The sequence below is a fragment of the Cynocephalus volans genome, chromosome 10 (assembly GCF_027409185.1).
Source record: "Cynocephalus volans isolate mCynVol1 chromosome 10, mCynVol1.pri, whole genome shotgun sequence".
Lineage (NCBI taxonomy): Eukaryota > Metazoa > Chordata > Mammalia > Dermoptera > Cynocephalidae > Cynocephalus > Cynocephalus volans.
The window spans coordinates 97,133,914-97,276,493 of NC_084469.1; the positions used below are offsets into that span (position 1 = coordinate 97,133,914).

A 142,580-nucleotide genomic window follows, 5' to 3' on the forward strand; every position below is an offset into this window, starting at 1 on the left:
CTGACAAGTCTTTTTTGTTTCTTCTTTAAAAAAAAAAAGGAAAAAAAAATACACTATTTTAAAAAAAAAAGGAAGTGTCACAGGATACAGTTACACTGAATTTTAAAAGAAAGCTGGATTCTGCCCCCAAGCCCAGCGGCCCCAGGCTGTAGGGCAGGGTCCCCAGGGAGGACAAGGGCTCAGTCCACGGTCTGTGCCCCACCCTCTGGTTCTGGGAGCACCCCCTGTTTGCTAACCACCCCCCCACCCCCACTCCGGAACCTCTTGTTTTGGAATCAAAAGGAAATGAGGAATGTGCCAAGTATTTGAAGGCAGCGGCCGGGGCCAGGGAGGTCGCAGGGTCGGCTGGGGCCGTGCGGGGGCTTGAGGGGCTGCGTCGTCCTCAGAGACTGCGCAGAAATGCAGCTGCCGCCGCTGCCTCCTGCCCTGCCCGCTGCGGGTCAGGCCTCCGAGGGTCCACCCAGTGTGGGCAGAGGCATCTGGGGCCGGTGGTGTCGGGCCAGGGGGGACCATGGCTTTAGGTTGCATAGTGGTCAAAGCTTCCGAGGTACTCCAGTGCCGCCTGGTAACAGAACTGGTACTCGTCCTGTGGGAGCAGAGGGGAGCAGGAGACTGTGTCAGCACCGCCCCCGCTCTAACGCCTCCCAGGGCTCTCTATTGCCCTCAGGAGCAAGCCAACCCCCTCACATGGGGTGTGTCTCTCTCTTGAAGACCCCTTCAGCTCCACAGTCCTCTCCAGAGGGAGGGGTCCCCAAATGCGGGGAGCCATGTCACGCTTCCCAGTTTTGCACGGCTGGGCCCTCCACCTGGAATGCCCTCTCCCCTGTCTGCCTGGTGGCTCAGCAATGTGCCCCATCAGGAACATTCCCTTCAGGGCTAGGAGTCTGTGACTCAAGCTCTGGGCCTCAGTTTCCCCATATGAACATTAGGGAGTGGTTGGACTTTAAGTTGTGTGGTCCAGGGCAGGGTCCTGGCTGAGCTATGAACTTGCTGTGACTCTAGGACTGCGACTGGACCTGTCTCTGTCTACTCCAAGGGACACTACTTGGCTTTGGCCTTCAGTCAACTCTTGTTTCAAAAGGGTTGACTTGTCACCTTCCAGCCCAAAACAGAAGGTGTTTGTGGACTGTTCACCTACAACAACAAACAGAGTCCAGGGTGGCTGTGCCCATCTCACAGAGGAGGAAACTGAGGCCAGGCTGACTCCCCTCCCTGTCCTGTCTTTACCTCTGTCTGCACCATGGCTGGCCGCTGGGTCCGCAGCATCTTCACTGTCTGAAAGATGTCCACCACGCCTTCGTACCGCATCCGTTCCAGCACGATGCTGAGAGTGATGAAGACCCCTGTCCTGCCCACGCCGGCACTGTTGGGGTGAGCACAGCAGTTCAGGGGTGGGATGTGACTGCCTGACTCCCCAAGGACTCAAATAGCCTAAACTGGACTGCTAAAAGCCTGGGGCTGCCCTCCTAGGCCTCGGTTTCCCCAGCTGGGCAATGGACTTGAGGAAGCTCACCTGCAGTGGACAGAGATGGGACCATCCTGGCCAAACTGCTCCTTGGTCTTATGCACTTGACCGATGAAGTCAATGAAGCCCTCCCCCGACTTTGGCACACCCTGTTCCGGCCAGTCCGTGAACTGGAACTGTCGGACAGTCCGGGACTGGCCGTCCTGCAATGAAGAGAAGCCCATCTTGCTATCGACATCAGTGGTGGCCGTGGGTGTTCTGCCTGCCACCTTCAATCCCATTCTCCATCTCCAGCCAACACCACCCTCCGTCCTTCCCCATCCTCAGACCCGTTTTGCACATTTTCCTCCACCTACTCTGATAACTCAACATCCTTCACAATCTAATGGCACCATTTTCCTTTGAGATGCTACAACCTTATCTTCACCAGGGATGCCAACACCATCCTTCTCTACTATCCTCTGTCGTCACCAAATAATGACACCACCTTACCCAGACATTGTCCACCCCCTACCACCCAACCATCCCATTCTCCACCTCTCCAATACCATCCACTGCACGCAAGGTGACATCCAACACCACCCTTCTCTACCATCCTCCACCCTTTGCCACCCAACAGTGTACCCAGCCCCTACCCTTCCCAGTCTCATTCTCCATCACCATGATCCTCTAGCATCTTAGAGCATCACAGCACCACCCAACACCAACATCTTCCCTCCTGCAACACCAGTTACCACCTACCACCCAACAATGCCATCCAACACCACCGTCTTTCATCAACCCCTACTGGTAACTCATCATCCTTGACCATCCAGTGATGTCATTCTCTCCTGATCTTCTCCATCCCTCACCACTCAACCCTTCCTCTTTCCAATCCAATCTTCCTACCACCCAGTGGTGCCATCCAACACCATCACTCTGCCATCTTCCATCCTTCACAACCCAATGGCACCATTTCCTCCATCCATCACTGATAATTCATTACTGTTCACCATCCGAGGGCATCATCTTCCACTGACATCATCCACCATCAAAATGGTGCCATCCAAGATTTTTATCCTTTGCTACCATTTGCCATTCAGTGATGCCATCTTCCCCAGATGGTCTCCATCCTCCACCATTCAACATCCTCTTCCTCTAACACCATCTTCCTCTATCTTGTACCACTGACTACTGACTGTTCTTTATCCTTTATTGTTTGAAGGTATTTCCCATTGATTTTCTTCATTCCCTACTGGCCAAACATTCTCTAATCTCATCTTTTTCCACCTACTGCTGACAAAACATCACCTTCACTGATCCATAGTACCATGCTCGATTGGCATTCTCCATTCTCTTATATATAGGGCCCATCCTTCAATCCTTTGATCCTCCCATCCACTACCATCCTTGTTCACTACTGTCCAGCAGTACCATCTCCCACCGATTCTCCAATCCCACATTCCACCAACACAATGGTGCCATCTTGCACCACCCACAGCACCATTACCAATGCTGCTATTTATGAATCAGACTTCACCATGCACTAGTGTCATCGTGTCCAACATTCCCCATCCTCTATCGTCTCACACCTGCATTCTCCACTAACTTTGATCTTCCACCATGAACTCCAATCCTTTGCCACCCCACAAGGCCACCTTCCATGGTTAGTCTTCAAAGGTTGCCATCTAATGCCTGTTCTTCACCCACCACCCAACACAATCCATTCTCCATCCTCATCCCTCCCCACCCAGTGGTACCAATTCCCAACACCCAACTCTCTTTGTCCACCACCCTTTTTTCATTCCACAGCTCCCGTGTCCACCATCCCTCACCCTAAATCCCTTGAATTTCCCTCGCCCTTTCAGTCCTCCAACACCATCCTCTATAGGATGCTCCCCCGGGGGAAAGTTCTATTCATTCCCTTTTACATGATCCCCTTGGGGCCATGTACCTTAGTGAGCAGTGTCATGGTCACACATGTTCCAGTGGGAACATTATGGGATCTGCACAGGGACAGGACCTTCTCTTTCTCCTACTTGGTGGTAGGAGTGGACGACTGGCCAACCCACTCTTCTTCCCAATGCCCAGTGCCTACTCCTATCCCAGGCCTTTACTTCTACCACCAACCAAGGGAGCCCTCCCCAGATCACTAAGGGAACACTGAGCATCCTGTCCAGCTCAGTCCAGGTTCTGGCCCCTCCTGGAAATCTGTCCCTACACTCACCCGGGCATCTGTGACCTTGAACTCCCGCAGGATATACTGAGGCATGTTGTATTCGGCCATTGGATCCACCACGAAGTACTGATAACGGGCAGAGCGCTCAGCTGGCCAGTACTGATGACACTTCTCCTGTCAAAGAGATGGTGGCTGTGGTCAGCCTAGCCTGAGTTCTGGCCCAGACCCCGCCCTGCCCGCTGTGGCCCCTGGCTCACCCGGCCCATCTCCCGCAGCTTGGTCAGCATCACCACGATGGTTGAGTTGTTCTCCCACAGCATGCGCCAGAAGTCTTCTGTGGTCTCTGCCAGAGGCCCCTGCGTGGCGATGTAGGCCTTCTGCTGCCTGCAGAGTGGTGTGGGTGAACCCAGGGCCATCAGGGAGACCCAGGCCTGGAACTCACCAGATGATGCCTGGCATGGCAGGACCAAGCCACACCTGCCACGCCTCTGCCTACTCAGGAATGTCTGGCCAGTACACCATCCAACAATCTCATTCTACACACAGGGAAACCATCAGCCTCAGGACGAATTCAAACTCCATGATGAAGCTGCAGAACTGTCTACTAACATCTCCTGCCTTCCTCCTCCCTCAAGTGCCATTAAACTACTTTCAGTTGTTTGCCCTGGCCAAGCTCTCTCTCACTTCCAGGACTGTGCACATGTGGTATCCTCTGCCTGGAACACCCTCCTCTAGGGCAGGGTTTCTCAGTCTCAGTGCTATTGACATTGGCGGCTGGATCACTCCATGGCGGGAGCTGTCCTGTGCACTGCAGAATTTGAGCAGCACACCTGGCCTCCACTCACTCGGTGTAGTACCCCTATCCAACTGCCATTATGACAACCAAAATGATCCCCAGAGATTGCCAAAGTCCTCTGGGTGGCAGAATTTCACCAACTGAGAACCACTGATGAGGGAGAACAGATGGGCTGGCAGTCTCTCTCCAGATGTTTCCCACAAGACTGGAAGCCTCTTAAGGACAGAGATGGGATCCCTTTGGGGCACTATGGTGACCAAGGCATGGTACCTGTAGCCGTCAATGAAGCTGGCATTGATGTAGTCAGAGCCCTCCACGCCCCGGATGGGCTGCAAACAGACCCGTGTGCTCTCGTAGGGCATGATGTTCACCAGCCGGTTCTTGAACTTGTTACAAGGCAGATTGGCACTGATGAAGCGGGATGTGTGGGCCTTGGAGTTGGCCAGACGCTGTGGGGACAAGGAGACTCAGAGACCACCTTCAGGACAGCCTCTGGCCTGGGGCCTGCCTTCTCCAGGCATGGGGAGGGCTGTGCTTTGGGACAGAGTGCTAATGGTAGAAAAACAGGCAGGGGGACACCACCCCCACTTTCTAGTCCCCGTGGCTTGGGGCAACCCTCGTCTCCAGATCCTTGGGCCCCTGCTCCGCCCATGACAGCCTCCATCCCACTGGCACCTTGAACTCAAGCTCCATGCCCGTGACATGCTCGCCAGGCTCCACCTGGGCCAGCTTCTGGATGTAGGCGTAGAGGCTGCGGGCGGGCACCTCTGTGTTGCCACAGCCCACGGCCTCCAGCAGTGCCTCGTGGATGAAGCTGTACTGGTCCTCAGTCTGTACCATGTAGTTGCGCTGCGACCGCATGAGCGTCACGTGGCCGTACACATCCACTGTCTTTTCTGGCTTGATCCGCTCCAGCATGGCGTCGATGACGATGAAGCAGCCTGTGCGGCCCACACCGGCGCTGCAGGGACAGCCATGTGGTATTCAGGGGCCACAGGGAGCGGGGGACAGGAGCAGGTGGGCAGGGTGGCTAGGGTGGACGTACCTGCAGTGGACCACGATGGGGCCAGCGTCCGGTGGGTTGCAGGTCTTCACTCTCCGCAGGAAAGCCAGGAAGGGCGTTGGATACTCAGGCACTCCATGGTCTGGCCATGCTGTGAACTGGAACTGGCGGACCTCACGTTTCTCGCTGGAGCCATTCTGAGGACCACAGGGACATTGCCTGTCACTGAAGCTGGCCACTCACATGCTGACGATGCCCAAATTCATACTTCTAGACTACCACGTCCCTGAGTACCCAACTCAGTGTCTGCCCACCCCCTGGACGTTTCCACGTGAGTCTTGCAGGGGCCTCATACTCAACATGGCCAACACTGTGCCCAGCCTTCTCCCCAAACCTGCTTCCCCATCTCAGCTGATGGCAGCTCCATCTTTCGAGCACCAGAATGAATGAGTCACTGTGGAGTCCCTCCTCTCCCACATCAGCCACTACTGTCGGCTCTGTCTTCAAAGTCTATCCTAAATCCACCCACCTCTCACCCCTCCATGTGGGGTCCAACTCCATTGTCACTCCCCTGGACCAGCACAGTCACCTCCACCCTGGTCCCCCAGCTACTGCCCTCGCCCCCCGAGTCTGTCCCCACGTTGACCAGAGGGTGCCTGTGAGCACCTGAGTCAGATCCCATCCTCCTCTACCCACAGCCTTCCATGGCTCCCACATCCATCTGGGGAAAAGCCCAAGTCCTCCCCACAGCTCACAAGACCCTGCACAACCTGCCCCGTCTTGTCCCCGCCCCCCCGCCCCCCCTCACTCTGCTGCAGCCACACGGGCCTCCTCGCTGTTCCTCCAACATGCCAGGCTCGGTCCTGCCCCAGGACCTTTGCACAGGCTGTTCCCTCTACCTGAATCTGTTCCGTAAGATCTCCCCATGGCTCCCTCCCTAGACTCCTTCAGGTCCCTGACACATACTCTCTTCTGTTTTATTTTTCCCCTTCTACATGTAAGATTTCTTGTCATTTCACCTGTTTGTCATCTATATCTTGTCCACTAGACTGTAAGCACCACAGGAGCAGAACGTCTTGGACCCTGCTATATCCTGGTGCCCAGGCTGGGGCATGACACAGTACATGCTTGTTATGTGGGAATGAACTAGAAATGTTCCTCTCTTCTGTTCATCTACTCAGTTTTTTGGCACTTGCACCAAGCACATTCTTGGTGTTCAGAGAGGCCCTGGCTAGGTATCAGGGGCACACTGTGGTGCCAGCAGCCCCTCCCCACTCCATCATGACAATAATGAGTGTCCCAGACATTGCCAAATGTCCCCTGGATGGCACAATTGCCCCAATTCAGAATCACTGATGTAGAAAAACAGATGGAACCACATAACGGACAGACAGCAGCCATCAGTTAAATACATATCAAAAGATTCTCTCCATCCTAGCCATGACTGCACAGAGCTGCTGGTGTCTGTCCAGCTCTGTCTTTTTGAGGGCATCTCTGGGACCCTGCTGGGGCCCTATCCTATGCCTAAGCTCAGTGATGCCAGAGGGCAAGTAGATGAGGAAGACCTGGGGCATGACTGAAGGAAAGGGGGCAACAGGTTCATTGTTAAGTTGGGTTCCTGCCATGGCTGGAGACAAGTGATGTCCCCTCTGAGCCTCGGTTTCTCCATCCATGAAGTGAGCTCCATAAGAAAGTGGTCAGCCTGGGAGGACATGCTGGCCCTTCTCTCTCCTGTGGGGAGCTCCCTGGCCAGAAGCCTGGGGCCCTCTGTCTTCCCCTGACCCCTGCAGCTCCTGCCGGGGCCCTACCTTGTGCAGGGAGAATGTCCTCACGCAGAATGTGGCCAGCTCGATGGTGTCCAGCAATGTGACCTGAATGAAGCCGTAGGTCTCTGTGCCTCTATTGGGCCAGTACTGATCACACTTAATCTGCACCAGGCAAGAGCATAGGAGTGAGCGTAGGCCGGGGCTGCCAGGGAGTCTGGGGCCCAGGGGGTCCAGGCCTCACCCGTGACTTCTCCTCCAGCCGCGTCATCATGACAATAGTGGCTGAGCGCTGCTCCCACACCATTCGCCAGAAGTCACCGAAGGTCTCAGGCAGCGGTCCCTGTGTGGCGATGTATGCGTTCTGCCGCCGGTAGCCGTCCACGTAGTTGGCATTGATATAATCACTGCCCATGATGCCTACGCCCAGGGCAAGAGGCCAGGGATCCATGGCATGCTCTGCCTTCTAGGCTGATTCCATCAAGCCTGCCACTTCCTGGAAGCTCCCTCTGACTGCCCCAAACTGTCCCCAGGTAACGGTGGGGCATGTACTTCAGTTTCTCCCCCTCGGCACTATTGCTACTTGGGCCTGGATCATCCTTTATGGCAAGGCCGTCCTGCGCACTGCGGGTACTGAGCAGCGTCCCTGGCCTCCACCCGCTCCATGCCAGGAGCAGTCCCCTCTCCCAGGTGTGACAACCACAAATGTCACCGACACTGCAAATGTCCCCTGCGTGGCAGAACTGCCCGGATTGAGAACCACTGATGTAGAGGAACAGATAAAGCCATGTTAAGGACAGCAGTCATCAGTTAAACACATATCTAAAAATGCCCAGTGGCCTCTGGCTAGAGCTGGACCAACTCAATGACCAGAAGCAGGCCTCAGTGGTGAAGACGAGGCATGAGGTCTGTGAGCTTTCTGTGCAGTGAGGGAGGGCAGGACGGAGCCCGGGGCCCCCACGCTACCTTCGATGGGTTGCAGGATGACGCGGGAGTGGTCATAAGCAATGACATTGGCATAGCGGTTTTTCGGCTTGTTCACTTCCAGGTTGGAATGTTCCCATGTGAACTGCTGTCCAGGATCGATGGACTGCAGAGGAAGAGGAAGTAGGTGGCTGGGTGTCAGGGTGGGTGCTCATGAGCCTGTGGGGAGCAGAGTGGGAGGCAGGGGCCAGCTCACCTCATACTCCTGGGACAGCTTGAGGCTGTCATTGGCCTTGAGGCGCTCCGTGTGCTCTGCCATGTCAGCGATTGGGATTGGTGGGTGGCTGAGCATGCCTGCAGGAAGAGCAGACCCCACCGCACAGGCCAGTCACTGGTGTGGGGTGGGGGACAGCAGGGGCTGGGGGACTTGGGGGGTGCTCTACAGAGTGAGTCTGCGATGGACGAGCTGCGGTTAGAAGGAGTGGCAGGGTGGGTTCAGCGCGAGGGGAAGTGTCAGGGTGGGACCCCAGGCCTGAGGATCTACAAGTGGAGAGTTCAAGGCTGCTGCTCCCGGCAGAGCCTGACAGCCCTGGAGGGGGCCTGGATCACTATCTTGGCCTGTCCTGGTTCTCCCAACCCAGGTTCGCCTTGGAGGACTTCAAGTTCCCAGTGCCACATGGCAAAAAGCAGGCAAGTGGCACAGAAAAGAAGCAGGTGCAGTCGCTGTGCCTTTGGAAATGCTGTCTTCAGGGCAGGGGTGGGGGCTTGACACCTCTGGAATCAGAGGGACCATAAAACCCTCAGCTGGGTAGAGTTGAGGGACTGGGGAGCAGGGGTGCAGTACGTGTGTGTGTGGGGGGGGGGGGCCCACCTCTGTCCCTGCACTCTTGTGGGGCAGGAGCAGGTGCAAAAAGCCCTTGACCTCTAAGAGCTCCTTGTCCTTTGGGGCCTCCAGGGTAGTTGCCAGAGGGAGGGGGGTGGGCTTGGCTCTACCTTCCAGTCTACAGACCCCTGTCCTCTCCTGGGGCTCTGTGTACCAGGTGTTAAACGTTCAAGACATTTCCAGGTAGGCTGGTAGACAGCTGCTGTTCTGAGCCTACCATGTGCCCCCTACCCTGCCCAGTGTCCCCAAGAGCTCACATCTAAGGGGTCTTCAGGGCCTGCCTGTCACGCAGGCATCTCCCGTGTATATACATGTCTCCCCCACGCCCCTGCAACATACATACACGCAGATGCAACCAGCCACCTAAGGGCCCTACGGACCAGACCCCCGCCCTCCTTGAGGGGCCAGGGCAGGACAGGTGGGCAGAGGCTAGTGGGGGGAGGCTGCACGGACAGAGACAGGAGGCAGAATGGAGAAACCAAAGATGGAAACAAACAGGGAGCGAAAGGAAGCTGAGAACAGAGACAAAGGAACTAACTTTCAAAGCGAAACCCCGGCTCCCTGAGGGGGCTGCTGAGGCCTGAATCTGCAGAAACAGCAAACAATCAATAAATGAAAACACGCAGGGGGGCCCAAATCCCCCACCCCTTGCTGGCCGGCAGGTGCAAAGGGCTGAGCAAGTTCAACAACGAGGGACACACAGCTGCCTGGACCCCAATCTGAGAACCAATGGGAGTTGCTAACTGGGTATAACTCCAGCTGGATGACAGCCAGCTCTGGCCTTTACTGTGACTCCAGGAAGACACCAAAACTATAGGCTCTTTTGTACACATGCCCCGCAGACCAGCCTAGCCTTGGGTCTCCTGTTGAGATCAGTAGAGGAGATTTTTTGGGAAAGAGGATGCAGGATGGTGAGGGAGAAACTGGACAGTAGGGGAAGGACATATGGGCCCATGCCATAAGCTTTCAGGAGGGCAGCAGCCATCAGTTAAATGCACATTGAAAAGTCCACATTTGAATGGAAACAGAACTGACATAAGCTAGTCCAGAGATAGATGAGAGCACATTAGGGTGATATATGAGGCTGCGTGATCCCTTCAGGAGACTGCAGCCATCGATTAAATATACATGTTTAAAATCTACATTTGGATGGAAACAGAACTGACATAAGCTAATCTGGAGACAGAACAGAGATGAATGCATGTTAGGGGTGACATATGAGACTCTGCATAATCCCTTCAGGAGAATGCAGCCATCAGTTAAATACATATTTAAAATCCTTATTCAGATGAGAATTGAAGTGACATAAGCCAGTCCACAGACAAGAAAGAGAAGAGAGTACACCAGGGGTGATATATGACACCTTGGATGAGCCCTTCAGGAGGACTGCAGCCATCAGTTAAATATATGCAATCAAAATCTTCATTTGAATGGAAATAGAAGTGACATGAGCCAGCCCAGAGACAGAAAAGAGAGTACATTCGGAATGGCATGTGATGCCAGGCATGAGCCCTTAAGGAAGGACTGCAGCCATCAGTTAAATACAAAGGTTTAAAATCTCCATTTGGTTGGAAACAGAGTTGATGTGAACCAGTTCAGAGATAGGAACTAGAGACCAGGTGCAGGCAGAGGGACAGATGCAACCATGCTGTGAATGCTGTGAGCCTATAAGGAGAACAGCAGCTGTCAGTTTAATTAAAAATTCCCTATTTGGTTAGAAGCAGCTGGCATGAACCCATTATGAGAGAGAAGATGGGGGAGTCTGTGAATCACTGGACACAAAGATGAGCAGGGGTAAGATCCCGATTCAGTTATCCTGCCAGGCATAGCAGGTGACGTTAGCTGAGTCCTGTTATCTACAGGGAACCATGGAGAGGCTGGGAGACCATGAGACCCTGTAGCCATGGAGGGAGAGGTGCAGGGCATGGGGAAGGCCTAATTTCTGTGCCTCACTAGGGACACATCCCAAGGGAGTACTGTGGAAAATGTCCAAGGATGAACCTCAACTCCCACCACTGAGAGGCCTGCAGACAAGACGTAAACAGAAGCACAGCTCTCTCTACCAAAAGAAATGAGGGCTTTTGGGTGTGTGTTTTCTTGGTTTTTGTTTCTGGATGTTTTTTAGGCTCCCGGAAAGGACAGCAATCATCAGTTAAATGTAACTTTAAAAAGCCTCACTCAGTTGTAAGCAGATCCAGCCCATGAGACTTGCAAGCCCAGATCCACAAAGGGTGGGAGGTATTTGGGAATCAGGAATTTAACTGCACCAAGCATAGTTCAGAGGGGGCAGTGAGGGTCCCCCAAGTTGGCGGCTTTCTCTTTTCCTCTGCCACCTCCCCCATTAAAGTCCCCGGCATCAGGGATAAGCACATACCTGGAGTCTGGAAGTTAATACGTCGCATTTCCACGGGGTCCTTGGGGTGGTGGGGGGCGAGGTCGGCGTTGTTCAGGAGGCATTTGGTGCGGGGCTCTGAGTCCTTGCGCTTACTTCATGGGGAGAAAGGAGAGTCCCCTGAGTACACGCGTGTGTAAGATGCATGCACACATGTGTGAACACAGTTCAGTCCCCATGCACGTGCAGCAGGAGAACCGTGTACATGTACAACTGGGGTTTCCAGGACCATGCATGGCCACAGAGGCAGCCCGCTGGAGCAGCCAGGTACCCCTTACCCTGTGGGTGCAGCACCCCCACCTGCCCCCTCTTTGCCCCCCTGCCTTAAGCCTCCAGGGGCAGGGCCAGTTCTTACCTGTCGGGTTTGCTGCTCCCGAAAGCACAGGCGAGAAGGGGGGAAAAAAGAAAGGTGAGGGTGTGCTGGCCATGAGAGCCATAAGAGTGGCTTTCTTAGCCTCTCTGAACTTTGGTCTCCTCCTCTGGAATACGGGGTTCATCCTGCCTCCTTGGCTCCCACCACAAGGAGGCATGTCTGAGCCCTTCCTTCCTAAGCTGGCACATACCCCAAGGGGCCACCATAGTTACTACTATCATCAAACTGGACAGAGGTAACCTCTACCCCAAACCTTGCTGAATTTGGTGTTGGGGTGAACAGGGGGAGCCAAACCACTGGCCTGTATTGAACCCCAGCTCTGCTATTCCCCAGGCTGTGTGACCTTGATCGAGTGGCTTAACCTCTCTGAGCCTCGGTTTCTCCAGGTGTACCACAGAGGCCTTCAGGGACGATCCTCTGAGATGACCCTTTCCAGACCCTTCCTCCTCTTCCAGGAAGCCCTCCCTGCTGTCAAGTGGAGGGTGCAGGGGGCTCACTTCTTGTAGAGCAGAATGGCGATAACAATGCAGATGATGAAGACCACAGCCAGCACGGGCCCAATCACCCAGATGAGACCCTCCTCGCCGTCCACGATGGGCTGAGGGTCTGGGTTATCCAGCTGGAAGGGGTCTGAGAAAGGACTGGCTGCGAACGTCTGCAGGAATGGGGGGGGCCTCCGTTAGTGCCCATCCTCCTTGTGGGGGCCAGATGGGTCTTTCTCAAACAGAAACCTGTCCCCCTCCCTGTTCTAAATCCTCCTATGGCTCCCAAGAATCCTGACCCTAGTGATCTGTATGGCCTGGTCCCTGCCGATCTTTGCTCTCTCTATTCCCTCCTCTGCCCCGGCCACCCTGAGATCCTTTGTTTCTCTTGCACCTCCACATCTTTGTACATGCAAATCCTGGGATGCCTTCTCTTTGTTGAACTCCTACTCATCCTTCAAATCCCCAGCTCCAGTGTCCTTTCTCCAAGAAGCCTTCCTCAGGATTTCCCCAACCCCAGTCCTCCCCTCTGTCCAGCTTCAATCATAGAGAGGTGAGAGGGTCTTTGTCTGGCTTTGAGGTCGGGGCCCCAGGGGCTGAGACCTCTTTGGGGTCTGCCTCACTCACAGGATGTCTCTGGATATGTGCACACAGCACTCAGCACTTACAGGCTCGCTCTTCTGTAGCACAGCAAGCACAAAGAGAACATATCGGTGGCCAGGCTCCAGACCCCGGTTGTCAAAGCCACCATACTGCTTCTGGTCACCGGGATGGAAGGTGGGTGGCAGAACGGAGAAGCGAGCTGCAATGTAGGGCCGGGGTACCTCCAGCTGTCGCGAGTGCCGCAGGCTGCGCCTCTGCAGTCGTGAGATGTCTTGGATGAGCTATGGGAACAGAGGTGTGGGTGGCTCAGAGTTCAGCTGGGAGTAACTGAGCACACGGAAGCTGGGACATGTCTGGGCCCTGCAGGCTGGGCCCCAGGCCCTCACCTCCTCCAGATCCATGTCCTCTGGGCTACCTAGTGGGGTCAGGAACTGGCCTCCACGAGACTTGCGCAGCGGCACCATCACAATGAAGTAGTTCCTATCGGGAGACGGAAGAGTCAGAGGGGGGCTGTCCACAGGCATGCTGTAAGGGGGTGAGCAGAAACCTGTCTCATGAGTCTTCTTTTCTGTTCATACAATGGGCCCATTCCACTATGCCCCAGCCAGAACTGACCACAGGTTGTGATTCAAGCCTCAAGGCCTCTGATCATACTGTGCCTTCTGTCTAGAAGGCTTCCCGCATGCAGGTCTAGCTCTTGAATTCCCATACATCCTTCAAAGCCCCAGCTTCAATGCCCACATATTCTTATAATCCTTAATTTTTCTCTGCCTCTCAGGAAGTCCTCTCTTCACCACTGGGGACTCCCAGCTCTGGACTCCAGAAGCTGAGAACCAAATCTCAGGGGCCCTGGCATTGTCCAGTGGAGGGTCAGGCATATGGGGGTGTCAAGGAATGTGGGAAGAGCCATTATAAGGGCACATTTAGTGATAATAGCCCACAGGAAGCACTGAATCTTTAGGACAACCCCACGAGCTACGGCTGACGTTATCTCTGTTTTATAGACAGGCAAAGAAACCGAGGCACAGAGAGGTTACGTGTCTTGCCCCAGTCACACAGCTGGCTGATGGGGGTGAAAGGGAATCTGGGGGTGTGGGAGAGCATACTGGACAGGCACGGGGCTCTGGCCATCGGGCAGATAAACCATGATGAAGCCATCGGCGTCAGGCTTAGGAGCGACGCTGGGTTTGCTGCTGAGCAGGTTGAAGGCGGTCCAGGCGGTGACCGTCTGCTGGAGGCCACCCAGGCTGCTGCCGCGATTGGTCAGCACGAAGTTGTAGAAGGTGTGAGGTTTGAGGTGTGTGATGAGTTTCTTCGTGGTGCGGCCATCCACGTCCAGTGTGAGCCCGTTGTACTGGATCTGCAGGCCAAGGCTGGCTCAGCGGGGCCCGATGGGGCTCAGGCTGAACCCCCAACTCTGACTGGGCCCTGATCCTGCTGAACCCTGACTGTAGCTGAGGCCCCGGCCCCAACCTGGGCCCCCGACCCTAGACTATGCATCAGCTACAGCAGAGCCCTGACCCCAGGTGGAAACCCAACTCTGACTCAGTGCCAATCTTGACTAAGCCCTAATGCCAGACTGAGCCTTGATCCCAGACTGAGCCTCAATCCCAGGGAAGCTATAATCGAAGGAGAAGCCACCACCAACTCTGATTCCCAATCTTGGGCTTCAACCCCAGATCCTGAGCCCCAACTCTTACTGAACCCTGATCTGAGAGACTCAGCACCAACCCCAGACTGAGCCCTAACCCCAGCCGAGCCCCTGCCCCCATCCACCTGCTAGCCAGGTGGTCACACCTTGTAGGGCGTGGGTGAGTTGTAATTATCGGGGAACTCCCAGCTGAGCAGAACGGATGTCTTCATGATCATCTTCACCTTGAAGTTCTTGGGAGAGACTGTGCAGGCAGCGGCCGAGCGGGGAGAGAGAAGAGAGGCCCCGTGAGTGGCTGGCGTGGGGAGGGACGCGGTGGGGTGGGGCGGCCCAGGCGCTCCCTGTGTCCGCTGTGCCCGTGCCCATGGCCTTCCTGCCTGGCCCTGGCCCGGCCCTGCCTGCCCTGTCCCAAGTCCCTGCTGCGGGAGACGGCGCAGGCTGCACAGGCTGCAGAGAGAAGGTGGAGGAGGAGGGGGGAAGGGGGACGAGGGTGGGGGGACGGCGGTGGTGCCACTGAGGCACGTCCCACCTTTGCCAACGCCGGAGCCTCGGGGTCCGGACTTGCCTTGAGCGTCCACGAGGAAGCAGAAAAGTGACCACTTACCTGGGCAGGGGAGAGGGAGGGGGCTGGGGTGGGGGTGGGCACGAGGCCCGGTCCGTCTCTGGTGCGGGGGTCTCCGCGCGCCTACCTTGGTCCCGCAGGAACGTCCGGTAGCGGACAGGGGGGCTGTAGGGGCCGGGGCCCCGGCGCGTGTGAGCTCGCACTTGGAGGTCATAGGCTGTGTCGGGCTTGAGGCCCTGCAGTGTGAGCGCGTTCTCGGCCCCTGGCTCAGCCGCCGCCGGCAGCTCGGTCTCTCGGGCAGGGCCCAGGGCGCCAGCCTCGCGCACAGCCACCGTGTACTTGACGATGGCCCCGTTGCGCTCAGCGGGCACAGGCGGCAGCCAGCGGAGCAGGACGGTGCCAGCTGAGGCGTTGCCGGCCGCCTCCAGGATCTGTGGGTGGCCACGGGGGGTGTCCTCGGGGATGCTCAGGACCTCGGCTGCCTCCTCGCCCAGGCCGCCACGGCTCCGGGCCGCGAGCCGGAAAACGTACGTGGCCCCCTTGTGCACGCCCGATGCCGTGTAATGGTCCTCGGAGGGCGGGAACTCCAGTGTGGCCAGGGGCGTTGAGTCCTCGCGGCCAAACTGCAGGCGGTAACCCAGCACCTGGTCCTCGGTGGTGCCAGCTGGGGGCTCCCAGCGTGCCAGCAGGCTGCCCTCGGGGGTCTGCTGCACCGACAGGGTGGGGCGGCCCAGCACTGCGGGGACACGGGGCAGTTGTCAGGGCCACGTGGCCACCCACCAATCTGGGAACACAGGGTGGGGTTGCAATTTCTGAAAGTAGGTCTTGGGAAAGCCTCATTCTGAGAGGCAGACTTGTAGGAGGTGACAGAGAGAGCCACTGGGAGATCTGGGGGTACAGTGTTCCAGGCAGAGCAAACGGCACATTCAAAGGTACTGGGGTTCAATATGCTGGGGCTGTACATGGAACAGCAGGGAGGTGGAGGACTCAGAGAACCTGATAAATGAAAACATTCACAGAACGTCTCCTTTCAGTGAATAACTCAATCATCTCTTGTCTCCTGCTGGCACCTGATTAATACCCATGGGACACAGAAGTGTCTAAAACCTTGTCCCTGCTCTGTGGTTCTCAAAGTCTGGGTAGCAATCAACGAGCCAAGAGAGATTCTGGGGTTAGGTAAAAAAGAGGAAAAGCTGGGCTCTATAAATGGAAGCAGATTGCTTTGTTGCAGGACTTATCAGGACCTTTAACAGACAGTGACAGCTATGAACACCCAGGGCAGGGCCAGCACATGCAGCAGGCTCTGCTTAGCAAGCACAGCTCTTGTGCAACATCCCTGAGAGAACAGGAGGCATCCTGCTGGCTAGAAGGAGGGGATATATCACGGGAGGCTTCTTGGAGGAGGTGAAATTGCAGCTGGATGCTGCAGGATGTAGACAAGGCAGATGAAAGGAACAGCATGGGCAGGGGCTGGCAGCAGTATGGCAGGGGCTCGGTCCAGCTGGGAGGCCTTTAATGTGGGTTATGCGGTCAGAGGGTTGCCAAGGAAGGGGCAGGTGGGGGAAATGGGATGGAGATCACAGTGGCCTTTCTGCTGTCCCCCTACTCTCTGCCACCCTGAGCCTTTGCCTGGGCTGTGCCTTCTGCCCGGCGTCCCCTCCTCTTACATCTTCATGGTGGCCTCTTTGTCCTCATTCAGCTCAATTTTGGCTGGGAAAAGATTCAGCCTGTTATGACTGACAGGAGAGGCCGGTAAGGGAAACCGAGGCAGGGTGGCCGGGAGAAGCAGCTTCATGGTGCATTGGGAGCACACCACCCTGAAATGACAATCTACCCAGGGTGATCACAGCCATGACGGGGAAAGCACAGGGCACTATGGGGACCCAGAGTGGGGGGCAATCTAACCAAGACCATGGGACGGAGGCAGTCAGGGAAGCCTTCCCTGAGGAGGTGCAGACTGAACAAAGACCTAAAGGATGGGGAGGGGAGAGCCAGCCAGCAAATGGGTATCCCAGCAGAGGGAACAGCCGGGGAAAGACAGGGGGCGACAGAGGGCCAGGGGGTAGGTGGCTGTTAACTGTATCTGTGTGTTGGAGCTAGAAGGGTGAGGATGAGGCGGGGCCTGACCCCTCCTGGGCAGCCCCCACACCTTTGCTCTCATTGCGTTGTTCCCCCTGCCTGGTGCACCCTCTGCCCACGTGGGCTCAAGAACCCTGGTGGTGGGGGGCAGGAGAGGAGGCCTGGCCGGTTAGCTTAGGTGGTTAGAGCGTGGTGTTGTAACACCAAGGTCCAGGGTTCAGGTCCCTGCACCAGTCAGCTACCAAAAAAAAAAAAAACAACTCTGGGGACAAAGGGGTCATAGGTGGTACGTGGGTGGGTCTCATACCTGCTCCCTTGGTCACTACCACCTTGGGTTTGCTGCGAGCGCCATCGCCTTTCATGGTGTAGGCGGCTACCGTGACGGAGTACGCAGTCTCAGGCTGCAGGTTCGTGATGACCATCTCCTGCGGGCAGGGATGGGGGTCAGCACTACAGCTGGGCTTGGGACCAGCCCTGCCCACCTCCTCCCTACACCAGGGGCCAAGAGAGGAGAACGCAGGGCCCAGTTCACAGGCAGAGACGTGCACACAAGCTCATGCAGAGACCGTGACATGATGCGTAGCATGTCCATGCTCAGGTGGGCACATGCAGCCAGACTCCCCCTATCATCACCTGCCTGTACCAGCAGTCACCTCCACGCTGGTCCCCGGACTCCCACCCTCATTGCCCCCCAAGTCTGTCCTCTTTGTAGCAGCCAGAGGGCGCCTGTGAGCACCTCAGTCAGGTCCCGTCCCTCCTCTGCCCACAGCCCTCCATGGCTCCCACCTCCTTTGGGGTAAAAGCTGAGTCCTCCCCGTGGCCCACCAAGCCCTGCACGACCTGCCCCGCCCCCTCCCTGCCTGCCCCTCTTCCTTCCTCTGCTGCAGCCACACGGGCCTCCTCGCTGTTCCTCCAACACGCCAGGCTCGGACCTGCCCCAGGACCTTTGCATGGGCTGTGCCCTCTGCCTCTACACCCATTGGTGTGCCGGAGATGCCCCGTACCAACTCACAAGAGCCAACAGTTAAGTTTTCAGGAAGCTCGTGAGCCAACTGTGAAATACAGTTATCATTAAAAAATAAATTGTATAAACTTAAAACCAAATAAATTATATTACAAACAAACGCAATAAATATTCAAAACCCATCCTTCTCTACTTATTTTATTATGTTTCCTATTATCTTATTATCTATACTCTTGAGGTCATCTTTTTTGGTGGTTGGCTGGTATGGGGATTCAAGTCCTTGACCTTGGTGTTATGACTAAGGAGGGGCTCACGTCAGTCTTGGTTATTTCCATGTCCTCAGCACCTAGCACAGGATCTAGCATACAGTATGTGCTCAGCACTTTACTATTTCTCCAATGAGTGAGAGGACACCTGTGTGCACCCTGACTTGCACACACACCTGTGCACACACCCCCCCCAGTCATCTGTGCGTCCACATCTGCAAGCATGCACACCCACAAGCACGGTCCAGCATGCCTGGGAGCTGTGGGGGTCCCAGATCAAGAGCACAAGAAGTGGGGATAAGGACGCACCAACAGAGGGTCTCCTGTCCCTGAGCCTCACATTCCGTCCCTCCCAGGGTCTTGGTGGGAACTTCCTCCAGACTCAGGGCAGGGAAGACACAGAGGCTATGGGAGTGGGTGGGACCAGTGCCAATTTAATATCAGACTTGGGGAAATCAGAAGAGCCTGTGGCTTCCATTTGAAGGGCAGAAAGACAGCCGAGAGAGGGACAGTGAGTTGCCCAAAGTCACACAGCACTCCCACTGTCTGGTTTAAGACTTGCTGAGAAAGCTTCAGAGGGTGGAATCGGTGGTCCCACAGACATCCTTTCTCACTCTGGGCCCACTGAGCCCCTTATCACCCATGGGCCAGAATGAAGTGGATGGCTAAGCCAGAGAGAGAAATGTCTAGACCAGGAGGGCTGAGCCGGGCTCAGTCTGGGTCCAATAGGGAAAGAGAAGCAAGCCTGGGGTGGGGGCTGGGGGACACCGGGAGGTGGGAGGTGTGAGGCCCACATGTCTAAGAGCCATCCAGGTGAGAGGGTTAATGGATGCCCAGAGGTCCAGGCTTCTACCTGGTGCCCGGGTCACTCCTCCTGGGATCCCAGCAGATGCCCCCACCCCTGGGGTCTGTACTCTGGGGCATGCACGTGGTTAGTCTCCCATTTGCAGGATGCAAAAACAGACGCTGTGAGCTCTGAGAGGTAACGGAGGGTGCCTGGGGCGGGAGGCGGCCAGAGGAGGAGACCCTTTTCCTAGAGGCGTGCAGGAGTCACAGCACGGCACGGCCCGCGGGAAGAGCAGGCACTGGCCGGGGGACGCTACTTACATATTCAGCCGTGTCGTCCGTCTCCCACTGAGCGCGGGAGGAGGCGGCAGGGAAGAGAGGAGGGACATGAGCGGGACAGCCAGAGACAGGGAGAGAGAAGCCGTGAGAGAGCCCCGCACCCCAAGCCCCATCCCACGGAGCCCCCGCCCCCGCCCACCTGGGCATCGGCCAGCATGATATCCTTGATGCGCGGCGGCCCGCGGGCCTCGGCGCCTTCCATGCGCACGTAGTGGACCTGGTAGCCGCGGATCTGGCCGTGCTGCCGGCCGGGCGCGGGTGAGCGCCACAGCACGCGGATGGCCGTGGCGTTGAGCGCCTCTGCCTCCACTTTTCGCGGTGGCGCGCTGGGCACTGGTGGGTGGGAGGGGAGGGGAGGGGCGGGCAGGGCTGTTACCAGGGCACCCGGCCCTGCCCCGGGCAACACCACTGCCCGATGCCAGGATGCCAAGTGACTGCCGGTGAACTGAGTGCTCCCCACCAGCCAGGAGGACGTGGCCTCTTTCACACCTCCCACGGCCCCAGGAGGGGGCCCTGATGGTGCACCCCATTTATGGATAGCCCAGTGAGGCCCCCCAGAGCCTAATCTACCTGCCCAGGGCCTCAGGACACTGTTCTAAGAGCTTCACCCACAGAGCTTCCATCCCTGCGACGACATAGGGGCTCTTGTCATTCTCATTGGACAGATGGGGAAACTGAGGCCCAGAGAGCTGAGTCCCTGATCACAGGGTTAAGGAAGAGGCAAAGCCAGGCTGTGAACCAGGTGGTCCAGCTGCATGCCCCGAAATCCTCCAGCAGGCAGCTGGTCCCCTTGGTACTGGGGATCTTAATCAACCTGCTCCCGGATCAGAGGCTCCTCTCTGCCACCCCCACCCCAGGGTTTGGCATGAAGAGTGTCTTCATTTCTTCCCCATGTTTAGGACACAGTGCGGGACTGTCGACCGAAACTTCCAGGCCAATGGCTCAAAAAGCAAATCAGCTTCCCAGGACCAACAGGCTGCAATTTTACTGGGAAGGCAGTTGTGGTTAATTTCGCACCATGTGACTCCAGATCAGGACCGTCCCCTCCCTTTCCAGCTTCCAGCTTTCTAGCTGGAGGAACACCTACAGCACTGAAACTGGCCAGCGCTACACATCGGTCTCATCCCCCAGAGAGCTGGTAGTTCACCATTAGCAGCACCCCGCGGTCTACCCGCTTTCTAGGCAGGAGGCTCAGACAGCGGAAGCTCCAAATCCTGGGTGATCCCAAGCATAAAACTGAGGTTCCTGGGGTCGAGGGACCGTAACCTCGTAGCGGTGGCTCCTTGCTGTTTCCTATCCCCCATTTCATGGTGTCCACAGTTTGAACAAAATAGGCAGCCAGCTTAACCTTCCAGGCACAAGGCTCCGGAGAGAACACTGCGAAGCTAAGGCCGCGCAGGTCTGGAATCCTGAATTCCAAAGATCAAGGAGCCTGGGATATCTTGGGGAGGCGACTTGCTTTGCTCCCTGGCGACTGGAGGTTCCACCTTTTGACCACCAGCCCAGTTTTCCTGGAAGGCAGGCGCCAGGCTGGGGCCTGCAGGGGTCCCAGGCGGGGGCTGATGCTTACCGTCCTCGTCGGTGCGGATGACCACGGGCGAGCTCTCGGGCCCTGGTCCCACCTCTGTATGAGCGACAGTCGTGATGCGGTACTCGGTCCACTTCTCCAACGCCTCCAGCAGGATCTGAGTGGTGGTCGGGGGGATGCCGTTCACCTCCTTGGGTTCCGGGTCCTCTGAGCCCAGCGGTCGGTAGCGGACGCTGTAGCCCACCAGGGCCCCGTTGTGCGTTTCCGGTGGTGGCGGGCGCCAACTTACCAAAATGGCCGTGGAGCGCATGCTGACACATTTAACGTCTTGAGGGGGGGCTGACGGTTCTATGGGAGGGGGGACAACGTGGGGGGGGGTAGGGAGGTGGGATGGGCAGGGAGGGGGACGGGGAAACAAAAGATGGGAAAGAGAAAATAAAAAAGAAGATGATAACAAACAAAACAGAACCAAACCAAAGAGAAGTCGAACCCAAAAGAAGCGGGTGTCAACCAAAGGTGAGATGGGCGGGTGGACGGGCCAGTGGGATGGGGGCCGGGAGGGCTGGCCAAGAACGCTGCGCTCGCCACATGGGGCTGCACCTGCTGGGCGCACAGTAGGTCTTGGGCACAGGAAAGCCACGGTCCCCATGGGACACACGTGTGTGCCAGGCACCATGCCAAGGAGAAATAGCAATAAAAGCCCTATCGGGCACCCACTGTGTGCCAGGCACCATGTCAAGGGGAAATAGGAATAAAAAGCTCTATGTATTGGGCACCTCCTATGTGCCAGGTGCCATGCCAAGGGGAAATAGCAATAAAAGCCTTACCTACTGGGCACCTACTATGTGCCAGGCACCATACCAAGGGGAAATAGCAATAAAAGCCTTATCTACTGGGCACCTACTATGTGCCAGGCACCATGCCAAGGGGAAATAGAAATAAAAACTCTATCTATTGGGCACTTACTATGTGCCAGGCGCCATGCCAAGGGGAAATAGCAATAAAAGCCCTATTGGGCACCTACTATGTGCCAAGCATACCAGGAGAATAGCAACAGAAGTCCCATTGATTAGGTACCTACTATGTGTCAGGCACTTGCCAATGTTTTATAGAATAACAGTAGATGCACTTATTTACTAAACACCTACTGTGTGCCAGGCATGGCACCAAGGGCTTTATAACATTTTATGGTAAAAGCAACTATTTGCCGAACACCTGTGCCGCCAGAGATCACACAGCCATCCCAGTGGCTTAACTAGGGCCATCCTCTCAGACTCACTTGAAGAGAAAATAATGCCCATGTCTTGAGCACCTACTGTGTGCCAGCTAGCATGCCCAGGGCTTTATACAGCAGTCATAAAAGCGTCTGTTTATTGCATATCTACTGTGTCAGGTACCGGGCTCAAGGCTTTACAGCCCATACCGAGCACCTACTGTGTACCAAGGTCTTTACAGATCATAGTTCTCCTGTTTTGAGCCCCTCCTGTGGACCTGGCACCATACGAACCCATTACTGTTTAACAGTGAGTCTCATTTATTGAGCACCTACTATGAACTGGGCATGGGAACAGCCCTCTAAAGATAAAAACAGCAGTTGTCATTTATGCAGTACCTATTGTATGCCAGGCACTGTGCTAAGAGTTTTATCAGAAAATAGTAACAGTCCCCACATATTAAGCAGCTAGTGTATGCTAGGTACCATGCTAGGGGCTTTACTGAAAAACGGTTAACAGTTCCCACATATTAAACACCTACTATGTGCTAGGCACTGTACTAAGAGCCTTGTAGAATGTTAATAGCTCTCATTTCTTAAGCATCTACTGTGTACCAAGCACACAGTAATAGCCTCCTATATATTAAGCACCTACTGTGTGCCACACATTATGCTAAGGACGTTATATAAAAATGGTAATAGTTCTTACTCATTGAGCGCCTCCTATTTGCACACACTATTCTAAGGGCTTTGCAGATAACAACTGCAAGTTTTGAGCAAAAACTGTGTACCCAGCACCATGCTAGGCCCTATCAGACTGATATAGTGCCCATCTGAGCACCTACTATGTGCCTAGCATCAGGCCAACCTCTTTATAGCAAGTGCCATTTATTGAGCACTTACTGCATGCCAGGAATTGTGCTAAGAGGTTTGCAGAACAATAATCATAGCCCCCATGTTTTGGGTATATACTGTGTGCTGGCAGCAGGTTAAGCTTGTTATAAACTGCTAAAAGCTTCCACTTATTGAGTGCTAACTATGTGCCCAGCACCATGCTGATCCATATTTAGATTTAAACAAGCAGCTGCATTTACGGGGCACCTACTGTGTGCCAGGCAGCATGTTAAGGGCTTTGTTGAATAACAGTGATAATTCCCACACATTATGCACCTACTGTGTGGTAAGGGCTGCACTGAGGGCATTACTGATGGTAAACTTCATGTTACGCATGTGCAGCACCTTAAGCCTTTTACAGACTCAAAATGGGTCCCACTGATTGGGCCTCAGTTGCCAGGAACCTGCTAAGTGCATGGTTTTACTGTCTTCCCCCCAACCCCTGCTCCATGTTACAGGTGGGGAAACCAGTTTCAAAGCTCACTTATTTGGCTATTATCATTGGTTGTGTAACTGCTGGGTGCCAGGACCTATCCTGGAGGCATGACGTAAAATATCACCTCTCTAAATCCTTCTGGAAACCCCGAAGTGGGGTGGGTCCCATTTTACAGGTAAGGAAACTGAGGATCAGATATAGCAAGTTGCCTGCCCAAAGGCACATGGTGAGGAGGTGACGAAGCCCAGATTTGCCCCCAGATTTAGCCGTTGTTCATGGGCTGTCTTGGCTTGGGGTTGGAAGCTCAGACCTCAGCCTGCACCAGCTGCGGACTCCCACCCTGCCCACTTTAGACCCGCACCACCTGGAGGGAGGCCTAGGGAGGTGATGAGCCTTGCTTGATGTAAAGGTAGGGAAAACTGTCACCATTATGCCAGCTTCATTTGTCAAGCAGGTGTTCATTGAGGAATTACTATGTATGCGCCCTTGTGCTAGGCTTTGAGACTCAGAGACCAATCTGAGCTCTGGGTCCTCAAGAACATTGGGACACTGGAAGCCACCTCGATAGCTTACTTCAACTAGAATGACCCCCTGGCCTCACTTTAAGTGAAACACTGGAGATCCCTCCCCTAAAACTAGACACAGGAGGCCCCTCCCCCATTTCTTGACCAGCCACCCCAATCAAAAGTGCCCTGGAGGGGGTGGGGTGGGAATCAGGCAGGAATGGAAAAACCAACCAAGGAATGTTCCGGAAGGAATGGATTTGCTGAGAAAGGGGGAGGCAAAATAAAACCAAAACCATAATAAAATAAGAAACAACAGTGATGGTGATGATGATGAGAAAAACCATAATAAAAGAAAGAAAGGCGCCTTCCAGAAAACTCCCAGTCTGGTTACCTACCTTCCACTCTTCAACTGCTAACTTATAAGACTTTCTTACGAGGGAGGGAACGGCGGAGTGCTCAGCTACAAGGCCAGACCCAACTCTTGGTGGGTCTCCGGTCACCAGCGTGGGCACTGCAGTTCTGGGCTGGCGCCAACGAGGCGGGAGGGTGGGACGGTGTCGGGGGAGACCCACGGCTGAGTGGTCTGGCCTCCACCTACCCTTGTGTTCAGCCTAAGGAGCCCACAGCCCCCGGGGGGATACGCCTGGCCCTGAGTCTCTGCTGCCAGTGCTCTTGGGCCCCACCCGTCTCGGGGTGAGAAACGGGGAGTCTCTTGTCCCCCATTCCCTGTCCTGGGCCGCCCCGGAGGTTCACGTGGCTGGGCCGAAGCCGCTCTCTAGGTGACCTTGGAGGTCACGTCCTTCACAATCCAGCCCAACCTGCGTGATGTCTCAGGATGGGACGGGGCAGGTGTGTGCAGAAAAACAGCCACACGTGCACAGCGTGGTTGGAGGGAGTGTTTCGGGGGCCGGCTTTGGGCTGTGGACTGGGGGTGCAGTCCAGAGCTGCCAGAGTGGGCGGGGGGCACGCAGGGTGGGCCGTCTTTGTGGACCTACTCAAGACCGGCGTGTACTCACCTTTGCGGCACCTCTGCCGGTCTCTCGGGTGGCCACCCAAGCCACAGGCCACCCTCACTGACTCCACCTTATGCAGACACGCCCGGACACCCTGAGCTGCTGCACGCTCAGCTCGGCTCGGCACAGCGGGGAATGGGAAGGAGGGATGGGGAGCTGGGGGGAGGTGGCGGGAGGTTGTGTGTCTCCAAGGCCCCTGATCCCAGCGGCTCAGATGCCCCGGCCCGAGTTGATGTCACCCCGACTGACCCGAGACCCCCCTGTGTGCACACACCCAGGGGGCTTGAAGGTTTGGACACGGCGGCTGCTTCTGGAACAAAGCCTGGGGTGACTGACCAAGAAAGGGGGGGAGGCATGGAGTGCGAGGGGACCACGGCGGGAAGGCCACCCTGGCAGGAAGGTCACCTGGGGATAGGCTGAGAGGAGAGGAGGGGGTGAAGGGAGGTGGGGGAGGCAGGGAGACAGCAGAAGGGTCCTGCCTGGGTCCGAGCTTGAAGCAGGCAGAGAGGGCGGCGGTGGCAGCAGCAGGGGCCACAGTGTGGCCCAGAGCCAGCTGTCGGGTTTAGGGTGACTTGTCTGCGGCAGGGAGGCCGGGCGGGCACAGCAAAGAACTCCAGGAATCTGAAAGCCCCTAATTGGGGCCTGCAGCCCCTCCCCACCCAAAACCTGGCATTGACACTGACCCTGCCCCTCCCCCACCCTCAGCAATTGGGGACCTTGTCCTGGGGTCTTAAGAGCCATGGCTCCCTGCCCAGGGAAGGAAGGGCTACTGGGGAGGTGGTTTGTCTGTGTCTTTTGCTCTCTCTGAGAACGATGGGCTTTGGCTCTGACTCCAGCCTCACTGCACCCTCAAAACTCCCGGGAAATGGGGGTCGCAAGGCTGTTCCCTCAGCCCCCAATCCAGGAGAAGGGGAGGAGAGAGGAGGTGCCTCAGCAACACCCCCTGAACGAGGGGCAAAATCGGCCCCTTCTCCAACTCGAGTCTCGATCCAGACCACCAGGCCCAGGGACATAGAGACCCTCACTGCACTGGAGGGGAAACTGAGGCACAGCATGGGTGGACGTGTGCAAGGTCTAAGAGTAAAGTGGGGACCAGCCCAGAGGCGCCCCGCACCCCCCGTGGCAGGCTCCACCTGGGTCAGTCCACGGAGGGGCCGTGTGTGGCCGGGCCGCGGGTCCCCCCCGCCGAGAAGGGTGGCCCTGCGAGACACCTACTGGACTGCAGCGTGCGCTGCCGCACCACCGAGGTGAAGGCGCCCAGACCCTGTGGCGACCGGGCCGCCAGGCGGAAGGCGTACTCCGTGTTGGGCTTGAGGTCGTCCACCACAAAGTTGGTCGTCGGGTCGAAGGTCCTCCCCACCTGGGGGCATGGAGGGTGGGGGTGTGGAGGGAAGAGGGATGAGGGGACAGAGAGACAGACAGACAGAGACAGAGAGATAAGCAGAGACCCAGAGAGAGACAGGGAGATAGAGAGAGACACATACACAGAGACAGAGGCCGAGAGGCCAGCACCAACAAACACACAGACAAACAGGGATAAAGAGAGACAGAGACACCAATAATGACAGATGGAGACAGAGAGAGACAGACACAGGAGAGCAAAGAGAGAGAAAAAGGTGCACAGAGAGGGAAGTGGGGAGAAAGGACAGGGACACCGAGGGACAGAGAAACAGAAGAGAGTGTGAAAGGGAAAAATCAGCCATCAGTAGGGCAGGGAGAAGGGGGGGAGAGACAGTCGGGGACAGAGGCTCAGAGAGACACCAGGAGAAGGCCAGCGTGGGGGCAGGGGGGCGAGGCCAGCCTGGTCCCCGCCCCTCCCTGCCGGGCCACCTCACCTCCCTGCTGTGGTCGCCTTCCCGGAAGAGGAGCTCGTACTTGACGATGCTCTCCTGCCGCGGGGGGCTCCATGACAGCCCGATGCTCGTCTCTGACTTGGCCTCGGCCCGCAGGTTCATGGGCTGGCCTGGCACTGGGGGGTGCAGGGAAGGAAAGCGGGGAGACGGACAGTCATGGAGGGGGGTCCACCCCGTGAAGGGTGCCCAACCTGGCAGGGGTCCCCGCTCTCCCAAAAAGAGAAGGCCAGCACTGACTTGAAGGAAGGGATGCTCGGCTCTGCATGTTTCTGGATTGTTCACCCACTGTTATCTCTCTTATTTTCTTGCGAACCCCCTATCTTCCCTTGATGTCACTTGTCCACCTCAATCCCCTCACCCTCTTTTCTTCCAATGGAGAGAAACATTTAAAAATCCATCTTTCCAATCACTCCAGTGCCATCCCCACCCCCTGCAAATTAAGTGACAGAGAAATGGGGGGTGGGGTGGGTGGGCATATTTTAAAATATGGATCTCCATCCTATATCTGCCACACAGAGACAGAGCTCCAACCATCCCGTCCCTTTGCTTAGGCAGGTGCCTGAGTCCTCCTGGACTTTAGGTTTTGAGAACCTGAGCCCCAAAGTACAAGGTCAGAACCTGCAGAGAGCTGGGGTCCCACGTGCCTCAGTGGCCCTCCCAGATCCTTCAACCTGAGCAGGGAGGGGGACCAGCCCACTGACAGAGGGTCAAAGCATTTTTCATTTATTGCTGTAAGGGTTGAGTATCCCTTACCCAATATGCTTGGAACCAGAAGTATTTCAGATTTTGGAATATTTACAGAAACTTAACTGGCTGAATATCCCTAATCTGAAAATCCGGAATCTGAAATGTTCTAAGGAGCATTTCTTTGAGTGTCCTGTCGGCGCTCAAAAATTTTCAGATCTTGGAGCATGCTGGATTTGAGATTTTCGGGTTAGGGACGCTCAACCTGTATTTCAAATGAGGCAGCACCGCTCTCTCCAAAGACAGCAGCAGATCGGGGTTTTCAGACTCAAACACTGATGGGGGCAGGGAGTACACAGAGAACGGGAAGGTGCATGGACACCACACCCTTGTCACAAATGCAGCCACTGGGATCCATCTGGACGTCCGATCGCTGCCCCAGTGGCTTGCCATGTCAAATTTTCCAAGGGAAGCCAGAAATTTGGACTTTCTGGGACAACTCCCTGATTTTCCACACTAGCATGAAGATATCTTAAAGCATTGGTGGGATGCATAAATTGCTTAGCAGCTTCCAGGGAGCAACCAGACAGATGCTGGGGGACGGTCACTGCACGCTACAGCCCCACGCTCCTGGTTGCTGTAGCCCCGAATCCTAAGGTTCCCACGTCTCACCTCCCTGCTGCGTCTTGACCTGGATGGGGTCCGAGAGGGGCCCGTCACCCACGGAGGTAAAGGCCAGCACGCGCACGGTGTAGGTCTCATCCTCCAGCAGGCTGCCCACGGTGGTCAGCAGGCTGTCGTCCACATTGTGCTTCTGCCAGTTGCCCACGGGGTGCTCGGGCTCCATGGTGTAGTAGACACGGTAGCCACGGATCAAGCCGTTGGGCTCCACCGGCTCTTCCCACTGGACGATCATGGTGGTGGCGCTCAGCATGCGGGCCTGCACGTTCCGCGGCGCGCTGGCTGGCGCCTGCTCGCCCGTACGGGTGACCACCGACTCGCTGGGGGGGCCCTGGCCGATGGAGTTGACGGCCGACACCCAGATCTCATACTCAGAGTTGGGGCTCAGGCCACCGATGCTGTAGCGCGTGGTGGTGATGTCCTCCTTAATCTGATACGGCCCGTCCTGGCTCTTGGATTTATATTCGATGACATAATAAGACACAGGGTCTGGGTTGCCCGAGTCCCACGTGATGGTGATGCTGGTGGCTGTGTTCTCTGTCACCATGGGAGTCCCAGGGGCTTTGGGGAGAGCTGTGGGTGGGGGGCAGGGTCACACATTGGACAAACTGGTTGAAGACCCTGAAGGCTGTGTGACTTCTGGACACACAACTGCCCTCTCTGAGCTTTGATTTCCTTGGCAGTAACCACGAGCCTAAAGACCCCATTTTATCATCTACAGAAGCAGTTGGCAAACTACAGCCCAAGGGCTGGCACCTGTTTTTAATCTTTATTTGGTGGCTAGCTGGTACGTTATCAGCACTGTGCTCTGAGTGACCTAACCGGCCAGCCTGACACCCGATTTTTAAAATAAAGTTTTATCGGAACACAACTATGCTTACATATTATTGAAGGCTGCTTTTTTTTTTTTTTTTTCTTTTTAAAGATAACCAGTAAGGGGATCTTAACCCTTGACTTGGTGTTGTCAGCACCACGCTCTCCCAAGTGAGCTAACCGGCTATCCCTATATAGGGATCCGAACCCGTGACCTTGGTGTTATCAGCACCACACTCTCCTGAGTGAGCCACAAGCCAGCCCTTGAAGGCTGCTTTTACGCTTCCATGGCACAGTTGAGAAGCTGTGGCAGAGACTAGATGGCCCATAAAGCTGAAAATGTTTACTTTTTAAGAGAAATATTTGCTCTTTCAGAAAAATATTTACTGTTTTAGGAAACATTCACAGCCCCTGGTCTACAGTGCTCTCTGTGGTTCACTCTGCTCAGCCAATTTGACTTTCTGTCTGTGCCCAATTCACCCTTGCTGTTCCCTGTTTCACCCCCAGACAGCTGTGTGGCTGGCTCTTTCTCAAATGTTCTTCCACAGGTCTCCTCATCACCCTGGCTAGAGGTGCCCATGCCCATTCACCGTCTGTCTAGGGTTATCTCATTTTCCATCCGTGTGTTTTCCCCACCAGCAGGGTCTGAGCTCCATTCACATCTGCTGTGACTCTCTCTCCCACTTGTCCCAAGACCTCACATGACACAGGCCCCAGGAAGCATTTGCCAAAGAAGTTCAATCCTCAGGAAAATAACCAGCAAACCATCCAAGGCTGATACTTTCTACAGCCCTAGGGCAAGGCTTGGCAAACTCTTCCTGCAAAGAACCAGACAGTAAATATTTTCATCTTTGCAAGCCAGGCTGTCTCTGTCAAGACTACTCAGCTCTGCCATGGCAGCCCAAAAGCTTCCATAGACAAAGTGTGAATGAACTGGCATGGCTGTGTGCCAATAAAACTTTATTTATGAAAAATAAGTGGAGGGCCAAATTTGGCCCACAGGCTGTAGTTTGTTGGCCCCTGCTCTAAAACGTCAAAGATATATTATGAGGGCACCCTTCTCTGAATCTCACCAGAAACTTGAGACATCAGGAGAGAGAATCTATGATCATCTGTTTCCTCCCCCCAGACTCTCTGAGTCTTTGCACAGGCTGTTCCATCTTCCCAGAACACTGTTCCTCATTCTCTTTGCCTGGCTCACTCCTGTTCAGCCTTTAGTCTTTCATTGGAGACGTCCCCTTCCCTGACCTAACTATCCTGGGAGATGTTACCTTTACTCTAGGGATCTGATGGGCTCTATACCCCCTGTCACAGCTCTAATGATTCCATATTACCACTGCCTGGCTACATGGATGTCTCCCCCACTGGCCTGTGAGCTCAATAGAGCACAGAGCCTGACCCAGAATAATTCATAACCAGTAAATATTTGTTCAAAGAACAGCTGCCCTCTTCACAGTCATGAATGACCAAAGCCAAAGCGAGAACTCAGAGGCTTTCCAACTCTGCCTCCCATCTGCACCTGGAGTTGGGGATCCATTCCAGCCCACACTGCCACCACCCCGCCCCCTGTGGACCTTGCTTACATTTCACTGTGATCTGGGCCACTGCCTCGATGACGCCTAGACTGGACATGGCCACGCAAGTATAGTTGGCCGAGTCCTTTACGTCCGTGAGTTCCAGCACATTCCGACCCACGGGCATGTCATCCTCGGGCGTCAGGTCCTCGGCCCCCTGCATCCACTTGACATAGGGCATGGGTGAGCCCACGGCCACACAGGTGATGTTCACGTTGCCACCTGGCATGATCTCGTGGCTCATGGGCAAGATGGAAAAACGAGGAGCCACACGTCGGACTGGGGAGGGGGGGGAGGGAGCGAGGGAGGGGGATGGGTGGGGTGGGGGAGGGGTGGGGAGACAGAATGGGAAGGAAAAAGAAAGAAAAGCAGGAAGAAAGAAGGAAGGAAAGAAAGAAAGAAGGAAAGAAAGAAAAAAAGGAAAAAAAAAGTGGAAAACAATTTAAATATAAACAAGGCTGTTTCCTTTCCCCCAATTGATTTTTCCCCCCAAATGAAAAGAAAACAAACAAAAAAGCCAAATTAAAAAACCAAATTCCAACACAAAGAAACGAAAAACTTCAAAAGAAGGTACTTCACAAACAATATATAGAGAGATATATCAATATATAATCAAGAGACATGAAGCATTATTTCATAGCGACAGGGTTTCATAGACCAGAGTGGCTGATCACAGCACAGATACAGACACAAAAATTTATCAGTGGTTTCTCATCTTTGCTGATGGACGTGGCTTCAGAGAGCAGCCCCCACCCCCCACCCCCCACCCTGTTTGCTCCCGAGAGTGGGGGCAGCCACTTCGGAGACCCTCCCTGGCTCCCTGGTTCTCTGGTGATGGGGACAGGGGTGGTCATAGAGAGTTGAAACCAAGAGGCAGAAGGAGCCTGGGATCTTGGACCCCAGCCCTCATCCCCTTGGGTGACTCCAGGGCCCCACCCACTTCCCTGGGGCCCTCAAGGAAAAGATGAGAAACTCTAATGAAATTTTTGTGGTTTTGGGGTATAGAAACCCTTCTAAAAGCTTCTGTCGGATCTGACAAGTTTCCATCAATAGATGCAGCTCTCAGAGTCACAAACATCATGCAAAATAGGTTCAGAGAGAGAGAGAGAGAAAGAGAGAGAAAGAGAGAGAAAGAGAGGGAGAGAGGGAGAGAGGAAGGATGTAGAAAGAGGAAATGCTAAGGGGAGGCCTGGATTTGAGAACCTCTAGTGCACACGCACGTGGGAACCAGAGAGGAGACAGATGAGCCGAGAGAAAGAGAGAAAAGCAGGAACACAGGGACAGATAGAGGAAGGGACAGAGAAAGAAAGACGGAGGAGGGAGGGGGCCCACTTTAATGCTGCATATTAATTCTAGCGATGTGACCCAATGTGACACGCCACATTGTCACATCACAGCCCTGGCAGAATAATAAATAGGATATTAATAATAATAATAATAATAAAGGGAATGAACTTGAACGTTGAAAAAACAGGGACATGTTCTGTGCATTTCTTAGCGGGAGGTGGATGCAGCCTTCTGTCCCGATCTTGCAGACCATGAAGGCGGCAGGATGCATTTCGGGGGCTCCATTTTCGGAAGTCAGATGGGTAACGGGCACCTGAACTTGCAAAAGGCGCTGCTGTCCCTTGCGAGATGTTTCACTGCCGTGGGAAGGACTTGGGTTAACCTAGCAAATCCTCACTGCAAAGGGGTTGTGCCCAGGTCACATCTTAGGACCTAAACAAGCCACGTGGGTAAGTCCCCAGCTTTGGGTGGGTAAAGGAGTCTTGTTTCAGCTGTACGGATGATGGCTTGGAGGCTCAGCAGAGCTAAATGACTCATTAGGGCCACCAAGTGCAGGCTCGTGACTCTCACCAGCCCCACCTGCCTCGGATTTTCACCCGGTATTGGGGGATGCAGCCTAACGGGGTATGATTTTAGGGGGGCTCACCTACTTTACTGAAAAGGGGACTCAAGGAGAGGAAGACGGCCAACCCCAATTCCCTCCCTTCCAGCCTTGGTCCCTCACTGGAAATCCCAACACCTGCTCCCTGAATCTGGGCAGGAGGCAGACAGGAGGGGGGGCTCCACGGGGGTGGGTGTGAGGGTCTGGAAGCTGGCAGCCCTTCGGAAAACGAAGCCCCACGAAAAGTCCAGAGTCACACTGGAGACAGGATGGAGGGAGAGAAAGGTACCGCTCGAGGGGAGGGGTCGGGGCAGGGGGTGACAGAGGGGCCATGCAGACAGAGTGGGGGTGAGGGGCAGCAGGGGGCTGGGATGGGGGGAGGGTGGGGGAGTAGGGGAAGAATGAGGTCCGGCCAGCCCGCGGACACGGTCCAGGCCAGCCGCCGGTATCCACAGCGAGGCACAGGGGTGGGGAGGGGGAATGCCACGCTGCGTTGGCATGGAAACGGAGCACAATGGGGGATGAGCGTGGGGGGAGCTAATTAATCAAGGACAGAAAACGGCATCGACGTCCAAAACAAAACCAGAAAAAACAAATGGGGGATCAAAAAAAAAAAAAAAAAGAAAGAAAGAAAAGAAAAAGAATCCAAAACACAAACAAAAAACCCCTCCAAAATGAAACACGACACCCAAAAGCAAGAAGAAAAAATCATGGAATGGGTGTGGGGTTGAAAATCGGGGTCTGAAAGGAGGAGGTTGTGGCTTCCCCAGGGAGGTGCCCCCTCAGCAGAACACAGGATCTGGCCTCTCCGCCCGGCACTCAAGAGCCTCGGCCCAGGGTTCGAGGTGGCCACAGGGGTGGGCTCCTCATGGAGAAACAACCTTCGGAGCAAACCAAGCCAGCCCTGCTTAAGCCTCTCTCTAAAGACCCTCTCAGATCATTTCTCAATGATACCCCACCCCGCTTCTAGGGCTTAGCAAATGGGAGGTCCCAAAGCTCAAATCACACAGACAAGTGAACTCCTGAAGGACTCAGAATCCCACAGAAAACCTCTCCAGGCAGAGGTGGGCAAACTGATGTGGCTGAATGAGCCCTGTGGCCTTGAGAAGCACCCCATCCTCCTGGAGCCTCAGTTTCCTCATCTGTAAAGTGGAGGTAGTTGGGTAACCTGCTGAAAATGGCATTAATTTGACTGGGGCAGTGCCTGGCACGCAGTAGGTACTCAGTCCAGGCATGGGACTGGTGAGGTTACCTTCTAGCCTCTCAGGTGCTGGGAAGATCAAATAGATTCTCTACCTTAAGGGAGTCTGAAAATAAAATATAGTTTTAAAAAAGAAAAGAACAGAACAGCAAAATAAGAATTTCTATTGAATCCCTGCCTTGCTTTGAGTATCAGAGGCAAATATCTTTATGCCCATTTTGTAGGTGAGAGAACAGAGGCTCAGAGATATGACAGGACTACTGGAAGTCACAAAGGAAGGAAGTGGTATGGCCAGAGCTCAAAGACCAGGCCTGCCTGGTCTCTGCCTCTCAGATAAAATGAGCCTTCTCTCATCACGGTGAATAGCAAGGATTATAGCCAGGTGTCTCTTCCTGGCATCAGCTATTTCGAACCTGTGTGTCCCTACCTTCTGAGGACACCAAAGAGGGCAAAAGTACCCATCACCTACATACAACTCTATCAACTATTGGCGATACTACTGGTGGCCAGTAGCCACCAGTTGAATAATACCCAGCAGCCCTCATAATAAATACCCAGAAGCCATCAGCAAAAGACTCATACCCAAAAAGATTTTTGGAACATCAAAGGGAGTAAGATCTAGCTTTAGGATCTAAAGGTTACATGTCAGGCCAACCTATCTCTCTGTAAGGGTCAACATCTCATCCAAAAGATGCCGTTCATTTCTGATCTTATTTTAAAATATCTCCCCTTAGGGGATATTAATTTGGAAGGCAATTCTGACTCTTTTCAGAAGTGGAGACAAAGCATACATCTTGAATATGTAAAAGACTTGCTGTAAAGGTTGTTATCTATAAGTCGGTCAATTGTGGGAGGGTATTTATCAGCAAGAGTAATTTTAGTGTACACAATCCCCAATATGGCCAGCAGCCATCAGTTAAATGAGCCTGCTAATAATCTGTAAAGGCGTCTCTGACACCTAAGAGACTTTGCCTACTTGCTTTCTCACCCACCTCATTTGTTTCTAGGAGTGACCTGTAGGCAGAGGCTGGTTTGCCACGAGTTTGAGGAGGATCATGCCCACTGGCACTATATGGCTCAGACCCCCACTGTGGGCCTTGTAAAGCCCCTGGGCATCCTCCCAGCCAGCAAGGGCAGGTGGCTGACGCTGTGTTCTGCTCAGTATGGTGCTGACACCCACCCACATCATCTTTCCACCCCCAGCTGCAAGCTTGAGGTGCAGGTTAGAAAATAAGGTGGGTGCGGAGCCCACAGGACGGAGAGGCCCCGTGGGACCTCCGCCCCCAATTACCGACCTGAATGGAGGGTCCAGGCGGGTTATAAGGGGACCACACCAGCCTTGGTCCTCAGCACGCTTCAGCTGGCTCTGGTTTCCAGCTCTTCTCGTCACCGAGTAGCCGGGGGGTCCCAGTGAGGGGGACCCGCGTGGGCGAGGGGGTCGGAAGGGTGGGCGGTGGGGGGGGTAGCAGGTTGGGGGGGGTGGTCGCTTCAAACCCCGATTCACATGGAAAAACAACTCAAAAACCGTCAAAGCAACCAGGAGACGACCCCTCCCCCAGGCAGGAAGAGGCAGAAACTCAAAAACCAAAAAGGGGGTTCAGGGTTGGGGTGGGGGGTAGAGGAAGGTGGGGAAGGAAACTCAAAAGTGAGGTGATCTGATTGAAGCACTAGGTAGGGAACCCGACAGTGTCAGACATCTCAACGATCCAGCAAGCCACAGCTCCGAGGGGAGGGGGGGCGCTCTGCTGGGCATTTTGGGGTGAGAGAAGATTCTGGATGCTTCTCCAAACTCCAAAATGAATATGCGTATGGGGAGGGCAGGAGAGATGCCAAGAAGTTGTGCAGCCTCCAAGGGGTTTGTTGAGCTTAGATTACACCTGTCGGGGGGAAGGGAGGGGGTTGGAAGCCTAATTCCAAAGCCCATTTCTCGGCCCCTCCTTTGAGTCCCAGCCTGTGGTCCAGGTAGGACGGGCACCGCCTCTCGGCTTGCCTAGGGCATCTTCCTTCCCCTCCCCCTCCTCTACCATCCTGTCGTGCCCCATCCCCTCCCTCCAGGCTCCCCGCTCCCACCGCCAGCTCCCTCTGCCACCAACATAGCGTGCAAGGCCCAGAGGGACCTGGCTGGACCCCTGGCCCACGGGCTGACCAGCAGCCTTGGCAAGTAGTTGGCATTTTGAGCTGGATGTTTTGCAGCACTATAGATTTATTTTTTAATTTTTATTTTTTGGTACCCTCTCTCCCCCTCCTCTTTTTTTATCTCACCCGGTTCTTGCCAATTGGCTGACTCCCCTCACGCCCCTCGCTGTTGCCGCCAGAGACATGGGGCTTTCCAAATGACAAGGTGTAATCTAATTGTCCCCTCACGACCCCCAACCTCCCCCCTCCAAAAAACAGAGGAAACAGCAATGCAAAGGGTGTAAGTCAGGCAGCAGACAAGAGGTGTTTAGAGCTCAGTGTTCCTGCAGAACGCCCCCCTCCTGGCTCCCCGCCATGCCCCAATGGAGGGAAGCCCACCTCCCCACCCCTGGAGCCCCCTCTCCCCCCAGGATGAGGGTGGGATGAGAAGGGCTGAGTCCTGATCTAACATCACTAGCCCCCAGGGTCAAGTCAGGGGACTTGGATTGGGGGGGACATGGCCAGGTGTGGTCAGCAGGAATTGGGGAACTGGCCAACATACCCCAATGGAAGTCTTTCTGGGGATAGAGAAGGGTGTTCTGGGCCCAATATTTGTATCTACCCATTTTGGGGGGTGGGGCAGTGGGCAGGAGGTAAGGAGAACATCTATAGGTCACATCCACCAATTCTAGGGCTTGGGTGCTAGAAATTTAATTTTAAAAATAATTTGTCCCATAAAATTACATGCTATGGATTGATCTGAAAAGGCTTGAGAATGGGTCACAAAAAGACGTTCTGAGGAAGACCTGGAAATTGAGGCAATCTGGACCTTACTGGTGTCAGGCATCAAGTCCTGGTTTCTTAGCTCAGCATTGGAGACTTTGAGTTAAATTATTCCAGTCCCACTGGCCTCTTCCAAAACCGTGAAGATATCCTAAGTCTCCTGAAGGTGGAAAGTTCTCCCTGATGTCTCCAGCTTGCTTCAAGTTTCCACAGCATCAGGTGAGCGGAACACCATTTTAATGGGTCCCGTGCACCATGGTTCAATGATGCTATGTTGCTATGCCAGGTGGTAAAGACACCACCTTTAGCCACTAAGCCACACCTTAAAGGCTTACAATTTTAAAGAGACAAAAAAATATATAATAAAATAAAAAAGAAAGAAAGAAAGAAAGAAAATGAACAGCCAGGGAGAAAGTAATCTGGTCATTTTCCCACCTTGTCAAAAGCCTGAGTATCATATTCCCCAGGAGAATTCTGGGAGTGGAGCTGCCAGCTACATTAAAAGATGGGCATGGTTTTGACCTCTGCCCTTTGGATCACTGAGATAAATTTCAGGAGGAGGGCAAATCTGAATATTCCACTGCCTGAATCACCCAGAGTCTGCAGAAGCTAGAGATTGTCAGATAAAAGACTTAGGTTGGGGGTGGGGGATTCCTTGCAGTTAGTTCCTGAGACTGGCTACTCTGGCAACAATGTAAATCCTTGTAGCTTTCAGGCCAGAACATGCCAGGTGGCCTATGTCTGCTGGTGGGCTGGTACTTATCTGCAAGGGTAGCCTAATACTTAAACTGGGCTTTTCCTGCTCCCTTCTGTGGCTGCTGCACTTTCTGATGGAATGGCACAGAGGAAGCTGAGAGCTGTGGCTCTGAGGCCTAGGCCACTGATCTCATGGGGATGGGGTTGGAGCCAGAAGGAAATGAGATTATGGGATGGGGCTCAGAAAACCAGTAGTAAAAAATGAGGATTAGGCAAATGAATGAGCTTCTGTCCTATGATTCTTTTCAAAGCAGTTTCCCATATGCTATATTATTCCAACAGTGGACATGTGAGGTACGTAAAGGAGAAACTGAGGCCCCCAAAGAAGGGAAGTGACTTGCCCAGATCATTTGCTTGAATATTTACTTCCCTTTCTTACAACAATCCTAATGGCAACTTTATATGTTCACTACATAGGGTGCCTGACAAGTGTGTTAGCTCAAAGGAATCCTCACAACTACTTTGTGAGCTAGGCACATTTATGATTTCTCCTGTTCGGGTGAGGAAATGGGGACTCCAAGTGATCAAATGACTGGCCCAAGTCACATAGCTAGGGAGAGGCAGAGGTAGGATTGGAATCCCGGTCTGTCAGAGTCCAGAGCCTGTGCTCTCATCACTAGGCTATACCGCCAAAAAGTCCAAGTGGTCTTCAGAAACCCTCAGTCCCCTCAGTTCCAATTCACCAAGGCCTAGCTTTGGTGGAAGGGCTAGGAGACCCCTTTCTCCCTTCTTTTGGGGTTTCCCTAAGAGGCAGACTGGCAGCTCTCACACTTGGTTAATAAGGAGACAGAAGAAATAAATCCCTTCTTATTACACCTAAACCTGTCTTGCCTACTTGGCTCTGGAGTTAATCCTCGGGAGTTTAGAGAAGAGGGAAAAATAGTGATCTCAAACAGGCTGGACTCTGCCCTCAACTGTCATCTGAGTTGGGCGGTGAGCTGGGTGGGGGCTGGTGGTTAGAAATCTAAACAGATATTTTATTGGGGTTTATTGGGCTTTATTTGGGGCTGAAATGAGACCTCCAAAGGGCTTGCCTTTTCTTGGGGGGTGAGCAGAAAATGGGGGCATGCGTCTCTGAAGGTTTGCAAGAGTGAGAGAGACACACAGAGAGAAAGAGAGTTGAGAGAGAGAGAGGAAGAGAAAAGCAGAGCCAGAGTTGGGAAGGTAGCACGGGGGAGAGGCTGTGTCCAAGGTTCCCCTGGGTCTTCTCCAGAATTCCACAGCTCTGATGCTCAGGTACTCAGAAAGTGACCATGCTGTGCTGCTGGACAAAAGATGCCTGTGACTAGGCCCAGAGCCTGAGAACGAGTGAGGAAAGCAGCCAGTGCTGCCTATGAGGCAGAGGTGTAGTGCTCCAGGACAGATAACCAGCCAAGTATTTCTTCCAAAGTGTGTCACGCTATATTTTCTGAGGGGCAGTTCCAGATCTGCTCCCAGCCAGGATGCATACAAAGCCATCCACACCAGCTGCCATTTGGAGTGATGACTATGTGTCAAGCATATATTTGTCCTGGAAGGATGGTGCTGATACCACACCACCCCAGACCCCCTTTTTAAGTTGACCATTATCCATATTTGGACATGTCACTATACTTAATGAGAACTCAAAATGCTGGTGCCTGTTCAGATGTACTTCAAATGTCTGTTTTGGGGGTTTCTCAGAAGGGAGAGAAATAGTCTCGTGCTAAAATGGAAGAATGGGATTATGTCTTCTTAAGCTCCCTTCCAATATGGCTGCCATGATGGAGCGGGTACTTGGGTTCTAGCCCTGGAAAAGAGGGACTAGCCAGTAGGTCAGGTAAATTGGGCTGCTCTCTCCACACACCCCTTCCAGGCTCTGACCTCCCGCCATCCATCTGTGCCACCTCCCTTGTGCCCAGGTGCCTACGAGGCGGTCACTTTCTGCCCCAGCATCCCAGTTGTGGGACTCCTTCCACCCTCCTGGATGATAGCTGGGACAGGAACACTGGCTTTTAAATCACAATGCGTTTTTGAGAACAACCACAGAACAGCTCAGCCCAAGAAACCGAAACCAAATAGCACAGAAACAAGATAGAACCAAAGACAAATCGCTTTGGAGGAGAAGGGAACCAAGGGGAAAGGGATGGGAGTGGGGGGAGAAACAACAAACCAATCGATTTCCCCCCACAAAACAAAACAAAACCAAAAAGAAAAAAAAAAAAAAAAAGGAAAAAAGAAAAAAGAAGAAAACCAAAACAGAAAAACGAAACGGAAGACAAGAAACACTCCAACAGAAGGCGTTGGGAATTCACCAAACCAACAAGAGTAGCATGCAGAGAAATTTTTACATTCTCCCAGCATGCATCAGGCCCAAGTTACCATGACGACGAGGAGTGCAAAAAACTTAGCAACAACATCACCAAGGGATGCAGAGGCGACCACAATGCAAGCATCGCATGTGTGCGACCGGCCCTGGGCCGGGCTGGGCGCGGCTGAGATTTTCGTGTCTTTCTGGGTTTTGCTCTCACTTGGCGGTTTTTTGTTTTGTTTTGTTTGCTTTGCATTTATTACTTCTTATTCATATTCCATTTTTATTTAGTTCATTTTGTGTGTGTGTGTGTGCACATGTCTGCATGTTGTCCGTGTGGTGTCTGTGTGTGTTTTGTGTATGTGCGTGTCATTTTCAGAATGTAAAAATGTGGGTAAAGAAAGTAAAAAAGAAAAAAACACACCAACCTTCTCGAAGCTCTGAGGGATGTAAAGGGGGTTTGATGCGGAACACAATGACATGGGGAGAAGAGAAAAAATAGGGGAGATACAGAGAGTAAAAAGAGGACTTCCCAAGGCTAAAAGCTGCAATAGTTTGTCGTAGCTTTTTTTTTTCTTTAAACCAAAAATAAAAATAAAATAAAAAATAAAAAATAAAAAGAACAGCAATGACCTTTTTCTTTTTTCCCCCTCTACTCTGTCCTCGACATACAAGACATACATTTGCCTTTCTAGATTCTTTTCTCAATTCAGTTTTGGAGCATCTGAGACCCAGACAAAGATTGGGAGGCTAGACCTGGCTCCTCAACTGCCCCCCAAAGGAAGGAGGCTCATGCTGGGGACCCCGCCTCTGGGGGTTGAGGACACAGAAGGCCCCCTCCCTTCTTACACCCCTGCTAAAGGCCACACCCCCTCCCCATCCCACCCCTGCTAACCTCACTGTCTCTTTTGAGCCCTGCCAGACGTACAAACCCCCATCCCAGGTGTTGGCAGAGAAATAAGCAGGTTAGACGAAGACCAGTCAGTCGAAGTCATGAACATGTTACAACTCACCAGAGGTGCCGTGGCGGTGGATCAGATGTGCCCCCACCCTCCAGCCCACCCACACGCCCACATCCCCATCCCCCCCTCCACACGACCTCCTCCTCAGACACGAGATGCCAAATCCAAGGTCTAGAACCAAGGAGTCACTTCAGGGCCAGTGAGAGCTGTGGTTGATGGGGCAGAAGGGGGTGAGGGTTTGCGGGTGGGGGCAGAGCCACCCGGCTTCCCCAGTGGAGAATGACTAGGGCTTGGTGTACGGCATTGGGGAAACTGAGGTCTTGAGAAGGATGCAATCAAGTCAATTACATAGCGCTGACTGCGACAGCCCTGAGGTTTGAATGGGGCCCCGGTGTCCTGGCGGAAGCTGTTTCTACCACCCATCTTATCAAAAACAGCCATTAGGAGGCATGAGATGGAGGAGGAGGCAGATTAAGAGTTCTGAAAGGACCTGAGAGAGCCGACACAGAGAGAAGAGGGGTCGACAGAGGCATCTGGGGGGCGGCAGAGCCCCCGTGCACCTCTGAGGAGGCACCCAGGGATCCAGAAGGAAGGAAGTTCGTATAGAAGCTTCCTTGGGGGCAGGGGGTGGGGACTGGGGAGGCGCTGGGGCAAAGACCCCATGATTTTGGGCATGATGAAGTGGGAATCAGAAACAGTGAGCAACTGCTTCGCTGGGTGCCGTGCCTGTCTCAGCTGGATGGAACCCCCAGGCCCCCCGGCGGGGCATGTACCTGCTGTGGCCCCGGCCTCCCATTGGCCTGAACGTGTCCTCTCCTGAGGGTCATTAAGAGGAGACAGAGAGCACCGGGCTCTGGGACAGCCAAGGGTGCACGGGCCAGTGGGCAGGGGGCCAGCCTCAAAGACCCCTCCCCAACTCTTAGATTGAGGGCACTGGACGGGGGCATGGGGCAGTGAAGCGGGGAGCTACGAGGCCACAGTCTGGAGAAGCAAAGCCAACACACAACACGGGAAGGCACGACACACCACAGAAGCTGACTCGGGGGGTGGGCGGGCGGGGGGGCGGGGCAGAGGCCTGCAGGCTCCCCCGGCCCTGTAGGCCCAAGACTGACACCCCTCCCCCCCCGCCTGGCTCCCTCCTATCCTGCCATGGCTAACTTCCCCAAGTCCTACTGCCCATGGGGCATGTGTTATAAGGCACAGAGGGGGATTTAAGCTACCCCCATTTTACAGGTAAGGGAACTGAGGTCCAGATAGGGTAGCCGCCTCACCCAAGGTCCCACTGCGGCCGGGGTCTGCAGGGGACGGAGGAGCCCGGAGGCTGTGAGCCCGAAGAGGGTGGGGAAAAGGATGGGGCGGGTCCCTGCCTTTGACCTGGATACGGCGTTCCCTACCTCGCACGTAGAGGTTGGCGGGTGACGAGTAGCGCACACCGGCACTGTTGGTGGCCACACACTCGTATTTGCCCTGGTCAGTTTCTTCGCTGCTTTCGATCTGCAGGGCTCCTGTAGGGAGAGGGAGAAAGCTTGGCCAGTCAGAGAGGGGCAGAGGGTGGGCAGGGAGGGCTGTCCCAGAGTCCTGTCTGGCCTGTCTCCTGTTCTGGCTGGGCCAGAGAAGCAGACGCAAGAGGTGAGTTCGCCTAGAAGTCCCAGCTGGGCTGGGGGCTCCCTGGCTGATATAACCCCCCCTCTCAGCCTAGCCCTATGCTAGCCTGGACACACCGGATTCCCCATCAAATCCTCCACTCCCAACTGTAAAAGCAACTGGTCACGCAGGTGGTCCTCATAAATGACTGCCAAGTTAAATGACAAAGCTGGGGAAGAGTGTGTGACATGAGGGTGTGTTTGCCATGGGGGTGTGTTTGCCAAAGCACTAAGTGATGCTCCCCAGGCCAAGAGGAAAGAATGAGTTGGCATTCACAACCCATAACATTCATTTGAGAGAAGCAGAGACTTAAACAGCCACCACACCTACTGTACAAGTTCGGGGAGCTGGTGGTTGGTTTGTGGGTTTCAAGCAGAGCCCAGGTGTAAATGGACATGGGTCTGGGTTTCACAAGTGTGTTGGGAATCACAGGCCTCAAAGCTCTCAGTGCCTGGAAGTTAACGAAGACAGGGTTGTACTTCTTGAAGGGTGTTTGAAGTTTCAGGACAGGGTTACACCCCACAACAGCTAAAGCAAAGGATGTTGAAATGAATATGCGTTAAGCATGTTGGAAATCAAAGGCTTGAATCAAAGTCTTCTGTGCCTGAAACTCATTGAAGAGGAGTTAGAATTTCACCAGGTATTTGAATTCATCTAAGCAAATAGGGCTAAATTCACCCACCTATGTTTAAAACCACAGATCTGGATTCAAGATCCTGGGGCTCGTGAATAAGTGAATGAACTTCCTCAAGTGTGTCTGAAATTACAGTCCTAGACCCAACTCCACGATGCTCATGGATACGTGAGGATTAGACTGAATTTTCAAGAGTCTGAAATCAGAGGGCTGATTGAAAGCCTCTTATATTCACAAATAAAGCTGACGTTAAAATGCCCCAAGTGTGTTTGAAATCACAAGCCTGGATCAAAGAATTTGTTGGTGATGAGTGAATAAAGACGTTAAAAAAGAAGCCAATTTACTCAGTATGTTTAAAATCACAAATCCAAGGTCTCAGTGCCCACAAGCATATGAAAATAGGGGTAATTTCCCCTCAGTATGCTGCAAACCACAGACTTCACTTCCCATAACTTATAAAAATGAAGGAATGTTCCCAAGAATATTTGAAATCACACGCTTCAATCAAACACTAAAGCGCTCATGAGTACATGAAAATGAGGCCAGGATTTCCCCAAGGATATTTGAAATCGCAGGCCTGGAAAAAATCCTCATTTTCACAAGTCAATGAAGCTGAGTACGTTTGAGATTATGGGCTTTGATAACATACTTGAGCACCCACGAATAAAGAATGAGGCAAAGGTTTCCACAAGTATGTTTGAAATCACAGGCTGGATCAAAGTCTTCATTCTCATAAGTACATAAAACTGAGTGAATGTATGTAAGTATGTTTGAATCACAGGCATGGACCCAAGTACCTGTTAATCATGAGTAAATGAAGATGAGTGACTATCCCCAAGTGTGTTTGAATCACAGGCTTTGATCAGAGCCAATGCACCAGGAGTCCAAACATCCAGTCTAAGCTCCCCAGCTTTGTTAGTGGTTGTCCCACAAAAGTAACATGGACCCACAGATTGGGAGGTTCTCCCTGGGGGCTGTGGATGACGGCTCTGCCCCCATGGAACACCTCCTACTTTCCCCTGACCTCATGACTTTGGGGAAGCAGGCAGGTATCACTATGAAGGCCCAGAGAGGGTAGGGAGCCTGCTCTAGGTCACACAGCATTTCGCAGCAAAGATGGGACTGGACACTGATTCTTCTCCAGGGCTCCCACCCAGGCCTATTCTAGTCTCCTCTCTGAGGCAGCACTGGCGGAATGAGGGCTGGGGGCAGAGTCAGAGCTGGCCTTTGAAAATGCCTGTCTCTCTGTTCCCTTGAAGGCCCCCTCTGTGTGCTCATTTTACAGATAGCAAAGCCGAAGCTGGAGATGGACGAGGGCTTTGCATACAGCACTGGTCAGACACCTGGCTCCCAGCGCTCTGGGTGGGCGTGGGATGCAGTGTCCTTCCTGGAGAGGAGAAATCTCCCTCCCCATAGCCAGGTGGGCTGAAGAGTCACCACTGCCACACTCAGCCCCACAGCCACAGAGACACAGAGACGGGACATACACCAGGCAGGGTGGCGAGGAGGAGACACGTGGAGGGGGGTCTGTGGAGCCTGGGGGGCAGGGCAGTCAGTGAGAGAGTGTGCGTGGGTGGGGGAGCGAGGAAAGAGCCTCTTACCTCGGATCGGAGTGCTTTCTGTAAGGGAAGCAGAGAGAATCAGGTGAATATCAGAAGGCAGGCGTGGGGGGCCAGGGGGCCCCAGGGAGGCCAGGCTGGACCAGAAGCCAGGCCTGTCCATTCTGCTCCAGGGGGCTGAGCCAGCCTTGGGCCTATGGATGCTGTAGGCTTTGCTGAGGAAGACAGGGGGAGCCTCCGAGGAGCAAGGTGGGGCATGAGGGCTTACCAAGCAGGAGGGCTTCCTGTAGGAGGTAGCAATCTCCGAGAGTTGGGTTTGAGTCTGGAAGCCTCTCTGGATTAGCCTGAGGGGCATCTCTATGCCCTGGAGAGCTTTGTCAGCCTGGCCTGGCCTGGCCCCTTTGGTTACTTTCTCTCTGGGCCAAGGGTGGGAGGTTCAGGACCTCCTTTCTTTATTTTCTTCTTGGGGGGCCCAGCAAGGGGCTGCTTCCAAGTCCAGACCAGAGGGACAGGAAGTGATGGGTCTCAGGAATCTTGTTAGAGACAGGGGTGGGAGGGGTTAGTGCCCTAGGGCCGGGCATTAATAAAGCAGAGGGAAGGTGGTACAGACACAGGCCAAGTAGGAAGAACAGGTTAGGGGAACCTGGGGCAGAGGGAGAGCCCTGCAGCCTTGTTAACTTCCAAAAGGAAAAGAGGAAAGACCTGTCTTCTATTTGTCCACGTGGGCCCTTGGAGCAGGACAACTGGGGAGCAGGAAAACAAAGTCCTGGGCTGGAATTTTATACCTTCAGCTCATCTTCCTAGGGAGATACAGGAGGGAGGCCCCCTTCTCTCTGCTGATGAGGGCTGATAACTTGGCTGGGGACAAGCAGACCCCCAAGACCAAGCAGAGAAGTTGCCAGGAGTCGCTAGACAGGTGAAAGAACAGCTTCTTCCGCATGGCCCAGGCCCATTTCGCAGGTGGGCAAACTGAGGCCCAGAGGGGGCCAAGGAATTTCAGAGGCCACACCATGACCCAGTGGCACGAGTGGATCTCAAATCTGGCTCTCCAGCCTCCCAGGTTGGGAACCCTCTCGCTTAAACTTTTTCTGGCTCCCATATTATCACCGGAGATATCCTCAACCCCATGAGGTCATTCTGCCTGCTCTACACAGGAGCAAATGGGAATGTGCCTATGGTTACACTATGGAGAACTGGAATGTGGGTTGGTGGGAATCTAGGTTGGCCCTTGTTTTAGACTGTTTTCACTACACTCTGATGATGATGGTAGAGGAACTGGGCTTCGGACCAAATCGCCTATGGCCACTATACTGAGTGTAAAGAATGTGTCTCAAGTACTAAAGGTAGTTCCACTTCTCACCCTGAGGAAGATGAGAGGGGACTACATGGGCCAATATCAGTCACTCTCACTTTAGTAAGAATTAGCCCAGCAGTTGGTTTCAGGGGGTTCAGGCTGGATGCTGGGAAAAGTCAGTGAGAAGTATCCAGTACCAGCCCAGCTGGAAAATTCCCTACCTTACTCCTAGCCCCAGCCCACAAACTTCTGTAATTAAATCCTTTTCCAGCAGTGCTAAGGCCCACAATGGGACAGGGGGACTCTGTTAGGTGTGAGGTTCCACTAGCCCAAGGATTCTCCTCACCGACTTGTCTTTTTTCCTCTTTTCCTTTTGGGCATCTCTCTCTGCAGCCCACTGGTGCCCGGCTGCGGTGGGCCTGGGTGGCCAGTTGGGGGGGGAGTTAGTAAACATGCCACGTGGGGTGAGTCACAGTTACTGTCACGGTGGCTGTTAGTTTGGTGGGGAGGCAGGAGAGGGTCAAGGAGAGGGGCGTTAGTTGTTGACGTGGTGAAGAAATCAGACTTACCAAAGGTTTCTGAACGTTTACAACAGAGGGACAAGAAAAGAAAACAGGAACATTAATGATGGTTACTCAGAAGCCTGTATCCTCACTGGGGCGGGGTGGGGCAGACAGAGGAAGTCTGAATGATGATCTCATAGAGCATCTTATGTGCACTGGGCATTGAGTACATGCCAGGCATATCATGGCAGACACATGACAATAACACTACGAAATAGGTGCATTTTATGAGGATACGGAGGCTCAGAGAGGGTGGCCTGTGCTAGGACGCAGAGCTGGCCCGAGCCCAGGAGATCAGGCTCTGAGGTCTCCGTGCTCTCAACCATTTTCCTCTACGTGAGCTCTGATGGTGGAAGCTAGCCTCAGACAATGGGATGCCCCACGTCTGCTGAGCCCTACACGCTGCAAATATTCCCAGACAGGTCGAAGACGGGGGGAAGGTGCTTTCTCTTCCCAGGCCGGGTCTCTCCAGGGAGGAAATTCTGGGCTCAACGTTTGCCCCTTTTTCAGGGCTGGGGGCTTTGCTGGGGGATAGCAGAAAGCAGAGGATGGGCAGCAAGGGACGGATGGCTTCCAGGGTGGGGTCCTTGAAGGAACGGGAGAGATAAAGCAAAGAGATGTGCGTGGCAGGTACAGGGTGATTTCAAGAGGAACCCGAACAGGGGCAGGGCCTCACGCTCTGCTCAACTGAAAAAGCAAATTGTGACAAAGACACGCACACATATGTGCCCCAACACACAGACACATCGTGCCATGCCTGAGTCCCCACGCACGAGCACCAGGGAGATGCAGAGTATGTGCACACAGGTCACCGCCCTGTGTGCATGTGCCTGGGATGCACGTGTGACTGAGATGCACATGGACAAGGTTTGCTCTGGGAGGGGGAAGGTGAACCCAGGTGTGCTGATAGCCTGCCTGCACACCTGTGCCCCCACACACAGGAAGCAGGGCAGGCCAGCACAGGGAGCCCAGACACACACACACAGACGTGTCGTGAGGCTTGAATGACAGAAGCAATGCACACACAGCCCCCCAGGCAGATGGACTCACAGATGAAGCATGTGGTTCTGCCGAGACACAGCTGTGGAACCAACCATCCCCGAGGTGGCTAGGTCCTGTGCTCTGTCCCAACGTCTCCCTAGCCCAGCTGGGGCCTGAATGAACAGGCTGGATGGCCTGTCTGTGGCCCATCACAGATCCAACCCACCCCCCACCCTCTGCTTGTCTTGGCCCACTACATCTTCACTGCTTCAGCCTCGGAGACACTCTCTCCCTGTAGCTTTGTATGGCTCCCCATCACCTCACCTGTCTTGGCTCACTCTGCCTCCATGGCTTCAGCACTGGAAATACTCTCCTGCCATTGCCTTATGCAGCTCCCCTCTACTCCTACCTGCCTGGGCTCCATTATTTCTTCACTGGACATGCCTACTGCTTCAGCATAAAAGATGCTCTCCCTCTGCCACCTTCCATGGCTCCCTACTGCTTAGGCACTGCAGATACCCACCCTTCTCGGTGGCTTTCTATCACCCACAACTGTTTGTGCCTCATTCAGACCCCATTGCTTGAATATTGGAGACACTCTCCCCTGTAGCCCTCTATAGCTCCCTTCCCTGTGCATGTTGTCTGGGTCCATTATATCCCCACTGGTCAGGCATTGAAGAATTCTCCCCCTACTATCCTCCATAGTTGTCCATCACCCCTGCCTGTCTGTACCCCATTAGTCTCAGAGCTTGGGCCCTGGAGATGCTCCCCTCCCTCTGCCACCCCCCATGGCTCCCACATCCTGCCTGCCACCCACACTCACCTGATCGCAACTGCTTGATGCGCCCATTGCTGGCATTGGGGTCCACAGGCAGGAAATCCTTGAACCAGGTGATTTCGGGGTCAGGGTTGCCACTGGCGGCACACAGCATGGTGGCTGTCCGTGTCCGTTCCACCACCTTTAGCTGGGGGCCCATGTCAATGTTGGGGAAACCTGAGGGCAGCTGGTCCTCTGAAGGTGGAGACAGGGGAGAAACAGGACAGAGGCCTGAGTATAGCAGGGCCAGCCCTCCAGGACTGGGGCTTGGGGACTGGCCGGTCCTTAGTCTAGTCCCTGCCTGGCTGTGACCTCAGCTGCGGACCCAGGAATCTGCCATGGCCTGACACCTCCTCTGTGCAACTGGGAGACTCAGTCTCACATCAGGGACACATGGGAGGACAACAGGCTAAACCAACAGTTCTCAATTCTGCCTCCTGGGGGACACTGGTCAATGTCTGGGGACATCTGTGCTTGTTGCAACTGGGGGGTGCTCCTGGCATGGAGTGGGTAGAAGCCAGGAACGCTGCTCAGCACCCTTCACTGCATGAGACAGCCCCACCGCAATGATCCAGCCCCTTGTGCCCATAGTGCTGAGCGTGCAGAGCCTGGGTTAGCCAGAGGGAGCTTTCCTACACATACAACCCATGCCCCCCGCTAGACCCCTTTCCATGCTCCCACCACCCTCTGGAGGAACCCTGGTGCCCCACCCGCTGCTTGCCCCTGCCAGCCTCGGCAACCCCGTCTCCTGCACCCTACGTCCCCTCGTTCTCTCTAGTCCAGCCATGCTGGTCCTGCCTTCCTCGAAGTCAGCAGCTCTCTCCTGGGTCGCCCATTTCTGCTGTCCACTCGGCCTGGAATCCCCATTCCCGCCTCCATCAACTTACCCAAACATCATCTCGGACTAGCAAATGTTCCTCTGCAATAGATCCCCCTAGACTCCCAAATGACTTCTCTGGAGCATCGCTCTCCATTTGTGATGATGTATCTGTCACTGCAGGGTCCCTAGCACCCAGCACAGGGTCTGGCTCCATAAATGATTGAATGACTCAATCCCAGCTGCTATCAACACCATGACAGGCACCATGCCCCCGTCCTCAGTAGCCCTCTTTGCTGGCCAGGGTCTAGCTTCCCTTCAGGGTAAAGTGTGTGTGTTGGGGGCAGGGAGGGGGGAATGTGTATAAGGGGGGAAAATAAACTCCCTGGGGATTCTCGGTCCTTGAGTTCCCATGAGCGGTGGGAACGTGGCTCTGGGCTAATTGATGGGTCGGCCTCCATTCAAGAGCTCTGCAAACCGCGACCACATGCTCCATGCCCTAATTCAGTGGGGGCTGATGCCGGGGCGGGGAGGCAGCTTAGGGCCTCCCGGGTGGGCCGGCCGCTCCCACGTCTTCACTCCGTCTCCAGCACTGTGACCTCAGCCTCCAGGTGCAACTCCTAACACCCCCCCCACCCCCACCCCCAGCTCTGCTCTGGCTTGTCATCCTCAGTGGACAAAGGGTCCACCCGCTGGGCTAGGGGCAGCTTCCTCAGCACAAATTAAAATAGCCATTAGCTCCTTGTGTCCCCTCCCCAAATTCCTATGCTGAAGCCCTAACCCCCAGAATGTCACAATGTGACTGACAGGGAGAAAGGATCTTTAACGAGGGGATTAAGGTAAAATGAGGTCATTAGGGTGGGCCCTAATCCCATATGACTGGGGTCCTTATAAGAGGAGATTAGGACACCGACACACACAGAGGGATGACCGTGTGAGGACACAGGGAGAAGAGGGCCGTGTATAAGCCAAGAAGACAGGTCTCAGAAGAAGCCCACTCTGCCCACACCTTGATCTAGGACTTCCAGCCTCCAGGACTGCAAGAGCATAAGTGTCTGCTGTTTAAGCCACGCAGCCTGTGGTGCTTTGTTACTGTGGCCCTAGCAGGCGAATACACCTCACTCCATCCCTGATGGACAAGGGACGAAAAAGTAACCAAGACGCCAATGAGAGCCAGAAGCAGGCAAGTTCACCCACAGCTGGTAGGAACACTGGATGGTACAACCTGAACTGGGAGAGCGGATTTGTTTTTGTTTACAATTTTTTTCTCAATTAAAAACAAATTTTTAAGGGCCGGCCCGTGGCTCACTCGGTAGAGTGCGGTGCTGATAACACCAAGGCCACGGGTTCGGATCCTATATAGGGATGGCCGGTTCGCTCACCTGGGAGAGCGTGGTGCTGACAACACCAAGCCAAGGGTTAAGATCCCTATACAGAGATGGCCGGTTAGCTCAGTGGGTGAGCATGGTGCTGACAATACCAAGGCCACGGGTTCGGATCCCTGTATAGGGATAGCCGGTTAGCTCAGTGGGTGAGCGTGGTGCTGACAACACCAAGTCAAGGTTAGGATCCCCTTACTGGTCATCTTTAAAAAAAAAAGAAAAAACAAAAAAACAAATTTTTCTTTTTTGAGAGAGGGAATTTGGTACCACCCCACCAGAGACCCCCAAGCCCTCAGTTCGCCATCTGCAGTCTTCACATGCCCATGCACTAAAGAAGCAATGCACAGAGTTATTCCTGAGGTGCTAGTGGTAACAGCAGAATCTTGGAAACAATTTAAACATCCATCGATAAGGATGCGTTATACAGAGGCCAGACCATCCGTAGATGGGATACTGAAACCAGCAGGAGGGACCACAATATAAACAGATTTGGAACAAAGTCCAACAGACGTTGCTGAGTGTGCAAAGTTCAAAGTCAGAGATGTTGTAAACCAACAGTCGCAAACTACAGCCCCAGGGCCAAATCCGACCCTCTGTCTTTTTTTGTTAATAAAGTTTTATTGGCACACAGCCACTGCCTGTTCATTTGTGTGTCATCTACCACCGTTTTCCTACTACAATGACAGGGTTGAGGTGCTGTGACAGAGGCCGTCTGGCCTGCAGAGCTGAAAATGTTTACTCTCCGGCACTTTATAGAGAAAGTTTGCCACCTCCTGGTGTAGACAATGCTGCCGTTTGTGTAAAATGGAAACAATACACATGCACTTGCTTACTAAAGCCCAAAAGAGACATTGGCACAGTAAGGGGGAGGCTGGAGACAGAGGTGAGTGACGGCCACCATCTTGAGAGAGCACTGAGCCCTGGGCAGGCAGCAGAGAGGCAAGAGGCCAAGATCATACAAGGGAGCGGGGCAGGGGCCAGAACCAACATCTGTTTCCCCAGTGGAAGGAGAGAACTGTAGTCCCAGCCTGGGCATCACTGCTTGGAGGGAAAACAGCCCCAGCTCTAAGACCAAGAGCTAACTATGCACCATGCGCTGTCCAGGCACAAGAAGCTACAGGGATTATTTCACAGAGGGGAAACTGAGGCACAGGCAGATGCACACCTGTCCCAGGTCATACCACCAGGATGTAGGAAGGCTGGGACTTGATCCCAGCCCTGGCTGAACCTAGAGAAAGCTGTGCCATACCAGCTGCAAAACCCCTGAGCCCAGGTCTGGAGCCATCAGGGGCCTGAGGGGGCAGCCAGACCCTGATCAGGGTGGTTCAGGCCCCATCCATCCTTCCTGGACCCCAGTCCAGGACGACCTCACAAGTGGATCTAATTGGTCACCTATGATGTCACTGGAAGTTAAGGCCAAGATAACTAGGCCTCAATTGGCCCCGGTGCACGAGGCTGGGTCTGCGGGTGTTCCTGTGTGTGTGTGTGTGCGCACATGTGTGCACGTGTGCTTCCGGAGGCGCCTCTGCTGAGCATTAGCAGGCCGGCACTGTGTGTGGGTGCGTGTGTGCAGCGTGCGTGCCCCTCCCCCCATGTGTGTGCCTGCACCCTCTTATCCATGCACAAGCATTCCCCGTGTGTACGCAGCGCTGCGGGGGTCCCCGTGAGCGTGTGTGGGCAGCAGCCAGCCAGGGTACAGGGGGAGGCCGTGGCTGCCTGACGCTGCCGAGAGCTCCTAATTAAACAAAAATGTACATCGCGTACCACATTGTGCCCAATTCCTCGGAGTTTAATTAAAACAACAGCGCGGGAGGCGTGAGCGGGCTCCACAATCAGACGGCAGAGGAGGAGGGGGGTGGGAAGCACTGGGAGCCGCGTTGGAAGCCACCCTGGCAGCTCAGATCAGAGCTGAGATTGTCCCCCACTGCTGATGGCTCCACCAGGGAGTCCCTGGGGCTCAGGGTCTGGGCCTTGATGGAGAGGACAGTGCCCAGCCCAAGCACCCCACGTCCTTCTAGGTGGCCCCAAAACAGACAAGCAAAGGAAGCCAGAATGGGCCAGGGAGCATGTTTCCCAGACTCGCAGAGCCTTGGCGGTTAATGGATTCACAGCTTGTCTTTAACTCTCTGAGCGCTCAGAGTGGAGGCTGGCTGGCACAGGACAACGGGAGGCAGGCTGTTCTGTCTGTGCCTGGGAAAGGTCAGGGCAAAAATATCTGCTGGGAGGAGGGGGGCAGGCCGGGGTGTGCGAAATCCTTCCCTGCTCCTCCCTCTATCCACTCCCAACCCCTGGGCAGGACCCAGACAGACACCAGATGAAACTGTGGGGCTCTTGTTAGAAAATTATTAAGAATTTCCAGACGACAACAGCAGAGCTTTAAACTAAGTATAGGGCCTTTCTATGTGGCTGTATAGGTCACATGGCAGTGAAGCCAGCCCTGTCTCCCAGTTTCATGGGACCAGAGACTGAGATTAAGTGCCCCCTTTGGGCCACTGTGAAGCCTCCTCATAGGGCTCCAAGCTGGACACAGCTCTGCTGCCCCGGAGAATGTGAAAAGGACACCAGAAGCCACAGGTGGGAACCTCCCAGCTAATGGCTGCTTGTGGCTCATACCCATTGTTGGAAAGTCCCTGCAGGCAACAGGCGGAACCCACCCACCTAAGGGCTGCAGGAGGGCTGGTGACAGCTGCCTTGTTAAAACCAGAATAACAGTAATGAAAATAATAACTGAGAAGCAGAATTGACTGAGAGTGGCATTGTATTAACTTCTTGTTTCATTCACTCCTCTGGTTCATGTAATTATCCTTTGTGGTGAGCATCATTACCCTACTTTTTTTGTTTTTTAAAAGATGACTAGTAAGGGGATCTTAACCCTTGACTTGGTGTTGTCAGCACCACGCTCTGCCAAGGGAGCTAACCGGCCATCCCTATGTAGGGATCCAAACCCGTGGCCTTGGTGTTATCAGCACCACACTCTCCCAAGTGAGCCACGGGCCGGCCCCTATTACCTTACTTTAGAAATAAGGAAACTGCAGCTCAGGGAGGTTCATTAACTTGCCCAAGGTCACACAGCTACAAAGTGGCATCTTTGTTCCTTTGGGGTAACCACCCCTTACTAAACCATCTATGGGGCCTGACTCACTCTTTGGGTCCATGGAGGAATCTGGCCAATCACAGTATTTATTCCTCCTGAGCCACAGTTAGCTCAGGGAGGGGCAGGTGACCCAAGCTAATTGGGGAGGGACAGGGGGAAGCTCACTGAGGATAAAGTCAATATGAAAGAAAACAAAGCCAAGAGGCAGAGAGAGACTGAGCCCTGAGAATACTGAATAAGCCCCTGGATCCAGCTGAACCTGAAGCCAGCATACTCCCCGGACGTTCTAATTACACAAACCAATGAACTGTCTTTCTTACTTGAACCAATTTGAGTTGGATCAGCCTCTCGTAATCAGCAGAGCATGATCAAGACAATAAATGAGGATGACACAAGCCCCTTCACTTCTCTTTCCTGCAAAGGCTCAATAAATCCCCACCAGTAAGCTCTGGGCCCCGGTAGTGTTACAGGCCGGAAAAGGAAGAAGAGGTCCTCCAAAAGATCCAAAGCAGGAGGGTGTGGAGCCACTTTCATGGATTCCTTTGGTGTTTGTCCCCAAAGTCCGCAGCCCAGTTCCTCCCCCACCCACCCTGGGGAGCTCAATACCTCGGAGGACAGTGAGCTTGGCATGGACCGTGATCTCCCCAACCGAGTTCTGGGCCACACACTCGTACACATTTTCATCCCGGGGTGTCCGCAGCGGCTGGATCCTCAGCACAGCCCCCGCACTCTCATCAAACTCGATTGTCTGCCGGGGGCAGGGGAGAAAGGACAGGGTGAGGCTGAGGACCCAGAAAAGTTCCCATCCAGATTGGGCTTTAGGGAGATGGTGGTCACCCCCACAATCCCAAGGGTGACTGGAAGAGGAGCTGAGGGTGTACCTGCATGTATGTGGTGTCCAGCATAAATGCACTGGAGGTAGAGACCCGGGTCTGGGTACACATGACAAGCAAACAGTGCAGTATGCATGTGGTAGGTGTCACATGCATGTAAGCCCATGTGACAGGGATGCAAAGGTGTGTAAAGGTGTGCTGTGATGTGTGTGCCTGATCACGTGCATGCACTCAGAGTTGTGAATTTCCTTCTGTGTGCAGTGGTGCTGTGTGTGAGGAAAGACTCAGAGAGGGCAGGGCCTTGCCTGATGACACACAGAACTAAAGTAGCGCTCACTGAGCAGGCAGGTGGGGCCACATGGCAGGGAGGGAGTGGGAGAGGGTGTCCAGCCAAGGCTGCCCATGATGGTTCCCCATGTGGGGACGGCATCTGTGACGTCTCCCATGGCTGAGTGGCTGTGGCCTCATCTAGAGGGGAACGGGGGGGACTCTGGCCCAAGGCTTCCTGCCCCCCACGCTGACTCACCTCAAAGCGCTGAGAGTTGACCTTCTTGCCCTTCTTATTCCAGGTCACCCGTGGCTTGGGGTCGCCCGTGGCCTGACACACGAAGGAGGCCACGCCCCCTGACACACCGATCTGGTCTTTGGGTTCTTTGATAAACCTGGGGGGCTCTGGGGATACAGCAGGAAGGTGGGGGACTCTGGTGGGTCCAGGCTTGTGGCTAGGACCCCACAGAATCATGCAAACAAGTCCTCTACCCCCATCCAGCCACAGAGGTACCATATGGGCCCAACGGGAGGGCTAGAGAGAGAATGGGAAGGTGAAAATGACAGGCTGCCACCAAATGCCCTCCCCACCCACACCCCATGGCATCCGGGGGCCCAGAAAGCCCCCCGACCCCCACCTGGACACAGCAGCCACACACGCTCACATGCGGACATAACCTCACCTGGGCACACCCACTCGGACCCAGTGCCACAGGAGTTGGTGTAAGGGAAACCCCTGAGACTCTGGGGTCCCCAAATTCAGCACACGGAGGCCCCTAGTGGTGACCAGCCAAACCCTGGAGGGCCCTCAAAAAACTTAGAAGGGGATAACTTGGTCTAATTCTCTAGTGGGACATGTGGGGAAACTGAGGCACCATGCAGGAAGGGACCATGGGATATGGCATTAGAGCCAGCATTTGAACCCAGAGCTCCAGAGTCTCAGTCTGTGGGAGGCGTCCAGGAGGTGGCTGGACACGAGGAGTCAGGGTTTAAGAGAGTGATCCGAGCTGCAGGCAGGGGCTCAGAAAGGGTGAGTAACATCTAATCCTTCCAACAGCACACAGGGGCAGGGTCACCATAATCCCCATTTTATATGCTTGGAAACCGAGGCACAGACCAGGCAAGGCACTTACTCTGGTTGGACACACACAGCCAGCCAGTGGCTGAGCTGAACAAAGCTCATTTCTCCAGGCTGGCTCTCGCACCCCCATTCTCCATCCCCCACGATGGTGATCAGATGTATTAAATCTCTCCAAGAAAGTCTCAAGTGGGACTTCCTATGTCTTTTAACACCTTAAGCAGCCTCAACAGCCTCTGCCAGGACAGGCTACAGTGTCTATCCAGAATTCATTAACCTTGTTTTCTTTTTATTGACTATTTTCTCAGTAACTTTGAATCACCACAAGGGATACTGGATTTCCATTCCCAGCAATGCTACGGAATTGAATGAATCTGAGATTCTTATGAATAGACTCAAGGGCTACAACATACTTACAAGGTCCCTTAGAAAGCAACCTATACATCCAACAAAAGGGGACTGATCAAATGAATACCGGGATATCCATGCAGTGGAATACTATGCAACTGTAAAAAGTGGCAAAGATGCTTTTTAAATAAACTGCTATTGATGGAACATTTACTATTAAATGGAAAAAAAAAAAGTCAGGGGTAAAAATGTATAGCAAATGCTACTGTTGTATCATAAGAAAAAAGAAAATGGGGGGCCGAGCCCGTGGCGCACTCGGTAGAGTGCTGCGCTTGGGAGCGCGGCGACGCTCCCGCTGCGGGTTCGGATCCTATATAGGAATGACCAGTGCACTCACTGGCTGAGTGCCGGTCACGAAAAAAAAAAAACGAAAAAAAAAAAAAAAAAAAAAAAAGAAAATGGGGAAGCATGTGTGTGTGCGTGTGCATGTGTGTGTGTGCATGTACAGAAACAGTGGCTGCCTCTGGGGAGAGAAACTGAGTCACTGGACACAGGGAAAGAGACTTTGCACCTGGATGCTTTTTTGGATTTAAAACTATTTAAAGATAAATTGAAGTTATCTTTTAAAATAAAATTGTTTAAACAAAAAAGTGAGCTGATTAAAGAAAAAGAGTTAGGTAAAAGTTTTTTTTTAAGTTAGTAAAGTCTGGGTCTGAGGAGAGGCAGAGGTTGAGCAAACTTGAGCAACATTGTGTCTTTGGGCCTCCAGGATCGGCTGGAAATGGGTGGAGTCAGTGCAGGGAATGCAGGGGTTTATCTGGAAAGTTCCAACTGTTCAGAGGCACAGAATAGCTCAAGCAGGCCTCAGGTTTCAAATCTAGCTGCTCAGAGGCCCCAACTCCTCTTATCCATGGCTCAGGCTGGGCTCTGAATAAAACACAGTCCCTGCCCTAGTGGCCGGACAAGTCTCACCTCCGTCATTCAAGGTCTGCTCCTGTTGATACGACCATATGTGTCTGCATTGGCCATCTCTCTTGAAAATCCTAGACCTACTGTATATATAGGCATGTGTGGCTGCGCTCAACTCCTGTGTATCCCTCTGAGGCAGCGACTGGTAATCCCAGTGTACAAAGTCAAGAACATTAACAGGCTTGCCCATGGTCGCAGAGCCCAGAAATGACAGCAGCAGGATTTGAACCCGGGTCTTTGTCCTGAGCTCGCATCTTCCACTCCTATCACATCCCGGCCTTGATCCTGATCAGGGCAGACGCCTTGCTCCACGCTGAGCCCCAGGCTGGGCTTGCCTCCCTGGCTCTGACTGCCTGGGCTGCCCCCTCCTCTCCTAGGAATGATGACCAGGGGCCATATGTGTCCCCAGCCAAGGACATGGGGAAAAGTCACTGCAGCCAGGTCAAGAATCTTACTTCTGGTAAAACTGTCCCTCGGGAGCTGCTGGAAGGCAGGGCAGAAGCTGGCTGCGGGTAGCAAGAGGCATCCAGTGGCTTGTTTATGACTCTGAGCCAGAAGACGCCCAATGCGTCCTCCAATCCAGTGAGCGAGGAAGGACGGGAGCTGGACTCAGCACCCCGTGCTGTTCCTCCCTCCTGCACCCCCTTCCTCCTCCCTGCATCTGGCAGCTCCAGCCCCAGCTCGGCCAGCACCTCCCCTGGGGAGCCTCCTCAGATTCCTGCAGGCTGGGTCAGGATCCCCTCATGTCCCCACCCTGCCAGGGCGTGTCCCCCATCAAGGCCCTGATCGCACTGGGCTGCGATACCTGGTAATGAGGTACCCTGCAGGAAGGGCCAGGGGCAGTCCCTGTCCCCTGGGACCCTGTGCCTCCTCTGTATCTGGTGACCCTGGAGAAAATGAAGCTCTTGACCTTGTTACCCTCTTGCTCCTGGGCTTGGAGGGGTTACACCTCCCAAATGCTCTCCGTCTGCGGAGCAGATGCCTTCTCAGTCTATCTCCAGGCGACTCAGGGATCCGAGCCAGCCTGGAAGAGCTTTCTCTGCCCACACTGAGTCCCCCATTAGAAAATTTCTTGCGGATGCTTAAAAGCTCTCCTTGGGACAAACCATCCCCACTCTTTTCAGAGAAGGGGCTGAGCCGCAGGAACGACATCGGGGCCTGAGAGCAAGCACTCACGAGCTGCTAGGCCTGGCAGGGCTTGGCACTGTTCTCATGCCTGTGTCACGGAGGAGCAAAACCAAAGCTCAGAAAGGGTCAGTGACTGGCTGCTGGTCACACAGCTCGTGGTAGGCAGAGCTAGGATTCCAACCCAGTCCCACCCGGCTCCAGGGCACTGGAAAGAGTGCATGCTGGATAAATGGGGTTGTGGGTTTTCACCAACCACAAGCACCATGGGTGTCCCCATTTCTTAGATGAAGAGACTGAAGTTCAGAGTGGTGATGCCGACATTGCAGAGGTTGGGAAAGGAATCCAGGCCTCTCTGGAGGCTGGGGCCTGAGCCTCCCACTCTGTAGCCTGGCTTGGCCCGATTTCTGTTTTTCCATGTTAGATTCTGCAGAGAAGAATCTGGTGCCAAAGCTGGTGACCCACCCACCCTGTCCCCTCCAACCCCGCCCAAGCCAGTCCCACAGCATCCTGGGAAGGCCCCACTGGGCCAGAGCTGTTTATGGAGCATAAATTGCCCCTCGTTGCTGGCTGGTAAACATTTCTGCTGCTTGCCTGGGGCTCTCCGAGGGCTGCGGCCCTCACCCATCTGCTCCCCAAAGACCCAGGCCATCTCCTGAAGCTGTCAGTGCCAACCACAGTGCCCACAGCCCCGCTGCTGGGTCCCATGCAACAGGGCTCCTGCTAAACAGACTCACATGCTGGGGTCGACATACCCCAGCCTTGGAGAAGGGAGACCTGGGTTTGAGTCTAGGTCGTTACCAATACCTACAGCAATACAGCAGTAATGATTACAGAGCCACGGAGCAAGTCACGGCTGTACACTGGGTGCTGACATCCTGGGTCACACTTCCCTCACCATCCACCTGGACCAGCAGTCACCTCCACCCCGGTCCCCTGGCTCCCACCTACAGTCTGTCCTCCCTGCAGCAGCCAGAGGCCACCCGTGAGCCACCTGTGACTCATCGGGTCCCCTCTCTCCTCTGCGCACAGCCCTCCATGGCTCCCACCTTCCTCAGGGAATAGCCCAAATCCTCCCCGCAGCCTGTAAGGTCCTGCACAACCTGCCCCATCCCCTCCCTCCTCCCTGTCTCCTCCTCCTCACTCTGCTCCAGCCACGTGGGCTCCTCAATATGCCTTCAACATGCCAGGCATGGTGCTGCCTCAGGGCCTTTGTACATGCTGTGCCCTCTGCTTGGGACAGCTTTCCTCTGGATGCTCATGGGACATACCTCTCAGCACCTTTAGGTCCCTGCTCAGATGTCACCTCATCACTGCAACCTTCCCTGACACTACCCCGCACTTAAAATGCAGCCCCAAACTCTCCCCTCACATGCTCGTCCCCTTTCCTGCTGTTTTGCTCCCCAGTACCCCACCATGCCGTACACATAAATGTCTTTCCCTCACTAGCCTATCAGCTCTGTGAGGGGGTGGCATGTTTGGTTGCCCCCTGTGTCAAAAACAGCACCTGGCAACCAGCTGATGTTTATTAAAAACTCACTGAATGAATACACGGGAACCAGGATTCGAACTCAGGTTGGAGGAGTCTCCAAACTCCATGACCTCCACCATGCTGCCTCAGTTTCCTCACCTGTAACGAGGACAATCCCAGCTCCTGGGCTGTTGAGGCTTCAGTATAATGATAAATAAGATACCATATCATGCCCAAGGCTGATAATTATTACGGGAACAAGACGTTGAAGTTGTATATATATTATTTATTCAATCAGCTAAGTTAAATTAGTGATTCTCACCTGGGGGTGAGACTTTTTTGTCTGGAGGCATGTTGGACTGTCACAACTAGAGGGTAGGGTGCTCCTGGCATGGAGCAGGTGGAGGCCGAGGATGCTGCTAAATGTCCTGCAATGCACAGGACAGTCCGCAGCACAGACATGATCTGGCTCCAAATGTCCACAGTGCCAAGGTGGAGAAACCCAGAATTACATGAGTAAATGAAAAACGAACCATGCTCAGCACCTGTGGCCTGCCATTCCCACCGCAGGGAACAGAGCTCAGGAAGACACAGGCCGTGGGGGTGGCTGGACAGATCACAGGCCACCCATGCCTGGCCGCTGGCACCAAGGTGGTGTGGGCTGGGAACCAGGCTCTGGTACCAGGCAACCGGATTCAAATCTCACCATGACTGCTTCCTGGCTGTGACTTCATCTCGCTGTACCTCAGTTTCCCCAGCTGTACAAGGGGGATGATGATAACAGCATTCACCCCATCAGGTTGTGGTGACTGACCTGAATGTGTAAGGCATGGACTAAACCCAACATGAAAACCAGAAAAAGCATGAATGGACGAGGCAAGGAAGTATGGCTCCAGGGTCCTCACCTCGCAGCGATACTTATCATGCTTCCAGTGACACAGAGTCGCAGGCCCACTACATGCCAAGCAGCAGGCAGGGGCTTATTGCAGGACATTGTCACAAGAATACTGGGATGCAGGCAATGTTAGGAACCCCGTTCAATCAAGGAGGAAATAGCAGGTGAGGTAGGTTGAGTCACTGGCCCAAGATCACATAGTAGGTCGGCAGCAGAGCCAGGATTCAAACAGCCTGAATACGGAACCCAGTTTTTCTTTTCCCCACTGCCGTGACCCACTATGTCCCCATGGGCCTGAGTGATGCCTCCTCTAGGTCCCTCCTGGTGGGGTGGGTCTTGGTGTTGGGCCTGAAACTGACCCTCATCCTTTTCATGTTACAGCCAGAAATGCAGCCTTGCCCATCTGTAAACTACACCAACCTCTTTCACCTCCAGCCTTTCCATGTGCTGTCACTTCCACCAGAAATGTCCTTTCCATCAGCGAACTCCTATACACTCACAAAACCCCAGCCCCAATGCCCTTTCTCTTAAGAAGCCTCCTCTGGCTCTTCCTGGGAAGGTTTCTCTGCCTGTGTTTCTGCCACTGGGTGCTGGCGTTTCTGCTCACAGCAAGGGAAGGTGAACACCGTGCCTGATTCAGGAGTGACCTCGAGTAAGTCCTTGCCTCTTCTGAGCCTCAGTTTCCCTCGTCGGGAAATGTGGAAGGTAACAGAACCGGCACACTGGGTTTTATGAGGCTCAAAGTACATGAAGCAGGTAATGTCTGTGCTCAGCACCAAGCCTGGTGCACAGTCAGCGCTGGGGAAACAGACACCGTCAACATCATTCCCATCGCTGGTTTATTAATGCCATTGCTGTTATCTATCTCTGAATCTCTTAGGGCCCAGCACACAGCAGGCACTCAGCCTCATTCATGGCACATGGAAGCTCCATTTCACCAAACGGGGAGCCCTGGGGAAAAGGTGGGGACACGTGTTCACACACACACACCTGTAAACATGTGACTCCCGCACCCTTGCACCACATCTTACCTTCTGCCGTGCAGCCTCCGACCAGCAGGACCACAAGGAGGCCCATGGGACCAACGACAGATGCCATGCCAGGACCCCAGGCAGACGCCATGCTTGGCAGTGACCTCCGACCTCCACCCTGGAGCGGGGATGGCCCCCGGTCCCTCACGGAGAGGCCTCGAGCCGAGCGTCAGATGGGGCAGCGTCTGCAGAGAGAAGGCAGTGGCCATGAGAGGGCAGCGAGGAAATCCAGGGGGACCTTCGTGGAGGAGGCAATGGGAGGATCCCAGAGGGATGGGGAAGGGTCACGGGGCGGGGGCAGCGTAGGGTCACAGAAAAATGGGAAAGGGTCATGGGGTGATGGATGGAAGAAAGTGCTAGGCTGCTGCTATAGGCCGAATGTTTGTGTCCCCCCAAAATTCATACATTGAAATGTAATCCCCCGAATGATGGCTTTAGGAAGTGGGTCCTTTGGGAGGTGATAAGGTCGTGAGGGCAGAGCCCTCTTGAATGGGATTAGTGCCCTTATAAAAGAGGCCCCAGAGAGCTCCCTCGCCCTTCCTGCCATGTAGGACGCAGAGAGAAGGCGCTGTCTCTGAAACAGGAAACAGCCCTCAGCAGACACCGAATCTGCCAGTGCCTTGATCTTGGACTTCCAGCCTTAAGATCCGTGAGAAACAAATGTCTGTTGTTTAAACCACCCAGTCTGTGGTATTTTGTCACAGCAGCCCCGGTGCACTACAGCAGCCCCCAACCCCAGCTAGGTCTCAACTCTGATGAAACCTCGACCCCACATACTAGCGGAGCCCCAAACCCTGCATGCGCCCCCCATCCAGGACTGAGCACCTCTGGCAGGGCTGTGGGAGGAACGAGACTCTAGCCCATGCTGGTGGCTGGCCCTATAACCTGACCCCCCTCCCCAGGTCACCAGATGGATTGTTCCTAAACACACACCTGCCTGTGCCTACCCTGCTCTAACACCTCCCATGGCTCCCACGGGAAGCCACTCTTACTGACCTCACCTGCAGCCCGTGCTTGGAGGGGCAGCCCCACCAGGTGAGTTCCCACCTCCAAGCCTCTGCCTCTGTCATGCCCTCTGCCAGGAATGCCACCCCCCACTGCATGACGGTCTCAGCTCAGCTGTGACTCCCTCAGGAAGTCCTCTCTGCCCTCAAAGGTCAAGCCCTCCTTTCATTCCACATCCCAGAGCCTCAGAAGTGACTAAGACCATCCTGCACAGCATCTTCTGCAGCTCCTAAATTAAATACAAATGTTAGTCACTCAGCGTCTGTGTCCCCTCCGAGAACCTAAACTCCTCCACAGCAGAAGGGACCATCATCGTCCACTTCGAACCCAATTTCCCCTTTGGCCAGAGCCAGGGCAGAGGGCCAGGGAGAGGCCTGAAAATGAGGGCCCCGTGGTCCAGTCAGCCCTGCACCAACCCCAGGTCATGGCCTGGGCGGGTCCAGGCCGTGGCCACAGGGACCAGTGCCATGTAATGACGGGGCAGCCCCTGTGATTCTGGCTCCTAAAATATCCAGCTGCGGTCACCTCGCCCAGCTCTGGGGCTGGGCCGGTGGTGGTCGGGTCATGGCCCAGGGTGGGGAAACAGAGAAGCTGGTGTGGGGGTGGGTGGAAGGCTGGGGGGCTCAACATGCACACAGTCAGGCCACAGACAGAGAGGGCGACCAGATGCAGATGCATTCACACAGATGGCAACAGAGATGGGTACACACACACACACACACACACACACACAGTCAGACAAAACTTGTGCATAGTCAGACCACAAACACTGACATGCACAAGATCAGACCTCAGACACACACACAAGAGCCAGACAAAATACACACAAAGAGTCACCAGGGGCCCATAAACAGTCAGATTAGAGACACACACAAGTGCACATGGGCCACAAGTGCCCAGCCAGATGAGATATACATACAGGGTCATGGTCAGGCAGGCAGTACACGTACATGGTCAGGTCGCTGGCGAATACAGACATGCAGTGAAATCAGAGATCTATGGGCACACAAGCAGGTAAACATCACACAGAGACCACAGACAGACTAGGACAGGCCACACAACCAGCAGACCGCATGTGCACCCAGCTAGATAACAAATACAGACGTGCAAACGCAGATCCCTCTCCTGTACACATCCGTGCACATGCACAGTCAGACGGCAGATATGCACTTGGACACAACCAGTTGGGGACCAGGCAGATGGAGAAAATGAAGCCCAGACTTGGTCCCCTGCCCTAAGCCCCCATCCTGGGCCCTTTAAGAGCAAAAGTAGCCAAGGAGAAAGGCGGTGGCCCCAACTGGAGAAAACAGCCCCATGGCCAGCTGGGGGGAGGGTGACCACAGTGACTGGCTCCGCCCGTAGATGCACATCTGCTTGGCTACATTTGGGAAGAGGGGAGGCCAGACACAGACCACTCGGGTCAGCTGGGCAGGCCCTTGGAGATCCTCTGGGGAAACTGAGGCAGCACATCAAGCCTGCAGCCCAGAGGGCATGGGTGAGGGTCACCTGCACTGAGGGCCCAGCCACAGCAGCTTCCCCTGCAGCCCCATTCCCCATGGGAGCCAGGAGCAGCTGCCTTCTAAACTGGGAGGCCCCTAATTATTCCCTGGCTCTCTAAGCCCAAGCCTTGCTGGGCCCACGCCTTCTTGATAGATGGGCAGGATGGAGCTTAGCCAGGCGCAGGAACGGTTCACCCATGGACTCCCCCAAATCCGTCACTCCAGCCTGCTGGGGGCAGGGTCGTGGCCACAACAATGGGGATTTTCAAGGCCTGGATGATGAAGCAAGAATAGGGGTGACTGAGTAGGACAGACACTGGGGGAATGGGGTTCAGACACCACCACAGAAGACAGAAGTTTCTAGGGTCTCTTAGGCGCCAATTCTCCCTGAAGGAACTTCCCATGATGGGGGCAGAACCTTGCAAAGCCCATGAATCTCGCTTCCTGGAAGACCCCAGGTGTGGGGTCTTCTACAATGGACTGGGAAAATACCCAGTCCCACCAGCCTTGCCTCCAGAATCTACCCCAAATCTTCCCACTTCTTAACACTTTCTTCTGGTTCTACCTGGCCCACCCCATCAACACCCACCTGGACCAGCCCATCACCTCCACTCTGGTCCCCCAGCTCCTGCCCTGCTCCCTCCACCCCCACAGCAGCCACAGGGCACCTGTGAGCACCTGAGCCAGGTCCCTTCTCTGTCCACAGCCCTCAGGGCACAGTCCTGCCTCAGGACATTTGCACGTGTTGCTTCTGTATTTAACATTATTATTATTAATTGGCTGGAGACTAAAGGGTGGCTGAGAATCGGAGGCAAGGGAGTCTCCGCACAAAGAACAGCTTGGGGAATATCAAGGCGCAGCACTTAAAGGTTCGCGGAGGGAGTTGGGGAGAGAGAAGAGCAGGGAAGAGGGTGTGGACTGGACCCACAAGGCAGCCAGGAGCCCTGCACAGCCCTGGGCAGTTGGAACCAGGCCAACCCCTCACTCCACCCCTCTTGCAACAAAGCAGCGTGAGCCATCAGCCCTGCCATCATGATGGGAAAACTGAGGCAGGTCCAGCAATCCCTAAGCTCCCAGGGGATGGTGTGGCCCCTGGGAAGGGAATGGCTGCCCATGGGGAGATGACAGGTGACAAATGAGGCTGAATGGGGGGCGGGAGAGAGAGGGAACAGAGTGGCTGCCGTACCTAGAACCTGTGCCCCAGCCCGCCCCACCCAGCCACCATCCAGGAGCTTCCCCTGCAGCAGGTGCTGAGCTGCCACCGTTCCTCACAGCCTCTGGCTGGAGGTGGGTCTCTGCCTTTTACGAGAAGGAAACTGAGGCTCACAGAGGAGCAGGGATTCGCCCAAGGCCCCCAGCTGTGGTGGGACCTCGGGTCTGGAGCCCACATTGAATCACATGTCTGTGTCCTCTTCTAGCCACTGTGTGATCTCTCTTGGGGCCAGGTGCAGCCTGCTGAGCTGCCTCTGGGGGCTCCCGTGCTGCCCTGATGGGGGGCGAGTGGGCACCCATTCCAAGCAGGCGCCAGGGCGTGGGTCACGCGATCTTGGAGCTGGCTCTGTGTGCCCACGCGGCCCAAGGAGCATAAAGGGGTGATTATGACCCAGAGCTGAGCAGCTAAGAGGCTATGTCACTCTCACGAGGCGGGGTCTCCTCAGGCCTGAGGACGCCGTGGGTGCCTCTCACAGACCCCCCCAGGACAGGCTCAGAACACGGTCTAGCCTGTCCTGGGAGAGTCTGGGGGCTAATCTGCCCAATCCCAACCCTCTGGGGACTTCCCATGGCCCTAGACCAGGGGAAACTAAGGCTGGCAACACTGGCAGTGTGGTCCAACCCTGCACAACCTCTCCCTGCTTCGCACCCACCCCCCGCCACACCTCTCCAGCGCTGTCTGTCTTCTGGGCCCACGGATTGTCCTCGCTGCCTGGAACCCTATTTCCAGGAGTTCAGAACCCTCCAGGGGCCTCCAGCCTTCCTGGACCCCTTTCACTCTGGTGTCAGTCCAGCTGGGACTGATGGCTTGAACCCCACTGGCCAGCAACCCCCCACCCCGGCTCTAGCTCTGTGGCCACAGGTGCACTCTGGTGGCTCTGACCAAGCCCCTCTCCCTCTTAAAGCTTCAATGTCTCCCGCACCGGGACATGTGCCAGGGTGGGGCAGGGTGGGACCAGCCCTGCCACCCTTCCCGGAACTGAGGTCCATACTGAGGGATCCGGCTTTAATTGACTATTGATTTGTATTGGGAGGACATGAAAGTTCAGGACGCTGGCCCCAAGGGCCCCCAAAGCCAGGAGTGGGTGGGTGGGGCGGGTAGATGGGAAGTCAGGCCCAGCCCCATTAAATGTTCCCAGTGCTCCTCTGTTTTACAGATGAGGAAACTGAGGATCTAAGAGGGGTCACTGCTCACTAAGGGCCACACATTGAGGAGGTGGCTGGGCTGGGTTCAAATTCCATGCCAGAGCCTGGCTCTCAACTGAGCCCAGAGTCCACACTCCCTCGGTGCTCAGGCTGCCAAGCTTGCTCCCGTCAGTGTGTCCCCCACACTGGCCTCACAAAAGAGCCTGAGACGACGAGATCTGGCATGTCCCTGCCCTGCTCACACACCTGCCAGGGCTCCCAGCTCCTCCGCTCTGTGTTCTGAGCCCTCCACAATGTGACCCTGTGCCCCTCCTGCTATCTCTCCCCACCAGTTACCGCAGATCTTGGAATGCACAGCCTCAGGCCTCTGAGACTTTCTCAATGCAGGTCCCCGCACCAGGTACACCCTTTCCCAGCAGCCCACCTGTCAACTCAGCCTTCAGATTGTAGCCACAAGACCCTCCACCCCAGGCTGAGCTTTGATTCGCTCTGGACTCCTCCCTTCACTCCAGGACTCCTCAGCCCAGCCCTGTTCCTCCTCTGCTCTAAAACCCTCCATGGCTTCCATCAATGTCCATGAACACCCAGACTTCTAACCATAGCCTCTAGTGCCACCAACCTGGCTTCTGCCAACCCCATCAGGCCATGCCCCTGTTGCCACACTTCGTTTACTGCTTGGTTACCCTTTCTTGCAGCCTTTTGGCTCCTTTAGGAGTGTTTGTACACACTGTCCCTTCCACCCAGCACACCCTTCCTCATTCCCCAACAAACCTCAGCCCTTGCCCTCAGCCTCAGGTCTTAACTGAGCTACCACCTTCTCCAGGAAGCCCTCCTGGATGCCCCAGGCTGGATCAAGACCCCCTCGGGATTCCCCCAGCACCTTGTGCACCCCCATCACAGCTCTGCTCCCACTATGGGGTTGTCACCCCCCAGGATGGGAGACTCCTTCCCACCCCAGTAATGTGACAAAGCCCTTGCATGGATTAGACGTCTACTGCATGCATGCCCGGCCCCACTTGGTACTGTATCCACATCCTTCCTGTGGTCACCTCTATTTGATGGGGGAAACTGAAGCCACGGAGAGAGACCACCCCAGGCAGGGGAACCAACCTGGGTCCAGCCTCCAGCTGCAACTCCTTCGCATCTGCTCTGGGGGTCTGCCCAAGCCTTAAGGGGTGGAGGTGAGGCTTGGGAAGGAGCAGGCAGGGCTCAGGGGCTGAGAGTGGCAGGAAGACCCTGGAGGTCCCCAAAGTCCACAAGCCCGGGACTGTGAGAAGGATCATGAGAAGCAGGGCTCTCCTGGCTATAACAGGGGGTGCTGAGGCAGGGGGTTGAGGGGGCAGAGGCATGGAGCTGAGCAGCAGAAATAGGGAACGGAAAGGCGGCAGCTGCCCTGACCGGTCCAGAAGAGAACACCCGAGGCCCCTCCCTGGGCCCTGATGCCCGTTTATTAAGGCCCCGAGGAGGCACAAGGTCAAGCCGGGGTCCACAGGCCAAGGGGCCCAGGGACAAGTGGAGTGAGGGGAACTTTCTGCGATTTGGGGGGGTTGGCTAAGAGCAGGGATCCCAGCCGCACACCCCCCACCCCTACCTGTCCCTCCTCCGTGGTCTGGGTCGCCTGCGGAAGCCCCCGCCCCCCCATTAGAGCACCCGGGATGGCAGCGGAGGCTGCCCCTGCCTGACTCCGCCCCCGGGAGCCGGGAGAGGGGACTGGGAAGGAGGTGGGGGGACAGGCGGGGGAGGGGACCCCGCAGAGCATAACGGTCCAGAGTTTTCCAAAGTGTGAGCGAGAGGTCAGAGTGCGGGGTGGGGAGAAGGCTCCAGGCAGCGGCGGGCCCAAGCCGTCCCCGGAGAGCGGCCGGCCTGGCCAGGCCCGTGCTGGGTGCAGAGGACGCAGGGGTCCCCTCCTCGGAGCCTGGGTGGGGGGAGGAAGGGGACAAAGCCCAGCGTGAAGCGGGCCTCGGGCTGGAAGGGGCTCCCAGGAGCACTCACCCCGCGGCTCGGAGATCGGTGCCCGAGCCGCGCGCTGCCTCCGCCGGGCCCTCGGCGCGCGCGTCCCCCAGTCTGTCCCGAGCGGAGCGCGGCGCGGCGAGGACTCGGGAGAGGCCTGGGCCCAGCGAGCTCGGCCGGCCCGGGGGCGGGGCCGGGGCGGGGCCGCCAGGGGAGGGGGCTTGGGGGCGGGGCGGGGCCGGGGGCGGGGCCGGAGGGCGGGGCCGCCAGGGGAGGGGGGCTTGGGGGCGGGCCGGAGGGCGGGGCCGCCAGGGGAGGGGGGCTTGGGGGCGGGGCGGGGCCGGGGCCGCCAGGGGAGGGGGCTTGGGGGCGGGGCCAGGGCGGGGCGGGGCCGCCAGGGGAGGGGGCTGGGGGCGGGCCGGAGGGCGGGGCCGCCAGGGGAGGGGGCTTGGGAGTGGGCCGGAGGGCGGGGCCGCCGGCCGGAAGCGGGGTGGGGTGGGGGGGCCAGAGGGGAGCCCCATCCGGGGCACTGGAAGCTTCCGTGGGGGGTCCCTGCAGCCCCGGGGGAGGGGGCGCCCCGAGGACACGACCCGAGACCCCTCCTCTTCGGAAGCCGGGTCCCACAGGGAACCCCAACCCTGCTCCCCGCTTCCCCAGTGCTGCTCGTGGCCATGGCAACGGACGGGGGGCAGAGGGCTCCGCAAACACACCCAAATACAGGAGGTCGGAGAAGGGACACAAAGATCCCCTCCCCGTCCGGGCTGGATGGGAGGCCCAGCGGCAGAGGACGTCCCCTCTCCCGACTCCCAGACCCGGGGTGGGGAAGGGGCGCGGGCACAAAGGGGCTTCCCTCCCCCCGCCGTCCCCGCAGTCGCGCTGGGGTCTGGAGGGATGAATGGGGGACACCGTGGCAGAGGCCCCCACCCCCGCTGCAACCCTGAGGAGGGGGCGGAGAGCGCAGGGCCAGATTGGAAACAGACGGGCCCCGCTGTGCCAGGCCGCGACACCCGATCCGATCCCGGGAGAGGAAGGCGGAGACCGCCGGGGCGGCCAATCCCAGCGCACGCGGCTGCCCGGGGTGAGGGTTTGAAAACTCCGCCGGAGGAGGGGCCGGCAATGCAGAAGCGCCCGGCCCTGGGAGCCTGGGCAGTAGTCACACAGGGGTGGGGACCGTGCTGGAGACCCAAGGGCCACCTCAGGGGCGCCAGCTCTCCCCAGTGCCTCTCCTTCCACCACCGGCGCTCAGGACAAACCCAACATTTACTGAGCTCTTAGCATCCACCAAGTGCTGTACCGGCTCGTGCCACCTGCGACAGCCCCAGGAGGCAGGTGCCACCATCATCCCCATTTTCCAAAGACCGAAACGGAGGCATAGAGAGAAATTACTTGCCCCAGGTCAGGAAGAGCAGGGATTGGAACCAAGGTTTGGGTCCAGAGGCTGAGCTCTGACCCACAACGCTGGAGGAGGCCTGGAGTCCCGGAACTGACGATAAATCACTGCAAATTTAAAGCTCCTCGGATTTATCTAGGGACATAGCCATGCTGGAGGCAGACCAGCCCACCCTCTAGAAGCCACCATCTAGTGGGGCAAAGAACATGGGTTTTGATGGGAGACACAAAGGCAGCTGCAGGAGCCCCTAGGAGACAACTCACTTCCCATGATGGCCCATCCACGGCCACCTCAGTGCATCTGCCCCCCACTGCCCCCCAACACCAAATGACCCCCTCACTGGACAATCCCAGCCCACCTCTCGCTTTCTGTGCTTCTGTCTTCTCTTCTGCAAAATGGGGCACAGAATCCCCCAACATGGAGGCAGCCCCCCACTGAAGTCCACGAAGCACCGGGCACACAGCAGGGGCTCTGCAAATGTTCACTGCAGACTCCCCACCTGCCCCTTCAACATGGAGCAGACAGCAGTAGGTGCCGCTAAACACGGGGCGCTCTGACATCGCCCCTCTTCCACACAGTCGCACCCCTGCTGAGGCACACAGTACGTGCTTCTTGGAGGTGGGATACCTGGTGCCCCAGCACCACCAGGGCCACATAGGACATGCTTTGTGTCAACGTGGGCATGGAATGACAGCTCAGGAGCATACAGACCCAGCTTTGCATCCCGGAATGCTCCATGTGTCTCAAGAAAGGATTTGGACCTCTCTGGGCCTCAGTTTCCCCATCTATAAAATAAGCCAGGCACACAACAGGTGCTCAATGAATCCACATCATCAGGACACTCAGGGCTGTGTGACTTGGGGCAGATGTGTCCATCTCTGGTCTGCCCAGGACCCAAGGGCCTGCCATCCCCTCTCCAGCCAGCCCTCCATCTCTGGGCCTCTTGCCCACATCTCCACAGAGACAACCTCTTAACCCCCTCGATGGCAGTGACCACAGTGGGCTGGGAACACAGCCACCGCCATAGGGGAGATGTGGACCAGGAGGCCTCCCCTCAGCTGGGCGGCCTTGTCGCACACATCCCTGAGTGTCCCCCACCATGGCTCTCATCACTCCATATGTTAACTGCCTGGTCACAGCTCTGCTTCTCCCACTAGGCTGCGATCTCAGAGGGCAGAGAAAGGTCTATCTCAGTCATCTCTGTTTCCCCAGCACTGGCCAGGAATGGCACACAGTAGGTTCTTAGCAAACATTCGCATGAACAGTCAGGACCATCCTCACCCAGAAGAGCCCCCTCCAACTTAATTCTCTCCCAAAGGCCACACTGTGTGGCCCTCTTGTCACAAAGCAGGTGTCTACACCTGCCCTTTTTTAAACAAACATTTTGGAGCATCTACTGTGTGCCAGGCTGATTCTAGTCACCAGCAACATAGCAGTGATCAAGACTGAAAAAGACCCCCACCCATGGCTGCTGTGGGGAGGACAGACTGTGGTGGCAAGGGTGGGAGCCCGGGGACCAGGGCAGAGGTGACTGCACTGGCCCAGCTGGGCAATGGTGGGGTCTGACCAAGCTGGAGGCAGAGGAGGGAGAAGTGGGCACATGCTGGAGAGATTGTGAATGCAGATCTAACAATTTTCTAAAGCGCTGGTTGTGGAGTGTAAGTAAATGAAGGGACTCAAGGATGACTCCAAGGTTTCTGGCCTGAGCACCTTGAAGGTTAGAGCTGCCATCTCCAGGAAGCCCTCCCTAACTGCTTCACCCACCCAGTGCCCTTGAGGGCTGGCCCTGGGAGCCCCTGGATGTTCGATTGATACGTCCTCTTTACACACTCAGGAGGCAGCTGCCCTTGGGAAGGAACACGGGGCTGGATCACGTCAGCTCCCGCAGCTGGGACATTTGGGGGTAATTTTTTTTTCAAAATAACTTTTCTTCTAATTATAAAATAGGCGCGTGCAGCAGAAAATTAGGGAAAATCAGCATAGAGAAGAAAATAAAATTGCCCATCATCCACCCCTCGCCTAGAGAGAAAGTTAGCATGTGGTCATTTTCATTTAGCCTGTCCACAAACATTTATGGGGCACCTACTGTGTGCCAGGTTGCTGGGGACACAATGGCGGGCATGACAGAACCAGCCGTCCTGCCCTCATGGGGCTTTACAGACAAGTGGGGGAGATGGACACCCACAGAGAAACAGACATGGTCAATAACATAATGCCAGGAAGTGCTAAGACGTGCCAAAAAGAAAAGAAAATGCACTGGGATATTTAATTTAAAAAATAGCACGTGCGCACACACACCTACACACACAGTGAGGCTCCAGAAACCAGGGGTGTCTGGGGGGCCCTCTCGGAAGTGCAGATATTTGGGGCCGGCCCGTGGCTCACTTGGGAGAATGTGGAGCTGATGGGGCTGGCTCGTGGCTCACTCGGGAGAATGTGGAGCTGATAACACCAAGGCCACAGGTTCGGATCCCTATATAGGGATGGCCGGTTAGCTCAGTTGGGAGAGCGTGGTGCTGACAACACCAAGTCAAGGGTTAAGATCCCCTTATCGGTCATCTAAAAAAAAAAAAAAAGAAGTGCAGGTATTTGAGCTTAGACCTGGATGAAGCGAGCAGATCTGACATCCAGACACCTATGGGAACAGAGTTCCAGGCAGGCGAAACAGCAGGTACAGAGGTCCTGAGGCCAGCTGCTTCCTTCCAGTCTTTCTTCTCTGTGTGCAAATAGTTATTTTCTTCTTTAAAATGGGGATCACCATTAGAGACCATTTGCCAATGTCCAGCCCACAGAATTTAATAGATCCCCACTTGTTTATTCCATCATAAACACCACGGTGACGGACATCCTCAGGCAAAGCTGTGTCCCAGCGTCTCCTGCAGATAATTTCTAAGGAAGGGGAGACTCCTTTGGGATGTTCTCATACCTTTGAAACCCGCCCTGATGTGGGGCCCTTAGGCAAAACTGTGCTCTAGACACACTTGGGCAGGACTCCCACCCACGCCCCATCCCCAGCATGTCCCACCTTCCTCATATTTGGGACCCAAATCCCCGAAAGCTTCATTTAGGCGCATCCACCAAACTCCACACTCGCGGCTTTCAGAGTGAGAGAGAAACTGGTTGGGCAGCTTCTTCCTGGCTCCCCTGACCCACCCTGCCTGTGCCCAAGGGGCCCCTCCCCACTTAGCATGGCATTCATGACCTGGGGCAGTCAGCGTGTGCCAACCAGCCAGGAGCCCGCCTCACCAACGCTCACATGACAGCCCCGGCGCCAGATCTGCCTGCCAGCTTCACCGCAATAGGCACAATGCCCACCACAGGCACGCCCCAGCTCCCAGTCGGCCTTTTTCACCTGTTGGCCCCCGCAGGACCAGCTATTTCCCTCTCCTGGACAAATCCCTGACACCTTCAGGTGCAGCTGGATCCAGCAAACCTGCTGCTCCCATGTCGTCCCCATCTTAGCTGATGGCAGCTCTGCCCTTCCAGAGGCTCAGGCTAGAACCTGCAAGCTGGCCCTGGCTCCTTTCCTTCTCTCGCACCTCATTCTGCTGCCTGGAAATACTCTCAAGCTTCCTCCTAAATTTCTAGTGAATCTGTCCATCTTTCTTCACGCTGCCTTCCCTCTCTGCCCAGCCCCCTTTACTGCCTGCTGGACAGCACAGTCACCTCCACTCTCGCCCCCCACAGTCTGTCCTCCCTGCAGCAGCCAGAGGGTGCCCATGAGCACCTGAGTCAGGTCCCATCCCTCCTCTGCCTACAGCCCTCTATGGCTCCCACCTTCCTCGGGGAAAAGCCTAAGTCCTCCCTGCAGCCACAAGGCCCTGTGTGACTTGCCCCATATCGCTCTCCCCTCCTTTCTTTCTCTCCCTCGCTCACTGCTCCAGCCACATGGGCCTCTGTGCTGTTTATTCCACATGCCAGGCTCAGTCCTGCCCCAGGGCCTTTGCAAGGGCTGTGCCTCTGCCTAGAACACCTTCCTGCACATTCTTACGGCAGTTTCCTTATCACCATTCAGTTCTCCCCAAACACCACCTTCTCAGAGATGCCCTGGCTGACCACCCTGGCTCAGACAGCACTGCATCACCTTTTGTCACACACCCCTCTATCTCATTCCCTTTAAGTCTCTTATTGTCCCCTGAAATGATCTATCTCTTCAATTATTTACTGTCTAGATCTGCATATTTCTATCATCGCAGAAAGTTCTGTAGACGTCTCTACTGGAGACTGCGGGAGCCCAGAGGGTGGGGCTGGGTCAGTCTTGGTCATTGTTGGGTCCCAGGGCCTGGCACACAGTAGGTGCTCAATAAATGCTTTCTAAGTGACTCAGAGAACAAATCAATAGCTAAGAGGCCTTGCAGAGCCTGAAGGGGCTGGTTCACAGGACAGAGGTCAGCGGAAGCCCTCTGCAGCCGTAGTCCCCTGGTCACTCTTGCCACACAGGATCTCTAAACTCCCCATTTCTGAGATGAGAAAATGGAGGTCCAGAAAGTAGAGGCCACACAGCTGGGATTCGAACCTGGGTCCACCCGGTTCACAAGCAAAGCACCCTCTGGGGGCTGCTGCTCCAGCCCTCAGAGCAGAAATTTGTCAAAAGCTGCCCAGCCACAGCCAGACTGTTTTGCAGCCAAGCGTCAACATGCTGACTCAGCTAGAAGCAGGGGGCAGAGGGCCGGTGCCCCTGCCAGGCCCAGTCCGCCAGTCTGGGCCCCCGCCAGGCCCGCCGTCTCCCAACTTCAGCCAGCTGCAGCTGCGCTAATGGACTCGGCCGCACCCTCCCTGCTTGTCTGTCCTGCAAGTGCATCCTTCCCTCTGTGCCCACCAGGTCCCCAGTGAAGGTGATCACAGCCTTCCCCCCAAATCCTCCCCTCCTTGTTTATGACTCCTGCCACAACCCAATATCCCTCATTTAATCTTTCATTCAACTGCCTCATGCCTTTTCCTTAAACCAATTTACTTTAGAAACTAACTCTATAATGCTTGGCTCTAACAGAGACCCAGTAGGCTCTGCCCAGCTTTGAAAGTCACCGGAAACATTGTTACAATGAAAATATGTAGCCAGTTCTCCCATGTTTGCTGGATACTGTTGCTAACGCCGGCAGCAGATGGGATTCTGTTGTAAGAGTTAGGAAGAGGTTGGCAGGTATTTCAGATTACCCTGCACCTGACTGAGCCTTTCTCCTTGACCAGTTAGGAACTGAAAGGGGAGTTGCTGCTAGTCTGTGCAACTCTGAGCCACTGGACACCTCCTCCACAGGCCACCCCAAAATAGCCCCATTCTGGGGGTGGGTCCCTGACTTCAAAAATCCTGCCCAGGGGAGGCAGAAGGCTCTCTTCCCAGATCTGTCCTGATGGAGCCATGTGGCCTGAGCTAGTCCTCGCCACTCACTGGGCCTCAGTTTCCTCACCTGTGCACTGAGCAGGACTGGTTATTTGGTGGCTAGGGCTAATTTTTGTGGGTGCAAAGTCTGTGAACATCAGGGAAACTGAGGCACAAACCAGAGAGGTCCCCAAGAAGGGCTCGGGGTAGCTTCTAATCTAAGCTGACAAACTTCTGGTCTGTCTGCACAAGGGTGGGACCTGGTTTTGGTCAAAGCTGAAACACCAGCATCTACTAGCACTAGGCACTATCCCAAGTGGTGGGACACAGCAGGGACCAAGACCAACAATCTCCCAAGACTTCTAGAGAGAGAAAGTGACAGATGGAGGCAGCCATGCAAAGTCAGGGCAGGGAGGGAGTTCCAGGCAGAGGACACAGCATGTGCAAAGGTCCTGTGGTGGGAAGGGACATACTAAGTTCAGGGAAAGGGAGCAGACAGATGTGTTTGCAGCACAGTGAGTGAGTGAGTGGGACATGGGACTGGAGGGGTAATGGGTTGGGGCATGGTCCTCAATGCCTTGTCAGTATTTTGAGGAATTAACAATGGTCACACTCCCGTGGCTATTCTTTCACCCTCCTCCAGCACTTCTAGAGCACTCACTGATACCAGGCTCGGGCTGAGCACTAGCGACACAGGATGACCCAGGCAGCCCTGGCCCAGCCTCGGGGAATTCCCAGGCCTGTGGGGTGGCAGACAGGGGCTCCACGGTTAAAGATCAGAGCCATGATGGGGGAATGCACTGGGCACGGGGGTGGGGCAGGCTTCTGGGAGGAAGTGATGTCAGGATGAGAAGAGTGGGAGAAATTTCACCAGCCTAAGGCAGGCAGATTGGGGCACAGGGAAGGGTGTCCCAGGCAGAAGGAACAGCATAGCAAAGGTCTGGAGACAAGAGACATGCCGGGAGAGGAAACCTAAGAAGCACACTGGGCAGAATGGGAGAGGCACGGGTGGGAGCCCGGGGCCAGGTCCATCCCACAGGTGAGGAGGTGAGGGGGCGGGGCTCCATCCTACCCCCCAGAACTGCTGTGTGAGCTCAGGTGGGGCACGACTTCTCTAGGCAGCTCCCCAAGCTCTCAAGTCCTGGGTGATCAGGGACAAGGTGACATCTTCAGACAGGAGTATGCTTCTAGAACCAACCCCTTCTCCCCCAAGACCTCAAAATCCTTATTAAGCACTTAGTATGGGCAGAACACTCAGAACCGAGCTGGGCATACAGCTATTACTCAACAGCGCACTGGCTGCTACTCCCGGCTCTTCCCACGGTCCAGACACATTCGAAGCAGCTCACTGGATCCCATCAAAACCGGTATTATTATTCTCCCTGTTTTTTAGTTGGGGAAACTGAGCACAGAAGTTGGGCCCAAATTCTCACCACTCATAGGTGGCAGCGCTGGGACTTGAACCCAGGCTGCTTCTTAACTCCTCTCTGCACCACTTGTCTCAGCCTCAGTTTCCCCTCCCCAGCCAGCTGTCACACTCCTGCCTCACATGGAGGTCCAGATGCTCAGAATTTGTGGCATCTTGAACCCTAGCCCATCTGGGACTCAGCAGACTGCACATGGGCAGGGATTGTCACTTGGAGGCCCAAGGACAAACCCCTGGCTCCCAAGTGTATTATTATTGCTAATTATTAATTATTCCCCAGCATCTGCCCCCAGCAGGAAGTGCTCATTGGGAGCTACGACAGAGGGTGCTCAGGCACAGGCAACAGCAGTGGTTGGGACTCACCACCAGGCTTTTGCACCCTCTGTTCCTCTCCCAGATCCCCACCCACACGGCTCCCACCCTCACTGCCTCTGTTCAATACCACTTTCTCCATGAGATCTTCCCAGACACGCTATTTCAAATTTTGTCTCCAACCTTGGCATGCCCCATCGCTGAATTTTTTTCCTACAGCCACATAACCACCCTGTGACATGTGATATATTTTTTCTTGTCTACTTCTCCACCTCCCTGACTGGAGTTCTCTTGCTGCAGGAGGGCAGGGAATTTGTTCATTCAAATTCCTCATGCCTAGAATGGAGAGTACCTGGTACATATTTGTGGAATGGAGGATGGATGGGATAGGGACGGGCCCTCTTATCAGCCCCTACAAGCAACCTCTGTTGTTAGTGTTGATTTTTGTATAACTTTCCCATGCAGTTATAGGCCAAAGGCAACTCTAGAATGCACAGCGATTTCTCATGCAAAAATTGTATCAACCTGTTTGCATCACTGCTTTTTGTCCCCACACAACATCTGAGCACACACAGCCCTGGTCTCTTTTGGCCTTCGGTACAATCATCCATTACGAGGGTGTGTCTGTTTATTACCCAATCCCCTGTTGATGGACACTTAGGTTAGCTCCATTTTTCGCAACCTCATCCAATGCCACAGTGAATGCCCACATGGATGCCTCCCAGGCCCTCTTGGGGAAGCATTTGTCACTCTCACTGGTGCTGCGAGGTGTGCAGCTGGTGGACAGTCTGGTTACAGTTCATTCTAAACAAGCACGTCCCCCTCCCACACAGTTGGGAATGTGTATGTCGACACAGTCCCCAAGAGAACAATTGACTATCATCTTCCACAATTAGGTTTACACATTCCCTTTGGGCGTGCTAATCCCACCTCTAGAAATTTATCCAATCGGCATATTCCCATGAAATGACATGTGTAGAAAGTACTCACGACAAAAGGCTTGAAGCAACCTAAGTGACCAACAACAGGGGATTGGTTAAATAAATAATGGTAGAAGGAGCCAACGAATGATTCGAGAGATTAGTATCTCTTAGCATATGAGACCAGTACCGCAGCTGTGACAAGGAATCGGAGAGTCAGATGTGCAATCATAAAATTACTTTTAAGATACTATATTTTTAAGTGATAAAAAAATAAAAGAAAACCACCAAGTTACAGAACAACGTGTAAAAGATGCTACCATTTGGTTAAACAAAGGAATGTAAATCTACCCGCCTACTGAATGTTCACAGAAGATTTCTAGATAACTGCACTGTCCAAAACAGTAGCCATGAGATGCATGTGGATGTTTAAATTTAAATAGAATGAAATGGAATAAAATTTAAAATTCAGTTCCTCGGTTTCACTGGCCACATTTCGAATGCTCAATAGCCACATGCAACTCATGGTGGCTGTATTGGAAAACATAGAGAGAGAGCATTTCTATCATCAAAGAAAGTTCTACTGGACAGCACCAGGGGCCAAATCTGGCCCACCACTTGTTTTTGTAAATAAAGCTTTATTGGTACACTGGTACACTGCCACGCCCACGGGCTAATGTACTGTCTATGGCTGCTTTCATGCTGCGACAGTGGAACTGCGTAGTATCGACAGAGACCATCAAGCTGGCAAAGCTGAAAAGATTTACTCCCTGGCCTTTTATAGAAATAGCCTATTGAGCCTCATTCTAGAAGGAGACAGCTTCCGGGGAAGGAGAGGGGAGGGAGGGGATAGGGGAAGGTAGAGAGACTTTCGCTGTGCGTTCTTCCGTAAATCCTCAACTGGATCCCACATATACATGTTATCTGGTCAGAACGATAAATTAAAAATAAAGGATGTTGCGAAGCAGAGATGCCCATTTATTCTCCTGTCAGTGGTGCCCGGAGGGCTTGGTTCTCCTTGACACTGCCATCCTGGATATCACCACGCTTCAAACATTTTTGCTAAGTGGATGGGTGAGAAATGGCATCCATGAAAATCATTGGCACTTCCTGGACAAGAGATAAGGACTGTTTAAGTGGAGATAGATGCCCCCCAGAATCTGTAAGGGCAGCACCCCCAGCACCCGCATGGGCCACGCAAACAGAGCCCAATAAATCCACAACGAGGGGATGAATGAAAAAGTCAAGGAATTGGGTCCAGGGTGGGGGCCAGAGTGCAAGGCCTGGATCGTTGGGGCCAGTGGTGGGCACTGAATGCCAAGCCACGCTTCTCCCACGTGGTCTTGGGGGTGGACGTGGGGCTGGGCTGGCTCCTGAACGGGCAGAGCTACCTACCCTTGGGGGATCCTGCGGCTCCTTCCTGGGGACCACGCTGGGCAGTGGGGAAGAGGCAGGGTGGGCAGGGGTCTGGCAGCCTCAAGGGTAGGAAGGACCATGAGCTCCAGGCCAGGAGAGAGATGATATATTCATCAGAATCTTAAACAAAAGCCCCGCAGCCGCCTGTCAGCCGGGCTATGGCTTTTATGGTAATCAGCAATGAATTACCCACAATGCCTGGCCAAGCGCAAGTGGTTCTTGGCCTGGATCCTAAACTAATTTTTATATGTTCGTGTGTATATAATTTCGCTCGCTCCCTCCTGTTCCTCTTCCTTCATTAGGGAGAGCATGGGAGGAGGGGTGCGGGGGTGGTGGTGGCAGAGGCAAAAGGAACCCTGGGTGAAAGGTGGAGGACACTCACCAAGAACCCTGGCCCTGAGGCTTGCCTGGCTTCAGGCCCTGGGCTCAGAGCATACAGAGGTGGGAGGTGAGTGCCAAGACGGAACCAAGGGGCGCCTGGAAACCATCAAAAGCTGAAGCTGGCAGCTCTGGGGGTGGGAACAGAAGGAGGGGAGTTTGGCTGGCTCTCGTGGTGGGGAGAGTGTGTGGGCTCCTGAGTGGGGTGAGCCTCTGCCACGTGCTGTGTGGCCTTGGGCAAGGGCCCTAACTTCTCTGGCCTTCAGTCTCCTGGCCTGCAAATCAGACCTCCTCCCCACACCCCAACGCCAAGCCCCATCCAGCTCCAAACACTTAGCCCAAAGATCCTCTCAGGGCTCCTGCCTGTGCTGAGCGCTAAGGGCTTTTCACATGCGAACTTATTTTGTTGTCATCAGTTATTAACTCCCATTTTACAGATGGGAAAACTGAGGCTGGGGAAAGGACGTGCCTTTAGGGCCACAAGCCATCTTCCACATCTCAGTTATCTCTTTCCTTGCAGATGCTCAGGTTGGAGACGGGAGTCATTCTTGTCTCCTTTCAATCCCACCCTACACTCAATGGCTTGGCCAATCCGGCTGGATCTTCTGAAAGATCCTTCCAGAATCTACCCCCTCCTCTGCCCCTATCTGCTCCAGCCCCGTCATTACTTGCCTGGACCAGCTCAGTCACCTATGCCCTGGTCCCAGGCTCCTGACCTCCCTGCAACAGCTAGAGGGTGCCTTACCTGAGTCAGATCCTGTCCCTCCTCTGCCCACAGGCCTCCACAGCTCCCACCTCCCTCAGGGGAAAAGCCCAAGTCCTCCCCGCAGCCCACAGGCCCCGCACAACCTGCTCGTGTCACCTCCATGTCCTCCCCCAACACAACAGGCACAATCCTGCTGCAGGGTCTTTGCACTGGCTGTTCCCTCTGCCTGGTAAACCCTTCCTCCAGATCTCTGCACAGTTCATTCTCATACCTTCTGCTGGTCTTTACCAAAATGTCACCTCTTTAATATTTAATGTCACATTAACTTAAGATTTAACACTTAGTCTGTGTATTCATTTATTGTCCTTATCCTGCTGCGTTCCAGAGGGCAGGGTTTTTTCCTCTGTCTTCTTCACCACTCTGTTCTCAGCACCTGGATCTGGGCTTGGCATGCAGTAGGTGCTCAATAAATATCCACTGATGGCTCTCTAGACCCCCAGCAGGGTCCTGAGCCCAGAAAGGGCACTACAATTGCTTCCTTTTTTTTTTTTTTTTCAAAAGATGACCGGTAAGGGGATCTTAACCCTTGACTTGGTGTGGTCAGCACCACACTCAGCCAGTGAGTGAACCGGCCATCCGTATATGGGATCCGAACCCGGGGCCTTGGTGTTATTAGCACCGCACTCTCCCGAGTGAGCCACGGGCCGGCCCCGCTTTCTGAACATGCAGAAGCTTTTGTCAGGGTCCAAAAGAAAGTCTAGACCTGAAGCCATCCTCCCTTGGGTGGAGACTGGGTGGGAGTGGGGCTCCTGCAGAAGGCTCTGCGGGAACGGCTGAGGGTAGACAAGGGATGAAGAAAGACATTCCTGTATCCACAAAGTCATGCAGGGGAAGCCCAAGCTCGCTCAGGCGGATAGGAGAGACATCTGCAGACATTCTTTGCAGGGGGGACCAGGCGAGAGGGAATGAATAGCCACCTGCATAGCCACCTGCTCATGCTTGTGATGCTGTATGTGAACGAGCACTGTGGCTCATCTCACATGAAAATGAAAGAGAGGGACAAGTGGGCATGTCCATCAAAAGGGGCTGGGCATGCCAACGGCATAGTATGCAACTCTGAAATAGGAGTCAACGGCTCTGTACGTCCTGATGCTGCTAGTGGAAGAACACAGCATGAAAACATGGGCATAGGATGTGTAGAGGAGAGAGAAGGATACATGCATATTTGCTATAGCAATAGTAACAATAAATGCTAATAATTATAGGTCACGTACTATATGCCAGGAACTCTTCAAAGTCCTTTATACGTAATATCTCACTGAATTCTCTCCACTTTTCAGATAAGGAAACTGAGTCTCAGAGAGGTCAGTCCATTTGTCCAAGGTCACACAGTATGGCATCAGCAGAGGGAGGGGGCTGGGGAGGATATGACCCTAGGGTGATGAGCCCCAAAGCCTGGCCTAGGATTGGTGTCAATGCCTGCTGGTAGCCAAGTTCAGCACATGGCATACAGTGGGCATCCAATAAATGCCCTGAAGATGCCCAAGACGAAGTGAGCAGAGACAGCGCCTGTCTCCCGCAGAGACAGTGGGAGTTATCAAGTGGTCCACTAGACCGTGATTGGCTGGACAATCCTTGCTAGGAAAATCAATGTAATCAGGCAATTGATGCAAACACGTAGGAAACTGGGTGTCAGGGAGCCGGGAGGCTGCTCGAGGGAGAACAATCAGCTGCCAGTCTCATTTCGTCCTGTGACAGAGATGGGCAGGCCCGGCTGGGGCCCATGGCTGGTGTGGATCCAGGGTCGGCAGGGACCTCCCTACCTGTCACCCTGTGACGTGTTCATCAAGAGCTCGGGGGATGTCATGATCATTGGAGCGGGCGGCAAGGGTGGGCACTTCTTGGGGGTGGAGTGGGGGAGGGCCTTGCCCAAGGTCAATATAGCCCCTGGTAAGCCTTTTCTCCTTCTCTGCCTCAGTGGAACCAACCTCCCATTCAACCTGTGCTTGTGGAGAAATCACAAGATGTGGTTCTAAAACCACAGGTTCGATGTGAGCTTGGTGCCAGGCTTTGCACGGTACATACCGTGTAAACTTAAGCAAGTCATTTCCCTTCTGTGAACCTCAGTTTCCCCATCAGTAAAATGGAGTCGTTAGCCCCCAGCCTGGGAAACTTTCTGAACCCTGGTGAAGAGTGTGGACTTCAGATTCACTGCAGCCCAGATTCTAAACTGTGGCTTAGCCTCCTAGCTCTGTGGCCTTAGGAAAGTGGCTTACTCTCTCCGGATCTGCTTGTCTTCCTCTGTTAAAGGCTCTCTCTTTGAGCCCCTGGATCAAGCCATACCTGAAGCTGGCATAGTCTAACAACAGCCTTCTCAGTTCAAAAGCCACTCAACCCACCTGCTTTTTATGAAAGTCAGTTTGATTTGGGTTTCTCCACCTTTCAAGCTAAGCTGTGAGCCCACAGTGCACCTAAGGATGAAGCCTCATTAGCAGCTGGGGCAGGGAACTGAGGATTTGATACCTCACAGGTTACCCCTGCTCAGTAGTCAACTTGCAAGCAGCTTTAAACGAAGCCCAAACCTCTAGGTCACAGGTCTTTTGGAACACAGTTGCTGGAAAGCAGTACTCATGTGGCATCATTCAAATCTGGGAGTGAGGGCAGTGTCTACTGACCGAACTGTGATCTACCTACTATGTGAGCACCTACTATGTGCTAAGCCCAGTGCAAGGCACGAGGTGAGACAACTATTTCACCCTGGGGGCTCACAAGGACCTTGCGTAGGAAGGCTTTGCCCATGCTATTCCCTCTCCCTATAACACTCTTCCCTCCCTTTGCTGCCCAGTTAACTCCTACTCAACCTTCACTTCTTAGATCGGCTGCCACCTCCTCCAGGAAGCTTTCCCTGACCTCACTACCAGTTGTTTACTCCCAGAACCTCCCATCCTCTCTTCTTGTCCCTCATCCCAGTTCCAGCGATTTCTGTGTTTCATTAAGATGCATTGTTATTTTACTTATCAATAAGAAAGAAAAAAATGCTGCCAATTAAACCAGACGATAATTTCTTGGCACAGAGAATTATCACTTGATAGTTATAGAAAGGGCTTTTTTATACAACTTTGGACATGTTTTTTTGGACACTATTCTCTCCTGAACTATATACATGAATGGAAAATGTAAATAAAGGATATAGTTTGAGTTTTCTGAAAAGTCCTCTGTGTTCCAAGCCCAGCTTTTCTGAATTGCTTTCTGCCCAAGAGTTGCTGACGTGGGGTTTTGCACATGGCACTGTTCCCTGTACTACCAGGCACCAGGGACATAGCATCTCCCATAGGTGGCTGTCCCAAAGCTCTGAGATTTTCCTCCCAGCCACTGTGAAACACCTGCTCTGAGGGGTCCATGAAAGACACAGACAATGGCTGGGGCTCCTGGTCACCTTCACATGGGCCAAACACTGGTTTTTCGACTGACACTTTGGGGATTGGGGTGGTCTAGGTAGGATGCTAAGAATGACCCCTCTGTCTAAAACAACGCCTGGTGCAGAGCAGGCACTGAGAAAATATTATCTGAATAAATGAATAAAGGGCTGAGTCTGACTTCATAGGAAATGAGCACTCAGAAAGGTTGAGTGGTGGCCACAAAGTCACACAGCTAAGTAAGAGGCGAGGGCAGAATTTGAATCCAGGTCTAATAGAATCCTGGGCTTTCCACTGGTCCATACAGCTGCTGAGAGGATGTATTTCCCTAAAACAGAGCAGGGTGGGGTCCCCGCCAACATCTGGAATAAGATCATTCAAATTCACACAGGCCTTTAAATTCGCAGAGGGCAGGAGTGTGACCAGCAGAGCAAGCTGCAGCCCAGCCAGGGCCAAAAGCAATTCAGTCAGGCCAACTGCCCCAACCCCATGCCACATCTGAGCTGTGTGACGCTGGCTACATGACTTGGCCTCTCTGGGCCTCAGTCTCCTCAGCTGTAAAATGGATATAAAAGTCCCTTCCTGCCTCACCCAGCCACTGTGAAAATTAGCCTGCGAAAAGTACACAGAGCTCTTCATGACACATGGGAAGTGGCTGATACATGGTAGATATAATTATTTTTAATTTTTTTTCCCTGGCCTCAGCCTGTCCAGACATCTCGGGCCCCATGCTCCTTGCTTGACAGGACCTGATCTGTTTGTGTTTTCTATTTAATAGACAGTGAGTCCCTTGCAGGAAAGGGCCTGGCCTGCCCTCCTGTCCCTATCTGTTCCCTGCAATTCTGAGTTCTGGAAACTTCTATGGAGGGACTGAAGAGAAAGTGACAGCTCAGCCTGGCCACTAACCCCAGAGATGGGAAGAAAAAGAGGAGGAAAGCTCCACCTTCAGAATCTATCCCAAATCTCTCGCACCTCCTCTGTCTCCACCTGGTCTAGCACCAGCACTGCTCACCCGGACCAACACAGTCCCTTCACCCTTCGCCCACCCTTGCCACCTACAATCTGTCCTCCTCATGGCAGCCACAGGGCACCTGTGAGCACCTGAGTCAGGTCCTGTCCCTCCTCTGCCCACAGCCCTCCATGGCTCCCACCTTCCCTAGGGAGAAAAGCCGAAGTCCTCCCTGCAGCCCACCAGGCCCTGCACCACCTGCCCCGTCCCCTCCCTGTCCTTTCCTTCTCCCTTCCCCCACCCCCTGCACTCTGCTGCAGTGACATGGGCTTCCTTGCTGTTCCTCCTACACACCAGGCTCGGTCCTGCCCCAGGGCCCTTGCACGGGCTGTGCCCTCTGCCCGGAATGGTCTTCCCCACGTATCCACTTGGGTCCTCCCTCATCTCCATTAGGGTTTTACTCAACTGTCAACTCCTCAATGAAACCCGCTGTACAGCCCTCCCTCCTCCGCTCCGGAATCCCCTTTCTCCTTTATTGCTTTCTCTAACACGATACACATTTTACTTTGCCTATGGTCTCTCCCTGATCAGCACGTGAACTCCACAAGGCCATGTACTTTGTCCCCTGCTGGGTCCCAGCACGGAGTCCTGCATAGAGTAGGTGTCTGAGAAATTCCCCCCATGACTAAAGGCACAAATTCAGAGGCGGTGGCTGCAACCACACCAGCTGCCAGCCCCGGGGCTGGTGGCGGAAGCATCCCTGCCTACTCCAGCTGGGCCCTTCCTGTCCCCACTGGTGAGCCATCCCTTGCCCTCTGCCATCCGGCAGCCCAACACCTGCTAGGAAAGGCAGGAAGCAGGGGCGGCCATCACGGTGCTTGTGGCTTCGGCTGGGCACGTCCCTCCGGGCAGGTTTAATCCCTGCCCCTGTGGGAGGGGGGACCCAGCCCCTCCTGGGGCTGGACCTCAAAGCCAAAGGGTCTGTGTCACAGATCCCACTCCCAGGAAGGGGCTGGCATGCAGGAGGTGCTGGATAAATATTTAGCAAATAAACATATTTCTTTACAATCGCCATATTGTCCTCTCTCTGAGCCCAGCCCTGCTCTAAGGGCCTCACCCCTATTAACTCACTGGATCCTCCCAAGGACCGTAGGAGGTCAGGGTTATCATGATCCTCATTTTACAGATGGGGAAACTGAGGCCGGAAAGGTGACATTATAGCAAATGATGGACCGGGCTGGGATTCGAACCCAGGCCATCTTTGGCCCTAGAATCAGGCTTTTAACCACTAACTGACACAGTCTCAGTGACTGGCAAGAATAAAACAGGATAACAGGGAAACACCAGCAACTTCTACAGAGCCCTGGCTGCACGCTCGACCTGGGGGAAAAAGCAGATTTGCCTCATATCCCCGACGTCTCCAGACAACCCAGTGATGGGCCCATTTCAGGGATGAGGAAAACTGAGTCCCCAAGGAGAAGTGATTTCCTGAAGGTTCTAGATCCTAGAACTGGCAGGCCTAGAGCTGGCATTAAATCCATAAAATCCTTAACTCAGAGAGGAGACAGAGGTCATTTTGGAGGGGGCTGTAACGAAGACTGGCTCATACCTCATGAGCACCTTACTCAATATCAGACCCTGAGTGGAAAACCTTCAGATGTCCCATTTCCAGACGGGTAAACTGAGGCTCAAAGAAGTTCAACAATTTGCCCAATCCCTGAGAGGGGTTCCCTTTACAGAGAGGTAAACTGAGGCTCAGAGAAGTTCTGTCACTTGCCCCAGGTCACACAGCCGGCAAGAGGCAGCACTGGGACTCACACCCAGAGCTTCCCAACAGGACTTGGAACTGCAGGCCCCATGGTCCACGCCTGAGCCAGTGTGAGCCTGCAGCGGAAGTCCTTGGCTTTGCAAAGCAGACACCCCAGTGGCCGTGACTGGCTGGAGTATCTGCAGTGACATGCAGTCCCGTTGGTGGCTGGGCTCTTTTAGGCTTAAAAGGGGAGAGAAAAAACACCTAACACCAACTATATTTTTAAAAATCCCACAGCAATAGGAGGCTGGCCCGTCAGCGCAGCATCACGTCCGTGGGCAGGCAGAGGCCCCGGAACTGGGGGACGCGGCTATTTTAAAGGGGCTATTTCTGGAGGCTGAGGTGAGAATGTGGGGGCGAGAGGAAGGAGCGGGAACAGCCACAGGGACCAACACAGGCCGCCCGGACTGGCCAACTCCGGGGGGCGGGTTAATAGCGAGAAGGTGGGGGCCATCTGCTGGCTGCAAGTCAGCTGCTGCACCAGCCAGCTGGAAGACCTCAGGCATCTCGGAGCCTCATTTCTTTCTTTTTTTTTCTTGGCAGTTGGTTGGTATAGGGATCCGAACCCTTGACCTTGGAACCCTTGACCTTGGAACACTGCGCTCCAACCAACTGAGCTAACCGGCCAGCCCAGGGAGCCTCATTTCTTCCCCTGTGAATAGGATCTATTTAGGTGAACCTACACATTGAGCCCTATGTGGTGCAGGTGCTAGTGTAGACAGAGAGGAGAAGGAAACAGGAAAAAAGTCCCCCTCGACGGGCACCCCTCGACGGGCAGGTGACAAGATGCAGACAACAGGGGATGGTGGCATGTGCTCTGGGTGAAGACAGAGCAGGGAAGGAGACAGGTAACCAGGTGGAGGTGTGGGTTGCAAATTTAAATAATGAGGTGAGGGGAAGCCTCACTTAAAAGGGAACAGACATCTGAAGGAGGCCTGGGAGGGAGCTGTGCTGATACCTGGGGAATGGCATTCCAGGTGGAGGGCACAGCCCGTGCAAAGGCCCTCAGGCATGTGGGAGGAGCAGCGAGGAGGCCTGTGTGGCTGGAGCAGAGTGAGCGAGAGGGAGAGGGGGAGGAGAGAGGGCAGGGAGGGGACAGGGCAGGTCGTGCAGGGCCTGGTGGGCTGCGGGGAGGACTCGGACTTTTACCCCAAGGAAGGTGGGAGCCAGGGAGGGCTGTGGGCAGAGGAGGGATGGGACCTGACTCGGGTGCTCACAGGCATCCCCTGGCTGCTGCGGGGAGGACAGACTGTGGCGGGGGAAGGTGGGAGCCTGGGGACCAGGGGGAGGCGACTGCGCTGGTCCAGGTGAGTGATGATGGGGTCTGGATCAGGTGGAGGCACAGGACTGGACAGAAATGGGAAAATGACAACTGCCCCCACTGCACAGGGTCGCTGAGGATTAAACAGGTTGATTCGTGTAAAGTGCTCAGCATATAGTCTGGCACACAGTAGATGCTCAATAAATATCTGTTTGTCTTATTTTTAGGGACTTGGTCCCTCTATTCCAACCTGCAATCTGCTTCCCTTTGCAGAAACCTGGGGACACCCAGAAGACAATGGCCCCTGTGGCTAGGAACATTCTGTGTGTCGAAGGGAAACACAGTTTTTGTTCTCCTGTCCCTGCTGGCCTGACTGGGCATGAGGAAGTGGCTTGGCCCACTGCCAGATCTGATGGTTGTGACGGAGGCAGAGGTGGCGACCAACAGGACAGGGAGGAGGCTCCCAAGAGCGTTAGGAGGGGACACTAGCATAAAATGTGGGATCAGCCCAATCCTGGCTCAACCCCACTTGCTGTGTGACCCTGGATAAGTCACAGCCCCTCTCTGAGCATCGATTTCCTTATCTGCAAAGAGGTGGAGCGGTGGCTGTAGTTTTCTCACAGGGCTGTGCAGATTCAACAGGATGCATGTGTGAAGCACTCAGCAGGGAGCCAAGGGCAGCCTGAGCACCTGTCACACCTGGTCTTTTACCATCACGCTCATCTTCACACCTTTTGGAAGACTTTGGGGCCTCTGGGCAGAAGGGCAAGAACAGCCACATCCCCAGAGAGCACTGTGTTCTGAGTCTCATGTACTGCCACTGATAGAAGTAAGTTGGGCCACAAGTACCAGAAAACATGTGAGAGAGGAGTAATTTCTCTCTCCACATAAAGGAAGCCACCAGGTTGGCCTTTCAGGGCTATTTGGCCATCCCACAATCATCAGAGCCCAGGCTCTTTCCATCTCTCTGATTCCCCATTCTTATCCATGGCACCTGACTCCTAATCCAAAATAGCTGCCTGAGCACCTGCCATCACCTCCACATTCCAGCTGGGGGACAGAAGGGCACAAGTGCCACCTGCCTTGAAAGGCATTTCCAGGAAATCCTACTCATTAATTTTAATCCTGAATTAACTCATATGACACAGACAACTGCAAGGGACACTGTCAGACTAGGGCTCACAGACCGGGTCACAAACCCCTCACATGCCAGACTCGGTCAGACTCCTCACGTGCCAGGCTGGGTCACAGACCCCTCACATGCAGGTCCCTGGAAAGATCCTGGGAGCCACTGGCAAGGTTGCTGACGTGAGGTCAGTCCTCAGCTTCCTCAGCAGAAGCAGCAGTTTACAGCAGTCTCCAGCAGCAGCGGTGGCCTCCCAGAGCATCCTGGGGGTCCTGGCAGCAACAGCTTGCAGCAACAGCCTCCAGCAGCAGTGGCGGCCTCCCCGTGCCCCCACCCCCAGGCATCCCAGTGGGTGGAGGGCATGGGGAGCCCTGTGGATCAGAGCTGCTCATCCTTTCTACTCAAGTCTGATAACCCAGGACATCTGGGCACGAGTCAGACAACCCAGGAACACCTGGCTGCACATGCATATTTACATCAAATGCTCCACAAGATTCTGAATATCTGAGGGACCCTGACCATTTATCTTCAATTTCCCTACAGACAACAAGAAAATAAAAAATTTCCCCAGGTATGTACCCAGGTAAAAATCACAGGGTTCACCTGCTAGGAGGAGGGAGTATGAATGGATATTGAGAGACCCCGCCACAAACAGGTCCTAGGTTTCAAACCAGTGCATCTGAGATGCTCCGACTTGTAAAGAGTAGAAGGAAACCCTCAGCCCACACGCCAGGATGGCTGTGACCCCAACATCTGCCTTCCAAAGATTCCGAGGTAGGAAACAGTGGCCAAACCCTAGCACAGGCCCTGCCCACAGTGGCCCCCATGGCAGGACCCCACCCATAGTCTACACTCCCCAAGCACCAGGACCAAGGCCTCAGGTACCCCCAACTCTGCCTCGTCCCTGCCGGGTGAGGCCACCAGACTACTCATCTCCTCCTCCTCAGTAAACAACTGTCAGGGAAAATAAATAGTTTTTAATAGGCTCATTAATTGAATTCAGGGAGAAATAACCTTCTCCCCAGGCCACTGAGAAGGAACGCTCAGAAGTGAACCGGAGCGTGCAAACAGCTCAGGCTGAAAGTGGGAGGGGGTCCCAGCCTCCCAACAGGGCCAGGAGACCCCCAAGTAGTTCTAGCCACATTTCTCAGTGCAAGGACTCAACCTGCAGGGGGGTCCTTCCTGTGCTTGCCTTTTTCAAGCCTTCTGAAGGCTGGAAATCTCTGGCGGGTGCAAAGGTGCCTTTAACGTCTTGGGGGCGCTCAGGCCTCAGCTTTCAGTCTGGAGCAGCGGTGGCAGTAGCAAACAGCAAGGATTTAATGTCATCGTGTGTGCCCTTATCACGTTTATTTTTAAGGTTTCACCTACGTCTATCAAGGACATACCAAGTTCCCATTCACAAGAATGAAACCAAGTTTTCTCTTTCAAGTTATAAAAAAAGAATGGGTTTGAAGAAAACTATAAAGTCATCAGGAGGAGGCGGGTGGCAGAGCACAGGACGGGGAGTCCAGAGACATGGGCAGCCTGCAGGGTGACCTCAGGCATAGACCCAGAAGATCAGAACTGACCCTCTACACCCTCTGAGTGCTCGGGCCATGTTGGCGTGACTCGGTTTCCTCATCATGGCTCAGACAGTCCCGGGGCAGCCCTGCCCACACTCCTGGTCCACTCTGTGCAGCACTGATTTACGCCATCTGCCTGGCCTGTGGTTTGGTCTGCCCAGGGTCTGCTGCCGGCTGCTGCCAGCCTGTTCTTGGCACTGCAGTGGGAGAGAAGGCTCCAGGCATGACTGAACACCATTAGAAGAACCAGACTTGGGCCCAGCTGCTCCCTGGCATCTCCAGGTCCTGTCCCCCAATTCCCTGGATGCAGGTACCCGATCTTGCTTCTGGGTGGGGGGCATTAATCCTCCTGGGGTATTGTATGATATTTTAGCCAGTTTTGGAGTGATTCCATGAATGCTCAGTATGGATCTTTCCAACTACCCAACAGATGGTCTCACTCCCATTTCACAGATGAGGAAACTGAGGCCCCAGTGGGTAAAACCACTAGCCCAGGGTCACACTGAACAAGAGGTTGAACTAAGACTTGAAGCTGGGTTCTTCAAATGCCAAATTTGATCCCCAAAAGAAAACCCAACCCATTCCGGTGGGCTCCTCAGTAATTTCTCCACCTGTCTGGCCACACGCATGGGGCGTCAAACGAACAACAGGATTGGCTGAGCCTTAAAACCATCTGGCCCAGCCACTGTGCACTTAATGAGTGTAGTTAGCCTCTTGGGGCCTCTCACCTTCTCTCCAGGAGAAAGGAAATCTCATGAACGGTTTCAGGGTTCCCTAACCCTCTGACACCTGTCCTCAGACCCCTGGCTTGAGGCCACTCTCTCAGAGACACTGCACTCAATGGCTACTCATCACCACTTCTGTGCCAGACACCGTGGACATACAGTGGTTCAGAGGGGGTGAGCGAGTGGCCAAGGTCACACAGCACTGCCACTCGGGCCCATTCTCCTGGCCTCCCTGCCCAAGGACAGAATGAGCTGGGCCTCAGAATGGCAGCCACCGTGGCTGCCTCTCCCTGCAACGTCACCTGTTCTGAGCATTATCAGAGCAGGACGAGGGGGCGCCGGCCGTGAACTGCCAATGTGGGGCTTTCCCCATCATTAGCTGCCTGATCGGGACAATTAGACACGCCAGTCCTGGTGCAGGATGGCCAGGTGGCAGCTCCCAAGAGCCAGGCGGGCTCATCTAGGGGAAGGGGACCTGGTGGAGCTCGGTCCTGGACAGGGGGACAGATGGACTGGAAAACAGTAACTGAAAAGAAAAAGGGGTCCTGAGGATGGTGGTGGGTAGGGTTGGCCTGGCCAGAAAGAGAGCTCCTGGCAGGGGTAGAGCTGGGACGAAGGACTGAAGGTGGGAACAGAGGAAGGTCGGTGTGGCCAGAAAAGAATGGGGGGGTCGGGGAGAGGAGCCCAGCAGGAGCCCAGCCTGCTGGCTCGGAGAAGCATTTGGGTTTGCCATCCAGAGAAGGAAAGCAACTTTCCCAAAGTCACACAGCTGGTAAGCGGGAAAAACAGATCTGGAACATCCTGCTCTCAGCCACGAAGGGAAGCAGCCTTCTGGCTCCATAATTGCTACAACATCCAGCTACGTAACTCAGGGCCAGTGCAAAAGGAAACCATGGGGCTCCTTGTTGCAAAATGATTAAGAATATCAAAAAGGCATCAGCAGAGCATTAAACCAAGCGCAGGCCCTTCTGAACGGGGAACCCTCTGTGACTGCTCGGGTCACATGGCCATGAAGCCAGCTGTGGATGCGGCCCCCACAAGTGCAGGAACAACACCTCTGTTTGACTGAGAAACGGCTTCCATCGTTCCCGTTTCTCATCCCTTCTCTGTGTCTCAGTTTCCCCATCTGCAAGATGGGTAACACTGCCACTTCTCAGGGCAGTTCCAAGGAGGAAATAAGGAACCGTGCGTGAATCCGAGCACACCGGTGCAGCTCCATAATGTCAGCCGCCCTTATGATGGGGACTTACTGCCTGCTTGGGTTGCAGTTATTCGGGGAATTCAGGGTTTAAGGCTCTATCCCCATTTCCACCAATTGTGCATGAAGATGGGGGGAGGGAAGACACAGTCTTTCAGCCCCTCCTGGGCACTTTGGGCTCCTGACACTGTATCAGCATGATACCATCTAATCCCCAATGATGCAGCAGACAAGATTCGTCCCCATTGCACAGATGAGAAAACCAAGGCTCAGGGGAAGGGAATAATGGGGTCACCTCTCACAGCTGGGGAGGGATTCAAACCTGTGCTGCTCAGATCTCCGAAGCCCTTCCGCAGAGGGGTCAGAGTCGCTCCCAGGGCCAGATGGGACCAAGGGGAAAAGTCCTGAACCTGACATCCCCTCCATGTCCTAATGGCATCGGGGAGATGTAGCCACCACTGTTGCTGGGATACCACGCACTATTATAAGCCTTGGCACTGTTGATATTTGGGGCCGGATGATAGACTGTGGTGGGGCCATCCTGGGCACTGCAGGTGGTGAGCAGTGTCCCTGAACGCCACCCACTCCATGCCAGGAGCACCCCCCTCCATGACGTGACAACCACAAATGTCTCTAGATATTGCCAGTGTCCCCTGGGGAGCAAAATCACCCCCAGTTGAGAATCACTGCAATAAACTCAACAAATAATACTGGTGACCTGGTGCCCCAACCCCGAGAGCAAGGAAGTGCGCTCCAGAGAGGACAAGGAAAGGAGACAGGTCCTGCAGCCCGTAGATAATTCACAGCCCTGCCCCGCGGGACGAGCCGGCTTCCTTCTGCACGGCATTTAATTTAAGTCAAGTTTATCATTATGACCAATATTAATATAATCAGAGCCAACATTTATTGAGCGAGGCCGCTGGCCCAAGCCCTGTTCTTGGCCCTCCCCGCAGGTTGTCACGCCGGTGCCTCTAAAGAACCCACTGAGGGCGCTGTAATCCTTAAACCCATTTTGCAGCCTGGGAAACTGAGGCTCATCCATGGCGATTGAGGTGTCAGAGGTCACGCAACCTCTAAATAGGGAGGAAGAGGGTCAAATCCTAAGGTGGTCTGGATTTCTGTACCATGCCATGCTGTGGTGTTTTAAGAAAAAGAAAGATGCAAGGATGTAAAACAGGGCAACTTCACGAAAAATCTAGATTCCTGGTTTTCCTTGGAAAAACTGGCAGATCTGGCTGGGGAGCTATTCGGGGCTGCTTTGGAGGCTGGAGGAGCCCACCCATCTCACACCATTCACTGGAGTTAACAGTCCAGTAGCCACTGGGAATTAGGTCTGCCTGCCTCAGTTCCCCTCCTCAGCCTGATGTGAGGGGTCCCATCCTACCTTCCTGTGCAAGGCCTGGCCCAGCAGGCAGGCAGGCATGGCTGTGTAGCCTTGGGCAAGTTCCTCTCCCTCTCTGAGCTTCAGCCCAACAGCCATTGCAAGAGGTATCTCCTGAGCTCTGAGGTCTCTGTTGATGCCAACACTGGCACCCAAGCTCTGGGGGGCTTTCACAGAACTCCGGCTGCACCTTTTATTACTTGATTTGATTTGATTTGATTTTGTTTTGGTGGCTGGCTGGTATGTCAAAGTACCCATTTTACAGATGAGGAAGCTGAGGAACAGAGCAACTATGTAACTTGCCCAAGACCCCACAGCTGGTCAACAGCAGAGTTGGGATCTGAACGCAGAGTCTGGCACCCAAGTTCCCTGGCAGCTGGTTTTCAACAAACACTGGTTGACTGAATGAATGAAGTGGTGAATGAATGAATGCTCGCACACCAGGCTTGTCAATGGACCCCCTCCTGAGCACCCCTCATGGGGCCACAGTCAAAGCTGAGGACTCACAGCCCCGAATCACCCTCAAACTCTCCCTTGGTGCTCACTCAAACCCACCATGGTCTCTGCAAGTCGGGAGCCACCATCTGGGGGCTCTGGAGTGCCCGGAGCCTCCCAGGGTGCCACCTGCCCTCCCTGCCCACCATCCCGGCCCCCCATGGCTCAGTTCCCACCAGACGCCTGGCCCGGTCACACTGCAGAAATGGGGCAGCCTTGATTAGACAGCCAGCGATGGGGAACGCCCCAGTTTGCAGCAGCTGAGTCACCCTGACATCTCTCTGGTGTTGGACCCCATTGAGGGATTGGGGGCGGGGCAGAGCGGCTGATGGGGAGCCCCTGCTGGGTAGGTCCTGCTACATGTCAATGCCTTTCCTGTGGGGTCAAGAATAATAACAGCAGCAGCAGCAACTACATTCCAGGCACTGTTGTGAGTACGTGCTTTCCACATACTAAGTCATTTAATCCTCCCAACAACCCCTCTAGGTGGGTGCTATATACGCATTCAGTTTTACTGATGAGTAAAACAGAAGCACAGAGGGGTTGAGCAACTTGCCCTAGGTCACACAGCCAGCAAGTGGTAGAGTCGGAATTTGCACCCTGTACGGCCCCGTTCAAGGCCCTTTCTCTTACCCTCTGAATAAGGTAGCTGGGAGCCCTGGAGTCTCTGTAGTGACTCTCAGTCACCCCCAACAGGTGAACTGCCATCAAAATCACATCCCTGATAATCAGCAGAGCCTTCTCCGGGGATCAAGATTTCAGGCTGTGGCATTTGATGGCCCTGGGTAAGATTCCCCGCTCTGTCACTTATGGGCTGTGTGACCTTGGGCCAATGTAGACCCCTCCTTGTGCCTCAGTTTCCCTCTTCTTAAAACAGGACTCCGATCCCAGCCACTCCACCAACAGGGCATTGAAGGTTAAAGTCGACGAGGATGTCACCAATGTGCCTTACTTAGCAGAGGGCCTGGCACGGGGCGCTAACTCCAAATAAGTCGGAGCAGCTATTATTATCCCCCCAACATCCCCTCATTTGCTGATCACAGGGGTTAATTATAAGAGGCATTAAATTATACACACACAGACAAGCCGACCTCTCTTCCCCAGAACCTGTGAATTTCCACCAACACTCAATTACCCACACGACGGCGCAACAATGGAGAATCCTCCCAGTCCCTCTCCACGCAGCCCGCCTCATCCATGGGACACGGACTCCAGAGCTGTGGCTGTTCTGCCACACGGGATCGGTGGCGTTCCTCAGGGGACTGTCCAGGAGTCACAGGATGGATGTGGCCAGCGATGGACACGTTGAGAGCCGGGGGAGGCGCATTTCCTGCGGTGTCTGCTGGCCACAACACGGCTGTGATGGTACTGATCTTGGAGATGAGGGAACACAGAGAGGTCAAGCAACCTGCCCCAGTTTGCACAGCTCAGCAGGGTGGGTAGCTGAAATCAGGGCTCTGACCCGGAAGCCAGCGGGTAACCACATTTTGCAAGTAAGGTAGCTCCTGCACAGAGAAGTTAAGGAACAGAGGCAGGATCACACAGGGAGGGGGGAAAAGGAAGGAACAAACCAGGAAAGAACAGGATTTTCAGGTCCCCAGGTTGGGGGTGAGGGAAGAGGAGACACCTGACTTTCCTACAAGGGACTAACAGCAAAGATAAAACAAAAAATCAAAAGCAGCAGAAGCCACCTAACATAAAGAGAGTACTGGACAAAATCTGCCCTGTAGAAAAGAGACATTTGTGTGTGATTCCGTCCCAGTGGAGGCATGGGATGGGGGTGCGGGGGAGCAGGGAAGGGTCACTGTAACCCAGAAACCCCATCTTTGAGTCCCCAACCAGGGTGGGCTCCGTGGGAATTCGAAGGGACCCGGAATGCCAAAAAAAACCCCTGGTTTATTTCCAGGTATGGAATCCCCCTGGCCTCCGCAGGATGCTGAGGGTACCTCGATTCCAGGAACAGAAGAGGGGATTCCACGGCCAGCCCAGAATAGCACCAACCCCCCAAGTCCAGTCTGGTCAGGCCAGGGGGCGGGGGAACTGGCAGTTCCAAGGAGGAGCAGAAAAAAGAAAGACAAAAATAAAGCGATGTGAAAGTGAGGGCCTGTCCGCGAGTCACTCCTCCTGGCTCGTTAATTTTCGCCTTTGCAGAAGCGTAAGCCAATTGATTTTTCATATTCCCCACGCACGACCCCCCTCCCTGATGCTTCTGAAATATCAGCCAGAGACAAGACAGAAGTGGTATATTGGGTTTTTTTTTCCCTTTTTTTTTTTTGTTTTTTTGTTTTTGGAGTGTCTTTTCTCTCCTTAAAGAAAAAGGAGAGGAGAACAAGGGGAGGCCACATACTACATTGGATACCCTGGAACCTTGGGGGCAGGAAGACCCCGGTATCACCCATCACTGTGCATCTCAGAGCTAGGATCTGACATCTCTGGGCTGTCATTCTCAGTAGTCTCACTTCCTCTCTCGATGGTCCCCATGGCCTAATTCAGAATGTCAAAGTACCTCCTGGTGATAGAATAACACGCATTTGAGCCTTAACCCCTTTCCAGCACTTTCTCTCTCCCACCCCACAGGTCAGCAGCTTTATGATTCCAGATCAAGGTAAGGTGGGAAAAAGACAAAATTTAAAAAAAGTTTGAAAAGCCTTCAAATCCTCGCTTCCCCAAAATGTGCCTTTGTCTGTGGACCCGCAGCGGGAGTTTACCAGCTTGCCACACGGATTCCGCACAGGCACAATAATTACGCCTTCATCTTGTCCCCTCCTGTCCCCACCGGAGGCTGAGCCACTCTGCCTGGCGAGTGGCTGGGGGTCTCTTCCAGGACCCCACCCTGGGCATTTTTTGCCGCAGGGAAGGACAGAGGAAGGGTGACATACAAAGGCTTGGCCCGAGAGGCGCACCCTCCTTGTAAATTCTGGGGAGCGGGACACCCACCCATTAGGGGTGAACCAGGGGGTGGCCCTAGATGCAGAAGAAAGCTCGGTGGTGCCTCAATGCCCCTTCTTAAGCCCCCTGCCTCCCTCTGGAAGCACAAGATCCCCAGCACCGCACCTGCCAAATCCAAGGCACATCCTAAGATGTTTCCCCTGGCTCCGACTAACTCCACAAACGGAGCCTAATGGGGTGGAGGGAAAGGAATCGCTCTCAGCCACAAACACTAAGCTTTGTCAATTATCCCCCAAACCTGCTGGGTTTATAAATATCCGTCTTTATTTTTAGGGTTTTCCTCCAGGCTCAACCCCATCCCGAACTCTCTCTACGCCCCCTCCTTCCCCCCACGCACGGCGGCGGGACTAGAGTCACGGGAAACATGTGAACCCCGGGCCACGGGGCGCCCGATGGAAACACGGCGTCACACCAAGAAGTCACATCACCCCTGTCCGGTCCTCCCTGGCCACCTCGCTGGCCACCATCGTTCCAGCCTTGCGGCCACTGGAATAATCAGCAAAGCCACAGGTCTCCCTGCTGCTGGGCTCCTGGCAGCGGCAAGTGGCCGGGCGCAGTGCGCTCAAACATCTGCGAAATGTTTGTCAATGCCAACTCAGAAGGCAGCAGGGGAAACCAAGTCACGTCCCCTGAAGGAAAGACGTGTTTACAGAGCGGAGGTGAGTCTGCCCCTTCGACCTGTTTCCGGCTTGGGGGACCCCAGGCAGCGCCCCACACTGTGACCCAGAGAAGAAAATGTGTGGACAGTGTTGGTTCTAGATCTGTCCATCCAGACGCTCCCACTAAATCCCTGACATCCACGAAGTTCATCCCCGGGGCCTAGGGACACTCAAAGACGCCCGGACTCCTCCGGGAGGCAGGGAAAAAAGAAAAACGCTCGGAATGCTCCAAGGAGGTTAAGACCGATAAGCACGGTCAGCAGGTGACGATGTCGGTGCTGGCAGCAGGCAGGAGCCTGGATTTAAGTGCCCCTCTGTCTGTACCCACCACACACAAAGGTCAGAGGCCTGCGGGGATCCTGGGGAGGAAGAATCCCCCCAGGAGCCAGCCCACCACCCCATCAGCGCCCTCCAATGCCACACCCCAGCCACTCCGAAATGACCCATCACCCGTCTCTCGCAGGGAGTGGGGAGCGGGCCAGGCCACTGCCTCTCGGGATGGCCACGGATCGTACCAGTCTCTGTCACCCCCTGGGGGGCCGATGTCATCTGCCGGGGTGGCAGGAATAGAAAAGCGCATGAGCTCACCAGGCTGGCCGGGTCTCCCGCGACGTTTTGTTTGCCTGAGCCCAATTATACCAACTCTCAGGTCGATGAAGTACGGCGGTGGTGGCCCCCAGAGGGCTGGGGGGGCCCCGGCACCTGTGCAGAAGTGCACTGTCATGGTGAAGGTGCCCCCCGGGGCCCCAGGGACACAGGACAGGACGATGCTTTCTGGAGAAGAATGGAGACATGGACAGACAGCCAGGCAGAAAGAGATGCCCAAGAGAGGGCATTAGTGGGGGGGACAGGGGGGTCCAGCCCGAGACCCAGGCCCAACCCGGTGGGCTGTGGGATTTGGGGGCGGGAAGCAGCCGCCCCCAGCCCCAGCTGCTTGCCTTCCGCCGCCAAAGTATCAGCTGGCAGAGGAAGAAGACAGGAGCGGAGGGACAGAAGGCAGGCGAGATTGGCAGGGGGAGGGGGACACAAAGGAAGGGGACCCTGGGAGGGGGAGGGGAGCTATGCAAATGGCAGAATCCACCGAGTCCCTCGGCCATTAATAAAAGCTTCGGCACAGCAGCAGCAGCTGGTATCACAGGAGTAGAGGCGCAGGCTGCCTCTCCTCACAGCGGAAGGTGGCACTGAGGGGGAAGAAGGTACCCCAGACAAAGAAGGGCTGTCACCCCCTGCACCTCAGGGACAGCAGCGATCGTGGGCATCTAGAGGGAGCCAGAATCCCAGCGGCCAAAGTCCAGGCGGAGGCCGCTGGGGCTCAGAGCGGGTGGGTCTCTGTCCTTGGGACCTTCCGGGACCTTTCTGCTTTGTCCTGGCTTCTCAGCATCCCTAGTGCTCAGCCGGGACACGGACACCTCAGACACACCCGGCCCCCTTCACCAGCCACGTTGGCCAGGCTGGTTTTTCAGGGGTTCAGCCAGAGGCAGAATGGCCCCAGGCTCGGCGTGGGGACTCTCCTAGATTGAGACTGGGGGGGGGGCAGGGGAATCCCAGCTGAGCCCAGGAGGGGGAGGAGAGGCACCCCCAGATGAGGCGGCTGGGGAGGTTTGTTAATTTGGGGGAGCAGGTCCCCGGGAGGTAGCTGAATTTAAGGAAGGGTTGCAGAGCTTCGAAGCGGCATTCTCAAAAGCTGCATATTTAGGGGCTCACTAGAAGAGGATTTGAGATTGGGGGAAGGGGTAACTGAGGAAGGAGGTTCCAGATTTGGGGGGTGTGTGGCTGAAAAAAGATTCCATTTTCGGGGGAGGGGTTCCCTGATTTGAGAATTTCAGACAAAAAGCGGCCGAAAGGGAGTTCCCCAATTTAGGGGGTGGTGGTGGTGGAAGTGTCCAGGATCTGTGGGGGGAGGTGCTGTGGGGGATCCTAAATTTAGGAAAGATTCCCACAAAGAGCAGTGAACTTGGCCACAGCCCGGCGGAACCCTAGCCCCAGGGTGCGGACACTCTAACCCGGGGGCTACCCTCAGGGCACACCCCGCACCCCCTTCAAGCGGGTCCTGAAGGCCCCACCCCCAGGGATGACGTCACCACCCTCCCCCCACCCCCGAGTCCCTAAGGGGGCTCCCGGGGCGTGCAGAACCCGCGGGGCTGGCAGCTCAGGGGGCGGCTTCCCCTCTCCCGGGATCCCCACGGGGACCCCAGCGCTGAGGAGAGGTTGGGGTGCCCGGCGCGCGCACCCGCCCGCCAGAGCCCCTGGAGCTGAGGTTCGCCCCGCCTGGGGGGCTAGGAGGGGTCGCCGGGACCGCAGAAGGGTGGGGCGAGGCCCGGGTCCTGGAAAAGCGCCCCCCCTGCCGCCGCCGCCCCCCCCCCCGCAAGGGAGCGACCCGTCCCAGAGGGCGAAAGGGGGAGACGCGTTGAGTCGGGGGTCCCCCAGGGAGGGGGATCCGGAGAGGGGGGCTCACCGGCCGGTCCCCACCTCGAGCCACCCCTCCCGAGCTCATCTCCACTCCGGGGCGCCCGTGCGCCCGCCCCACCCCAAGCACAGCGCCCCCTGCCTCCGGGACCTGCCCGGGGACCCCGGCCGGGCGCCGCCGGGACCAGCCCCCGGCTCCGCACACGCGCGCGTGCCCCGCTCCGCGCCTCTGCCCCGCCCGCAGCCCGGGGTGGTGCAGCCGGCGGCGCTGGGCAGCTTCCAACGCCGCGCTCCTGGCGATTCCAGCCCAGCCCCCTCCCACGCCGCGGGCGAAGCCCCCCAGCCCCGCCCGCCGAGCCGGCCCCGCGGCCCCTGCCCTCCCCGGCCCAGCCCCTCGGGGGCATTGTTCGGACGCAGCTCCCCGGGCGCCGCGGCCGGGCGTGCAGAGCCGGCTGCAGGAGAGCATCCTCCGAGCACAATGGCCGTGCAGGCTTCCCCGGCACAAAGCCGGCGCGCTGCCCACTGCGCTGCCTCCGAGACCCCCGCTTGGAGCGCCTGCGTTTTTGCTGTTTGGTTTTTTTTTAATCGGACGCACGATTTTGTTTTCTTTACCTGGAGGCTGGCTGGGCTGGGCTCCCCCGGCTCTGCCCCGCTTCACATCCTGGCTGTTGCATGGGATCCGAGCGGAGCCCGAGCGCCAGCGGCTCGCGGCGTGCGCGCGCCGGCCGGGCTGCCGGGCGGGCGGCGCGAGGACACTCACTGCGGCTCGCGCTCCCCTCGCGCCGGCTCGCGCGCCCCCCCCAGCCGGTGACGTCATCCCTTCCGCCAGCGCCGCCGCCGCTGCCGGCGGCAGGGGGCGGGCCGGGGGCGGGATCGGGCCGTGCGCGTCACTGCGCAGCCGCGCAGCCGCCACGCCCCCTCGCCAATGAGGCAGCGCGGCGCGGTCACGTGGCCCGGGGGTGTTTAAAGGGCCGCGGGAGCACGTGGGGCGCGGGGCGCGGGGGCTGCGCGGGACAAGTGGGTGGAGGCGACCGCGTGAGGAGCCTCTCCGGCCACTGCCCGCGCAGGAGTCCCAGTGAGCTTGGCGCAGAAGTCGTAGGACTTGCCTGCCACGCGCTGCTCTAGACTCTGCCATCGCTCCCCAGTACCCTTCGAACGAAGTCCAGAGTCCTGTCTACAGCTCGCCTCTCTGCATGCACACCCACCACCACGTACCCCCAGGGTGTCTGTGCTCCAACCGAGCCTGCTTGTTAAAGTTTTCCCAAGCTGCTCATTTCTGTCTCAGGTCCTTTCCCCCTTGCTGTTCCTTAGCCAGGAATGTCCTTCCCGCAAGATCCTTTCCCTTCTCATCTGTCCAATTTGGGATAAGCGCTCCTTTACAATGGCCACCAGCTACCCCATATTCCACTCTCTGTCCCGTCTTCCTGCTTCTTTTGTAGTCACACTGGGGTTGGCTCCAGAGGGCCTGGGGATCCCCAGCGTTGGTTGAATGAAAGAGGGACTGGTGTGTGAGTAAGCACTTTACTTACGTCTCATCTCGTGACCATCCCTTGCTGCACTGGAGTCAGGACAGACCGCAGTAGGAACCCCAGCTGAGATATTGATTTCCTGCCTGGGGACCTGAGCCTCAATTTCTCTACCTGTAAATGGGTTTGCTTCTCTGGATCTCAGCTCCCATCTGTGAAATGGGGCAAAGTAGCCCGTGCTCCAAAGGAGCGTGTAAAGATGAATTCTATAACGTGCCTGAGTGTCCCGTAGTGGGTGGTTGAAAATGAAATAATAGGAAAAATGGACAGAAGTAAAAATAAGTATTATTGTAAGGTGGGGAGGTCTCAAAGACGCCAAACGAGATTGCACATCCAGCCGTGTGTTTTGGCTCTGTCGAAAGCGTTGATTTCCTCAAGGCACATATTTGAAGAGGGCCTTGTGCCCACAAAGGGACTCAACTTTAGAGTTTGGGGTTTTTTCTTCCTCCAAAATCGTTGATTCATTCATTCTGGGCCAGAGATGCAGATAAACAAAAAGCATTAACCCAGGGAACAAAACGAGAAGGCGGAAGTCATAAACAAGAGAAGAGAGAGGGGAGAATGAATAATTTAACAAGGAGCCTAAATTAAGCTCGGAGTTTCCCAGCGGCCAGTGCAGCGGCCAGGTTTGCAGAGTCTACTTTGTTCTCGTCCCTGGCTGGATGATCCTGACCTGGCTGTTAATGATCTGGCTTCAGCTTTCTCATCCAAGCAACAGGGACACAGCCCCATCTAGAAAGATTAAATGGGGTAGTCTGTGTACAAGCGCTTAGCTTGGGTTTTTGTACACAGTAGGTGCTCAAGCCTGGCATGCTCGATGGAGGCAATGAGACTGCTGACTCTGGAGGGGCTGGGCGTGGCATGAGTCCCAGCGCCGCCACATATTGGGGGAAAGACCTTGATCAGTTATTATAATGCTCTGAGCCTAGCCATCCCCGTTGGCTAAAAAGGGGACAACTGCTTCCACCTGTGAGGTTTCTTGTGCGCGAAGAAAACCAGGTGTAAAATACGATGCAGTGTGTGTCCGGAAACACATCCATTCAGCCTGTGGGCCAGGTTGTCTTAAGTGCTGTGGACATCGAAGTAAACAAAACAGTCTCAAAAAATCCCTGGAGTTAACAATGCAATGGAGGAGATAGACAATATCTCACGCAGGGTAAAAGCCTGTTATCCCTGCAGCGCACAAGGCCTTACATGAAGTGCCCTGTCCCCTCCCTGCCCTCCCCTCCTCTGTCTCTCTCCCGCCTCACTCTGCTCCAGCCACATGGGCCTCCTGGCTGTTCCTCCCACACACCAGCCTCCCACTTGGTCCTGCCTCAGGGCCTTTGCACAGGCTGTTCCCGTCTGCCTGGCATGCTGTTCCTCCTACTCTTCCCAATGCCAATCCTCCTCACCCTTCAACTCTCTGAAAGACCCTCCCTGACCATCTCTCTAAAGTGACCCCATATACTTATCTTCATCTTGGGACCAGGTTGCTTATCACAACTTGGAATGCTTTTATATTTTGGCCAGTTTGCTTGTTCCCTGTCTGCCTCAGTTTGCTTGTCTGTTAATGGGGATAATAATAATCTCTCTCTCTTAGGGCTGTTGAGAAGGGAAAATGAGTTACATAGCGTCATCCACCTGGCACTGAGAATAGGCTCAAGACAGGGTTGCTCAATACGTGTGGCCAGTGTGAATGGGAAAACCAGGATCTCTAGCCAGTAATGAAAGGTGGCCATAAAAATCAATACAAGAACTGAACATGGTAGCCTGGTGTTGCAGCCTCCAGACAACCCTGGGAGGTTGACAAGTGTCAGAAACGTACGAAGGATGCAAATCAAGACTTCCTGAAAGCCAAAGCTTAAAGAGAACTGAGAAGGGAATGTTGTCCCCTGGAGCGTGGCTTCAGCCTTAAAATTCCACACCGTGGAAAACTTTAGAATTGGGAGGTGGGGTATGGTGGGTCTTTCACGTCTGCTGACTGTGGCGTCTGGCACACTGAAGGTGTGACTCATTTTTGGGTGAAAAGTTCAGTCAATGAACATTTCCATCTTCAGCAGGGGAGCTGGGGGGCTCTCCCCATCCGCCCACCCTCTTCCTCCTCCTTCCCTGCCAGCCCAACCTCTGCCTCAGCCCCTCCAGAACCTGGTAATTAGTTGCATTGTGTTTTTGTTTAGACAATTCCAGGGGAACCATCAGCCACCCATCACTGTATAAAAACAGGACCCTTCATGCCAAGTTCAGAATTGTCTGCACAGAACCCAGCCTTAAATCCCTGTGAGACAGGTCCGGAACATCTCCCCTACGACTTCGCTCTATGCCAGAAATTCCACAATCATTGCACATTAGTTCAAATCAAATGTACTCTCTCTCCCTCTGCCTCCGTCCCTCCTTGTCTCTCCCCTTTCTACTCTCCCTCCTCCTCCTCCTTTTCTTCCTCTCTCTCTGCAAATTCATTTCAAATGCCAAAGAAAAGGGGGGCAAATAGTACCACCCCATTTACTGAGCACCTGCTCTATACTGGACTCTGTGTGGAGTTCTTTTGGGGGTCCACTGATTTAGCTTACCAGGGAAGTATTGGGGCTCGGGAGTCAGAGAGACAGGTGTTTAAATCCTGCCCAAAGCATTCGCAAAATTCAGCATCCTTTCATAATAAAACACTCAGCAAACTAGGAATAGAAGGGAACTTTGTCAACCTGATAAAATGCATGTACAGCTAATATCATACTTAATGGTGAGACACTAGATGTTTTCCCTCTAAGATCAGGAACAAGGCAAAGATGTTTTCTCCTAACACTTCTATTCAACTAGGCAAGAAAATGAAATAAAAGGCATCCACACTGGAAAGGAAGAAGTTAAACTATCTCTGTTTGCAGATGATATCATTTTGTGTATAGAAAATCCTAAGGGATTCTCTAAAAAACTATTTAAAATACTAAATGAATTCAGTAAGGCTGCAGTCTATGAGATCAATACACAAAAATCCATTGTATTTCCTAGGCAGTGGCAATGAATAAACAAAATAAAATTAAGAAACCAATTCCATTTACAATTGATCAAAAAAAAAAAAAAGAAAATACTTAGGAATACATTTACAAAAACAAGTGCAAAACTTATACTATAAAGACAACAAAACTCATACCATAAAAACAACAAAACGTTGTTTGTTTAAATAAGTTAAAGAAGACCTAAATAAATGGAAAGACATCCCATGTTCATGGATTGGAAGAATTATATTGTTAAGATGACAATACTCCCCAAAGTGATCTACAGATTCAACACAATCCCAATTTGCTTCTTTGCAAAAATTGACAAGCTGATCCTAAAATTCACATAAAAATTCAAGGGACTCAGAATAGCCAAAGTAATCTTGAAAAAGAAGTAAATTGGAGGACTCACATTTCCCAGTTTCAAAATGTATTGCAAAGCCACAGTAAGCAAGACAATGTGGTATTGGCATAAGAATAGATGTTTAGATCAATTGAATAGAAGTGAGAGCCTAGAATTAACCCTCATGTCTATGGTCAGTTGATTTTCATCAACGTTGATGAAATTCAGTCAGTTCAGTGGGGAATAAATAGCCTTTTCAACAAGTGGTGCTGGGACAACTGTATATTTACATGCAAAAGAATGAAGATGGACCCATGTCTCGCATCATTTACAAAAATAAACACAAAATCGATCATAGACTTAAATGTAAGAGCTAAAACTGTAAAAGTCACGAGGGAAAAAACCACATAGGCATAAATCTTTATGATCTTGAATTAGGCAATGGATTCTTTTGGAGTTTCTTTCGGGGTGATTAAAATGTTCTAAAATCATATTGTGGATTGGTGATGATGGTTTGTGAATATATTAAAAACCATTGAATTGAACACTTTAAATGGTGTTCAACTATACGGTGTGTGGATTATGTCTCAATAAAGCTGATATTTAAAAAAATCTTGGCTATACCATTTCCGCAGTGTGGGACCCTGAGCAAATGAGGAATGTCACCTCTCTTCATCTCAGTTTCTTTGACTTGAAATCAGGTATAATTGGACCTATTGAGGCAGGATAGCACAGGGACTCATGCCAGGGAGGCTGCTCAAGCTAACATCTGCCAGCAGCAGCTTACCCAGCCTACCAATCAGCTGGCCCTTCTTCAGAACCCTGTGGTTTTCTGAGCAGGAAACAAAACCACAAAGCACTCAAAACCAAAAAACAACATCAACAACAACAAAAAACCCTTTTTCCTTGAGTCTCAGAAAAGAGCCTGCTCAAGCAAAAAGGCACCCAAACCTCCTCTTCTGCCCCCTTTTTCTTGAATATTCCTCACCTTAGTTACGATAGAGAAAGGCCCCCATCCCAGAACAACATATAAACCCTTCCCTCACTCTCGAGGGCACCTGCACTCCCTTCTGCATGTACTTTCACTTTGCAATAAAATTTGAATGTGAGACTCAGCCATGTGAACTTGCAGTTGTTGTGGGTTCTCAACAGGATTCTTCCCTTGGAAAATCTAAGAACTTGCACCTCCAGCATCAATATCTCACTCAGGCTTTTAGGAAGGGTCAACAGAGGCACATCACAGGGGATCATTTGGAATGTGAATCCCAAATATCCAAGAAAAGGGAACTGGTTGAATTAACCAGGTACTCTACTAGGGAGCATTATACAGCTGTGAAAAAGGATCAGTTGCATGGACTCATGGGAAAAGTTCTCCAGGATACTTTGCTTGTGCCAAAAGCAACTGGAGAGCATAGCTTATCATATCTTACTTTTTGTCTAAAATTTCAGCTTATCCTTCCACTATTTTAACATAAGCAAATGCATATACAGATGGTCCCTGACTTACAATGGTTTGACTTATGATTTTTTGACTCTATGATGGTGGGAAAGCATTCAGAAGGAACCGTACTTGGAATGCACATACAACCACTGTATTTTTCACTTTCAGTACACTATTTTACTAAATTACATGAGATATTCAACACTTTATTATAAAATAGGCTTTGTGTTAGATTATTTCACTCAACTGTAGGCTAACATAAGTGTTCTGAGCACCTTTAAGGTAGGCTAAGCTAAGCTATGGTGTTTGATTGGTTAGGTGTACTAAATGAATTTTTGACTTATGATATTTTTAACTTATGATGGGTTTATTGGGCTTTAACTGCATTGTAAGTCGAGGAGCATCTGTATTTGCATATATGCAAACCACTGTCATCACAACCACCCAAATTAAAAAACAAAACAAAACAAAAAAAGAGAGAACACTTTCAGTCCCCTTCCAGTAAACCTGCTTGCAGAAGTAAACTCCGTTCCAATTTAATTCACCACAGATTAGTTTTGCCTTTTTCAGAATGCTGTAAATAATTTTTTATAAAAGCCGTATAAATGACTTTTAAGTCTGGCTTTATTACCTAAGCATGATGCAATTGAGATTCACCCATGTTATTGTGTGTATCACTGCTTCATTATTCTTATGACAGAGTAGTTTTCTATTGTCTAGATGGACCGTGGTTTGTTTATTTATCCATACATCCATTGATGGATACTTGTGTTTTTTCCAAATCCAAAGTGATCATGAATAAAACTGCTATGAACATTCACGTACAAGTCTTTTTCGTGGATATATGTTTTTGTTTCTCATGGATAAATACCCAGGAGTGGGATTGATGGGTCACTTAAACAATTCTTTTAAAATAGCATCTTTATGCAGAATAACTCTGCCTCTTGATTGTGGTGGTGGTTACACCAATCTGAATGTGTGATGAGATGGTAAATGCACACACCCAAATGCGTGCATGTAAAACTAGCGACATCTGAAAGAGGTTGGCGGATTGTATAATGTCAATTTCCTGATTTTGAACAGGTACTATGGTGATAGATGCTGTGGCCATTGCAGTGAGTGGGGTGAAGGGTACAGGAGACCTCTCTGTGCTATTTTTTTCAAATTCCTGCCAATCTATAATAATTTCAACATTAAAAAATAATTTAAAGAGCCTATTGTGAGACTGAGAAGCTGCCATGGTATGTGTATCCTGCCTGATCCCCTGTTGCTGATGTGCTGGGATTGTTTCCTACTTTCAGCACCTGTGGACAAAGGTAAGGGGGAACATCCGATCCCACACCTGTCCCTGTGAGTCACTCGCCTTTTCCCAAAGTCTCCATCAAGCCTGGGAGGAAACCCTGCCCCAGTCTCTGGGAGGCGAGAATCTCCATTCTACATTTAAGCCCTTATGGATAGTTAGTAAGACAAGAAACTGAGGCAGTCCTACCCCCCTGGAGTGGGACGAGCGGGGAGACATACACGGGGTGGAGGCTGGGGCTCTGTGTCTGACCCCCTCTGCTCTCCTGGCATTGTGGTTTACAGAAAACCTGTATTAGTTTGCTAGGGCTGCTGCAATGAGGTACCACAGACTGGGTGGCTTAAATAACAAAAGTTTATTGCCTCATAATTCTGGAGGCTGGAAGTCCAGTACAGAGTTGCGGGCAGGGCTGGTTCCATCTGAGGCCTCTCTTCCGAGCTGGTAGATGACCGTCGTCTCTCTGTCTTTGCATCATCTTTCCTCTATGCTTGTCAGTCTCTGTGTCCAAATTTCCCCTCTATATAAAGACAGCTGTCATTGGATGAGATCACCTCCTCTCCCACCTCCCCTTAATTTAATTACTCCTGTAAAGACCCTATGTCCAAAGGAGGCCACATTCTGAGGTCCTGGGCATTAGGACTTCAACATATCTCTTTTTGGAAGGACACAGTTCAAACCATAAGAGACTCTTCCCCTGAAGATGGCTCAACTGCTATCCCTCAAGGACTTCAATGATCCTGGAGGATAATTAAGGGGCTTGGTGTCCCCAAGACATGCTACTGAAGATGCTGGACCCTGCCCATAAATCATGAGCACTCTTTGCTGATTGCAATAAGATGCAGGCTTTGGGGGATGTTGGGGGACACCACGCCACGGGCCTGACCGGCACATGGAAATATCAAGGGGCTTTATTCTCTTGTCTTCCCTGGGGACCCAATGATGAATTTAAATCAGACCTCTGTTATGTCCTGCCAGCTGCTGGTGCAGACGGGTCCTCTTGGTTCACCTGTTCTCAGGGAAAGAAGCCTGGATTTTCCACCAGGTGGGGATTGTGCTGGGTGTTATGGGCAGGAACGAAGGGACATGCCTGGCCTCGTCATCTGGATCCCCTGCCACAAGATCCACCAAGCCAGGGGCCTTCTCCTACCATCACTGCAGGCCCCAAGCTTGGCACCTGGACCTCTGGAAGATCATAAGGTGATTTAAGTTTTACGTACAGAATGTGAAACACTGTGGGATCCCTGATGGCTGAAACTATTCACTGGTCAATTTCCCTTCCAGGGAAGTCTCAGGTGGGTGCTAGATGGGTCTTCAGTGCCTGTTTGCTAACATTTGCTCAATGTTTTTTCCAAGGGGAGAGCTGGCTTGGCTGGAAGTCTGGGTGGCCACAGCTGAGATCAGATCATTTTGCTTGGATTTGTTAATGTCCCCAGGACTTGCTAATTTCATGACTGGGTCTTCATTGTTTTTCTGTCTTACTTAATTTGTTTGATTTGTTGTATTGTTACTTGCCTTTGTATATTCATCCAATTTGTACTTGCATCCAGCACTAGAGACATGTCCTGAAGTCTCTTTTAAAAAGAGACATTTAGTTACCAAAAGGAAACAGGCAGATACAAAGTAAAAATTAAGTAACCAATGGTAGGGGCAGTCCGGGAAGAGGTTGTTTGAGGAATGAAGTCTGAGGATAGGTTGAATTACATCCTTGAAACTTGGTGACACCCAGGCAGAATGGACCTTCTTAAGACCCATTTTACAGATAAAGAAACTGAGGCTTGAGGAGGTAAAGACACTAGCCCAGAGACAAGTTTGGAACAAGGTCAGCCCAACCATGGAAGCTGTAGTCTTTCCATTCCGGCTGGTCCTGCCTCTGGATGTTTCTCCAAGCTGTTCCAACCCCCTGGCTTGCCTTCTGCCAATCTTTGTCACTTTGTGTCCTTGCCAATTCCTGTCTGCCACTTGCAGGAAGCCCTCCAGACTCTTCCAGCCCATAGCCCTTGGCTTTAAGTCACTATGAGAGCTGGGCTGGGGACCTGGGATGGGCAGGGGGGCTCATCTACTCATCCCACAGATTGGAGCGTACCATGGGGTTTGCTGAATACTTTCTGAGTGTGTGAGAACTTGCATGTGTGTGAAAAAGGTTAACTCACTTTATTTGTATACTGTGCCCAGATGCATCTTGGGAATACATGGCAGCACAATTGAGGAGGGGGAGAGGAGTGTTGGAGCCCCTGGAGAGGTTCTTCTGCGTGGAACTAGAGGACTCTGAGCTGGGGGGAGAGGAGGGATGTGAAGTACAGATGACCTTAACTGCTGTGACATCCCTTCTTCCGTGACACACCAGTTAAAGGTATATTTTCCCCCCAGAGATTGTAAAACTAGCCTCTGCTTACCTACCTGTAGTTTGGGCACATGACATGTCCTTCCGAAATTGAGCAAGCAACAGCCGCTGGCAAACAATTCAACCCAATCTGTGCCAATCACCATGCATGTCAATCTGTAAGTCAATTGATACGCCCATGAGCAGCCTCCAGTTGAGTTTAATTACATACAGTTCTTAGAGCATTACTTGGCACATAGTAGGCACTTAGTAGATGTCACAGTGCTGTTATTTCATACCTCAGACAAGGGCCATAGCTTGCCAAGGACACACAGTGGGCATGATGTCCCTGCAGGGCCCGAGCTTAGCCCTCCCCCTGCCACCCTCGCTGGCTCCCACCTGCCCCAGGCGCACGGGGAATGACTGAGACCACGAGGCTGCAACTGGGATCGTCCTGACACCAGAGATGTCACACAGGATAAAACAGGAAACGCTAAATAAATCCACTGGAGATGTGTCCCAATTACCCGCCCAGGCTCCTCTCCTTGTGCTTGAAACTGTGAGGCCCCCGAGAGGCTCGGGACTGCTGTGGCAGTTCAGGTGCTGCACAGGGGTCCCCCTGCCTAGGGTCATTGTCCTTATCCCTCAGCATTGTCATGATGTTTTGGGAACAGAAAGAAACCAACATATTGGCATATTTCTGAGCTGGGAAGAGGCCACCAAGGGAAAGGGGGACGGTCACAAGCACAGAACAACCGAAACGTCCATCTGACCAGCACCTACTACGTGCTACAGGCTGAGGGTTTCCCCAGCAAGTCAGAAGCGAAAGTCAACACTATGGGGTCAGACTGATGATTTCTGTCCCCATTTTACAGCACAACACACTGAGGCTCAGAGAGAGAAGGGTTGTCCTGCTGTTCCCACGCTTGGGGAAGGCAGGGCTGGCCTTCGGGCCCAGGTCTGACTCAGCTCCTTCTTTCATCTCTCCATGCATCTGACAGATATTTGTTGAGCACCTACTAGGTGCCAGGCAGTGTTCTAGGCACCAGGGGGTACAGCAGGGAACAAAATAGCCATCAATCCCAGCCCTTGTGGGGAACTTTTTCTGACTTTAGGGGAGATGGACATGAAATCAGATAAATCAATCAATCTTCAATGGTCAGATGGTGGGAAACATCAGGGAGCTAAATGAAGCTGGAAAGGCTAAGGGCTGGGGCGCAGTGATAAATAGGTGGTCGGGGAAGCCCTCACTGTGATGTTTGAACAAAGGCCTGAATGAGGTAGGGCAAGCATCCCAGGCAGAGGGAACAGCACGTGCAAAGGCCCTGGGGCAGGACTGAGCCTGGCGTGTGGGAGGAACTGAGAGGAGGCTCGTGTGACTGGAGCAGAGTGAGCGAGGGGGAGAGAAGGAGGTGGGGAGGACAAGGAGGGACAGGGCAGGTCATGCAGGGCCTTGTGGGCTGTGGGGAAGACTCAGGCTTTTGCCCCAAGGAAGGTGGGAGCCATGGAGGGCTGTGGGCAGAGGAGGGAGGGACCTGACTCAGGTGCTCACAGGCGCCCTCTGGCTGCTGCAGGGAGGACAGACTGTGGGGGGTGAGGGAGAGAGCTGGGGACCAGGGCGGAGGCGACTGGCCCAGGTCAGTGATGATGAGGATAAGCCCAGGTAGAGGCTGAGGAGGGGGAGAAGTGGCCAGATTGGGAACAGATTTGGGAGATGGAGTGACCCTTGGCCATTCTTCTGGCCCCTTTGCAGTCTCTCTGGGGCCTGGGTGACCTGCAGGCACTGATGGGGGACACATTCTCATTATTAACCCAGATGATGATGGCTCAGATGGTGCTGCTAGACTGGATTTGACCCACAAATCCACCAGTCAGGGGCTGTGCTCCTAGCCCAGGTGCTGCGCGACAAGGTTGAGGCCTGTGTGTCCCCCAGCCCCCTGGGCAGGGCTGCCTGTGCTCCAGTAACCCAGTATACTGGCACCTGCTTCACCATTGCACATAGCTGTGCACTGCTCTGAGCACTTGAGCAGGTGTCCCCAGAGGTCTGAGTGGGAGACACCAATGACATTGTTCCCAGAGCCAGCCACTCCCCGTGTGTGTCAGACCTGGCCAAGGCCCCAGTGACAGCTAGAGCCCTCAGATAACTGGGACTGGAGATGGCACCAGAAATAACACTTCATGAACGCACCCTCTGTTCCAGGCACTGTTCCTGGCACTTTCTGATGACCTCCCTCATAGTCCTAGGAAGTTTGCGCGGCTGCTGCCCCATTGCACAGGTGAGGCACAGAGAGGCTGAGGACCAGCCCAGGCCTGCACAGCACAGCTGGAACTGGAAACTGCATCTCTGTGCACTGGGTGGAACTGAGCCAAGGCTGCCCCTGGGTCTTGGGTTGGGGTCCCCTCTGCCCTCGTACTGGAAAGGCAGGGGGTGTGGGAGGCCAATGGATTTCTCGGAGCAGAAACCCCTCCCTGACACAAGCTGCAGCTGCATACTTCCAGTGACAGGACCCTCCCTCCCTCTATGGGAGAGTCACCTTGGTTTGGGACAATGTTAAGAATTAGATAAATTTTGCTTTCATCCAGCTGGTCTGTCTTCTTCCTTTAGCCTCCCTGCTTTGACCCTGTTCCTCTTCTATGGAGGATGCTCAGAAAAAGTCCTCCTCTCCCCCTCTTTCCTTCCCCTCTTCCCGCCTCGTCCTCCCCTCCTCCCCTTCCCTCCTCCTCCATGAAGCCCTCAGCTGTCACTCTCAGAATTTGGTAGAACAGATGAACCCCTGAGTTTGAAGTTAGACACCTTGCTACTTGGCAGCTCTGTGGCCCTGGGAAAGTCAAACCATCTCTTGGCACCTCAGTTTCCTCATCTGTAACAACAAGGGTGACTTTCTGTATCTTGGTTGTCCCTGTGGCACCAGTGCCCAGCTCAGGATCTGGCACACAGTAGATGCTCAATAAATGTTTGCCAAATGAATGAATGTTGACTCCCTTCCTTTTTCCTCTCACTAGTTGGCCCATTGATTATTCCTTGTATGCCCTATATCTGACCTTCCTCAAGAGCCTCCTGGGACTCCCCAGAATCATTCTCACCTACCTCACTGGGAGCCACAAGGCTCGGTGTGGGGAGAGTATTCCTGGTAGAGAGGACAGCACGTGCAAAGGTCCTGAGGCAGGAAAAGCTCAGTGTGGTGGAGACAGAGAGGATAGGGAGAGATTGGTTGGCTGGACCTTGTGGCCAACATGTAGCTGAGAGGTTAGATGATGTCTCCCTCCTGGCTGCCTCCCTGTTAAACAGTTTGCATTTAAATCATTAACTGTAATCGTTAATTATGTCATTAAACTCTTAACATCTCTTTTCCCACACACTCTGTATGCTTAGAGGACAGGGATTTTTATCTGCTTAGTTGTGGCCCCAGCACCCTGGACAGCACCTGGACATACCTTAGGTGCTCAATAAATGCTTGTGACTGAAAAAAAAATGGCACTTGTTATATCCACCTGCTATTCCACCTGCTTCTTCCTTATGCTCAGTTTCTCAGGGTGTTTTTGAATTGAACACATTCCTTTTAGAGAGTTTCCAAACTGAGAAAGTGGCAAAATCACCTCCCTTTTTTAACTCTCCATACTCCTGTTAATACGATCAAAAAGTTTTTTCTTTCCTTTTTCTGCTTTTCTCCTTCAGGAGAGGAAAATGTTAAAATGCGTCGATGTAGTCAGAAGTGTTTTAAGCCTTCAGACCATTCAGACTTGAGAATCAAATGATGGCGGAAGAGCTAAAAAAATACATTCTCGTTTATTAGGAGGAGAAAGAAAGTGCCATTTCAATAAGATTGAGGCTCGTTAATGGCGGAATATAAAGATAGACACTTCCTGTCCTCTACACACAAACTTTACTCACAGCTGTGAGCACCAGGCCCTCGGGAGCGGCTGGGGCAGGACAGCCACAAAGAGAATGTAATTGCTCCAGAGTTGAAGCCCAACACGTTCGAGGAGCCATGCCAAGATCGAATGAAGGTCACACAGGATGTGAGATGCTGGAGGGGAGGGGTTGTTCTTGGGGCTCTCCCAGGACACAGGAAGGACAAAAACTCAGCCCCCACAAGAAAGGAATTCTCACTGCCTGTTGTCCATTATGTGTGGGGTCTGGCCTGGGTCAGATCTTGCACAAATGTTCATTCTCCTGGGGAGGGAAGTTTTGAGTGAACACCCCAGATCTCACTGCGTGACCTTGGGCATATGTTACCCCCTCTCTGGGTCTCAATTTCCCCAAGTGCCAAGAATAGATAATATTTTAATACTTAACACTTTAATATTAGCCGTGATTCTTTGCCGTCGTTATTAGTTGTTCTAATGGTTTTTGTTGTTGCTTTTATAATACCCCTTCTAGGGTATTTGTCTAGTCACATGAGGCTTTTCCTGAGGATTGCCCTTAATCTTCTGTCCCCCGCCTCACTCACAGTGTGACCCACCCTCCAGTCTTAACAGATTGGACCAGGAGTGGCTATCACAGGCTGGGTCAATCAGATTCTTTCCTCTGGGAGTTTGGGATCAGAACCCCAAAATACCCATTCCAGGCTCCAGACACCACTGATCACATCCCTGCCTTATGGGAGGTGAGGGTGGGAGACAAGCCAGCTGAGGAATAAAGACAATCATTGCAGGTCCTTGCTACAAAGAAATAAAAATATGGTAACATGATGGAGGGATGGGTGTTGGGGAAATTTTAGCCAGGGTGGCTGGGGCGGGAGTTGCCATTTGAACAGCAATGGGATGGCATAGAGGGCAGAGGGAACGAGGAAAAGGTGGACTAGGAGTGTGGGTTTCATCCTCAGAGCAAAGAAAAGATACTGAAGGAACCTTTAACAGGGGAGGAAATTAATTTGTACCTTAAAAAGGTCAATCTGGAAGATGAAGGAGCAACGTTTCCTGAAAAGTGAGAAGTCAGCCTGTGTTTACCCAACAGCCCCAACTGCACACCTGCCCATGGAGGGGAGGTAGCTGACTGGGGCTGTGTTGAGAAGGATTCGAAGACCACGTCTCAGTTCTGTAGGGAAAAGGTGCTGCAATGTACTAGTGATGCCTGGGTCTTGACTCCCTGGGAAGGAGTTCTGTAATCGATTAGTGATGCCTGTCACAGGCAGCACAGTAGACTATGGTGGTCTGTATGTTACACATCTGCCCTCCCAGGATTAAGGGGCTGCTTCTGTTTAGAGAAAACCCTCCACACCCTCTTAGAGAGGACAGTAGGATGGCTCCTGGACTCAGACAGACAGGGGTTCAGATCTTGGATTGACTACTTTCTCCCTGTGTGACTCTGGGCAAGTTGCTTCCCATCTCTAAACTTTATTTCTCCCCTCTGCAAAGAGGGAACAGAAATTTCACCCTGGTGGGTTATTTTGTAGGTTGTATGGAGTGGCTTAGCAACGTGCCTGGCATGCAGTAGGACTCTGCTGTGGTGAATGCTGGCCTCTCCCTCACTGCAGTGCAGGGTTTCAAGCTAAATTGGTTTTTGATTACTAGACCCAGCTCCAGGGTTGGTTCCAACTCTGCCCTCAAGACCTGGCAGATACCCTCGGCTGCATCTTGCACCTGCATTCTGCTCCGAGTGCTGCTCCAGCCGTGGCCCCACCTGGTGGCAGTGCACATAAAATAAAATGGGCACAGGAAGAGCTGGACCTGGGACTCTCATGCGGGCCAGTGTCCCCACACCTGGCCTCCACTCTCTTCCCCCCACCCGGACCTGCCAGGGTGCACCTTGCCAACCCGAGTGGGGACTGTCCCTATGCCTGGCTGCCTCCCAGCACTTGGCCTGGTCTCCCACCATCAACGTTTATGCCTGCAGGTGGCTGGGACCACTTTGCCATCTTTGTTAGGTGGCATGGACTGGAGGGACCTTGGACAGCTAAGAGGCAGAGGGGATGCCACACAAGCATCTCACTGGTGCCTGATTCAGAGGTGACTTTGGGAAGCAATAAAAATGCAGGAAGAGGCAAGGTTGAGTAACCTTGAGGACGGGAGGCAGGTGTGGCCTCTCCCAGTGACCTCAGCCTCCTCCAGCCCCCGGACCCCCACTCCTACAGCCCACCTTCCACATTCCATCCTCCACTCAACAGCCAGAGGGAACATTTAAAAACAAACCCCATCCTGGCCGTCCTCTGCATGGACACTTTCCTGGCTCCTCTTGTTCCCAGGCTAAATCTCAAACTCTTTCCAGTGCATTCAAGGTCCTCACAGCCCCAAGCTGTCCCCTTCTTCCTCATCTCCCCCCTTCCAGTCCCCTTCCATGCATGCTAAGCTCCATGTGCTCACATGGGCCACCCTCGATCCCGCCTCCAGGCCTTTGCACATGCTGTTCCTTCCACCCAAATGCTGTTCCCTCCCCTTCTCGCCTGGCTGACTCCTCAGTCTTCAGTTCTCAGCTTCAATGTCACCTTTTCAAGAAAGCCCTTCCTGATACTACTTCCCACCGCCCACTCCCGGCTGGGTCAGACGCCCCTGCTCTGGGATTTCACTGATGCCTGTGCTTCCACCATCAAAGCTCCCATTGCCTTTTTCTTGCTGAGCTGTGTCCTAACACACGTCATCTCGCTGAAACTCTCACCACTCTCAAGGGTCACTTTCATGAGGGTACTCCTTACACAGGAGAAGGGACTGGGGCTTAGGGAAGCTGAATGATTTGCGGGGGACTAGAGCTCAAGTCTTCCTGCCAGGGCTGGGTTCGAACCCCAGCTGTGCTGCCCATGTGACAGGTGAGCTTGGATCTGCGATCCCACCTCCCTCAGATTTTCAGGTAGGGCTTGTTTAATGAATGAATGAAGAAGGGAAGGGAGGGAGGGAGGAAGGAAGGAAGGAAGAATCAAATCACATTTGTCAGCCTGTCTTTGCATATGGCAGCCAGAGCAGTCTCTTTAAAACTGGAATGAGATCAGGCCACTCCTGCTCCAAACCCTTCCACAGTCCTGCAAGTCTCTCTCTATAAAGTCTGCATTGCCCCTTCTGTGTGCCTGCCTCTGAGCCTCAGTTGGTTCATCTGCCCAGTGGGGATATGAGTCACCAGGCTGTGACCCCACAAATTGGTTATTGTGCTCCTTGCAGTATCCCCAGCACCTAGAACAGCACCAGGCACACACTAGGTGCCTAATAAATGAATGGAAGAGTGAAAAAACAAACCAATTAGCAGATTCATTCACATTCACAGGCTCGGCTTTGTGCCTGGACCCCTCTCTGGCTGCCTCTCAGAGCTCTGTCTTTCTGGGGCTGATGAGCTGGGTGTAAGCAAAGAGGCCCAGGGTACAGATGCCACGGTGGCTTCGGTGTCCCCCACCTGTGTCCCTGCTCCCAGGCTCCAGCCCATGAGGGAAGACAGATGGGCTCTGTAGTGTACAATGAATCGCAGCCGCTACAGCCCTGCCCAGGCATATGCCCAGCCCGCTTGTCCCCAGGCAAGTGACACATGGGAGTTTGTGTGACTGTTACCTTGTGTGTGCCAGGCCCTGCGTGGCTGCCTGGATCAGTGTCACCCCGGTAGAATAACAACTCATGTCCCCCAAGCCTCTGACCCATTTTCTCCTCCCTCCCACAAACGTGGACACTCTAGAGGGAGGGTGGGAGGGCAAGACACTTTCAAACCTCCCAGGAGAACTAATGTTAATTGAGTGTTTACTGTGTCCAGGTCCCATTCCAAGCTCTTTATCAGAGTTTCCACATTTAATCCTCCCACAGTTCTGCTATCAGCTCCATTTTACAGATGGAGAAACTGAGGCACCAAGAGATTAAAGTGACTTGCCCAAGGCACAGAGCCAGTAAGGATGTTTATTGCAGTATTGTCTGCAATAGCAGGAAAAAAAAATGGAAATAACCTAAATGTCCATCCATGGGGACTGGTTAAAACCCATAAGAGTCTGGTTTAATACCCCAAAGAATTGCAAACATGCACAAAAATTTTTATGCAATATTCACAGCAGCATTATCCACTACAGCCAAAAGTTGGAAACAACCCAAATGTCTTTCCACAGATGAGTGGATGAACACAACGCCGTCCATCCACACAATGGAATATTACTCAGCCCTGAAAAGGAACGATGGACCTTGAACATGTCATGCTCTGTAGCAGACGCCAGACACAAAGGAGAAATACTGTATGATTCCACTTACATGAAATATCTATCAAGACAGAAAGTAGAATAGAGGTTACCAGGGACTGGGGGGAGGGGAAAATGGGGAGTGATTTCTTAATGGGGACAGTTTGGGGTGATGAAAATGTTCTGGAGCCAGATGGTGGTGACAGTTGCACAACATTGTGAATACACTTAATGCCACTGAATTGTATATTTTAAAATGGTTAAAATGGTTAACTTTATACTATGTCTATTTTACCACAATGAAACAAATAGCAGTCTGCTTTACTCTCCTGGTGGAATACTATGCAGCTGTGTAAAAGGTGAGAATCTTTATGTACAGGAAATAAATTATCTCAAAGGTATATTGTCAAGTAATAGTCAGGAAGGTAGGAACAGCACGTGAGTACACACCCATGTGTGTGGAAAGAGCAAGCAGGGAAGAAACAGACACACTGTGCTCGTGTGTGTGCAGGTCATGCGTGGAAGGAACACAGGGGCTGTGACAGCTCCTACCTTTGGGGATGCGCTGCACTGACCAGGACCAGGGCAGGGAGGGGGATTTTTTTTCCCTATGAGCCCTTTTATAGCTCAAAAGGAAGAAAATCTTGATGGTTAGAAGCCCAGTTCTGCCTTTGGCCAGCTGTGTGACCTTGGGTAAGTCACTTCACCTCTCTGTGCCTTAGCGTCCTCATCTACAAGACAGGGATGATGACCTCAGCTCAGAGGCCTGTTGGGAGGAGGCTATCACCAGTTCCCCCCAATAAGGTGCTGAAAATAGGGCTTGGCATAAGGCAGGTGCCCTCTAAACATTGCTTCTGACTTGTATGCCCTGTTCTGCCTTTATCTACACAAACAAAGAAATATCTAAGACTACATTTTTTGAATGTGGAATGAATGATGCATGGAGTGTTTAGCTCCTGGCACTCAGCCCATGGTTGGCATCTGCAATCTCTGAGCTGGTGAGCTCACCCCTTCTGTTCCCCATTCCCTCCCTGGCCTCCAGGGACCCAGCCTCAGAACAAGTGACGCAACCTGGGGAAACCAAGTCCCTCTGGCCACGGCCACGGCCACGGGTGCCCCCGCCACACCTGCCTGCACGGGGGCTGGGGGGGAACCTCCTGACATTTTGTTCTCAGGGGAGGGTAGAGGGTGGGAAGTGTCTCCTATATGCCTTAATTAGCATCTCAGAGGAGCCGGTTGCCATGACAGTGGGTGGAAGTCACTGGCTGGGGCGGAGCCTGGCCCAGGATCCCCCAGGAGGGATCTTGTCCCCCACCCCCACCCCAGGAACTGTCCACTCTGGGTTCACATCCAAGCTTTCTTCTCACCCTGTAACCCTTCTCCTTTTCTATGAAGTAGGACTAATAAAAAAAAAAAAAAAAAAAAAAAACTCTTTTCTTGGGCTGTTGAGAGAATTTAATGGGATATAAAATGCCCAGCACTGGGTTAGGAGATCTAACTATTGATATTTCATTTGGAGAAAGTGGTTTTCAATATGATCCCAGGGCTGGCTGGTGAGCTCAGGTGGTTACAGCATGATGCTGATAACACCAAGGTCCAGGGTTCAGATCCCCTGACTGGCCAGACACTAAAAACAAACAAAAAACAAAACACAATCAAAACTAAAAAATATTTCCCCAAATTGTTCCTATGCGTGGAAAGATGTCTGAAAAACACATACCCCAGTGTTAGTGATTAGGTCTGGGCTGGCGGTATAATATGTTATATTGGTTATGTCTGTCTGGGGCTGTGACAATAGCAGTAGCTGGTACATTTAGTCTTCCTGATGACTCTGAGGTGGGGGTGGTTGTAACCCCATTGTACAGATAAGGAAACTGAGGCTCAGAGGGGATAAGGCTCACCCACAGTAAGCCATGGCAGAACTGGGATTTGAAAGCAGGTGTCCAGCAATCAGGGCATGGTTCAAGAAGCAGAAATAAGAGAACGATTCAAAAGAAGCAGTAATTGATGCTGGTGCTAAGAGGTCTTCTGATGAAGGTGGGCACCAGGGAGCAGAGTTTGGGGTGCAAGGGGAGGCTTGCTTCTCTAACCCTGCTCCAGGGCCCCCTGGAGGGACTTTTTCCAGGACAAGCCCCCTGGAGGGGGTTTTTCCAGCTGATGTGAATGTTGTGGGCCCCAAGACTTAGACCCCAGATCTGGTCCTTCAGAGAAGGGATCTGTTGGTGGGAGCTCTGCCCCCCTCGTCCCTGAACACATCCCACAGCTGGGGAGTGGAAGGGACAGCCTGGATGGCTCTGGTCTATTCAACCAACCCAGGTTAGTGCTGGTGCTGGGCAAGGCCACATGCTGGCAGTGGGTGCAGGGAGCTCAGGAATAAACTGAAAAAGCAAACCTGGGTGGTACCTTGAGGATCTCAGGAAAATGGCCAGAGGGGGCAGGTGGAGGCAGCAGGACAGGCCTGGAGGTAGAGTAGAGCATGGGGTCCAGCATGTGTAGACACTGAAGGGATGGGCAGAAGGATGGATGGGTAAAAACATATGGATGGGTGGGGAGGGATGGTTGGATGAGTGGACGGATGGATGGATAAATTGGTGGTGGGTGGATAAGTGGGTGATGGATCAATAAACAGGTGGGCAGGTAGATCAATGGATGGGTGGGTGGGTGGATGAAGGATGGATGGGTCTGTGGGTGGATGGGTACATGGGTGGGTGGGTAGATGGGTGAATGAATGAATGGATGGGTGGGTGGGTGAACACATAACACTACTGATTGTAACGACAAAAGTCCGATGATACCAGCTCTGCCTTACAAAGCAGAATTAGTGCTGAGCACATGACTTCACCAAATATTGTGGTGGGGGGAGGTGGCCCCACTGATGCTTTTATGACAGAGTTGGGATGTGGGAGCTCAGAGAATCAAGGCCCTTCCCACCACTGTCCTGAGATTGCCCTTGTCGAGGTGACTTGCCAGTGTCCAAATCCAGTGGTCCCTTCTGAGTCCCCGTCCTTCTCATGCTCCCAGCAAGATCTGCCCTGGACGGACCCTCCTTCTGGAAACGCTGTCCTCACGTGGCCCCCAGGCCCCCTGCACTTGCCTGGACCCCCTCCCCTCTGTTGGACCCTCCTCTGCTGCTTCTGTCCTCTGCTCAGGTTGTAAACACTGGAGACCCCTCAGCTTCTTCTCTCTCCCCAGCCCCTCGTTCATCTCCATGGATTCAGAGGCCATCCAGAGTCATTGATCGCCAGATTCACGTCTTCAGAGGGCTTCTCTCCTGGGAACCCCAGACCCCTCGACATCTCCCCGTGGGGGGCCAATAGGTCGCTCAGCCTTCTCTTGCCGAAGCCACATCTTCATTCATAACCCCGCCAGCTGCTCCTCTCCCATTCTCCCCATCTCAGCTGGTGACAGCTCCAACCTTCAAGGTGCTCAGGCCAGGAACTCTGGAGTCATCCTCCAGTCCCGTCTTTTCCTCACTCCCACTGTCAGTGCATTAGGAAAGCCTGCTGGCTCTGCCTTCAGAATCTATCCAGAATCTGCCTACTTTCCAACCCTCTTCTACATCCCTTGGGCCAGCCCCACCCGCGCTCACCTGGATCAGTGCAGCTGGCCCTGCCCTGGGTCCTCGGCTCTTGCCTGTGCCCCCCACAGTTAGTCCTCCCCACAGCAGCCACCAGAGGGCGACTGTGAGCACCTCAGTCAGGTCCCCTCCGTCCTCTGCCCACAGCCCTCCATGGCTCCCACCTTCCCTTGGATTAAAAGCCCAAGTCTTTTCTGCAGCCCACAAGGGAAATTGCAGCCCATCTACTGAGCATCCACTATTGTCAGATCCTGGAGAATGTGTCCAAGGAAAGAGAAAAGACAATTAGAGACAGGTGGGTAACTCGTGCGGAGACCACGCCCCAAATATGTGGCAACGGAAGAGGAAGTCCTTCGCTCCTGGGCTTTTATTGCCTCCTGCTCTGAACCACCGACTTCCTCAGGCTCCCTGAGACCTGAGACTTGCCTCCCATCCCTGGCCTCTGGTCTCTCTCTCTTGCCCCTTGAATTCCTGAGTATGAGGAACTTTCTCTTCTGAGAATGTTCACGTAAGGCTTTCGCACCCTGGGCCAGCGACACGTGAGCCAGGGAAAAATACTTAAAGGTCAATGTCTATAATTGAATTTTCCTCTAGATAAAAATAGCATCTTTGTAATCGTTTAAATGGTTCTGAGGCAGGGAGGGAGAGAGGGAAAGAGGGAGGAACGGAGGAAGAGAGAGAGAGGTGATGAGGCATCGAGAGATGCTGTGGTCTCCCAGCCGGCAGGTATACGCGTGAGGGCATTTATATGCGTACATGCATTCGCATGTGTGTGCACACGTGTGCATATGTGCTCATGTTTGTGTGCATGTGTGTGTGCACCTGAGCATATGCATGCACATGTGTTTATATTTATGTGTGCATGTGTGTGTGCATCTGTGTACTCATGCATTTATATTTATGCATGCGTATGCATGCATTTGTGCACGTGTGAGTGTGTATATGTGTACGCATGCATTTATATTTAGGCACACATACACAAACATGTGTGCATATGTAAATGTGTATATGCGTGCACATGTGTGCACATGTGTTTATATTTATCTATGCATGTGTATGTGCACGTGTGAGTGCATGTGTGTGTGTGTGCATATGTGTACACATGCATTTATATTTATGCATGCATACACAAATGTGAGTATGTGTGAGTGTGTTTGTGTGCATGTGTGTGTGGATATGTATGCACATGCATTTACATTTATGTGTGCATGTGTGACTGCGTGTGCATATGCACATGCATGTGCAAGTGTGTGCACATGCATTTATATTTATGTGTGCATGTGTGAGTGCATGTGCGTGCATGCGTGTGTGCATGTATGAGTATATGTGTACACATGCATTTATATTTATGCACACATATGCAAGCACGTGTGCATGTGTGTGTATGCGTGTGCACATGCATTTATATTTATGTGTACATGTGTGTCTGCATGTGTGAGTATGTGTGCAAATGTGTTTATAGTTATGCATGCATATGAATTCATGTGCACGTGGGCAAGTTTGCATGTGCATGCATGTGCGTGCATGCATTTATATTTGTGTGTGCATGCATGAGCATGTGCACACATTTGTGAGCACATGTGTGTTTGTGAATGAGTGTGTGCACGCACACATATGCGTATGTGTGCACTATCCAGAACCTGTCTCCGTGCTTCATGTGTGCATTCCACAGGAGCTGCCGCCTGCAGTTGGAAAAGTACAGGATCTCATCTAGAGCCTGCCTGAGCTCCATCCACCGCCAGGTGAGTGACCCTGAGCATGTCATCTGCCCTGGCTGAGCCACAGTTTCTTCACATGTAAACTGGTGTGTGGGACTGATCATAACCATGGGTAACTCCACCTGAGGGCTGACTCTATGCTAAACTGGGGTTGGGGGCTCAGCTGGGATCAGGGGTCAGCTGGGGCTGAAGCTTGACCTGAATGAATGGACAGCACATGGAGGGCACCGTGGGTGACCCAGGGAGGGGGGAAATGGGTGTGTGCCCCCTCCTCTGGGCCTCAATTTCCCCTCCCTACACTGGGAGGTCAAAGTCAATTCCCTCTTACCCTTCAAGGGGGAACATCCCATGCTTGGCTGTACCTGGGCTTCCCCTTCTGTCTCTCATTCTCAATTCCCCCCATTCTGTGCATGGTCTGGGGCAGGGAGACGCCCTTTCTGGACCTCAGTTTCTCTGACTGTATTGGAGAGGGATACATTGGAGAGCCCCGGAGGACCCTTCCCCTCTAAACTTCAGTAACACCCCGACTGAAATAAATTTCCTGCCTATTAATTTTCAGCATGGGAAGATTTATCATCACCTCCCCTTGCCTTTCTGTGGAATTGACAGTGAATAGAAGAGCCCCCCTGCCTCCAGCCAGGTGGGTCCTGGGCTCTCCCCTGCACCCTTCCCTCTGCTCTCCTCTCCAGACCTGTTTGCTGCTTGGGCAAGTTACTCCCTTAGACAAAGCCTCTGTTTCCTCATCTGTCAAAGATGACTTCCTGGGACAGCTTGAAGATTACCAAGGCCATGCATAGGAAGCATTCGGCCCTGGGCCTGGCACGGAGTGGGCTCCCAGCAAATGGAGCTCTGGTTATTCTCATGCACCGTCCTCTATGCCCGCCTATGAACCTTTGCCAGAGCTGTGAGAGAATCACTTCTCCTCTCTGGGCCTCAGTTTTCCTCCTCTATGAAATGGGTGTGTGCTACGGGTTAAATGTGTCCCCCCCAAAAGTTCATGTACTGGAAACTTGATCCCCCTTGTAATAGCATTAAGAGGGTGAGAAATCCTATTATGATATTTCAAAGGTGGGGCCTTTGAGAAGTGATTAGGTTCTGAGGACTGTGCCCTCGTATTGGATCAATCCGTTCACAGACGGAGCGATGGGCATGGTTCTGATGGCCCTGCAGGGAGAGCGGGTGAGGAGGTCAACTCACTCTGGCTCAGCACATCCTCCCCGTGTGACACCCTGCATTGCTTTGGAGAGTCACCACTGAGAACACGGCCCTCACCAGATGTGTTCTCTGGACTTTGGGCTCCCCAGCCTCCAAAACTGTAAGAAATATATTTCATTATAAATCACCCAGTTTCAGATATTCTGTTATAAGCAGCAGAAATGGGTAATACAGCATGGTAGAAACAACGCTAACCTTACTAGAATGTTGTGGGAGTTAAAAAGAAATAATGTGTATGGAGGATAGTGCCTGGCACATAGTGGTGCTCAATAAATGCTTGATAAATAATAAATATATTATTCTCGATCCTGTGGAGGCTGTGGGGTATTTCCAGTTGCAGAGTGGGCACAAGCCAAGGGACACAGTCATTTATCAAAAGAGTAAGTGACAAGCCTACATGATTGCAAATTGCAAAGCCCCAGTCAAACGTCACCCATCTGAGTCACCATTCTTTAAAAACAAAAGGGACCTCCTGTTATTATTTCATTGTGTTTCTTTGGGCAAGATCTTTCTCCTCAGTGGGCCTCAGTCCCCAGCTGTAATGGAGAGGGGTAGATTAGAAGGTTCCAGAAGACCCTTCCCCTCTAACCCTCAGTGACACTCTGACTCTCCACCAGGCTGGAATCTGACAGGAGGAGAGAGTTTCTTTTTGGTGGGGGGCAGCTCAGCATCTGAATCAGAGGGACACCCACTCTCAGGCTTGCCCTGATCGTTTCACACCCACATTCACATGATTGCAAGAAATGTCCTGTAATGTCAACATGCTGTTGAAAAAAAAAGTCTTGATATGCTGCTATGAATTAATCCAACATATATTTACAAACCCCCTACTGTGTGCCAAGTTGTTTGCAGCACCAGAGATACCTCAGTGACCAAGACAGACACAAAACCCTGTCCTCACGTTAATGATTAATTGAATTAAATTTGTAATGAGGGGAAAAACCAGGTGTAGAGAGAGGATGCTGGGACCCGTGCAGAAAAAAGACTGAAAGGAAACACATCCAAATAATAGCAGTGGTTATATTTGGTGGTGAAATATGTCAGACCTGGGAAATTTGCCTCCAAATTATACATCCAAAACTTTATGATCAGGATAGCCATTTAGCTCAGTTGGTTAGAGTGTGGTGCTGATAACACCAAGGTCCAGGGTTCGATCCCTGTACCAGCCAGCTAACAACAAACAAACAAAAAACCCCACCTATGATCGTTACGTGAATTTCACCTCAGTGTTTAAAATATGCCAAGAGAGGGCAGCCCTCATAGCTAATGATGTTGAAAAAATGAACACCACAGATAAAATTTCAAACTAGAAGTCTGCAGAGGAATATATCCTGGGTAAATGTTTTCAAAATCGAGAATCAATCAGTGAACAATAGTTTCCTAAAGACAAAAAGGAATTAGGGTCGTCTCATCCCGTGGGGGCACTCACAGGAAAAACTTAATCACAATATTTAAGAACCTTGATTACCCCATTTTGCTACAAGGACATATGTCAATATTCTCGTTTTTGGGGGGGGTTGGGTTGTGTGCCAAAATTTACCTGATGCAAAGAGCTTTATATCAAAATTTCTATTTTAAAAAAATTTTTTGGCAGCTGGCTGGTACAGGGATCGATCTCTGGACCTTGGTGTTATTGGCACCACACTCTAACCAACTGAGCTAACCAGCCAGCCCCAAATTGCTAATATAGTTGTTTTAAATTATGAAGGAAGGAAGAAAGAAAGATCTAATCACATTTGCCCTTTGATTAGTCCAGTCAAATTCTTGGGCATTTCCTCCAAAAAATAATTATAGATGTGAACAGAGATGAAGCTATAAGGGTGTTATTTCCTGCTCAATAATACAGTAGTGATACCTCAGATCAGACAACCTAAATGCTTACCAATGGAGGGTCAATAAATAAAAACCAGTATGTTTCCATGAAATAAATTACAATGTATATAATTGCATAGGAAAAAAACCCTCAAAGCAAACACACTTAGATGTTGACTTTCTGGGGGTCTTTTTAGTTTGCTGGGATTTTCTAAACTTTCTGCAGCAAATAGTGTTATTTTTGTGGTCTGAGGTGGTGATAAACTACATTAATACATGCTTGTTTTCAAAGAAAGCAGAGGGAAAAAGGAGACCTAGGTAAAGTTGGGGGAGGGGGTGGGGGGCAGGATCCTGACTCTGCCATTACTAACAGTGGCACTAATAAGAAATGACCTTGGTTTTCTCACCTGTAAAATGGAGGTAACGAGATCTATGCAACCACATAGGTTTCTGGGAAGGATTTGACAAGCCCAGGCGTGTAAGGGCGTTGTAGACATCACCAGAAACTGTAACCTCATGCCTTGATGACCACCCCAGCCTCCCCAGCCTCCTATCCTCCATCCTGCCCCTGGTAGTCCAAGAGAGCTTTTTTTAAAGAAAAACAAAAAAACAAGACACATAATTAGATTTCTCCCGTCCCGGGCTGGACCGTGGCTCACTCGGGAGAGTACGGTGCTGATAACACCAAGGCCATGGGTTCGGATCCCTATATAGGGATGGCCGGTTAGCTCACTTGGGAGAGCGTGGTGCTGACAACACCAAGTCAAGAGTTGAGATCCCATCACTGGTCATCTTTTAAAAAAAAAAAAAAGATTTCTCCCGTCCCGCTCAGACCCTCTTCTATTCTAATGTCGTAGCTCCATTTGGCAAAGGAGGAAACAGAGTCACAGGGACGCTAATGAAGCCCCTGTCTGAGCCTCTCTGGGTTCAAGGTCACCGTACTCGTGAGGAGCAGACCCAGGATTTGAGCCCCAGATGGTCTCCTGCCTAAGGCTGTGCACCTAACCATTGCACCACACAACCTGAAAACCTTGGATTACCTGGGCATGACTGGATAGCAACAAAAGAAGTCAGACCCACCTGGATTTAAGTCCTGACTCTGTCCATTACTGGCTGGCTGACCTTGGGCTAGTGACTTTGCCTCTCCGAGCCTCAGTTTCCACCTCTGAATTAGAAACAAGCGTTCTCGCTTTTCTCACCCACTCATGTATTCACTCATTCATTCATTCATTTGAACCCTCCCTGGGCTCCCATACCTCTTGGGATAAAAGAATAAAAGCCCAAGTCCTCCCTGCAGCCCACGAGGCCCCACATGACCCGCCCTGTCCCCTCCCTGCCCTCCCCACCTCCCTCTCTCCCCCTTGCTCACTCTGTTCCAGCCACACGGGCCTCCTTGCTGTTCCTCCCACAAGCCAGGCTTGGTCCTGCCCCAGGGCCTTTGCACAGGCTGTGCCCTCCTCCTGGAGAGCTTTCCCCCCAGAGAGCCATTTGGGTCTGTCCCCCCGCTTCAAATCTTTACTCAAATGTCACCTCCTCAGAGAAGACCTCCCTGACTACTCCAGCTAAAGGAGCCACGTCCTCATCTCTCTCTACTCCTTGTGCCTGCTTTATTTGTCCTCATAGCCCTTTCAAAACTGTTCCTTATTTTCTGCACTATTTATTATCCAGGCCCCATCAACTTGAGGACAGTGATTTTCATCTGTCTTGCTGCTGTTGTAAATCGCAAGGTCTAGAACAGGGCCTGGCACACAGTAGGTACTCAATAAATGTTTGTTGAACGAATGAACAAACAAACGAATGAATGAATGAATTCTAGGAAGTAGGAGGCTGTTAATGCTCTGTTCACAGATAAGGGCACAGCCGTGTGAGGAGGGGACTTCACCCACCCCACGTCTCATGGTGGTCAGTGGCAAAAGTGGGATTCAATAAAAAAGCTGGTCTTTCCAGTCTGAGGGGGCTGCCAAGCTGCCACTGGCAAATCTAGCTTCAACCTCCCAGCCATTGATCCACGTGGGGTGCGTTTCCCGATTTAGCTGGAACACGCTGTGCTGGCTACGGCGGCGGGATCGATGGCCCCACCAGTAGCTCAGGCCCCCCAGCACCGACAAAATACTCAGGGGGCTGTCTCCGGCTCTTGTCCCCCTGGACCCCAGGGCAGGCAATGCATGGGGCATGTGTTGTGTGACTGTGAGTGGCAGTGGCCTGGGCACACGCATTCTGCCAAGAGGAGGGGGGAATGCCACTGTGGTCAAGGAAATGGAAAATTGAACTAGAATGAGATCTTGCTTTGGACTGATCGGATTGGGAAGAACTGGTGGGAGATGGGTGAAATCGAGGATTGATGAGGGGAAGGGACACAGGACTCGTATACAGCTTCTGAGTGTGGGAATGCTGGGCTGCTTGGTCGTGTCAAGAAAAACCGTGACACAGCAACTGCAGTCCTCGATCTTTAACCCAGAGATGCAACTACACATGTGTGCAAAGAGGTGAGTCCGTGGATGGGCCCTGGAGAGTCGTTCGTGACACGTCCATCAGGTGGGGACATGGTAGATAAACTGGGGAACGCACATCCTGTGGAAACGTATGCAGTTGTTATAAAAGAATGAAGCTGGCCCGTGTGTCCTGACCTTGCAAGGCCACTGGGATGGAGGTTATTTGGTCCTATGGATGGGAAACTGACTTTCCTAGTGATAGCAGCTAATTTAGTGAAGGCTGACTACCTGCCAGGCACCGTTCAAGTCATATTACGTGGATTAGCTCATTAGCCTTTCTTATTTTACACTTGGGAAGTAGAGGCACAGAGAGGTTAAGCAACTGGCCCAAAGTCACAGAGCCAGTGTGTGGCAGACCAGGGAATGAAACACCCATTCTTTGATGCCCACATCTGCATTATCCTCTCTGTTCCCATATGTTCCTTTATTCAATCAACAAACATTGATGACCACTGTGTGCCTGGCCTTGTTCTAGACACCAGAGACCCAAGGGACAACATTTTCTGTCCTCCTGGAGCTGAAGGAAGCTACAGAGAGACAGAGAATATCCAAGTAAACAAACAACAACAGCAAAAGATCATTTCAGACAGCGACAAGTGACAGGCAGAATTGAAACAGGGTGACGTGGACAACAGTAATGGGTGGGGGGATGCAACGTTAGCTGGGATTGCCAGGGGGCCCTCTGAGGTGGTGACATTTGAGCTAAGACCTGAATTATGAGAAAGAATTGGCCGTGGGGACATGTGGAGGAAGAGGATCCCAAGCAACAGGAAGAGCCCGTGCAAAGGCCCTGGGGCAGGACTGAGCCTGGGGTACTGGAGGAACAGCGAAGAGACCCTTGTGGCTGAAGCAGAGTGAATGAGGGAGCGAGAGGGAGAAGAGGAGGACAGGCAGGTGACAGGGCGGGTCGTGCAGAGCCTGGTGGGCAACAGGGAGGACTTGGGCTTTTCCCCGGAGAAAGGTGGGAGCCATGGAGGGCTGTAGGCAGAGGAGGGACGGGACTTGACTCAGGTGCTCACAGGCGCCCTCTGGTGTGTAAAGTGGAAGACAGACCGTGGGTGGCAAGAGTGGGTGGCAAGAGTGGGAGCTGGGGGACCAAATGCACTGGTCCAGGCGGGTGGTGATGGGGGCTGGACCAGGTGGAGGCAGAGGAGGGAGGGAAGTTGGAAGTTATAAACATCCTGCCTCCCCTCCCAACACTGTGAACGGCTCGGCCTCAGGTGGTGGCACCTCCCCAGCGCCACTGGCTAGAAAACCCTCGTAGTCAGCTGCAGCTGTCAACCTTCCCAGCCAGCGGTGCCCTTTGAGGCCCAGAGAAGTCCAGCATCCTCCCCGGGTCACACAGCAAACTAGATGCAGAGTCAGGCCTTGTGCCCTCCGTGCCCCTTCCCCGCTGGCTCGGCTGTGTTCTGCTGCCTCTTCCAGGAGGCAGTTTGTTTGCTGATATTATTTTTATTGATTTTTTTAAACAAGTGTTCAGCAGAATAGACACAGTTGACCCAGCTGCTCCCATGATGTCTAAATGATTCCGTCAAGCCGTCCTGGGTGTGGGGCTACTGGGTGTGAAAGAACGCAGTTTGAACTTTTCAGATTTTTTTCTTAAGCTATCATACAAGATGACCAAATCCTCCGGGTTCATCCAGGGCTTTCCTGGTTTTAGCGCTAAAAGTCCCTTGTCCTTGGGGACTCCCCAGCCCTGGACAAACTGGAATGGTTGATGATCTCACTGGCACAGGGAAACTTTGTAAGATACACATACACTATGGGTAGGTGGGATGGGGATTCTCATACGGGTCCATAACACTTTCCGTCTCATTAGGTTATGTGAAGAGTCATTGTGATAATACACGTCCTGGTATATAGTAAGCACTCAATAAAAGTTGGCTCCTACAGAGCAGGCGAGAGGCTGACAGCTTCTCATAAGGGCACCTATTTGTGGGAGGGGATGTTTCAAGCTCCTTCTAAACTGTAAAAAGAAAAAGGGATCTTGGGCATTTCTGCCCAAGATGGAGGAACAAAACTCATGTCAAGTCCTGGTGTGTTTTCCTGATGTAAAATGTGGCTCCTCTCTGGCTCTATAACCTTTCATGGCTCCCACTGCTCTCTGAAGTAAATCAACCATCTTCTCCACAGATCATGAGGCCCTGCATGATTTTGTCTCACAACTGCTGAATCACCACTAGCATCCATCTATGTTTCCATCTCCACACCTCTGAACGCACAGTTTTCTCCACCCAGATTGCCCCTTCCTGGCTCACGAGGAGAATCTCATTCAGGACCCAAAGGCAGCCCTTTACCTCTGGGAGTCCATCCCATCATTGGACAACTATTCCTGGGGCACCTCCTTCATGAATCAGCAAATTATGGCCCATGGGCCAAACCTGGCCCCTTGCTTGTTTTTTTAAATAAAGTTTTATTGGCACACAGCCATGTCCATTCATCTGCATGATGTCTATGGCTGCTTTCCTGCTGTAGCCACTATAGTGGCAGAGTTGAGTAGTTGGGACAGAGACCATATGGCCCACAAGATAAAAAAAATAGTTATGATCTGACCCTTTTCAGAAAAAGTTTGCCAACCCTTGACCTACTGTGTGCTCAGCTCTGTGCTAAACACTTGGGACACAATGGTGAAGGAGACAGACACAACCCTGTCCTTGTGGGGCTCATGGTTCAGAGTGGAGGGAGACAGATGAAAAATAAAAAATCACAGCTTATGAAGTTAGCCTCCAAACTCAGGTGGACTTGAAGCATGGCTGCTTTATTTTATTTGTGTATCTGTTTCTGAGACAGGAAGTAGAATTGGGGGGTTCCAGGGGCTGGGGAAGGGGATGGGGAGTGTTTAATGGGAACAGAGTTTCAGTTTGGGGAGATGAAAAAGTTCTGGAGATGATGGTGGTGATAGTGCAAAGCAATGTGAGTGTGCTTATTAATGTCACTAAACAGTACACTAAAAAATGGTTAAAATGACAAATTTTATGTTATGTATATTTACCACAACAAAAAAGAAGATCCAGGGGAGAAAAACAAGTGATCATCAGTTGAGAGGAGATTGCTGCCACAAACATAACAAAGGATGTGATGCCACAATATATAAAAAGTTCTTACAAATCAACAAGAAAAAAAAGAATGGGCAAAGGAGAGGGACAAGCAGTTCTAAAAAATGGAAACCTGAATTCAAGTGGCCAAATAACATAAAAAGATGCCCCATCTCATAGTTCAATAAGAATATAAACAGCATGATACTTTTTTAATACATCAGATTGGAAAAAGAAATTTAGGTTGCACAATAGAAAGTGTTGGTGAGGTTGTATGACATGAAATCAGTGTAGATATCCAATGAGCATCTCACATTCATTGGTTCGCAAATTAAACGCCTTCCCTGGGCTTCCCATCTCAGTGCATGTCACCCATCAGCCAAGCCCCAAACCCGGGAGTTGTGTGCTAATCTGTCCTTTGTCTCTATTGCCAAAATATATCTCAACCCTGCCTCTCTCTCCCTTCTCACTGCTACTGCACACGTCCAAGCCTTCACCTGTCACCTGCCTCAGCCCCCTACAGTCCAACTGCCACTCCTTCCCCTTACGGTCCATTTTCCATGTGGCCACCTCCAATCCAAACTCTGCAGGGGCTCCTGCCATTAGAACAAGAATACCAATTTCTTGCCACAGGCCATAGATTCTCCAGGATCTGTCCTGTCCCCTCCCTGCCCTCACCTCCTTCTCTCCCCTCCAGCCACACAGACCTCCCCACTGTACTGCTATTGTTATTATTATTATTACTAAGGTATGTTTGTTTATTTTAGTGGTAAAACATACGTAACATAAAATTTACCATCTTAACCGTGTTTACGGGCACAGCTCAGTGGCATTAAGCATATGCACATGGCTGTGCAGCCATCACCACCGTCATCTCCAGAACTTTCCCATCTTCCCAAACTGAAGCTCTGTGCCCATGAAACACTCATTCCCCATCCCCCTCGCCAGCCCCTGGCACCCCCCACTTTACTGTCTCTGTGGATCTGATGACACTAGGGGCCTCCTGTGAGTGGGATCACACAGTATCAGTCCTTGTGTGACTGGCTTATTTCACTGAGCACAATGTCCTCAAGGTTCATCCACGTTGCAGCACGTGTCAGAATTCCCTTCATTTTTAAGGCTGAATCATATTCCACTGTGTGGATGGACCATGTTGTGTTTATCCATTTATCCATGATGGGCACTTGGTTTGTTCCACGTTTTGGCTGCTGTGAATCATGCTGCTGTGCACATGGGTGTGTGTGCACCTGTGTGAGTCTCTGTTCTCACCTCTTGGGTGTGCACCCTCGTTGAACACACCAGGCACACTCCTGCCTCAGGACCTTCGCACTGGCTGTGCCCTCCGCCTGGAGTGCTCTCACCCAGGTCTTTCCACAGATGGCGCCTTCTCATCTCACCTTAGTAGCTTCACACTGACCCAACCATTGCTCCCACCGGGACACCTGGATACCAGCCACCCACACATCACCACCCCCGACCCCCAGCAATCTCACTCAAATCCGGGTGAAACAACCCATTTTTCTAAATCCCTCAGTGCACACCCTCAGATCCTGCCTTTACCCCTGCCCTGGAGGCCAGACACAGCCGTGGGAGAATCATGACAAACGCTTCTGGATGGATGACAACAATCAAAACAATAATTACACCAATGTCAATAAAGGTGATAAAATAGCCACTGTGTATCACGTTTCCACCTTGTGCCAGGCACGGTGCTAAGTGCTTTATGGATGACATCTTACTGACTCCAGAGAGATGGGGCTTATTGCTGCAGATGAGCAGACGGAGGCTCAGCTAGGGGAAAGCTCCTGCCCAAACTGGCAACACCCTCAAACCCAGGTCTGTCTGCTCCATCGCTGCCAGGCAAGTGCTCCCAGCTCCAGGGTCCCCAGAGAATATAATGAAGGGTAAATCCACGTAGGGTGGATTATAAGGGCTGGGACGGGGTGGGAGTAGCCCGCTGGTCTCCTCTGCTCTGTTCACAGTGAGTTATTAGCTCCTTGTTAGATCCTCCTTGTCTCCGTGTCCACCATGCAGGTGCCACAGACATCCCCATTTTACAGATGAGCAGAATGAGGCTTAGCAAGGGGAAAGCTTTTGTTCAAGGTCCCACAGGAGGATTCCTATCTGGGCAGCCAGACTCCAGTCCCCAAGGCTGCACCACCTGGCTCTGTGCCTGGCTGCTTGGTGGCATTTTGCTTTATTATTTCCCAGGCGCCCCGTTAATCGTCCGAACCAAGCGATTAGCACGTCCTTTATATATGGCCCAATGTCTAATTGTCCAGACCATGGAACTGGTGACTCAAAACCTCCCTCCCTAATTGTCTTCTCTGCACAATTAGCGCCTCGTTATATACAGCTCTGTGGCTGCCTGCACTTCTGCAGTCTACTGGTCTCGCTTCTAATTGTCTGGGCTCTGTAATGAATGTCTTGCAATAGGGCATCTTCTCTGCTCTGTGCAGTTAGAGACATATTCATTCTGGGGTGGGGGCTGGCAGTGTCCAGAGCAAGAAAACACAGCCCCTGCCTTCGGGGAGATTTTCTGTTAGGAAGATGACAGGTAAGCATGTGATTTGAGTTGTGTTCACGAGAGTCACAAATCCTGCTCCTAGAGTGGGGCACAGGACAAGGGCGCCTTCTGCCGGGCGAAGGGGCAACGGAAGCTGGGCTGTTGCAGGATGTATAGGAGTTTGTGAAGTGGTACAGTGTTCCAAGCATAGGGCATGGCATGTACAGAGGTTTGGATGTCAGAAAGAGCTGGACTGATGGGTGGGTAGGTAAGAATCAGTGACAAATTCTAGCTGGAGTGTAGAATTATGACAGGGATAACTTTGAAGGAGAGGGAAGACATATAGGAAAGCTTTGAAGACCACACTGAGGAGCTTGGATTTTATCTTCTGGGAGTCCATGAGCAGATCTGAGCAAGACAGAGACTTGATCAGGTTAACCTTTTTTTAAAAAAAAAGAGATAATCACTCTGGGTTGCTGTAGGAAGGGTAAATTGGAGGAAGAGAGCACGGAGACCGTGAGTCTAGGGAGGAGGTGGCTGCTGTTGTCCAGAGATGAGATTAAGGCGGATTGAAGGTGTCAGAGGTGGTGGGGAGGGCAAGGAGGGGATGGATGAGCGAGATATCCAGGTGTGAACTGGGCAGAATATGGGGATTGGCAGGTGGTGGGCAAGAATGGGCAGAAATATTCAATCTACCTTGCTGTGTGGATTGAATATTCCCCCCAAACCCATGAAACTTAATCTCCTTTGCAACAGTGTTGCAGGTGGGAAATCTGATTATGGTAATTAAAAGGGGAGGCCTTTGAAAGGTGATTGGATCAGAGGACTGTGCCCTTATGAATGGATCGATTCATTCATGGAGTAAAGGGTTGACGGTCTAACAGGTGGTGACAGGCACGGTTCTGATGGCTTTAAAAGGAGAGGCGTGAGCAGGTCCGCTCTCTCTCGCTCTGCCCATTCTCACCATGTGACACCCTGTGTTGCTGTGGAGAGTGACCACCAAGAAAAAGGCCCTCACCAGATGTGCTCCCTGGACTTTGGACTTCCCAGCCTCCAAAACTGTAAGCAATACATTTTTTTCTTTATAAATTACCCAGTCTCAGATATTGTGTTATAAGCCACAGAAATGGACTAATACACAGCTCATGCTCAGATCTCTGAGCAAATAAACCGCATTTTAGTAGATGACAACCATCCTGGTCTGGAGCACAGAAACCAACTCGGGGTTGGGGGTCACAGAGGTGGGAACCATCCTCAAAGCTGCAAGAGTGGACAAGTTCTCCGAAAGGGAGAGCGTGCAGAGACCCGTGAGCAGGAAACCGCTTGCTGCGATGAGTCGCTGAGATTCGGGAGTGCTTTGTTACGCGGCATGATCGCAGTACTAGCTGGCTGCTACGAGTCTCCATAACCAGACTGTGAGTTCCCTGAGGTCAGGCACCTTTTGACAGACATAGAAATGGAAGCCAGGGATGTATCCGACACTTTCCAAGCCATCTGGACCGGCTCTATCAGCACATCTCAGAAATCTTCAACTAGGCAGGAATCCAGCCTCCTGCGGCTGTTCCCTGAATTAAGAAACTCGAGGGGTTCCAATAGGTTCTGCAGTAAATTGCCCATGAAAGTACCAGAGGAAACCTAGCTCAGGGGGGGAGAAGATCCGTGATGATATATCTGCAGGAAAAAAAAAAAAAAAAAAAAAAGATTTGGGAGCTCAGCGGCAGAATGTTCTATAAGAACCTTTTAAAGCAAACACAGGAGACACGAGCAGTTTTTAAAATGACAGACAATACAATGGAAGATAATATATTTAAAACCCATATCAGTTGTTAACAGACCATAAAAATACAGCTACATTAATCTGAGCTGTCTGTCACAGGCCCTGAGAGCATCTGTGTGATTTTATAGTTTTGCTCCTGCCGGTTTTCTTGACGTTTTCACAAATACATCTCAATTTATTTGGATAAGGGCAATAGAAATATTGCTCTCTCTCTCTCTCTCTCTCTCTCTCTCTTTTTTCTTTCTTTCCCCTCTTCTTCCTCGGCTGACCCCCAAGCAGCTGGGAGATCTTATGGGGCTGGCCGCACGTGGGGTCTTGTTTGATTTTTTTTTCCACTGGGAGAAAAGTTTCTATTGGGTTCTTCGCCCTGACACACCCACCACCAAGTCTCAGGGCTGTGGGGAAAGGCCAAGTTGGTACCTTTCATTGCTGTGTGTCTGCAGGTGAGTGTCTCACCTTCTCTGAAACCTGTTGGCAAAGACTGTATACACACCTGCTCCTGATCTCAGCCACTGTCACTGCAGAGAGCCCTCCCTCACCGAGTCCTGCCCTCACCCCACATGGCAAAATCCACACCCTTGTAGGATCCTCCATGTCCCCCCGTCCCCTCCCTCCCCTCCCCTCCTCCATCTCTCCCCCTCGGTCTCTCTGCTCCAGTCACACGGGCCTCCTCGCTGTTCCTCTGACACACCAGGCTCGGTCCTGCCTCAGGACCTTTGCACGTGCTGTCCCACCATCTGGAAGGTCCTCCTCCCATTTGTCCCATGGCTGGCTCTCCTTCCTGAGTCAGCTCTCAGCTTAAATGCCACCACCTCCTCAGAGAAGCCCTTTCCGACCACCCAGGGGTAATGAAGCCTCCCTGGTCCTTCCTTTCACTCCACATCCTGTTCTGTGTCCTTCCCAGCAATTATAGTTGATGTATTCCTCGTTAATCTTTCGTGTGGCTCTTAGATCAGACTGAGCCCCATGAGGTCAGGGATATATGTGTATATATATATATATTTTAGTCTGTTTTGTTCACTGCTATCTTCCTGGTGCCTAGAACAGTGCCTGGGTCACAGTGTGTGCTCTACACACAGTTGTTGAGGGAACGAATCAAAGGGGGAGGGAGTGGGACACTCCTGACAAAGGCTTAGAGGTGTGGCTACCTGTCCCCTCATGCCCCCTCCCTGTGGGAGCTGGTGGCAGCCTCCTGGCCCGAGACAAGGGTCCCTCCTTGGTCCCAGCCCCGCCTGCTGCCTTTCCCTTCTGGGCATCCCAGACGTGCTGCTGCATTAGAAACCCACTTGATGCTGGAGATGGCCTGGCACAGATGTCCCCAGAATGGAACATCTGGGCCACATGTTGCTGGCAGCTGGTGAGAGCTGGGATGCTGCGAAGTGCAGCGACATCTGTGGGAGTCTGGGTGGCCTTGAGTCGCTTCCTGGTCCCACTATCTGTCTGTGGCAGAAGCTTCCCTGGGGATTTCTCTGGGCCAAAAAGGAAAGAGCCCAAACCTGACTGTTATCCCTAATTCCTCCAACTCTCTGCCTCCCCGCCTCCTTCCACCAGTGAGACCTGGGGCTCTAACTCTAAATTATACCCTGAATCCAAGCACTTTGCTCCAGCCCCACCCACGCTGCCTGGGTCAGGCTGCCCAGACTAGTGCAGTAGCACCTCTTGGGTTTGGTCTCAGCAACTTCCGGACCCGGCCTCCTCCTGCTCTCCCCTCAGCCCGCGCTCTCTCTGCTGCAGCCACACGGGCCTCCTCGCTGTGCCTCCCACACGCTGGGCTCGGTCCTGCCCCAGGGCCTTTGCACGGGCTGTGCCCTCTGCCTGGAGCCCTCTTCTTTTGCCTGACAAATGTCTGCCCATCCTCTTAGCCCCAATTCTAATGTCCCATCGGAACTCAGTCCCCAAGCTCTCCTCTCCAGATTCCCCCTGATCCCAAGGGCCTGGGTGTGTCTAAGTCCAGCTTGACCTCCACACCAGCCTGGGGCCCCTGTGGGACATCTCAGCACAGAGCTGGGCACACAGTGGCCATCTTAAAACATTTCCTGACCTGAATTTACCTTTCCTTCCAGATCCCTCTCGGCTTGGGTTTTCTTCCAGAATTTCCACGGACTGGGGATTGGCTGCGGTGTCTTTGTGGAAGGGGTGGCTGGGGGTCTGAGGGGACCATCCTGAAGACAGATTTGATGGCAGGTTCACTTCTGAAACTCACATGGTCAGGTCTATTGGGGTGGCTTTGGGGTCCCCGATGAAATTTTAGATAGGTCTAAAGCCCCTCAAACCATCCCTTAGGCAGTGCCCATCCCTCCCTCTGGCTACCCAGGTTCTCATCCCCTTCCTAAAATATCTTTTGCAGTCACAAGCCCCTGTCCCCACCTCCAGCTGCAGATGTCAACTCAGGGGCATCCAATTACATTGTCAGAGGCAGGGGAGAGCCTGGTGGCTAAAATTGTTGACTCTAGAGCCACGTAGGCCAGGGTTCAAGTCCCAGGCTGCCACCTATGTTCATTCTGCATGACCTTGACCTCTCTGGGCCTCAGTTTCCCCATCTCTAAGGTGGGGATAATGGTACCTACCTCTTCACCTTGCCATAAAGATAAAATGAGTTCATGTGCATTTATACCTAAAACAGGGCGTGGCACACAGGAATTGTTGAGTGAGCATCCGCTGCCATTATTACTATTTTATTTTTTCAACCCCCCCCAGGGCTCAGTCCCAGACATACTTGTCCCCTGAGCCTGAGGACAGGGTCCCAGGCCCTGTTCTGTGACAGCTGCCACTGCTGGGAGAAGGTTCTAGAAGAAGGAGGAGGGGCTGCCTGGCAGATCTTCTCAGTGGGCACATTAGGAGAGTGAGCCGAGTGCGTTTACTCAAAACAGGTTTTTGTTGGGGACTTTTGGGAGTTTGGGGGGAGCGGCTAAAGGGCCCCCCAGGACAACCCCTTTCCTGGATCAAAGTGGCTTCAGCCCCACCCAGGTGACTTGGGGCTCTCAGCAGCCCCAGGGGAGAAAGAGTTGAAAATCAAGACCCCGTTCCAGACATTCCACTTCATGGTGGTGGGGACCTTGAAGAAACCCAGTTCCAGCCCCTAGAAGTGACCCCGGGAGTGACCTTTGCCTGCAGGCTCACTCAGCCAATGAGGAAGCCCACTGTGGGTGCCTGGAAACGGTTTCCATGACACCCAGGAGCTGGTCCCTGGAAGGGCCTGGTCTGAGGGTGAGGGGCTGAAGGGGGGCGATGCTTGCTCGGTAACTATGGCAACACCAGCAGCTGCAGGATGCAGGCCCAGCTGGCACGGAGGCGCCTGCCCCCTGGATCCCAGCACTGCTGCCACCCCCAGTTCTCCTCCTGGCACAAACAGGGAGACTGAGGCCCAGAGACACCTGTCATCTGCTCCAGGTTACCCTTCTGAAATACATACCCCACACGTGCCAACGTGGGGGACCCTGGTGGGAAAAGGTAAGACTTTGGGAGGCAAAGCTGAGACCCTGAAGTCTTGGCTGGGGCAATCCAGGAGGGCTTCCTGACAGAGGCGAGCAGTTCCCAAACTTCACCAGCAAGCACCAGGGTCAAGATCGTGACCACACTGGCGGCCCACCTGTCCCACAATTTAATATTTTCCTTTCCACTGACTCATGTCTTCTCAAGTAAGCGTATTGAAAAACAGCAGCTCTGCTTCCCTCCTGGAAATGGAAAGCTGTTTGCACCTGTCACAAATAGAAGGTGGGTGGCAAAACACACACGACAGAAGGAAAACATGGTTATTTCATTCTAGCAAGGTGTCGCCGCCCGCCGCAGGCTCGGAGCCTGCAGCCCGCTCTTGCTTTGCTTAAAAGAGGATCAGGAGGCCGGCTGGTTAGCTCAATTGGTTAGAGTACCGCCTTGTAACACCAAGGTCAAGGGTTCGGATCCCTGGACTGGCCAGCCACCCCCCCCCCCAAAAAAAAAGAGGATCAGGGAGGGTTAGGAAAGGATTTAAACCCCCTAAGCATCCAGTGGAGACGTAGGATTGGAAAGGGACCTATTTTCTCACTGTGCGAGTTAATGCCACTTAAGAACTTCTTTGGGCACCATCCAAAATCACTTTCGGTCTCACCACCGAGGGGAATCCTGACCTTCAGAACGAGGATTTGGTTCGGTGGAGAGAAGCGGCATTCCAGGCCGGAGGCACCGTGTAAGCGAGGCTCAGACGGAGGACTACAGAGGAGACGTGCAGCTGTCAGAGATTTTCTCTGATGTTTTTCAATAGCTGACGGGCGAGGCAGCAGGGGTACTTATCGCCCTTGTTTGAGGGCTGCTCCTGGGGAGCCATAAGTCCTGGGCACATCCCACCAGCCCACCACCAGCCCTTGGGTAGAGGGTGGAGGGGCTGGCAGCTGGGAGCCATCTAGACTATGGCAGCATCTGCCTTAGCCCCCTTTTACAGAGGCATCCCCAAGGTCACCCAGCAGTGACAGGATTTGAAGCCAGGCCTCTTTGACACCAGGTCCCCTGCTGTTTTCAATTCCCCCCAGTAGCTAGATCTGCTTCCTTGAGAAGCTTCTGAAAACAAAGGGAGCCGGGCTCAGGTAAGTCCAGAAAGAGACTTACATTTCCATATTAAAGGCTCTGACAAGTCCTGCAGAAGAGACACCTGTTGAACTGTTTCACAGATGAGCTCAAACGTTTCTTTATCTGCAACACAGTTTCCCAGACACATTTTTGGAGGCATCACATTGTACCACTGCCCTCTCTTGGCCACCTCTTGTATCTAGACCGTGACATGAGAGAGACAGAGAAGGAAGGGTTAATGAAACTGACAATAAAATAAAAATTAATAATAGTTTTTTTCCCAAAAGGACAGTTACTGGTTTATGTATCTGAAAAGTCCAGATGGTGCTGCTTTCAGGTAAGGCTGGATCCAGGAGCTGAAATGATGGTATTAATGCTATTTTAATTTTATTTTTTAATTAATTAAAATTTTTTGGCTGCTGTCTGGTATGGGGATCCAAATTGATGCTATTTTTAAAACATATGCCTTTATTGAGGCATAATTGATTTATAATAAATATGCAAATGGGTACAATTTGATAGGCTTTGACATATGTATATTTCTATAGAACCATCACCAAGATCAAGATGATAAATATATTTATCACCTTTAAAAGTTGCCTGTGCCACTTTATCATGCCTGCCCAGCACACAAAGACAGTCTTGTGCCATGACAAGATACTGATTCCGAAGGTAGGAAACCTGGTGCTCGGTCAGGGCTCTGTTTTGGTTGTGAGCAGTGGAAACTCAAGCAGGTTTGAACAACAAAAGGATATAAATGGGTTCCAACAACTGTGAAGTCCAGGGGTCCAGCTTCAGGCATAGCTGGATCCAGGCGTGGAAAGGATATTATTACAGTCTGTCTCTTTCAGTTTCCCACCTCTGGGCTTCGTCTGGGTGGGCTTCACTCACAGACATCCTCCCCGTCCCCAGCCCCATTCACAGAGTCAAAAGAGACCCCAAGCTCCAGGCTGATTTCCATCTTCCCAGTCAGCAACCCAAGCCGAAATAAACCCCCCCCTTGCCTATTGGTTCTAACAAAGCTCACGGCTGATTCTGATTGGCTTGGTCACATGGCCACTTTTGAACCAATCACTGTGGCCCAGGGATGGGATGTTCTCACTAACCAGCCCAGGGTCACCCAAGAGCCAGAAGAATGTCTGGTGAGGTCAGTCTGGGAGTGGGGGAGCAGGGGTTTCCCAAAAGGCAGAGCCAATATTTGTCAGCCCACCGCATCTAAACTGGCTCCAACAGCCAGGGTTTAAATCTTCGACTCACCAGGACAGGCTGTGTGGCCTTGGGAAAATGTCTTGCCCTCTCTGGAAGTCCTCTGTCCTCAAAAGTGAAAGCTGAGAGCAGCCTGTGGTTGGATGTGACACAGGGAGCCACTGGGACATGAGGCTGCCACGTGTCTGGGATGGTCAGAAACCTGGGGAGGACCCTGCCTTCCTCCTATTCTCTCTGCTGTCACTCCATGAACCACAAGCTCTGATTACTGAGCATTTACTATGTGCCAGGCCTTGTCACAACAGCTCCAAACCAGGGGCCACCTTGAGGCTGTGGTCTCAGCACTATCCTATCAAATATCCCATCCTAGAGGAAAATTCATAAACGATATAACTGACACGTAATTTCAAAAAAGCATATAACTTGCTACCTGTAATATAAAGGAGAAATAAAACGAATATCCTTTATAATAAACTCCTGTGTATTTCAATATGTGTCTGTTTCAGCACGACCATGATAGAAGACACAGTGAAGTTGGCAAAGGCAGACTCTGCCTGGATGTCCCGCATCATAGCTCACTGGGACCAGCACAGCCACCTCTGCTCTGGTTCCCCGGATCCCACTCCCACCCCTCACTTTCTACACCCCCACC

General features: G+C 53.2%; 1 protein-coding gene and 1 non-coding gene across 2 annotated transcripts; one reads left to right on the forward strand and one right to left on the reverse strand.

Annotated features, from left to right (window-relative positions):
- Positions 1–269: 269 nt before the first annotated feature.
- PTPRS (protein tyrosine phosphatase receptor type S) lies at positions 270–68,389 on the reverse strand. The gene is made up of 34 exons (XM_063108876.1): positions 68,315–68,389; positions 61,461–61,645; positions 54,803–54,948; positions 54,050–54,191; positions 48,157–48,345; positions 42,053–42,163; positions 30,694–30,963; positions 28,289–28,870; positions 26,915–27,048; positions 26,295–26,439; positions 21,060–21,365; positions 19,629–19,822; positions 17,442–17,559; positions 15,183–15,791; positions 14,640–14,737; positions 13,949–14,202; positions 13,229–13,322; positions 12,908–13,123; positions 12,255–12,412; positions 11,740–11,751; positions 11,367–11,479; positions 9,531–9,578; positions 8,366–8,463; positions 8,152–8,275; positions 7,430–7,605; positions 7,231–7,350; positions 5,465–5,619; positions 5,095–5,380; positions 4,690–4,868; positions 3,881–4,007; positions 3,672–3,797; positions 1,514–1,668; positions 1,228–1,363; positions 270–586 (listed from the first exon to the last, which is right to left on the reverse strand). Exons 2-34 carry the CDS (start codon positions 61,549–61,551, stop codon positions 518–520), a joined length of 5,781 nt encoding a protein of 1,926 aa, XP_062964946.1. The 5' UTR covers positions 61,552–61,645; positions 68,315–68,389; the 3' UTR covers positions 270–517.
- A 3,758-nt stretch (positions 68,390–72,147) lies between these two features.
- TRNAV-GAC (transfer RNA valine (anticodon GAC)) lies at positions 72,148–72,220 on the forward strand. The gene has a single exon. It is a non-coding gene; the product is annotated as a tRNA-Val (tRNA).
- Positions 72,221–142,580: the final 70,360 nt, after the last annotated feature.

Coding starts and splice junctions, on each gene's coding strand:
- PTPRS (XM_063108876.1), bottom strand. CDS start 61,551: ATGGCGTCTGCCTGGGGTCCTGGCATGGCATCTGTCGTTGGTCCCATG. Junction 21,366..26,294: donor GCAGCGCACGCTGCAGTCCA/GTAGGTGTCTCG, acceptor CCCCTCCCATAG/AACCGTCAGCCCCCCCTCAA. Junction 14,738..15,182: donor GACGTTCCTGCGGGACCAAG/GTAGGCGCGCGG, acceptor CTGCCTGCACAG/TCTCTCCCAAGAACTTCAAG.